The sequence below is a fragment of the Erpetoichthys calabaricus genome, chromosome 1, assembly GCF_900747795.2.
Source record: "Erpetoichthys calabaricus chromosome 1, fErpCal1.3, whole genome shotgun sequence".
Classification (NCBI taxonomy): domain Eukaryota; kingdom Metazoa; phylum Chordata; class Cladistia; order Polypteriformes; family Polypteridae; genus Erpetoichthys; species Erpetoichthys calabaricus.
This window is the reverse complement of record NC_041394.2, coordinates 262,079,878-262,224,056: the sequence shown is the minus strand read 5'-3', so window position 1 is coordinate 262,224,056 and position 144,179 is coordinate 262,079,878. Positions and strand designations below refer to the sequence as shown.

Below are 144,179 nucleotides of genomic sequence, written 5' to 3'. Positions count from 1 at the left end.
TTGAGTCTTTGCAGCTGTCTGCTAACTCAATTCTGTCTATATAATATAAGTTATGAAACATTTTTTCTTTTTAAAGAAAGTTAAGTGCATGACCAAATTTTCTGCACAGTGATGGACACTAATGTACTTCATATGTAGTTAGCCAAAACATTTCTGATTCCACCTAATATTGTTTGTATGTATTTGTCATATGCAAGTCCAGAGAAGAATAGGTGTTTTCAATCAAACAAAACTGCGTCTGCAATGGCTACGTTGATTTGATATAAAAAAGCAAAAGTTATTGTAGTGACAGGACAGATTAACCTGGCATGCTTTTATGGACTTATCAAGGGCCTCGTGTATAAACAGTGCGTATGAACAAAAATGTTGCGTATGCCTGTTTAAAAACTAAATTTGGTGTAAAACTATGCACATTTTCACGGCAGTCTCAGATCTAGCGTACATAACATTTCTGCTCGGTTTTGTAAACAGTCAACACCCAGCCTCCAAACAGTGCTATAGTTCTGTGTGGTTTTCCTTTCATTTTTTGATTCACATCCATGACATGAGCTTTATCAAACACACTGCAATGAATTGTATATCGTTTACTAATTTAAAGCACGAGAATCAATTTGTACCAATTTGTATCAATTTGCAACAATATATTGGTGCACGGAATGGTCAAACTATTCCAATTACCATAGCTGCTTTAGCGTTATTAGAAGGCATCACAAATGAATTAGAAGAGAGTACATATTTAGAAATCATACTAAATTCTTGTCCCATGATGATGACTGGCTTCGATCTTCTTGGAGTTGTCTGCTGTTAGAATATTAGATAGATAGATAGATAGATAGATAGATAGATAGATAGATAGATAGATAGATAGATAGATAGATAGATAGATAGATAGATAGATAGATGGATCGCTCTGCCATGGATGTCAAACTGTCCAGCTCCATGCCTACAATAGAGCTTGCCTTTCCTCACCAGTTTGTCCAGGTGTGAGGTGTCTTTCTTCTTTATGCTGCCTCCCCAGCACACCACCACGTAGAAGAGGGCACTCGCCACAATCATCTGATAGAACATCTGCAGCATCTTATTGCAGATGTTGAAGGACGCCAGCCTTCTAAGGAAGTATAGTCGGCTCTGTCCTCTCTTGCAAAGAGCATCAGTATTGGCAGTCCAGTCCAATTTATCATCCAGCTGCACTCCCAGGTATTTATAGGTCTGCACCATCTGCACACAGTCACCTCTGATGATCACAGGGTCCAGGAGGGGCCTGGGTCTCCTAAAATCCACCACCAGCTCCTTGGTTTTGCTGGTGTTCAGGTGTAAGTGGTTTGAGTCGCACCATTTAACAAAGTCCTTGATGAGGTTCCTATACTCCTCCTCCTGCTCACTCCTGATGCAGTCCACTATAGCAGTGTTGTCAGCGAATTTTTGCACGTGGCAGGACTCCGAGTTGTATTGGAAGTCCGATGTATATAGGCTGAACAGGACTGGAGAAAGTACAGTCCCCTGCAGCGCTCCTGTGTTGCTGACCACAATGTCAGACCTGCAGTTCCTGAGACGCACATACTGAGGTGTGTAAGATAGTTCACAACCCATTCCACCAGGTATGAATCTACTCCCATCTCTGTCAGCTTGTCCCTAAGGAACAGAGGTTGGATGGTGTTGAAGGTGCTAAAGAAGTCCAGAAACATAATTCTTACAGCACCATTGCCTCTGTCCAAGTGGGAGAGGGATCAGTGTAGCATATAAATGATGGCATCCACCGCTCCAACCTTCTCCTGGTATGCGAACTGCAGAGTGTCGAGGGCATGGCAGACCTGTGACCTCAGGTGGTGAAGCAGCAGCCGCTCCATGGTTTTCATCACATGCAACGTCAGAGTGATAGGCTGGAAGTCATTCAGCTCACTAGGATGTAATACCTTTGGGACTGGGGTGTGGCAAGAAGTTTTCCAAAGCTTGGGGACTCTCCCCTGTTCTAGGCTCAGGTTGAAGATGCGCTGTAGAGGACTCCTCAGCTCCAGCGCACAGGCCTTCAGCAGTCAGGGCGATACTCCATCTGAACCCACTGCTTTGCTGGCACGAAGTCTCCTCAGCTCTCTGCTTACCTGGGCTGCTGTAATTGTGGGTGGGGATGTCTCTCCTATGCTGGTATCAGCAGAAGGATGGGTGGAGGGTGCAGTACTCCGAGGTGAGAGTGGTTTAGGGTGGTCAAACCTGTTAAAGAAGTTGTTCATCTGGTTTGCTCTCTCTACGTCTCTCTCGATGGTGGCACCCTGCTTCGAGCTGCAGCCAGTGATGATCTTCATCCCATCCCACACTTCCTTCATGCTGTTGTTCTGCAACTTCTGCTCCAGCTTTCTCCTGTACTGCTCTTTCGCTGCCCTGAGCTGGACTCAGAGTTCCTTCTGCATGCACTTGAGCTCATTAGATATTAGGAGGTATTCTTGACATAATTTTTAGGATGAAATGTTTTAAAGCGTGTATATTACATTTTACAGATGAATTGTTAACTTCATTTAAATAATGTATACTACTAATAATTAAATGTGTGGGGGCACGGTGGCGTGGTGGAAGCGCTGCTGCCTCTCAGTAAGGGCAGTCACATCTTGAGTGTTTCTTGCCTGGAGTTTGTATACTTTCCTGGTGGGTATCCTCGCCGTGGTTCAGTTTCCTTGCAAAGGCTTTCAGGTTAGGAGATTTAGTGATGCTAGTGTATCTGTGTGCTCATATTTATCCTGCAATGAGCTGGCACCACGTCCTGAGATTGGTGCGACCTCTTAGAACACTAGGAATACAAACCATTTAAAGTGCTACTTTAGTTATGATGGGGTTTGACAAAATTAACTATGAGATTAAAATGGAAATTTCATGATTAACGTTGACAATTCAACCTTTTTTTTCACTGTGTCCCAGATGCAGATAATTCAATCTATACCAAGAAACAAAGTTCTCCACCTGCATATACTCTGCCTCATCTCCCTTATCGACATGACAACCCATAAGTGCAGAACAGAGCATGTTGGACCTTGCAGTCAAGCCCTATCAAAGAACTCTTTTTACTTTTGCAGAATTGTTGACCATGCACACAGAATTATTGACATTAAATAAAAATATTTTATGAACTAAACACTTAAAAATAACAATAAGCAATTTTTGCAGATGTGGCCAGTGTTACGGTTGCATTCTTTAAACACTGGTGTTCAGCTATTTTTTTTCCATTGTTCTTTTCATTAACCTTTTTAATGCAACTCAGAATAACTGCTGGGTAAAGGATGGTAAATTACGAAGGCCTTTGTTCAAATCCACTTTGCTCACTTGTCCCTTCAGAGAAGTGCACCTTGCACCTATGTGTATCCAGAAGCACAGAATGGTGTTACCTATGAAGATAGCACAATGCACACACAATTGTGCCTGTTGTAGGAAAACAAATTCACTAAATGGTGATACAATGATGCCACCATAATAATGATGAAAAACACAATAAATAAATATATTGCTGTTTTAATGACAAAAATTAAAAGAAGCAGACTATCACCTAATGAGTTCCCGACAGGAAACCAAGTCTAAGTCTTTAAAATGATCAAAGATAATGATACAATTCAGCCGGCAGAGTTACATAATGAATTATGTACTTGAAGATTCTTTTGAAAATTAAGGAGAAGTTCATTCTGAACAGAAAGCAGAAAACGCTGCTTCACATAAGGAGTCATTTCAATAAGGAACAAACTACTGAATAATATGGATGAACAGGAGACACCAACAGTTTTAAATGAACAGGGTTTTTTCCCTAATTAATCAAACTACATATTTTTCTTTTGTTTGTAAAATTTCTGATGTTTAAACCACATTTTTTTCAGCAAAGGAATAAGCTGCCCAAACTGGTACATCTGAAACATGAATAGACATTTTCTATGTTAAAGATTGTTCTAGGGCCTTGGTTCCTGGGGCTGATAATGCATGTAAACATGCTTTAAACAAAGGTGCTGCAAGCAATAATGCAGTTGGGCAGTTGGGGTCCAAATGAAAAGAGTAATCACAAATTGTATTTTACTGAAAGCATTTTTATTTATTTGAATCTGCTGGGAGTAATTCTGGCTTTGTGCTGTGAATGTTTAAGTCAGTACTTCCTTAAAGAAACGATTTCTTCTAAAGCCAAATTAATAGTTGGATTGCGTTGTTAATGAAGTATATTCTAAAACAACAGGATGACACCTTTTATTGGCCAAATAAACAGATTACAATATGCAAGCTTTCATCTTGCCTGAAGGGGGCCTGAGTTGCCTCGAAAGCTTGCATATTGTAATGTTTTTAGTTAGCCAATAAAAAGTGTCATTTTGCTTGATTTCTCACTACATCCACAATGGCTAACACAGTACAACACCCTAGTACTAAAACTTCTTCTTCTTCTTTCGGCTGCTCCCGTTAGGGGTTGCCACAGCGGATCATCTTCTTTCATAACCCTAGTACTAAAACAACAGGGAAAATTAGACGCGTTAATAATATTACAAGGTCTTTAGTCTATGTAAGGTATTTTAAACTGATCAGTTAAATTTCTATTTTCTTTACTATGTTGAGCTGTATAATAGTGCAGCAAACTGAATGAGAGCAGTTTCTACAAATGCATTTCTCTCACAGGATAGAACTGTCTAGACTGTGAAGCAGTGGCATGCTTTTAACATCATAACTGTATTACTTACTAAGATTACCCCATTTATTTCCTCTCTTATCTCACAATATCTCTCCACTTTGTAACTCGGGATATAAATGTCCAAGATGCACTTTTTTTTTGTGCATAACTACCAAGTTGAACATAAGGTGTTAAAATTGTAAAACAGAACTTGCATTGAGTTTACCTTTGTTCATCCTGGCTTAAGAGCTGGTGAAGAACTAAAAAAGCACTGGCAGTACCGTAGAAAGATTTCTTGCTCAAAGTTCACCTCACTGGTCTTGGTGTCTAAATTTATGGCATACAGGTTCATCCTTTTTTCTTCAAGCAGAATATTTAAATGAGCTGAAACCAGGCTACCTAGCAACCCTAGTGGCTGTCATTTCAAACCTAGAGCAACAAAAAATAAGCCCAATGGGTGGCACTTTTATTAACAAAACACACAAAGGAATGACACAAAAAGTTGGATCTCTGAGCTTCACTACATAGGTCTTTGTCAAGCGTGTACTCTTGCCTACCTAACATATATAATGAAGCACTCCTTGTTGCCCATTAATGTCCAGGAAGTGTAGTAACCTCTTGCCTACATTCTTGACCTTACTTGAAGATCATTCCTGCCATATGTGTGGTCAATTGTGACTTGCTGCAGCTCCCCTTTTGTACACTTATTATGTGTACAGGGTTTTTCATTCATGGCCGTCCCTACCTTCCCAAACCAGCATACCTTTAAGCATGTTTGTACTCGAGCTAGAAAGTTCACATTTTAGAAACAATGAGCAAAATCACAGCATATGGAGTTTTAGCTGTATTGTCAGATTTCCAAATTTCTGCAGTTTCTAGAAAGGTTCAAACATTTTTGAGTTCACATAAAAATAAAGAAAAATTGGTAATATACATAAAAACAACTTCTTGCTTGTAATGTTTTACTCTCAGGCTTACATCTTACTTATTTTTTTAAGTTTCTTTATTGGCATGGCACACATCAATACATACATTAGTGCATTTAATAGTACATGAAATATGATATGCAGTAGCATATACGCTATGAAATATGGTCAGAAACATTCAGACAATCTCGCTATGAAATATGGTCAGAAACATTCAGACAATTTAATGTATCGTTCTAAAAGTTACATCCAAAATATAGCAGATTATTAAGAATATTCCATTAACATGTTAGTTTATAAGGGATAAACAGAACCTTCAATTAGCTATAGTATATTAAACTAACATTCTATTACAGTTATGCAAATATGTATGTGAATTTAACATTAACAATAACTTACTAGGACTGGCTCTTACAGATTGATTAAAAGTAGTCACGTTAAAATTCTTATGCAATCAGAATGGCTTAAAACTGAAATCATCTAAAAAGATGGGCAGTTTGAAAAAGCAGTCTGTTCTTGTCTATATTACCAATACATACCATGTCTCTAGTTATCTTTATCAACTTCCAAAGATTAATGTAAATAAAGCACATCAGGGCAATGTGGGTGGATTTAAGTGCATAAAATATATAAATGGTCCTGTGCTGTCAATACAAGTGAATAATGACCACTGAAATCAGAGCCATTTCTTGGCATCAGCAGTCTAGGCAAGCACACTCTAGTAGTCAAGGTGCATTACTGCAGACCCTTGTAGAGATTCCTATCTTTCTTTTGTTTAGAAAAATTTGTCCAGACTAGACCGGTACACAAAGAAATGTTTATGTTGTGTGCCTCACCAGTGCCTGCACTATGCACAGCACAATCAAAACGGCAACAGGACTGTGACTCTTGAGTGAATTGCTAAACGTTGATTTAACCCAATGTCAATTTATTTATAGAACACATTTAAAACAACATCAGTAAAGCTGTAGATAATGTGCTTTACAATAAAATAAACATAAACAAAATAAACAGAATGAAATGTATTAAAAACATAATACAAATCAGCAGTAAATTGAAAACAAATGACTATGAGGAAGGAACCATTAGTATCATTGAAGGTCACGGAAAGCTAGAGAATAGAAATGCGTCTTCAATCTTGTATTAAACAGTTAATGAAGGTGACCACTTAATGTAATGAGGTAAAGAATTCCACAGACAAGGTGCAGCAGCTGCAAAAGCCCTGTCCCCTTTAGTTTTACACTTATTGTGAGAGACCATAAGAGACAACTGATTGGTATATCTAAGCTCTCTGGATGGCTCTTATATAACCTACTATTCAGATAAATAAGTGGGAGCATACCCATGTATTGATTTAAGAAACCAGCAGCAAAATTTTAAAATCAATTCTAAAACCAACAGACAGACATTGTAAAGCGGCTAAAATTGGAGATACAGAGGCAAACTTCCTTGCCCCGACCAAAAACCAGGCAGCAGCATTCTGAACAAACTGCAACCTGCATATAAGGGATTTGCTGATTCCAGAATACAATGAATTGCAGTAATCAAGCCGAGAAAAGATAAAACCATGAGTAACTTTCTCAAGATCCCTAGGAGATAAAAAAAGGCTTAATCATGGGAAAAAACAGCTCTTGACAACAGAATATATCTGTTTCTCAAAAGAGAGGTTACTATCAAAAATAACCCAAGATTCCGAGCATTAGGTTTGCAAAGGTTCGTGAAAAGAGCCAAGGAGTTCAAAGCCAATTTGAGCTTTGGCAGGAAGACCAGCTAATAGCACTTTTATTTTATTTTGATTAACATCGAGAAAGTTGTCAGCCATCCAGGATCTTATCTCTATATGACAATTGAGTTCTATAAGTTCTTAGTTCTATAAGACAATAAGATGATTCATTGAAGAGTTACACACAGGAATACAGACCTGCTTAAGAACAGCATAATAATGAAAAGAAACATTAAACATCTTAAAAAACAGCACCTATATGAGGAAGATATATAGAAAATAAAATAGCACCCAGAATGGATCCTTTAAGAACACCACATTTAACAGGTTGCAGTAGATGAAAAAGAGGAATTGAAAGTTACTAAAAAGTATCTATCAGTAAGATATGACCTGTAGCAGTTAAGAGCAGTGCCTTTAAGTCCTAACAGATGCTCAAGATGCAACAGTAAGGTCTCATGATCAGTAGTGTCAAAAGCTGCAGAAAGGTCAAGGAGGACAAGGACTGCTGCCCCACCTAAGTCAATAAGAGAAATGTCATTAAATTCTTTCAGGAGGGCTGTCTCAACACGATGATAACATCTAAAGTCAAATTGGTAGGTCTCAGATACATTTCTGGAGTTAACATGCTCATCCAATTGATTATAAAATATTCTTTGTAATATTTTTGTCAAAAATGGCAATCAGGAAATCAGATGAAAATTAGCTAACACACCAGGATATAATTTTGCCTTTTGAAGACAAGGTCGCACCACTGCATGTTTAAAAAATGAGGGCACAACCTCTTCACTGATAGATCCATCTATAATAGCCAATAATGCTGGACCCAAGATATCAAAAGCTTCCAGTAAGAACAGCATCAAGAAGACGAAAGTAGGTCAAAGTGTGTAAATAGTACTTTTTAGCTGTGTGAAACAATATCAAAGGATTCCAAAACAATGCCATGGTTAACAAAAGCAAGTACATAACAAGTTCAAACAATACCAGAGCAGATATGATTGTCTCCCAAATGGACAAACATTAAAACTTGTATTGAAACTTACCAAATATCACCTTCTGTTGCTCACCACCATTTGTGAGATTTGCTCTGGGCATGCTAAAGCAGTTGTACATTTTTTTGGATAGGTAGATTGCTTTATTTGCATACACAAGCATACGGTAAATAGGAATTGTGGTAAAGATTCCTTTTTAAAAATAATCATTATATTCTCAGTTTTATTGAATGTTGACATTATATTAAGTTTTCAATTTATTTTACAAATTTAAATGGCATGTATATGTTACAGTAATGTCTTAGTTACAAAAAAAAATTATATGTAGATTGTCACTATCATCAAAAAGCACATGTTTAGGTGGTTGTTTAAATAGATAAATAGAGAAATTAAGTTATAGTTTTGGGCGGCACGGTGGCACAGTGGGTAGCGCTGCTGCCTCGCAGTTGGGAGACCTGGGGACCTGGGTTCGCTTCCCGGGCCCTCCCTGCGTGGAGTTTGCATGTTCTCCCTGTGTCTGCGTGGGTTTCCTCCAACAGTCCAAAGACATGCAGGCTAGGTGGATTGGCGATTCTAAATTGGCCCTAGTGTGTGCTTGGTGTGTTTGTGTGTGTGTTCTGCGGTGGGTTGGCACCCTGCCCAGGATTGGTTCCTGCCTTGTGCCCTGTGTTGGCTGGGATTGGCTTCAGCAGACCCCCCGTGACCTTGTGTTCGGATTCAGCGGGTTGGAAAATGGATGGAAGTTATAGTTTTAGCAATAACCTAATTGTTACTTTCTTAATTTTCTTTGGAGAAACGTTAATAGCAATAAATAAATACTACTAATACAGCCCAATTCCTACTTATTTTTTGAAATGGCACTCCTCAAGAAAGTATTTTTCTGAGACAGTCTTGTAACAGATGTTGCTATATCTTTGTGAATACCAAATTGTGAATTTGAGGTCCTAAATACATTGCTTTCCCCAGTCTTGACACCATGTTTCATTGTACAGGTCTAGCAGTGATGATTCCTCTAAAAGCAAAGGGGGTGGCAGGATGCCATTTACAACTTCTCTTAGGGCAGCAAAAATCCTTAGAACAGGCTCTGACTGAAGCCTTTAAAATCATCACTTTAATGACACGGAGAAATAAAAATTTAGCTAAAATCAAATGCTGTGTGTAGTTCAGAAAATATTTAGAGCAAGATAAGCTGAAAAAAAGAAATACATGATGGGGTGGAGGGCATTAGTTAGTAGCAATAATGATATTTCTCATCATTAATTAGTAGAAAGAATGTAAGTAAACATATATTGCTTAAGATGGCAAACTTTACATTTAACAACACATTCATAAGGAACTTCAAAGTTTGGGTGATAGCCACCTTAAATGAAAACAGGTGGGGAGAGAGCATTATACATTTGCATAGGTAGTTTTTCTTGTTTGCAGAACATGCACAAAGGAAGCATTTGTTTTGGCTCATTTAACCACAATCATTCTATCATTATAGTAATTGTGTATTAAAGACTAAGGAGTGAGCCTTCAAAAGCATGTTTGCAGGTTTAATCCTTTCCATTATATTATTGTGACATAGAGCAAGTCACTTAGCTTGTATGTTTTCTCTAAAGGTAATTGAACAATTTTGTTAACTACCTAAAGCATCCATGTTGTTCTTTGCTGTTGATTATCATGATCGACAGGCACATACAACTTCTCTTGATTCAAAATGTATAGCTGCTTCACTTGGTTTTGAAGCATATTCTGTCTGAGCAACACAAAAGAAACAGCATGTGGCTGTAAAAACAGGCCATGAGACTGCTCAGTAAAAGGGTCTTATGATGAAATCCACCAGGATTTGGTCCACTGACCATCCACTTTTGTGAAGAGATGCTGTTAAGAGTTAATTTTTGTATTTTCAGTCTTTTTCGTTTTTTGCAGTTTTTCATCCCTCTCTTGTTTGTTCTTTGTTTATGCTTCACCAGTGCCTTTCCCCATAATTATGTGTTTTGGGCTTTTAGGTGGTCTATTTAGGACACTTATCTGTAAAATTTTGACTTTTCATTTTGATGTTAGTTCTGACATACACTATATAATACAACTTATTTTTTGAATAGCCATCTTTACTGAATGTAGGCACAGAGAACTGTTAACAATTATCAGTTAAAATACAAGTACAGATTGTGCTAATTAGTTTAGCATTACTTACAACTACAAATGCAGATGTGTTAAAACACAAAAAGAACAATGTAGAAACTGATTAAAGATAAAATGTAAAGCAACAATATCTGTCCAATAACTAATAAATTAACTATGGACAGTTGGCAATGGAGGAAACTAAAATTGGAAAAGAGAAAGTCACAGACCTGGAGACCTTGACCAGCTGGTCGCCCATCCGCTCCTGGGTTTTCAATGCTGGATTGTCCAATCTGATGAGTGAATGATTCCAATGCCCCTTTATTGGAGATGACTTTTCCATACGCAGGAGAACAGCCTGGCAAGTAGATCAGTGGTACCAACTACCACAGCAAGATATAGAGAAGAGAACCAGAATAGAGGAGGGTTAGTAATGGTTAATAATATTGTGATATTTATATTTCTGTACAAATGACTAACAAACAGAAATGCAGTGTGTACAGCTAATCAGCAGCTCTAGTCAGGGAGTACTAGACTAAAGTAGTGAGTCTTCAGCCTGGATTTAAAAGCTGAAACTGAAGGGGCATCTCTTATATTAGCAGACAAACCATTCCACAGCTTTGGATCCAGTAACTAAAAGCTCGATCTCCCACCATTATTTATTAATCCTTGTAATCTTAACGCTAGAATTACCAGAGCCAAAGAAAAAACTCATAAATCCGGCCCACCTTAAATTCCTTCGCACCTCTCCGTCAGCGTCTTTTCTCTTCTAAATGTGTCAATAAGCCCAAGCAGCCTGCTGTACCATCCCCCCACCCCCACCCCCACCGCCTCAGAACAGTTTCTGCCTTGATTGATTATCTGGGAGTGAGCTACCCAGAATTGTAAGAGGACATAATTTGATGTGTGCTTTGTGTCTACAACAATCTATGTAAACACATTGTTAAAACAGAAACGTTTTTCATGTTTTAGTAATAAATGACAGATGCGATGTTTGCTCTGAGGGTGTTGATGGAGAAGTATAGAGAAGGCCAGAAGGAGTTGCATTGCATCTTTGTGGACCTGGAGAAAGCATATGACAGGGTGCCTCGAGAGGAGCTGTGGTATTGTATGAGGAAGTCAGGAGTGAAAGAGAAGTATGTAAGAGTTGTACAGGATATGTACGAGGGAAGTGTGATTGTGGTGAGGTTCTCAGTAGGAGTGACGGATGCATTCAAGGTGGAGGTGGGGTTACATCAGGGATCGGCTCTGAGTCCTTTTTTTTTTGCAATGGTGATGGACAGGTTTACAGACGAAATTAGACAGGAGTCCCTGTGGACTATAATGTTTGCTGATGACATTGTGATCTGTAGAGAGTGTAGGGAGCAGGTTGAGGAGACCCTAGAGAGGTGGAGATATGCTCTAGAGAGGAGAGGAATGAAGGTCAGTAGGAACAAGACAATACATGTGTGTAAATGAGAGGGAGGTCAGTGGAATGGTGAGGATACAAGGAGTAGAGTTGGCGAAGGTGGATGAGTTTAAATACTTGGGATCAACAGTACAGAGTAATGGGGATTGTGGAAGAAAGGTGAAAAAGAGAGTGCAGGCACGGTGGAATGCGTGGAGAAGAGTGTCAGGAGTGATTTGTGACAGACGGATTTCAGCAAGAGTGACAGGGAATGTCTTCAGGCTGGTAGTGAGACCAGCAATGTTATATGGGTTGGAGATGGTGGCACTGACCAGAAATCAGGAGACAGAGCTGGAGGTGGCAGAGTTAAAGATGCTAAGATTTGCACTGGGTGTGACGAGGATGGACAGGATTAGAAATGAGTACATTAGAGAGTCAGCTCAAGTTGAATGGTTGGGAGACAAAGTCAGAGAGGCGAGATTACGTTGGTCTGGACATGTACAGAGGAGAAATGCTGAGTATATTGGGAGAAGGATGCTAAGGATAGAGCTGCCAGGCAAGAGAAAAGAGGAAGGCCTAAGCGAAGGTTTATGGATGTGGTGAGAGAGGACATGCAGGTGATGGGTGTAACAGAACAAGATGCAGAGGACAGAAAGATATGAAAGAAGATGATCCGCTGTGGCATCCCCTAATGAGAGCAGCTGAAAGAAGAAGAAGAAGTAATAAATGACAAAATGTAGACATGAACTGTATAATGTGTGAAGGCTGATGGCCAAATATCAAATAAACACTTTCACGAAAGGTACAAGTACTATATGACAGCTTCTGTGGTGCAGCGGTTAGATCTGCCGGTTTATAATCCAGAGGTCGTGAGTTCGAAACCATCTCCCTGGCAAATTTACCGTTTTGAGTAGTGAGCTACTCTTATTGTTAATATTATACAATAAAAACATACATTTGATTTGAGTCTGTAACAGCCGCTGTAAATTTATAGCACTTGTAAAAGTTAGCGTTTTTTTTTTACTTTTATTCTCTCAGTCACTATCATGATACAACATAACAAGCACAGTGTTATAGCACACAGCAACCGGCCACCCACGTTCTCCTGCTCGCACTGAATAAGCTCACGCCTTCTGGAGCACGATGTCAACGCAGCACCGGGCAAAAAAAAACACAGAGACAAATATATGTGACATTTTGAAGAAATCATTTTGTGACCTGAATAGTATCAATCAGAAAACATTAACACACTAATGCAATATTATTTGAAAATGAACAGCGTCAGATCAGCTATAAATGTATGCTATTTGTAAAAGTCAGCTTTTTTTCAGTTTTATTCTCTCAATCACGTTCACGCTCTCCCTCCCCCCCCCCCCCTTCTGATCTGATGCTAACAGCGCCAGTATAAATTCACATCCGATCTGACGCTGTTTGTTTTCAAATAATATTGCATTAGTGCAACAATGTGTTGTTGTTTCATGATTGTGACTTAGAGGATAAAAGTGAAAAAAAACACAAACTTTTACAAGTGCTATTAATTTGCACTGGCTGTTACAGAAACAAATCAAATGTATTTTTTTATTGTATAATATTAACAATAAGAGTAGCTCACTACTCAAAATGGTAAATTTGCCAGGGAGATGGTTTCGAACTCACAACCTCTGGATTATAAATCGGCAGATCTAACCGCTGCACCACTGAAGCTGTCGTATTGTACTTGTAACTTTCGTAAAAGTGTTTATTTGATATTTAGCCATTAGCCTTCACACATTATACAGTTCATGTCTACATTTTGTCATTTATTACTAAAACATGATAAACGTTTCTGTTTTAACAATGTGTTTACATAGATTGTTGTAGACGCAAAACACACATTAACTTATTTCCCCTTATAATTCTGGGTAGCTCACTCCCAGATAATCAATCAAGGCAGGGACTGGGAGAACTTCTTGCCCGTTCTGAGGTGTTGGTGGGATGGTATAGTAGGCTGCTTGCTGCTTGGGCTTATCAACACATTTAGAAGAGAAAAGACGCTGACGGAGAGGTGCGAAGGGATTTAAGGTGGACCGGATTTACGAGTTTTTTCTTTGGCTCTGGTAATTCTAGTGTTAAGTAGGCCAGAATCTTGAGATCTCAATGTGCACTCTGGTTTGTAAGTAATGATCAGCTCAGATAAGTAAGCAAGACCTTGGCCATTTAAGACTTTATAATTTAAAAGGAGAATTTTGAAATCAGCCCCCAACATAACTGTGATGTCCAGCTTTTGTTTTATGGATGTAATATTTTGATTGTATTAACTATGGTGGGTGGCACCAATTCTGAATAGGAATGGAATTGGAAGATAAAATGTTAATAAACCAAGGTCATAAATAGGAGATCACTATCTGATAAACAAGCTCACAACATATTGAAGTCAAGAAAACACAAGAGGGGTAGAAAGGCAGCAGAGCAAATCCAAAAGATACTAATTGTAGTGAAAAGTCACAAAGGATTTCATAACCAGTTTATAATATTAACTAACATTTAGAACTTAGGGGGGCAAGGGGTGCCTGAGAATCGTTTAAATTTGCAGAAAGTGAAGGGCTCTAAATAGTTTCAGAACTCACCGTATATACAAGATTAGATAAATACTTTGCTTTATAAATTTAGTCTTAATTGTAAACCCAAACACTGTGTTCATGTGTTTTTTACCATGCTGTAACAGAGTTGTCATTATTATACAATAGATTATGTAAGAGCCTCTCAGAAGGCTGTGACAACTGGATAACCACGCAAGCCCAAGAATCTTCTGTATATTATCCACCACAGTCCTCTCAAAGTTCTTTGCATTAGTGCTGTTAGAGCTGCAGAAAATACCACTAGTTTAATATAGAAAAATCACATTTTGGATCCTCCGCTAAATATCTATCTTACCCTTTTTATTAGCAGTTTGTGTGTGTTGCTCTAAATCAGCATAGCTGCTGCCAGCAATGAGCACAAGTCACCACACTCAGTCAGTAGTAACCACATACTTTTTCCAAAATAACACCTCCAGTACTTCGGTTCATGTTCTCTGCCCTGAGTAATTTTTACGAAATTAGCTAAATCCTCTGCAGTCTGTGACTTTAGAATCAACACGCTTTAGGGGTTAGTCTAGAAATGGCATATAAGTCACTGAAAGGAAAACCCATGGCAGACTTAAAACAAACTAGCTGTCTTACATCTGTCTTGTGAATATCTGTGAACATCCAACGAAGATCTGGAATCTGTTGGGGATGAAACAGAAATTCATTCAGCGCTGCACAGCCTGTTGCCCCTGTGGCCCTCTCCAGAAAAATAAATGAATGAGCGAGTTGAATACCAATGAAAAAATGCCTTTCAATGTTTGGATTAGGAAAATGCAAGAATATCTCTATTTATATTTTACATACAGGCAATTTTGTCTTGCTGAATATGGTGAACAGCCACACATTGTTGTTGACAGAATGTTTATATTAAAATGCTCATGTTTATAGACCTTATGTTTAGTCCTTTAGCAGCCAAGAGCACAAGGAAAACAAACATGTTTTGTATTCACCACATGCCTGAGAATCAATGTGAAAATATGCAATTTGTCTCATTATTATACTAGAAAATTGCTTCTCCTAGGATTTGAATTATACATGAAAGGCTAAATTGCAGCACCATTGAAAGGTTTAGGCTGTGATTAAAAAGCAGCTTAGGGAAAGTTAAATGAATGAACAAGCAGGGGTTGTTCTCCACAGTTTTACCTAGGGAGAGCTAACGTTTAGTTTCTTTCCTGTTAAGATTATATCTAATATGGTGCTTCACTAACTATGTCCATGTGGGATATCTTTGGATATTCTGGCTTCTTCCTATATTCCATACACATGGATAATAGATTATTTGGCAGTTCTAGGTGGGCATGATATTATCCATCCATCCATTATCCAACCCACTATATCCTAACTACAGGGTCAAGGGGGGTCTGCTGGAGCCAATCCCAGCCAACACAGGGTGGAAGGCAGGAAACAAACCCCAGGCAGGGCACCAGCCCACCGCAGGGCATGATATTAGAGAATGTGAATTTGTGCCACATGAAAGAATGGCATCCCTTCTTGTTCAACTTTGCCGTGATGTGCCCCAGCTTTAGTGGATAAAGTATGCTGAGAAAATGAATGAATAAAAGATGATGTTCCTTTCCTTTCATGAAATGAGCAAAACAGTTAAAAAATCACAAAGGAACTAACAACTTTACCAACACAGCAGTGCCACTTCCTGCCAAAGGTATGTCAGAGGGGGATTTTTTTTGTGCACTGTGTGGTTCCATTAGGCACCCATTGTTGGGACTGGGGGTGAGAAGTTAAAAGGCTGTCTGCAGGATGTAGGTATTTGCCGTATTGAAAAGGAGTCACTTTGGCTGGTTGAGATTGCAAACAGTACCAAGTTGTGATAACAGAACTGCTCCTTCATTGGAGGATGTCTGTTTTTACCTGACTTGGAAATTAACATGTTTGATTGGTTTCTAATCAGCAGATCTGTACTCATTAATGGTTGGTAACAATACATTTTGTTAACTTGTGTTTTCATTAATTGTTAAACCCAGGAAATGTAGATGTGCCATTGTTTAATCCGATTGTCCAGAACTAATTATGGCAGGGACTGAAGGAGATTTAAACTCCTGAGCAGGAGAAGGCAAAGAGGGATGGTCCACTGAGAACGCTGCCAAGACACTCGGACAGAGCACAGGGGCTCGTAGGCAGACGAGGGTACCTGGCTGGCATGACGTGAGGCACAAAAACGGCAACACTTACTTCCAGGGAGGAAGAGACAGCTCCACAAGGAGATGCCAGTTGTGGGTCCAGCGAGAGAGGGAATCCGCATGAAAGGACCAAGCAAAGCTGGCAGGTGAGAAATGTGGCGTGCCTAGGTCACAGCAACACAAGGAGCCCAGAGTGGAAAAAAAAGGAACGACGAAGAGATGCTGACAGGAATTCTACGATTTGACACAACTTCTGTTGGGAAATGAGTGTCTGGTGAACAGAGTACATCCATGGACAGTTGAACAATTAATTGTTGGGGTAACACAGTGAGCAACTTGGACTCTGCACCACTAAAGGTTGTATCCTCCAATTGTTGTTTTTAACGGATTTTTAGAGTGTGGACTGTGTGTTTTCCTTTTTAAAAAAGGAAATTTGTTCCTGATATGTTTAGATTTTGTTATGTTCATTTATCTTTTTAATGTACAGTGATCCCTCGCTATATCGCGCTTCGCCTTTCGCGGCTTCACTCTATCGCGGATTTTATATGTAAGCATATTTAAATATATATTGCGGATTTTTTGCTGGTTCGTGGATTTCTGCGGACAATGGGTCTTTTAATTTCTGGTACATGCTTCCTCAGTTGGTTTGCCCAGTTGATTTCATACAAGGGACGCTATTGGCAGATGGCTGAGAAGCTACCCAACTTACTTTCTCTCTCTCTCTCTTGCGCTGACTTTTTCTGATCCTGACGTAGGGGTATTGAGCAGGGGGGCTGTTCGCACACCTAGACGATACGGACGTTTGTCAAAAAATGCTGAAAGATTATCTTCACGTTGGCTACCTTCTGTGCAGCTGCTTCGTGAAGCGACGTGCTGCACGGTGCTTCGCATACTTAAAAGCACGAAGGGCACGTATTGATTTTTTTATCTGTCTCTCTCTATCTCTCTCTCTCTCTCTGCTCCTGACGGAGGGGGTGTGAGCTGCCGCCTTCAACAGCTTTGTGCCGCGGTGCTTCGCATACTTAAAAGCCAAACAGCCCTATTGATTTGTTTGCTCCTTTGAAGAGGAAGATATGTTTGCATTCTTTTAATTGTGAGACAGAACTGTCATCTCTGTCTTGTCATGGAGCACAGTTTAAACTTTTGAAAAAGAGACAAATGTTTGTTTGCAGTGTTTGAATAACGTTCCTGTCTCTCTACAACCTCCTGTGTTTCTGCGCAAATCTGTGACCCAAGCATGACAATATAAAAATAACCATATAAACATATGGTTTCTACTTCGCGGATTTTCTTATTTCGCGGCTGGCTCTGGAACGCAACCCCCGCGATGGAGGAGGGATTACTGTACTTTATATTGTCTTGTGTAATAGAACTTACTGTTGCTTTTTTTCTGAAATTACTGTTGTGTATTTCATTGTGTGTTTACTCACCGCCCAATTTAAAGAAACCTGTGTGCTATTATCAGTAAATTTCAAGAGTTCCCAGTCTCTTAATAAAACTGGGTGGCGTAGTCGGATATTTTAATTGTGACTAAGTTAGATTACCTGTAAGTGTGACCAGGCACCTGTCACAGGTAAGCTTAGCAAGTACATGGAACCCCATGGCCAGTGGAATATGTAAGAAAAATTGTAAAATTGTGGGCCTGTGCTTTGATTTCAAATTGTGTAAGTAATTTGCAACTCTTATTGAATAGCTTTCATCCTAAGACCAGAGATAACATCATCTTTGAAATGTTTGCACAACACCAAGGCACCTTTTCACCTTTGTAAACTATTGCACAGAGAAAGCTCTCAGAATCCCTAGACTGCTGTATGGTTTCTTTGTGCTTAATTTTGTTTACACCCCTGGTGACACTCACTATTGCATACTTCTCCACAGTGTAGCATTAGCTTCTTATACATATGCATTTTCGTCTGTTCTGAAGTTCTGGTGTTGAAATTAAAAAGCTAATTTTCATTTCATTTGCTCATTTTTCTTCGTTTATGCAATGCCTTGGAAGCTGGCCACCTACTGGTAGGGCAGGGTGTTCTGGTTATGATCCTCATCTGAATTTGACATTTTGGTTTTGGTTTCTGTTTCCAACTCTTATTGTACCTCCTATGCCTTTACTCCTCCTTGTGTGTCTCACACTTGCACTTCCTCTTTCTAACACATCACCAAAGCCAAACTGACCAATCAGATTGCTAGGAGGAACAAACACACACCCACAAAGCTATATAGCAGATGTAAGTAATGGGAACTAAAATCATGCTCAGGAATAAAGAGACATTAACTGAGCTAAGGACTAGACAAAATGTATTTGTTTTCTGAAACTTGCTTTATTAATGTTTTTTTGTATTTGTTTCACTTTGTTCTTGTTTATTTGTAGCATCTGATATTTTGTGATAATTGTGGCTAATGTGTGTTTAACTGATAAGAACTGATCTGTTTTATAGTTTTATAAGCCACTTTACTACAATCATAATCCCATGATGCGAGGGAATGCAGGCATAATTCTGAAGGGCAACATCTGTATGCAATGTAACCTTGCTTATGACTGGTTATTCTGAGCATGCCACTTGTGACATGGTTTTAGAAGCAAGCACACTTGAATGTTCTATGACTTCAGAAGCATTGGTTAAGTTATATGAGCTCCTTATTTGGAGACAAGAATTTATGAGCTCCAGGATAGCTTTTCCAAATACTTTAGATACATGAGCCTTTTCTAAATGGGAAAAGGGACCGATTAAATTTCTTAGCCTTAGATCAAAAGCAACAGATTGTCTTTGAGGAGAGAAGTAGATTTAACTAAACTTTAAAATGTTAGAAGATGAGCTGACTAGAAAGAGAGGTGATCAAAGAGTCGAGAAGTGTCTGAGGCAGAACACAAGTCTCCAGAAATCTTTAAGTTATCGCAGAGACTTCAAGTAACAATAGCATAACTACCACCTGGAACTGACACATATACAGTATTAAGTGTGTTGCTGATCTTCGTTCAGAGCTTCACAGCTTCTCTGTCCCTTATGAGACATTATGGTATTTTCTGTGACATTTGTGATATTCTGAACTTTTAAAGACATCTAGACATTTTTGACACCTGCTCTGGCTGAAGGCTGCTGGTATTAGTTGGGACCTGATTTGTGGTGAGTCTCTTCTTAGCAGGTCAGTGAAGGTCCTGGCCTGCGTTACAGTTGTCTTGGAGGCCTCAAAACCCCTTTCTCCATTTTTGTGAGTCCAATTCACAACACTAGGTCAATCAAGGGTAAGAGAGAGAGAAGGTTCCTAACAAATAACTTAGAGTGACAGTCATAACTGGGTGATGTCTGAGAGAAAGATACTGATAGAAGCTAGTAAACTTTAGTCCTGGGTACAAGCGCATTGCAACTGTGAATTGTTTATCTCTTAAAGTTTATACGTATAATAATCGACAATGTTGTAATATATAACTCTTGATTTGCAGGAATACAATTTGTAGGTTTGATAAAAGGGGATTTATGCTTTAAAGAGAGGTGTCCCCAAAAGACCTTCTCATTATAAAACATTTGATTTTATGGTGCAATAAAACAGTTCCACAACCACACCAACTCAGTATTCACTGCAATTCACTTCACTATGGAAAGAGAAATGAACAGACACATTAACTTCCTGGACAGCTCCATTGATAGAGGTAACAACACCACTTTGGTTACAAGTGTTTATTGTAAAGAATGTTATGCAGACAAAATATTAAACTTTGGTAGCAATCACCACTTATCACATAAATGGAGTTGTGTTAAAACATTGTTTTAAAAGGTGTAGATGTCATATGGGCTGGACGGGCATTCTGGCCAGGAAGTAAACAGGAAGCATACCCAGAAGGAAGAGATGGACAGACAGCCCCTGTGAAAGAAGAGATATCGCTGGGGAGGTTTTATTCCCCCAGCATGCTAGATGGCAGCAGTCCCGGATATCCATGCCCAGAGGGAAGCCAGCAGAGCATGCCAGGAAATGTAGTCCAGCAGGGCAGCACTGCTGGGGTCATTGGGTGCCACGAGAGGGTGCTGCAGGGAGACACGCTCTCTGTTATAATGGACTTCCATGTCACCTAGAAGTGCTTCTATCGGGCAATCGCCCTGGCACCGGAAATACTCCTGGGTCTGTAATAAAAGGGATCGCACTCCCTTATCCAAGCGAGTCAGAGGTGGGAGGTAGTGGAGCAATGCTTGAGTGGAGGATGGTAGTGCGGTAGGGAGAAAGAAAGTATTGTAGCTAGAAAAGACCTGTGTTTGTGTATATGTTTGTGTTACATTACTTTTTTGGAGGTAAATATAATAAAACTTTCCAGTATTTGAACCTGGAACTGTGCCTCTGTGTTCGTGTGAGGGTTTGGGCTTGCTGACGCCTGGATTTCCTTCACAACTGGCGTAGTCAGCAGGATTTTCTGTTTATCAGACTGGCAGAAAACCTGTTTTTATAAATTTCTTAGAAGTGGAATCCCCAACCCAGTACACACACACGGTTTTTTGCATGTTTTCTTTTACTTTTACCTTTTTGTTTTTGTTCCATGGCCGTTTGGCTGAGAATGGAGTAAAAATACAGTAAGAAGAATGAGCATGCCTGTCCAGCCCATGTGACATCTACAAAGGATGTGCTCCCACTGTCATACAAAACAACCAAAAAGAATGTGTGGTGGATTGCCGGCATTTTACTCCGGCCCTCACCCCCAGGCCGCCAGGAGGAGCTCTCCCAGCAGCGTGAACGTGCCCCGAGTTCCAGCAGGGCCTCATGGACTATGTAGTTTTTATACACAGCCCTGCTGGATACCTTGGGGGCCACCGGGAGTCGCTGTAGGGGGGCTCGTGGACTCTTATGTGCCCTATAACCCGGGAGTACGTCACAGTCACGTGACAGGAAGAAACGACGTGCTCCCGGGTTGAAGAAAAGGACTGTTTACCCTGACCCAGAAGGGAAAAGGAACTGTGGACTGATTGGGCAGGAACACCTCCGGGTCAGGGTGTATAAAAGGATTGTGGGAAAGCCCAGACACTGAGCTGAGCTGGGAGATAGGGTGGCGAAGTGTCTGGGCGAGGAGGATTGGTATTTGTATTGAGAGTTTATTGTTTATATGAGTGTGGACTGGAGGGTGCTTTGTGCACAGTACAAGAAAATAAAAGAGTCTTGGACTTTTATCCAGTGTTTGGAGTGGTACCTGAGGGTGTTAGAGGTGGCTCCACGCCTCTACTGCTACAAATGAAAGACATTTGTTCAATCTTTTTTTTTATCAAACAGCTACCCCAAGACATTTATCAAGCTATGCTTACATAGAAGATGCCCCAGACCTCAGCAAACAATTGGCACCAACCTGATCTCACATTGTACCTGGTACAGTCTTCCTTATCGCTGTAGTGTATCTGAAACCACAGCATGCATCCTCTCCAGATCAGGCATTACAGTAGCACAGAAATCTGCAGCAGAGACACGGAACACAGTACACATTATACCATGCTGTGCATGCCCAGCTGTATATGTGGGACTAACATCTAAAACACTCATAACATGTACACAAGAACATCACAATGCTGTCAGAAGGAAGTACCCACAGCCTTTCATATATGTACATACAAATTCAACCAGATACATATTTACAGTAAGTGGGACATGGTGCAAGTAAAATTCAAGGCTAATACTAAAAGTGGAAGACAGCTGGCTGAATTGTGGCTATCAAATGAAAATGCCATTAACAGACACTTGTACATAAACCCAGCATATGCAGGCTTAAAAAGAAGAACTTCCAAAAATTTTTAAGACCAACACCCTGTGAAACCCACCTTACTAATCCACCCCTCTTACAGCCACCTACCCCCCTTCCTCATTTCCTAAATATTGCCTTTGTATATATGTATGTATGTATGTCTGCTCAGGATAATTTGTGTGTCTGTTATATCACAAATTAGGTTATTCTTTTAATATTGAATTTAGTATTTTACTCTGGTTTATTGATCTTTATTCTATTTAATGCTTTATTATCTGTTTCATTGTTCTATTCAGGAAAATATCCATCCATTATCCAACCTACTGTATCCTAACTACAGGGTCACAGGGGTCTGCTGGAGCCAATCCCAGCCAACACAGGGCGCAAGGCAGGAAACAAACCCCAGGCAGGGCGCGCACACACACCTACACACACACTAGGGACAATTTAGGATCACCAATGCACCTAACCTGCATGTCTTTGGACTGTGGGAGGAAACCAGAGCACCTGGAGGAAACCCACACAGACACGGGGAGAACATGCAAACTCCACACATGGAAGACCCGGGAAGCGAACCCAGGTCTCCTTACTGCGAGGCAGCAGCGCTACCACTGCGCCACCCTCAGGAAAACATTTGTATCTAATGTTACATATACCCTGCTGTTTTTTCTAAGACTCTGTGAAGCGCCTTGGGAATGGGAAAGGCGCTATATAAATAAAATGTATTATTATTATTATTATTACTAAACATTAAGCCTGTTACAATAACGGGCGCTAGAACAGTAGTGCATAAACATTAGTAGGAACAGTCTATATTAAATGGCAAGGGACCTTGACCTCATTCTCTTTCTCTGCGTCACTGTATTGTGTGCCTTTAATTTTCTCTCGCAGTAATACTGGTTTGTATTTCCATAGAATGCCTGTAATTTTCTCTGACAGTAATACTGGCTTTGATGTCCGTAATATGCATTTAATTTTCTGACACAACAGTGGGCAATCAGCAGAGTCTTCCCAGCAACTGATGTAATGTGTGACGTGCAGCTGATAATTGTGCCTGTGGCGTCTCTCCAGCAAGTACTGTGCAGTTCCCCAGCAAGTATTTTAATCTGTGCTGGCGTGCAGCTGATTATTGTATGTGTGGCGTCTCCCCAGCAACAGATTTTATGTGCACGAAAATAAATCTACTTTTAAAAGTCATCCTATTGTAATATCATGAAAATTGGTATATTTAGGAAAACCCCTTCAACGACTGACACTTTACACTTTACCGGGCCAAGCTTCTTAATCGCAAATCTGACATCCTCAGAGTGAACACTTGCACAACAACAAACACTAATCCCACCTCTTTGGGGAAGCTGGTCTCTGCATCTCAGTACCCGATTGAATTTTTCGTGCGTTATGTTTTAGGTCTTACCTCATTTGCCAAAATCCAATTGGATCAGCCACGCGATATTTTATAGGTCCCGCCCTCTCTGTCTTGTGTGACACATCAGGCGGCCTTTGAAGCATCTGCTAGAGGCTGGTGACTCTGCTATTCATTCTGCCCTTCCCTGTACTTCCACCTTGTCTGTAATATGTGTTTAATTTTCTGTCACAACAGTGGGCAATTAGCAGAGTCTCCCCAGCAACTAATGTAATGTGTGGTGTGCAGCTGATAATCGTGCCTGTGGCGTCTCTCCAGCAAGTACTGTGCAGTTCCCCAGCAAGTATTTTAATCTGTGCTGGCGTGCAGCTGATTATTGTATGTGTGGCGTCTCCCCAGCAACGGATGTTATGTGCGCGGCCGCAACTACCCAATCAGCACTCTCCCCAGCAATGATGTCCTTTATTAAAGAGTGCCCCGCGCATGTGCACTTCACCAGAAGACACACACACACGGACACATGGACGCACACAGGGGTTTTATTAAAGAGGATTATTATTTTCCTCTGATGATGACACCTGGCAAGTGTTGAACACTTAGGAATAAAAGACTATTTTAAGATATGTGATTCATTTTCTCCCTTTGTGGTCTTCTTGCTATAAATATGATATCTGTATCACAGGCCTTTGCTTCTATACAGTGTACTATATATTTTGTATCTGCCTTTCTTGATGGTAAGGGAGCTTTTTAATACTGTAAACAGATTGAGGAATGAGGCTGAAGAACAAACAAGAGTTTTATTTTTGAAGCTTGAAACAGACGCTTCAACAACTAACAAAGAATTCTCCTAAAAAGAATCCAGTGGTTCTCTTACACGTTCTCTATTTACATAAACAGTCTAGCAGTCTGCCCAGCTGCCTAAAACCCACAATTCCTAGCAATCATTTTGACTGTTTTTTTTATCAAGTCTATGTTTTGACCTTCTTGGTATTGCTGTTTCTAAGACCAACCAATGTATTATTCCTGGTCTTGGAATGACACCTCACAGTGAAAGGAAGATGACAACAGCATCACCGGCTATGGTCCCAATATTCCATTACCCCAAATTGTGAACAAAAGGCAGCATCATAGCACATTGTAGAATGCCCTGAGGATCGCTGAGAATATCTTGCCTTTTTCCAAAACCTGAAGTCCACAGGGTATGATTTTTCTCTTTCACTGGTGCAGACTGAAATTTCAGGTAGATCTTCTTATTTCTGAGATGGGTTACTGTAAGCACTCCTGTATCTTCCCAAATTCCTAATATGTTTAGGCATTCGGTTAGTTGTGGAATCGAAAACGTCACAATGTAAGTGATTGTGAGTGCTAGCTGTTGCTACTTACCTTGTGCCCAAAATTGCTAGGAATGGGAAAAGCAGGCAAATGGCTGAAAGATTTTTTTATATGTGCTGAAGCTCTCTGCAAGTATGCAGGATCTATTTGTCATAACCAATCTTCCTAACAGTACATAGTCAGATTGTAGAAGGAAGAAAAAACATTGCACACTTTGTAAATATTCTGTAAATCTAGGTAAGGTAAATTATTTCTTAGCTATTGGATGTTAATACTGGAGAATATTTTTGAATACTATATACTGATGATATAGTGCATTACATATTAAATAAATACACTTCTGGCAGTATTTATCATTTTTAAAATTAGCAAACATTTTGTAGAATACTGGCAACATTTCTGATTTTTTTTTAAATTACAGGAATATTTTAATGCCCAATAGTTTATTATACTATTCAGATTTTCATAGTAAAACCAGCAAAATGTGATCTTCAAGATAAATATTGTGCCATTGCATCTTTTTTGACGTCAAGGTCTTATCAGAATTTTTTCCTTGATCTTTTAGCAAGTAACACCTGTGTGAGCACATTAGACATGTGGTGGGCTTTCAGTTGCTAAGCATTTGTGAAGATGACAGTAATAATTTCCTATTAGTGAAGCGTGATTGGAAACATAATACAGGTGCCCTTTCCTAGTTTTTTATACTCTGTGTTGTTCAAGTATCAGATTAATTCTATCCTATAATATTAATGATGTTTATTATATAGAATTACATTTGGCATAAAATATATATAGAGGTATAATTTTATTGTTTTCAAAAATAAGGGTGAAAAAGGAAGATCTATCAGCTTCATTTAATACAGTGGGTCTACATAAATAAAGTAAGCCAATAGCAAACATTCAATTGAGACCTGGATACTACACACTACAAAAAATCCAGGCTGTTCAATTATGCTACAGTATTCCTCATGAAATTAATAATGTACTGTATCTATGCAAATTACAAATGAATAATGTACTGAATCTATGCAAATTATTTAAGCAATGCATCCAATTACTTATTGGCTGCTTTTGACTGCATCTCTTCAAAGGTTAGTGAATCTGAAAAGCAGAGCAGTGGAGCAACATTAAAGCAAACTAAAAAGAGATCAGCAAAGAGTGAAGGTTTATTGGTAGAATATTACTGTACTTGATGTTTTTTAGAATAATAAACGATATTCTGTTAAATGAGTGGCAGAGTGGCACTCTGGTTAGTGCTGTTGCTTTATGAGATCCAGCATCCTTATTATGAATCCTTCTACCGGTCATTGTTCATTTAGAGTATGCACGTACTACCTGTACTTGTGTCAATTGTCTTCCTACAGTACATCCACAAAGATGTATACTGTAAATTAAGTTTATAGGCATTTCTAGGACTGTCCCAGTGCGAGTGTGGGTGTGTGCACAAGTACACCCTGCAATGGCCTGTTTAAGGCTGTTTCCTTACCTTCCTTCTGTTACGTTACTCTGTTGCACAGTGATTACAATTTCTGCTGAACAATTGGTAGTGACTAGATTCAGATCCCCAACACAGTTAATGTTTGCATTGACTTTGCACATTCGCCACATATTTGTGTAGTGTTTTTCCCTGGGTTCTTCATTTTCTTTCCATATATGCACAGGTTAAGGTTGATTTTTGACTGTAAGTCAACCCTTGGTGAATATACCCTGTGATGGACTATCTGATTGTTCAAGAATTAGCTGTAACTTTTCCTTACCTCAAATGTGGTTCAACAAATCAATGGATTTATTAAATGTAATTTTTTAAAATAAATTTCAGCTAAGAAACTGTTAATATTGACAATGAGGTAACTTGGTTCTGATAATATTAATGCCAAAAATAAATTGGCAAAGAATTAAATTAAATACTAATAACACTTTTGTGTTTGTGTTATACTTTTTTTGCCATGTATGCTGGCAAATAAAAAAATAATTTAATTAATTGTATCTGTGAGTTAAAGAGGGGGATGGATGAGAACTCTACTTCTACTTTTCTGAATACAGAGAAACAGAAATGTTAATTATTGGAGGGAATAACGCTGACTGCAACAACATTCTGTCTTTAACTCTGTTGAAATCACCGTTAGTTTTACTGAATCAGCACCAATTTAGGTGTTATCCTTGACACTAGCATGTCATTTAAAACACACATCACAAAACTATCCAAAACATGTTTTTTCCATCTTAAAAATATTGGAAGATTAAGACATTTTCAAAATATGCAGAACATTGAGAAATTCATTCATGCATTTATTTCTAGTAGGATTGACTACTGCCATACAGTATTCACTGGCTGTTCAATTTGTTCTTAATACAGCTTTCAGTTAATTAGAAAAAACTTTGAACCAGAATATAAGAACACATAGCTCAAGTCCTTAAATGGCCAAGGCCCTGCTTATTTATCTGACCTTATCATTACTTACAAACCAGGGTCCACAGTAAGATTTCAAGATGCCAAGGATTAATAAAACAACAGTGAGTGGTCGAGCTTTTACTTATAGGGACCCAAAGCTGTAGAATGATATGCCCCTTCAATTTCAGGTTTTATATACAGGCTGAAGACTTACTACTTGAGTCTAGCATACCCTGACTAAAGCTGCTGACCATCTCTGCATACTGCATCTGTTAGTAATTTGTTCAAAAATGTAAGTAATAGACTATATATAAACAATTACTAACCCTCCTGTATTCTGTCTCTTTTCTCAGTATCTGGATATGGCACTTGGTGTCACTACTCTACTGCCAAGCTGCATTCCTGCATATGGAAAAGTCATCTCAGATAAAGGAGCATTGGAATCATCAGGTGGGAAGATTCTCTCATTACATTTGACAACCTAGCTTAGGAGAGGGTGTAGGCAGCTAGTTGGTCTTGGTAGAGGTCTCCAGGACTATGACTGTTTCTGACTTTGTCTGTGACATTCTCTTTTACAATTTTAATCTCCTCTGTTGTCAAGTGGCCATAATTCATCAATTAACTAATGGACAGATATTGTTGGCTTCAATTCATGTTGAATTAGTTTCTAACTTGTTTTCCATGTGTTTTAACAAATCTGTATTTTTATGTGAACTACTTCTGTATTAAGCAATTAGTATAATCATTACTTGTTTTTAAATGAGAATTGTTCAAAGAGCTCTGTGCAAAAACTTAGTGAAAACCACTATACAAAAAATATGTTGTATTGTCTTGTATTGTTATAGGCATAATAAAGTGCCAAGTCACTTTCAGAATGGCAGAATCATGTTGTTCAATATAGCAATACAGAGTTGGGGCAGAGTCCAACAAAGCACCAAAAATCTTCTTTGTCCTAGCGGCTATCCCGTGTTGATGCAAGGTCCGCTGACCGGTATACACATCAAGAGTATCCTCAGGGTTTACATCGGCATGCTTCATATTGTCCTTAACTCGATCCATCCACCGACGCTTTTGTTGGCCTTGTGGTCGCAGACCATGTGGGGGTGAGACAGAGAGTATTTTGCACTACTGTGTTGTTGGCTCTACAAAAGACATGGCCATACCATTCGAGCCGACAACACCATCACCTCCTCAACGTGACGTTGGCTGGGCAACGAGGATCAAGTCAATCAATGGCTGACCTTGACTAACGGAGATGGCTTCCATCTCACCAACGTCAGACAGATACTAAGCATCAGTTGGCTCCTACAATAGAACACCCCATCATTTCTATCAAACACAAACAAAGCACCAAAAACATGAAAGTTAAAATGTAATGAGTGTTGTCAGGGTTCGGTAGCTCACCTTTTAAATAGAAACTGCACAAGTAACAGACAGATAACAGTGCCAATAGGTGACAATGCAGCAGCAAGACCCTTTTCTTACTACTTGATATGGTGGACAGGCTGCCTACACCTTTAAAAATGAACTTGGTGTCAGAGATGCAGGAATGCCTGGAGCTGTTAGAGGAACCTCTGGGACAATGATGCCAGAGGTTCCTGATTTCATAAATAGTTCAGGTCATTACCATCTGAAGTGATGCTCAGATAGGGGCTTAAAACTACATTGTGCAAGAGTATCTAGAAGATCTGAGAATGTGGTAAGGAAGGTGCAAGAGAAGAGTCCTTACTGGTACTGACATGGGTATTGGACCAACCATCCCATGTAATAGAAACTGTAACTCTCATAGCCCAGGAAAATTGCAGACAGGTAGTATAATTTATTGGTATCATTTTTTTATCCTGGTTTACTAGTATCATGGTGCTGATCTAGAAGTGCAAGGGACATGTCATTTAATGGACAAATTATTCCCCATCCTTTTACTGTGCCATACGATGAGGATATTCAGATGCATCCTCAACGGCCATCTCTGCAGTATTATCAGCATTACCACTAAACAATGTGGCTTCATCAAGTGATATGGAACAACAGACACCATTCATGATGCTTGCCTGATCATGGAGAGGTAGAATGAGAAGAACAAGCCACCCCACATATCATTCTTAGATTTACTGAAGGGATTCGACGGGATCTTGCACAAGCTCATTTAGTTCACTGATCCCACAATATCCCCAAAGCCTATATGCATTGGGCCCAACTCAAATACAGCAATGTCACAAGAATTTTAGGATGCCCAGCCAAACTATCTCCACCATATGCCATCCGAATCAGTGTCCACCAAGGATCAATCATTTTGCCCTTACTATTCATCCCAATGCTGCGTCTCTGAATATTACTCTACATTGATGTCCTGCTTGCAAAAGAGATGCACCAAGGTCTTGAGTATCACATGCAGCAATAAAAGAAAGAAGATACAGTGCATGAACTGCAGATCACAGGTGGATGATACCATTTCCATTGATGGACCTCAAGAAAGTCATCCATGTTAAGCACTTTGGCTCACTTGTTTACTCTGATGGCAACACCATCCTTGACAGCTGGGCACAGGTTAATGCAACAAGGTTTAAAAGATGCCAAGTCACTGGTGTCCTCTGTGACTACAAGATGCCTATCCATCTCAAAGTAAAATTTACAAGATCATCATTCATCCAGTCTCTCTGTGTGAAGCAGAGTGTTGGACAGTGACCACCAAACAAAAACAGGTGGTCCTTGTTATGGAAATGCATATGCTGTGCTTGACACTTGGCCTAACCTAACTTGATTGCATTATGAACAAAGACGTATGGAGGGCCTTGGGAGTGGCACTGATCACTGTGAAAATGAGCAAATGCACCTAGGATGATACGGCCACATGCACCACAGCAATTGACTGAACAGTGGCAAAACTGGCTCTGAATCTGAGCCCAGTCAGCCAGGAGGATGACTGAAAAAATGGTGGCTCATCTGACTTAACAAAAATATGTAACTGGTCAACACTGTCCCCCTCACCACCTCAAGACACCCTGGACCGTAACCATGTGGAGAGTGGTGATTTTACAGATACACAGAGGAAGGGATTAGGTGTGACTCAGCATCTTGCAGATGTTCCTCTTTCATGCTCAGTCCAGAAGGTTACAACCTGAAAGAAGAACACTGACTATTCTGGCCAAATACTGCCTCCCTGGCCTCACCTCTTCTGGCCTAATCACTCAGAAGTGCACTGCCACCAGAAGATGGCGTTAGATGAAGAATGAATTGGTATGGCTTGACTCAACGATTTTGCTTGTCTTTGTTTCTAGACCATCCCAATGACTATTAAACAGAGCTACCCCTACAAATTTTTATATGGATCTTGTCTGTTATTTTTTCAGAAATATGTATAGAAACTAAAATAAAGAAATAATTTAATTAACAGTCAGTACAATGGCAAGCGTAAAATTAAATCAATGCAGAAATACTGTGTTTTGCAAGGAAAGGGTATATATTCATTTGGCTGCTGATTGAAAAGAGAATTATAATCATTCACTGTTCCTCATTTAGAAAAAGATGAACAAAGCAAGTCCCCTGTGACAAAAATGTGTAGTGAAGGTCATGCTGTAAGAACTTGTTAAAAACATTTGAAATTTAGTTTCACATTCATGGGGTGTAAGATAACATTTGAATCTCTGGCATTTCTACATTGAAATATTGCTTCTTTCAAGTCATTTTTTTTTGCCATAAGCAAGATACTGATGCAGTCTCGCATTAAAGACTTGGGAGGACTTTCCATTTGATGCTGCATTGCCCCCTAGTGGTAATGACATGTAGCTGGTTTTATTAAAATAAGTTAGCAAGAATTTCTCATTCATGTGTAAATAGCTAAATAATCTAAAATCTAAATAAGTAAATAAGTTTGTGAGGTTGAATTTACACAAACATGCACCTAAACCTGATTTTTAGTGAATTTTAAATTAACCTTAGCTTGGAAACATTAACATTAATGTTGCAAACAACCTAACTTGCAAGTGTTTAAGAAATGACAAATTTACTGCATTAACACTTTTAAATAGTTGGCATAAAACAGCAAATGTCATAAATTAACATGAAAGTGGCAAATATATATAATCAATCAGAATATTCTATATCCACATTTCACCCACTAGTTTAAGTCCAACCTGCAAAATATTTAACAATGAACATCAAGCATATACAGTACAGTATGTTTTAAAAATGGAAATGTGCTGCATCATTTACTTTATGATAAATTATGGTGCATTCAGATTTGTATAAGTACTGTAGAATAATAGCTTTGTTTCAGGTTTCAGAGCATAAAATACATTTTAAAACATGCTTATAAACTGGTAGTTAAAAAGAAAAGTAAAGACAATGGCAAAGTTGTTAAAGTCATTAAAAAAAAGGTTTAGATTGTATTGTATGATGTGACATTTGCAGACATTGTGGTTGGGCATTACAGAATTCATCAACCTCCTGCTGCAGCTCATTGTTACTAAAGTGTATAAAAGAAGTGTGTTTTAAATGCCAGATATGAACAACTGTGGTGTGAGTTAATAAAATATAAAGCGAGTAAGACATGGGATTAGAGGGCCTTAGATGGTTAGAGACAAGCAGCATTTTAAGAATTGTTATTGAATCTATTTGATAACACCTGTGCCTGTTTACAATGTTAATAATACATACTAAGATCATATAGATTTTTGAACATCCTGTTAGAAAATGTAAAGAAAAAATCATTTTGAAATTGCCCACGTTTAAGGTTCTTGATCTTTCAGCATGTAACTGTACCTATCGGTTGTCAAGGATACTCTCATGCAGCTTTCAGTGCCATTTATAATTTAAGGCGTGCAGACAAGGTGAGTCTGGCTTTACTTTCTCTGCTTATAATTACATTTAATATCATTTGTGATTATCTGTAAAACTGAAATTCTAACACTGTAGAATGTGCACTATGAAGACCTAATTAAAAGAAAAAATTTTAATTTGAGCATGTTGCCTGTTTATTCCTGTGTATTTTGTTCAATGTTAACTTTACAAAACCTTAAATTATACTGAAACTGGAGGTAAAAGCCTTTGATTAAAATATCATCTAGTGCAAGGTCTATGTGAGGTGTGCACATTCTCCCCATATTTATGTGTGTGTTTCTCTAAGGCGTGCATATACAGCAGGGCTAATTTGTAACTTTAAGTTGGCCTTGTTTAAATGCGGATGTTCATTTGCAAGTTCTGTCCAATGGCCTGCTCTTACATCCCAGATTTATTACTGCTCTTTAATGCATAAAGTGAGATCAGAAAATGGATAGATAAATGGATACATGTAAAATATATTAATATTCTCAACATTCTAAATAAATGCTCATAAACAAAACCTTTTCTCTTGTCTTGAACGTGCTGTAAAAATGATCCATGTTGTATTTTTTAAAAATCTAATTTATAAGCATGCTTTGTTAATATTGTAACCAGTATAAACTAACAAATATAGTAGAATCCTGTTAAGCCTGCCACAAGTTGGTCCCAATACAGACATGAGCCCATGGCCTTCTTTTGATCAGCTCCGTCACAGCAGGTAAAATTGACTTAGCTTGCCAACCCTCAATAACTTTCTTAAAGCCCCATAAGCCACAATGACTCATCATCCTTGATTGTAACATTAATGTGCTGCTCGAGGGAAAAGGTTCACAGTGCTCTATACTCATAATCACTTTAAGCCACAGTTGGGGATGAAGCACAGTGCTCTTCTGTCAGTCTGCTATAACTCATAACTGATGAGCCCAGTCATAGAGCAGTAAGCCAATGGTGTAACCTGTTAAGCCATGGTAAAGTACTGGCATCACTGCACTAATTTGTCATTGCCTAACCCTAGGGGTCACTGTGTTTGGATACAGCTGGGCTCCTTCATCTTCTCAATCTCATTTCAGTTTGTTCACATTGTGGATTTGCTGAAATCATTGACAGTCAATCCTTAAAACACATTCAAATGCTGATTTGATGCTGTGCTTTATGGGTCTTTTTTGACCCAATTTCGACACCCCTTTTTAAGTGCACTAGACATCAGATTTTCATTCCAAACCTCTTGACAATTCTAACATTAGTACCAATTATCCTAAGTATATGGAACAGATGACATTTAGGATGATTTTATGAGTTGGAAACAAGTAAAAACAAGTAAAATTCACTTAAGTATATGACCCAATTGACCCAAAGGCTTTGTTCAAATTGTGTAGCAGCTATACAAACATTTGACATTTAGAAACGTTTTTGCTTTTTGTAAAGTTAGGGCACTTTACTGAAAATCTCAACATTTTCGAAAAGATGACATTTAGGATGTTTTCATAGGTTGTAAATGAACAAACTACACTAAATGTGGCAGATCAAAACTGACCCAGAAAATGTGGTAAAAATGGACAAGTTACATATTTTTTATAATGTAAACAAATCATGGGATATTTACATTTTTAGTACTGTTCAAAAATTTGGGATTTAGGATAGGAAAGGTCACAAAGTTTCACCCTAAACAGATAAAATTTAGGGTGCTTTTACTGATTTCAATCCTAAAACAGGGTCACATTTGACCTGAAGTTTATGTAAAGGTCAAAAGATTAGGGATACCACTTGTCCAGTAAAGGCTCGTCTACTTCAGTGTTGAACTGTAGGATTAATCGAGACCGCTTTTGAATTCCTGTTATACCTGTGCAGAATTGCTTGCGCTAGGGCATCCTCAACTTGAAACTCTTCTTTCAAAAAGTATATTCAGCAGATTAATACAATTAGGAATATTTTGAAAATTCCAATGTTATTCCCAGGATTCACTTTTCTTGTTTTCTACTGAACGTCAGGTAGTATCAATGTGCTGCAAACAACTTACAAAGGACAGAGGGTATGCAAATTTTTTTTTTTTTTTAGGAATGTGCAGTATGTAGGATACCAACGATCCATGTGTGTTCAATATGTAAAACCTTTTTTAAAAATACTGTAAAAAAATACCACTGGCACTCTTAAATGCACTAAGACAGCTCTTTTGATTTACCGTAATATTTTGGAGATAAGCATTGGTAGTTTTGAATATGTCGATACATGGCTTTCTTGTAATGGCATGACAGCTGTGGCTGAGGCTTCTCCTCCAGGTTTTATTTATTTTCATAAACCCTATCTCAAATCCTGGACAGACAGGGATGTAAGATTTATTTTTAGGTCATCTATAAATTTTCAATGATGGTCATCTGACATGATGATTAGTTCTACTGAATATTTAATGACAGTTTGATTTGGTGATGTTTTTTGAAGACTGTAGTTATTTATCATCCACCTGTGATGAACAGCAATGTTGCTTTTTAAAAAGATTTCTTTTGTTTAGCTCTGCTTATTGTCTGTCTACGATACAGTACTCTAATCATATTGATTCTCCTACTCATACAAAAGAAAATATTAATGTCTTCAAAACTTCAGTGTATATATTTTAATCAATGTCTTTATCTTTACAATGGATCTTTTAAATGCTAGGTGCCTTGAGCTTGGGAAAGGAGCTATATATAAATAAAATCGTTAAATCTGTAATTATTTAAAAAAGCATTCTCCTTGGTTTACAGATGATTTAAAACAGTTAAATCAGAAACACGGAAGAGTAGAATGATTTTGAAGTTGTGCAAACTGGAATGTCATAAGAAGATCTAAATAGGAACTGAAAGAACAATAGGAAGAATTTAAATTTAAGGCTTGGCAAAATTTGTTTGCGTATAATAAACAAAACGCAAGCACAATGTGTAGGATCTTGCAAAAAATGTTACTTTTTGCAATAAATATTCTAATTTTAGGAAATAAAATTAATTTTAACTTTTCTTGGCATAATGCTGATGGTAATGGTGGCATGATGGTAATTAGAAATTTTGGAAAAAGGTGAGACATTTTCAAAAATATTTATTTCAAGATAAAAATGGAATAATCAGAAGGACACACTTCTAAATTGAATGTTATGTTAAACACCAGAAGCTGCCTGAAGAGTAGTGAATAGCTTTGAGTGAGAGATTATGCAAGAAAATGTCTGGTAAAAGGAGAAAGAAGGGGGGCATGGGGACTAGAGAACCTAGACCACACTGACTGAAACATAGGCCCTCAAAAATAACTCCCAAGTGTGTAGATGCCTTGATAAGTTAGAGGAAGAAGTAGATACAACAATCACTAATTGGAAGAGACTTGTAAAGATTACAGTAATAAAATGGAAATATAGACAGAAGAGGTGATATTTCTCAACCCAATGTCACAGATTTCAAAAGCTTAAGAAATAAGAGGGCCAAAGTTTGGGAGGTTTGAGTTCAATGTCAGAGAGTGTTGAAGACCAAATTCTATTCAGTGTGGAGTTAGAAAGAAATGAAGTGTGTACTGCCAATGGACTGATTCAGAATCATGTAAAGAGAAGTCTCCACCCATCTAGTCAGAGATTAATATAGGCTGGTTGGTTACAACAAGAACAGCATTTATTTATAGCATAGCACAGACAAACGAACAGTCATGGTAGCGTATTATATAAGAAGAGTATATATATATATGGGCGGCACGGTGGCGCAGTGGGTAGCGCTGCTGCCTCGCAGTTGGGAGATCTGGGGACCTGGGTTCGCTTCCCGGGTCCTCCCTGCGTGGAGTTTGCATGTTCTCCCCGTGTCTGCGTGGGTTTCCTCCGGGCGCGCTGGTTTCCTCCCACAGTCCAAAGACATGCAGGTTAGGTGGATTGGCGATTCTAAATTGGCCCTAGTGTGTGCTTGGTGTGTGGGTGTGTTTGTGTGTGTCCTGCGGTGGGTTGGCACCCTGCCCAGGATTGTTTCCTGCCTTGTGCCCTGTGTTGGCTGGGATTGGCTCCAGCAGACCCCCGTGACCCTGTGTTCGGATTCAGTGGCTTGGAAAATGGATGGATGGATTATATATATATATATATATATATATAAAATATTATTTACAAGGACAATACAAATTAATAATCGAATAATGTAAAATGTTACAGTACAGGTAAATAAATGTTTAAGAAATGGTAGTGTCCTTAAGCATGAATTACATTACTATTAACTATATTCATTTTTAAGTATGTAATTGTAATAACATAAGTTCAGTGCTATAGTAAGATGGCCAAGGAGGAGAGAAAAATAAAAACTGTTGGCAAAATACTGAAGATTAAAATAGCCTGCAGTGATTCCAAAGCCAAAATCCCACCCGGCCCACACCACACAAGAAAGTAAGAAGAACATTTAACCTCATACTAGTATTTCATGGGGAAAGGAGGGAATGGAGAAGGAGGAGCAGGTTGGGAGCATGCACTTTGGCAACAGCAAAATTAATATGGAGATTCCATATTAATTTACAACTTTCAGAATGTGGTGGTAGCTGAAGTAACATCAATGCATAAATCTCTGACTGAACCTGCTAGAAAAATGGGTGAAAGAGACATGGACAGCTGAAAAAGGTGATTTAAGGGGAGATGAGCAGATATGGACCAGTTGTTTTACTCACAAGAAATTACCTTTTAGGAAATAAGAAACCTAAGGATGTGGAGGAAATCTAAAGTGGCATTGGCAAGAAAGATCAGGAGTTTGTTGGCATGCAGAGAAATATTTTTGTAAAGTAATAGGAGTAGGCGGGTATATTTTATAGAGGGCAATAGCAAGAGGTTTGAGGGAGATTAAGAAGTAAACAAGACTGGGAAACAATATTGTTTGCCAATTCAATGCAAACAGGCCTAAACGTTTGCCAAATTAGTAAGTATAATGGGTGAAGGGAAGACTAAAATGTCTTGATCATACACATATTAATAAACTCTGCTCAAAACTTCATTGAACCGAAAATTGATGAACCCCTTCACTGTGTTGAGTGTGTCACACATGTGCGCCTGGGAGTCAACCAGAGGGACCAGGAAATGACAATTCCATGCCAGGAAAGGGGGTGGTGGGGTGCATTGAACCTCTCTCTTTTCTCTCCGCAGACCAAACACGAGAAATCCTTCCGGTCCCGGCCCCGAGGACGTCACTTCCTGTCCCGGCCCCGAGGACATCACTTCCTGTCCAGGCCCCGAGGATGTCACTTCCTATGATCAAACTATAAAAACCCCTCATCCTCCATTCTTAAACATTTCTGTTTTGGACTCTAACCAGTACACATTATACATTACTTTAAAGCCTTTTGCAGCTAGGGAAACTATACGGATGGCTGCCCCAAACCTTCGTTGTGTGTCCGGCTGTTTCTTTCACAAGTGATAGAAGGCGATCTGGATGAGTTAAGTGTAGAGCTGCATCAATTATCTGAAAGATGATGATGCTGAACAAAAATTATCTTGTGTGCAACAAAGCAGGAACAAATGAAATCAGTCTCATTGGAGCAAATTTAAGTTCTCACAGACGTGAGATGCATGATGCAAAAACAAACTTTACACTTATGTGTCCAATAATAATACAATAATATTAATATTTATTTTTTTATATTGAAGGAAATGTGATTTGGTTAAGCTTGATATAACAACAAACCTGCACCTTTACCCGATTTTTAAGAAATTTTGAACTGAGTCTGTCCTTTCTGTTAAATAAAATGATTCACAGTGTTAGCCTTGCATATCTATACTGGTAAAATATTCAGGATTTTTGATGCGTTGTCTTCTTTTCTGGGCTCTTACAATAATATCCATTCCGCTATTAGAAGTGTAGAGGGGCAGGAATTCAAAAAATGCAAGAATATTTAAGGCTTTATACACCATTAGTAGTATTATAAAGTCAGTTCTAAAGGACACAGGTAACCAATGTAATGACGCTAAAACTAATGAGAGTTCTAGTAAAGATTCTGGCTGCTGCATTCTAAATTATGTCTTTGTTAAGTAGTTCTGTTAGGAGCACATTACAGTATCTAGTCAACTAAAATAATAAGCACAAATTAATTTTTCAGCATCTTACGGTGTTATAAGAGGTCTAACGTTTGCAATGTTTCTTAAATAGAAAAATGCAGTCTTAGCAATCTGGTTAATACATGATTTAAATTTAGGTTAGAGTCCATGATTACACCTAAATTCTTTACTTCTGTCTTGACTTGTAATGCTAAGGGATCAAGATTTTTTTTAATACCTTCATTATTTCCATTTTTACCAATGACTAAGATTTCAGTTTTTTTCCTTAGCTATCTTCAATAAATTACTATTCATCCATTCAGAAATACAAGATAGACATTTGGGTCAGAGTGCCCAGAGATTCAGGGTTATCAGGTGCTATAGATAAATAAAGACGTGGAAAAAGACCCTCATGAATAGAGAAAGAAGGTACAGACTCCACTCAGACAATTGCCATATATATTTGTACATAGGAAGACTTCATAAAAACTTACAACACAGTGTTGAATACAGTATGTGGTTTGGCCACCCATAGACGTGCTCATTATTGTTTCTCAAAAAGAGTTCAGTTTCTTCTTCTTCTAAAGGTTTCCATCATAAACACTACATGCCATTTTTCCTTATTTTTTATTTTTACCACAGCTGAGAAATATGGAAGAAGCATTGGGAACAATATGTGAAATTTTAGGAATATCTTTACAAGATGAATTATCCAGCCGGGAAATCAGCTTGTTATACAAGAATGTGTATAATATGCGGGTAGACCTCCAGGAAGTAATTGATGCAATGAGAAAGGTAATAAAACAGAAAGTGACATTCACAAGAGATTCCACACTTTTGTGATCTTCATTAAACTAAACCTTGGTGTTTTGGTGTGCATTGTAATGGTTTGTAAATGTCTGCTCTGGATTCCTGTCCTCTTTCTCTTGCAGTATTATTTTTTGATTTGATATACTTTGTTAATCCCCATGGGGAAATTGTCTTTTACTCATCTCCTTCTTCCTATTTTGACAGGTTAGGGAGTCTTACAATGGGGCATACAGCCCAACTGAAGTGATTGCTGAAACTCTATTAGAAATTGAGAACCAGCATTTTCTTAAAGAACAGGTAGGCATCCATCCAATTAAATGAGTATATGCCATTTGCTTATATTTCAATTAAATGCTCTTTCAGACAATGTTTTTCCCATGTTTTGTTTTCATCCTAAAGAAAACACATCCTTAATTAAGTTTTTGTATAAAGCTGGGTTGCACAGCACTGTATTTAATAATGTTGCTGCCTCACAGATCCAGGGACCTGGTCCACTTGCTGACTGTGTAGGAATTGAATGATCTCCCTGGTATTTCAATATTCTTTCTCTGGATTCTCTAGTTTCTTACACATATCTTGACATATGTTTCTGTGAGTCTTCCCTAAGATGGAATGCCACCGTATAGTATATGGGGTGTAAATCTAAACATGGGGAGGACAATTAGATAAACAATTTAGCCTCTTCCCAGAAAGGATGTCAATGTCAACAACGGTAATGCTTAGCAGGGACACCACTGTAATAAGTAATAGATGGAGTCCAGGAAATAATTATTCCGTGGGTGTTATTCTGTGGCTTGGGAGGCTTGTTGTCTTATGCATGACCAACTACAGTCTATCAGGCATTTACAGGTTCTCCTGCTTCTTATAAATATACATTAGTTTTCAGATAGGCAAAGAAACCTGGGCTGTATGGGTCAAGCTCTAGAGAAAAGACCACAGGAATGATCTAAAGGTGTTAGAGTAGAGTTTGGAGTTGGCTGTGGAATGGCTGGCAAAGACCCAATCAGCAGGAGGAGAGGCCAGAGTAATTGTTGGAAAGCAGTGGGAGGTAAAGGAAAGAATATGGAGGTTTTTCCATGGCATACGCAGTAACACACTTTTGATGTAGGCAGGCTCAGGGTGAGTTTAGATTACATTAGTTTATTTTATGTGTACTGTATCTATTTTGCTTCTTATGTAATATCAACCACTTCTCTGGCTCTTTGAGTCAATAACTTGTCCAATTTATATTTATCTGTACAGTACCTCTTTGTTTTTATCCTGGGTCAGAGAGACATCTTGAGAGTGCCTCAATGATCTTGAAGGCATGTTCATTCCATGTGCCCTGTGCTTATAGAATAGGAGGCGAGAATTCTGACTTTTATTGTAAATAGTATATATTTTGAAAGAAAGATCCATTGGTCTATGACATTTTCTTGGTTGAACTTATCAGATGAGCTCACTAGACCGCATTATTCTAATTATGTGTTTATCATTGCAGATTTACTGGGATTTTCGACTTTTGAATACAGATGAACAAGGACAGGCATCTCTGCTGAAAAGCGAACACCTGCTACAGTCTATAAAAGAGAATGCTTTTATGTCTGGCCAGGATATCTTCCTACACAATGTAATGCAAAACCAAACTCAGGTCATGCTGGATCTTACAGTTCAGTACACTCACAAAAGTGTCACACTTACTGGAAGTAAGAACAAGTTGACAGCAGCAGCAGTAAACAATACACAAAGTGACAGACAGGGTGTTGGTGATGGGAATGAGCCTATAGCTTGGCGCTGGATTCTCTGCCCATTTCCTTAGTAGAAGTGCTAGGCCACACTACTTAAATTACACCAGGGAGGCAGAAAAAGGCATAAGCAAAATGTTTTGTATTAATGCTTATGGTATGCCAATCAAGTTTAGAGGTGAACAAACAGCCTATATGGCAGGTCAGTGTTCTGGTAGGGGAAATACACTTTATATAGATTGAGATGTTTGTTTTAGTTTAACACCAGATTTTCTAATTATTCTTACAATATTATTATTATTATTATTATTATTATTATTATTAGATGCCTAACACCTAGACTGTGGTAGCTTTAGAGATGATTTTATAGATAATCATTTTCCAAATGAATATGGACCACTTTTGCATGATTCAAGTTCTTTTTCTTTTATGCTACATAAATAAAGAGTGCAGTGCAGTAAAACTCATTCAATAGAAAATACATTTGTAGAATTGAAATCCAGATAAAGTACATGTTTGGAGCCACATGAGCTTATGCATATTTTGTGATGCTTCATAGTCTCTCAGCATTGTGTTTTGAAATGTTCTCGTATATTATTTCATGTTTTTGTTTATTTAAAAGTATAAATATTGTTTACCATCTTAAATTTATTAGTGGAGGTGCATTTTACAAAAATAAATTAAATTGATTTCAGTATTTTACTTTAACGCAACAACAGCATCATTCTTTTCTACCTGGTATTATTCTTTGAAACTACTTAAGTACATGGTATTGGTATCAGTCGGTGTGATTTGAATGCTCGTGTTAAATTTATTCCACTAATCTTATGTTATTTTATCAGGATACACAATCTGAATCAGATGGGAAAATAAACATTTTGCTGTATTTGCAAAGATTAAAGAACAAAGCAAGAAATCTCTGTGACAGGTTTGCATACTACTCTGTTGACCAACATTTCTGATGCTGTTCTTCTAGAGTTTCCTGTGTTCTTATTAGGTTACTTTAGATTAAATTAAAAATTAATTTAAAACATAATAGAATTGAAAACGTGCTTAAGTCCATAATTCTTATAAAATACTGGGGGGAGGAGGGAAGAAAGAACATTCTTTCTCAAAAAAGAGAAATTACATAGAATGCAAAGATAACAAAATCAAAAGTAATTCTGAAATATAGATACGGTTATTATGAAAATATTGGAAATCTTTAAAAGACAAGTGAAGCAGAAAGTGCACCATAAACACTACCTGCCACATTTCAGCAAATCCCCAAACCTAAATAGTAACCAAAAACAAAAAATATATTAAACAGTAAGGAGCTTTATTACAAAAAACAGGTAATACCACAGGGCTAACATAAAAGTACAAAGGAAAAACTACTCATAAATGTGGTATTCCAGGTGTTTCTTACTTGTGGTATTTCCCACACAGTGGGAAAAAAGCACGAAATGTCATCTTTAATCTCGAAATTTCCACTTTAATCACATAGTTTATTTTGTAATTAAAGTAGAACATCATAAACTTCATCTTAAAATTGTTTAATTTACTAGTTTCTCAAATCCAATCGTAACTAAAGTAGCACGTTAAATGCTTTGCTTTGTATTTGATCTTCTATGTGCTCTATGTGTGTGAATCACTACGTGCTTCCGGGCAGGACACAGAATCCATTACATTCGTGATATTACAGCTCTCTGAATAATTAAAATACTGAGATGTATACGTGATATCATTTTCATGATGATAGGAGTTAAAACATGTTGTTAAACATGGGAACACGGTGGCGCAGTGATTGTTCATATCTCACGCAAGATGCTTGCTGCGCCATGCGCGACCTTCGATGAAATACTTTATTGTAGCAGTACTGTCTCTTTCAAACGTACTAACCCCCAATTCCTATCCTTACTTTTCTTTCTCCAAATACCCAATCCCCACACAATCAGCTCTGTAATAGACGTTAAGCCATCTGTAAGCTTAGAACGCTGATTATTCAAAACTTTTAAGGAACATTGAAATATCTTCGTAGTACGTGTTTAATTATTCTATCCATATATCCTTCCAGTGTCGCGTCAGCACCAGCAAGAATACAGCGCGAGGCAGGAACAGTCCCTGAACTAGCTAGCACTGTGGCACCGTGTCCTCACATGTTTAATTATTAACAATGTAGATTGTTTAAATTATGTTAACATTTTATCTGTATAATAAAACAAACATATTTTGCTGCATTTCATCTTAAAAATGATATCGTCATCATATGTAAATATGCGCATTATAAAGTGGCTCAGGTTGTGCAATATTATAACTGCATCGCAAGTTTACAGTGAGGTAATTGTACTAATAAGTACAAATAGTTCTACAAGGAGCACTTGATGGACTGATTGAGTGCATTTATAGTTATTGGGATGAAACTGTTTCTGAACGCGAGGTCCGTACAGGAAAGGCTTTGAAGTGTTTGCCGAGTGAGTGCAGTTCAAATAGGCAGCATGGCTGAGGCAGCGTGTGCTTGATGCTGTATACCGATAATTCTCTGCTCTAGATCTGTGATTCCCCACTCAGATATAGTGATATAAATACTCCGAGTGGTGCAGTGAGAGTAATATGGAAAAAGATGACCTGCTGTGGCAACCCCTAATGGGAGCGGTTGAAAGAAGAATAAGAAGGTGCAGTGAGAGTAACAACACTAAAGCAGCTATGGTATTTGGAATACTTTGGCTATTCCCTGGAACATTATATTGTTACAGGTTAATTACAATCAGATGCATTAAACTAATAAATAATATGCAGTTAGTTTCAGTGTATATGATAAAACCACGTCAGGGATGTGGATCTAAAGAAAGGGTAACCACACAGGAACAGTAGCACTGCTTTGATGCTGGGTGCCGCCAGTCTGCAAAACAGAGCGGAGAACTTGTGTACGCCAGGGTATGAGGTACCGTGGAAATGTGCGTGGCTTTACGCCAAGTTTAGGTTTTATACATCGCGATTTGAGTGTGGAAACGTTTGTACGTAACATTTTTGTGCATACGCACCATTTATACATGAGGCCCCAGATCTCTTGTCTTACTGGTTTCATGTCTGCCTTTTGAATTCTCTTCCCAGTTAGCCCCTTTAACCTGTCTGCTTGTTTTTTTTCCAACTGCAGAACAATAACCCAAATAAATTTTGTTCTTAAGTCTTTATGCTGGCTTCCCCTTACGCTTAAGGCTGTTTTAAAAATACTACTTTTAACATATTAAAATGTTTAAATGGTCAGGGACCTTTAGAACGTATTAATGCATAAATACTTACTGGACCATTAAATGCTGATCTAACAGTTTCATGGATAAATGAAATTACTACGGGGATCAGACTTTTACCTACAGTATTCAAAACTGTGAAACAGTCTGTCTGCTTGGATGAGGGGTGGACAATTGTTTTCAGCATTTACAGTATATCTACACTAAAAACTCATTATGTTTGTCAGGAATATGCAGATTAGATCTTATAATTAGATGTTTCTACTGTGGTTCTTATTAGTCTTCAGCTCAAAAATAAAAGCTTGCCAACGACTATGAACTGTTAATGATCCTCCTTTTTCTATTTTTCTTATTTATATCTTTCTCTGACACTTGATGCTACTGCCTTTGCCAAACTATTATAAGACACCCATAGTTAGGGATTTAACAATAAAATTAATTAATCTGCTTCTTACTTGTATTCAGCCAATACATTAAACACGCAGAATGTCCTGAAGGTTGTAGGTTGTCATTGGGTTTAGATCATCAGAACCCTGGCTTTGTCTGACTTTAACTGTAATTTTGTCCGTTGTAACTGACCTTGGAACCCTATACCAGTTTATTTCTTCCAGGAATTAGTCATATCTCAAATTTCATGTGATGATTTTCTTAAATTAATGGTCTGTTTTACCATGTGCTTGATGTAACTTGTGTGTGTTTATGTATTTAAGTCTTTTAGGGTATGTAATTTACTATAAATACACATGGCTGCAAATATGTGGAAGGGTGCTATAGAAAAATAAATTAAATTGAAGTGAGCTATTTTACAAGATGACGTCTGCAAATTTTGGCTGATGGTTCCACACACCTCACAGTATTCCTGATCATAGAGCTTCTAACATAAATTTCATATCATATTGTCTACTAAATGTGTAATTTTCTAAAATGTTGCTTTCTACAATAGATGGTCATCTGAAGGATTGATGGCTCTACTTCTTGAAAAGGAAGAGGAACATAATTTCAGCATAACATATCATTTGACATTTTGGGACATCTTTAGAGTACTGGAGGAAAAATATAAAACTCTTCTACAAAAACTTTGCATGGAGATGCTGAAAGAACATTATGGTAGGAGAAAATATTATTATGATTTACCATACTTAAGATAGCTAAAGTAAGATTTGATTGCAGTATGATTAATAATTAATTATTTTTATAGGATATACACTTGTTTGTAAAGTACATGTTCGTATATGAAAAAAAAATTGTTCAGGTTTTGTATTTATTATTATTACAATGGAGTCAATGGGGAAAATCCTAGTCTGACATAAACCCGGTCAGTACTTTGATTTGAATTGCCAAACACAGTACACGCTACTTAGAGCTACAGTTTGCACTCCACTTCAGGGAGGTAGCCATATTCACTTTGATTCAGTAGCTTTACTTTTTGGTTGTGATTACTAGCATATTAGCAAATGTATACTTACCAACATTATTAACACTGGTTAGAGATTAAATTAATCACTAATGAATCTGATACAAATCCAACATAATGTGGTACATCGTAGGTACTTCCATGTGGGATTCCATGTCTGTTGTTCAACAAGAGGAGAAACTGGAGGAACTGCATGTTTTAGCAGAAGATGCACTTGAAAATAATGACTTTCTGTCCATGTCCAATCTGCCAGGAGCCTTCAGAAATTACAGGTGATTGGATCTTAAAGTAAATCTCTTTCCTGGTAGTTCATGTGTCTTGTCTAAATACGCCACTTGCTCTTAATCTATACGAGATTAGGGGGAAAAAGTCTCAAAGAATCACACAGCATTGTGCTCATGACACTGTACAGTAACATGGACAGAGATTACATTGTTGTTATTATTTTTGCATGTCTTAGTTTCCCATATGCAGCATTTAAATTATTTTCTCTTTTTGTGCTAATACTACATACATTTTAAATGTTTTATAATTATATCACAATATTATTTTGTTTAGCATGGGCACTGCCATTTTGTGTTGGTTTGGCCTATACTCCTATTTACTATTGCCATGCATGGCTGCTTATTATACTTCCTTAGAAGGCTGGCTTCCTTCAACATCTGCAATAAGATGCTGCAGATGTTCTATCAAACAGTTGTGGCGAGCGCCCTCTTCTACGCAGTGGTGTGCTGGGGAGGCAGCATTAAGAGGAAAGACGCCTCATGCCTGGACAAACTGGTGAGGAAGGCAGGCTCTATTGTTGGCATGGAGCTGGACAGTTTAACATCTGTGGCAGAGCGAAGGGCGCTCAGCAGGCTCCTATCAATTATGGAGAATCCACTGCATCCACTAAATAATGTCATCTCCAGACAGAAGAGCAGCTTCAGCGACAGACTGCTGTCACTGTCCTGCTCCACTGACAGACTGAGGAGATCGTTCCTCCCCCAAACTATGCGACTCTTTAATTCCACCAGGGGGGGTAAACGTTAACATTTAACATTATACAAAGTTATTGTCTGTTTTTTTTTTTTTTTTTTTTTTCACCTGTATTATTATCATTCTTTAATTTAATATTATTTATTGTATCAGTATGCTGCTGCTGAAGAATGTGAATTTCCCATTGGGTCTATCTATCTATTTATCAATTGAGTCAAGTCATGGAACCTCTGACATCACCATGCCATCACTATAAACCAGTTCTTCCCAAACTCGGTCCTGGGGACCCCCTGTGGCTGCAGGATTTTGTTCCAACCAGCTTCTGTTTTTAATTGAACGCCTCGGCTAATTAAGTGAGCTGTTATTTGTTATTTAAGTTTTGTGTTTTGGGAGCAATATAGGAATTAGAAAACTAAGTTTGGTAAATATATATATATATCATGAGATGCAGCCTGAACACCATCAGACAGACACCAGCAGTTCTATAAAACACACGGTTTATTTACAATTTAAACCCCGCACACACACAGTGCCCTGCACCAGTCACCATCACACAGGTCTTTAAACATCCGTGGGGCCACCTTTCTTCTCTTTCTCTGGAGCTTCGTCCTCCTCCTGCGCCTGACTCTGGCTCCCCGACTGTAGGAAGGCGGCCCCTTTTATAATCACCCAGATGTGCTCCAGGTGCTCATTGACGTCCTTCTGGCGGCACTTCCTGGTGTGGCTGAAGTGCCGCATGAGCACCCAGAAACACTCTGGGCATCCCTGGAAGATCCTTCATCAACCCTCCCAGGTGTGGCGGAAGTACAGATATCCCGGGCTCTATGAGGCTCGGGGCGCCCCTGGCATTTGAGCCTCCACGCTCCATCCCCGTGGTCCCCACACTATCCAGGGTGGTTGCCCCCTTGTGGCCCAGGGATGTATAGCCTGCCTCCTGGTCCTTCCAGGTGTCCCGACTGGGCAGCCTCCTGCCACAATATATATATATAGATATATATATATCCATCCATCCATTTTCCAACCCGCTGAATCCGAACACAGGGTCACGGGGGTCTGCTGGAGCAAATCCCAGCCGACACAGGGAACAAGGCAGGAACTAATCCCGGGCAGGGTGCCAACCCACCGCAGTATACAGTATATATATATATATATATATATGTATATATATATATATATATATATATATATATATATATATATATATATATATATTGTAACAGATCGAGTATTCGTCCACCTCTTGAACCCTCAGGTACCACTCTGATGACCAGGTGAAAGTATAAATATTCTTTATTTTATAAATACACCGTGCACAAAGCACTCTCCACACCACTCTCATATATAAACCACTATTCTCTCTAAACAAACCAATACCTCCTCGCCCAGACACTTTGCCCTCCTACCTCCCAGCTCAGCTCAGTGTCTGGGCTTTCCCATAGTCCTTTTATATCCCCTGACCCGGAAATGGTTCCTGGCAAAACCCACAAGTCCGTTTCCTTCCGGGTCAGGGTAAACAGTCCTCTTCATCACCCCGGGAGCACGTCGTTTCTTCCGGACACATGATACTGACGCACTCCCGGGTTATAGGGCACACAAGAGCCCACTAGCCCCCCTACAGCGACTCCCGGTGGTCCCCAAGGTATCCAGCAGGGCTGTGTATAGAAACTACAAAGTCCATGAGGCCCTGCTGGAACTCGGGGCACCATCATGTGGTCCGGAGGGCTCCTCCTAGCGGCCTGGGGGTGGCGACCGGAGTCTGTAGCCGGTTGTCCATCACAATATATATATATATATTAAAAGGTACCAATTAGTCATATGGGAATAATGTATTTTTTTCTTTTTAACAATATTTTCATCTTGATTTTCATTCTACTTTTCCAGGAGTTCTAATTGTTTAATTAATCCAATATTTATTAATTAGTGGGTCTGACGCTAAAGTACTTGAAGCCTTTGATTATTCAGTGCTGTTTGCCTGGGTGTCTGCTCTGCTTGTTTTTAATTGTCATTAATAAGATTCAATGAGGAGGGAAAACTGCACAGAGAAAGGGCACAATATAATGAAAAAACAAAAGAAAGTTATGCATTTAAATCTATAGCAAAAGTAGAAATATTTCTAAATGTCTTATAAATGTAAAAATCATGCTGCTGTGATTTTCTGAATGTAGAATAAGAGAACAAAAATACCAGCTAATTAAATGAGATCAGTATTATTAGGTGTTGTGACTAATTAGGAATCTGATTGGAACAAAAATGTGAGGCCACAGTGGGTCCCCAGGACCGAGTTTGGGAACCCCTGCTATAAACCATTTCAGGGCACTGTTCTCAGCATCCAGGTTTTAATTACAATATGTGAAGAAGCAAACATTTACCTTGTGATTACTTAAGGACATACCATTAGATAAGACGTGGATCTCTAGCTTTGTTTATTTCGACTTTGACTTTGGATTTTGGGTTGATTGATTTCTCTTTTGATTTCCTGGATAATAATTATAGCCTACTTCTTATTATGATTCATCTCTTGGACATTATTATTAAAATAAATCCTTCTATAATAATATTGTTACCCTTGTGAGTGTTTTTGTAGGAAAATTTATCTGCTAAATGGAAAAAATACTTAGTTTTACACACTATGAAAAATAAAAGCTTTGGTAATCTAAATTGTCATTTAGAGATACAGTATCTCAAAATAAATTTTAACATGTTAAAAATGTATCTTAAAAAGAATTACAGAATTATAGATATATGATTTTAAATGTATTTTCCAGATATTTTTGATTCAAATAAAGAAATATGAAAATAACATCCTAGTCACTTTGAGACACCTTAATGAATTTTCAGAAACATGGAAAACTCCCTATTTAGACATTGTGGAATAGTGTTTCATGCATTTTGGAAATTACATTTATTATTTATTTTAATAATAATAATTTGCTAACATATGCTGGTAAATGTAACACAAACACAGAGAGGTAAGAAGCATAGCAAAGATCAGGAGGTATAATGGAATAGTGACTCTGTCAACTTATGTGTGATCCTGTCTGAGTCTGGACACAGGGAATAAACTGACATCCAGTTTCCCTGGTGCAGTGTTTCATGATTAGAGTTGGCTCCTGCCAGCCACATCCTATGGAGTCTCCACTACTTACTCAAATCATATTCACAACCTTGCTCATTCTAATCAAATTATATCCCCTGAAATGGATAGTAGCACTAATTATCAGATGAAATCTGTCTGTGTATCTCTTACAGAACACAAATAGTCACAGCACAAAACACAAATCATTCGTCAGGGCATTTTCTCTCTTATCTTACACTGATATTTGACAACCTTTAGACTTTAAGTATTGGATTATGGAAACTGCAAAGGTGAACGCTGAGTTCTCACCAATGACTAACAGAGACACTAAATGAGTCACACTAGTCTCTCTGCTCTATTTTTGAAACATGGCCCTAGATAAGCCAGTTAGGAAGATAGATGGATGGAAACAATTGAACTCAAGGGTGGTGGCTGACAACTTTTCAGGATAATAATTTTGTAATTCAACTGTGTTAACTGTCATCTGTCAGTTTAGTGTCTCTAGCGCTATTTGGTAAAAGAAGAATCCTAAGTGGTTTCAAGCTAAGATACTTACAAGTAAAAATTTCACTGTATTCTGTAAATGTAACAATATATTTAAACCTGAAAGTGTTTTTCCAAGTGACTGGCATCCTCCAGTCCACTGATTTCATAACAAAGCTGTCTTTTATTAGACTACATAAAATGCATCCAAGCATGCATAGCAGCAATGCTAAAGCCACGTACCATACAATACAATACAATTTATTTTTGTATAGCCAAAAATCACACAAGAAGTGCCACAATGGGCTTTAACAGGGCCTGCCTCTTGACAGCCTCCCAGCCTTGACTCTCTAAGAAGACAAGGAAAAACTCCCAAAAAAAACCCTTGTAGGGAAAAAATGGAAGAAAACTTGGGAAAGGCAGTTCAAAGAGAGACCCCTTTCCAGGTAGGTTGGGTGTGCAGTGGGTGTCAAAAAGAAGGGGGTCAATACAAATCCTCAGTACAGTATAAAAATAAAAATGATACAAGTATGGAGCAGAATTTAACAGTAGATGATATCACATAATATGATTTGGATTTGTTTAGAGTCCTGGAGACCTCAGCCATCAAGGTGCCTCCCCCATTTGGCCATTCAACAGCTGAAACAGCGCTGGGCCAGCCAATCCGATGAAAGGACCTCACTACCCCACAATACCTGTGATCCTCTATCAGGGATGACTTTACCTTAGGCAGGCAAAACAACTTGGCAGGTGGGCCGTGGCACCAAGTGCCACTTTTGAATACCGAGAAGAGACACAGAATAGGTGAGGGTTAGTAACAAATTAGAACTATCATGTTACTTATGTTTTAGTGCTAATGACTAACAACAGAAATGCAGTCTGTACAGTTAATCAGCAGCTCTAGTCAGGATATGCTAAACTGAAGTAGTGAGTCTTCAGCCCGGATTAAAAAGCTGAGACCGAAGGGGCATCTCTTATAGTAGCAGGCAGACCATTCCACAGTTTAGGGGCCCTGTAACTAAAAGCTCGACCTCCCACTGTTATTTTATTAATCCTTGGAACCATAAGCAGACCAGCATCTTGAGATTTTGACGTGCTCTCTGGTTTGTAAGTCATGATAAGTTCAGACAAGTAAGCCGGACCTTGGCCATTTAATGCTTTATATGTTAAAAGGAGGATTTTGAAATCTGCCCTAAGCTTAACCGGGAGCCAGTGTAAGGATTTAATAACTGGAGTTATGTGTTCGTATTTTCTTGTTCTTGTAATAATTCTTGCAGCAGCATTTTGGATTAACTTGAGGCTGTATAAAGAACAGTTTGAACATCCAGTGAACACCGCATTGCAGTAGTCAATCCTACTAGAAATAAATGCATGAATTAATTTCTCAGAATCCTGTTTATTTAGAAAGCGCCTCAATTTCCCAACATTTTTAAGATGGAAGAAACATGATTTGGACAGCTTTGTAATATGCGCTTTAAATGAAATGCTTGAGTCAAAGATAACTCCTATATTGTGGGCTGAAAGTAAAATTAATGGTGATTCCAACTGAGTTAAATGATGACAAAATATTGTGATCAGCGTCATTACCTCCAACAATTAACATCTCTGTTTTATCTGTATTTAAAGACAAGTAGTTCTTATTCATCCACTCCTTTAATTCACTAACATAACTAATTAAAGACAACATCGGAGAAACTTCATTTGATCTAAATGAAAGGTATAACTGGGTGTCATCTGCATATGAGTGAAAATTAACATTATGTTTCCTAATGATAGATACCAGTGGAAGCATGTAAAGTGAAAACAGTAAAGGTCCCAGTACTGAGCCCTGCGGTACACCATATTGAACTTCTGTGTATAATGATGGAGTACTGTCAGCACATTTCTGTACATATTGGAATCTATTTGATAAATAAAAACTAAGCCAAGAGAGCACGGTGCCTGTAAGCCCAACATCATTTTCTAGCCTGTGCAGTAAAATAGAATGGTCGATGGTGTCAAATGCTGTGCTTAAGTCTAACAACATAATCCCATCAATTAGGGTATAAAAATTAACCTCCTGTAAGAGTGGAAACAGTTTTTGTTCTCTAACTCCTACTTCCAGTGTTCCCCATCAATCATTTTAGCTATATTTCATTGTCACACTGCTTTTTCTGCCTCACTCCGCTGCAAACAGCTTAAACAACTCAACACATCCACATAAAATAACAAGGGTGAGCTTTCTCGAAGGCTCTCACTGGATGTACCTCGTTGTAAACTGAAATATATACAAAAGAAACATACAGGTATTTACAGGTGTACAACCAAAACAATAAATAAGTAATGATTTACAAAGCAGTACATAGCAGGCAGTATACAAAGCTTCAAGATATAAGACACTTACAAGACAAGTGATTTCCAGGGTCAAATCATGACAAGAGAAGTACATAGACAGAGGTTCAAATGACTGCGTACCACAGCTAACCAGACCGAGAGGTTTATATACCTTAAAGATATGTTTCAGATGTGACCGAAACAAAAGATAAAGGGTGCATTGTATTTAAATGTTTATAATGGGACCTATGTGCTTTACGTGAGTTTCATAGACATTTATAACACTACTGTGAGTATGGGATGTGACTGACAGGTGTGTTAATAAATAACAAGAGAAAGGGGGGAGCACAGGTTGACAAATAACAGTAACAGCTAACAGCATGTGAGGCAGAATACCACTCTTAGAAATATACTCTTATTTTTAATGCTGCAGTAAAAACGAATAGATGTTTTTTATTATACAGTCAATGAAAATAAGGACATTATGACATAAAAACTATTTGGTGAACCTATTCATATTGTGACATCAACTGATATTGTTCATTTCACTCCACAGAAGTGCAAATGGTTTGATGCTGAGGAATTGCCTTGAAGAGAACATTTCTGACAATGGACTGGAATGGACAGCAGTGTACAACCTATGGGAGCTTTACAAAAACTACAAAATGGAGAAGACTTACACACTGAAAAAGATAACACACAGCAACAAAAGGTGTTCATATTATGCACTCTCTTTATAAAAAAATAGTCAGAGACACAGCCTTTAGAGATTAAATTAGGAAATACCATGCATAGTAAATGTAGGGTGAATCAGCTTAATAACTAGAGCAGAACATATGTGTAAGCCCTTTACAGTTTTAGGTACTTATTTAAGAAAATAAGACCAAAAATTGCTAAATTTATTTTTTATTTTTACAATGTACACGGGAGGTAGTTCTAAATATGCTTCTGGATATTTCTTCCAGAATCAGAAATGACTTTATAAACTGTATGGGCCTAAATCCACTATGTTCTCCAACATGGATCCCTGTAACCCTTATAGGTCTAAATCTCTTGTCCAGCAATTTACACTGCCTTATCCAAAAGAACCCCATAATCCTACTCCTTCCAATGAGGAACCATGTGCTGCCACCTAACAAACCGGAGGATAATGAACAGTCCTCCATGATTGTGTCTTCAAAACGGTAAAACATGGTTCCATTCCTGATCTGAGACTGTCTCTGAGGAGGTGTTTTACCACCTGCCAGTTCTCTTAGCAGGGTCATCTGCCCTCTAGCATTTTAGGAGAGCATTGCATTATCCTAATATTGTATCTCTCTCTCTCTCTCTCTCTCCCTTTCTTTCTTTCTTTCTTTCTTTCTTTCTTTCTTTCTTTCTTTCTTTCTTTCTTTCTTTCTTTCTTTCTTTCTTTCTTTCTTATCCCAGCTATCGGTTTTCTTGGGTTTCCATTACACTTACTGGACATACCACCCATTAGCTTTGTCCTTTCTATGGCAATGACATTGCAACATAAATCAGCACTGCCAGCAAGTATTTTTCTCTTGTTTTCATTCTTTGCATGTGCCAATCTTCCCATCCTGATCACTGGAAACCCCATTGGCACCCAATCTAGAAACACAAAAAATGTTTCATATACCTCAAATCACCACTCAAAGGCAACATTTCCAGATACACCTTGTAATTGTGATGAAGCTTGTACCTCTGAGTTGTCACACGCAGATAGGGTTAAGAGGAAAATCCACAACACATGGGATGAACCAAGTAGAAACTGCCTGCAAAATTAGAAAAAAAACAAATTCCACCTTTAGGGTCTAAAATATCGCTGTGGTTCTTCTGTATTATCTAAAAATATGTATTGCCTGGGTGTTACTTTTAAATGATATTCAAATGCAGCATGTGGAGAAAAATGGTGCAGATGTTGCTGATATATTTCAAGATAACAGACAGATAAATAATTTGCATCTCCATAGTTTAATTTAAGTAATTTAAATAGTTTTTCAGTTTTACAGAAGAATTTATTAGATGTGGTGATTTAAATTTAAAATACCTGTTGCGTCCTGTGTGAATCAACTTTTCACTTAAGAAATATCAGGAACACTTTATATTAGGTACTATCTGTATATTAGTCACATACTATTATTTGACCAAAGCTAATTTGGATTTGTAATTTTGCATTGAACTGAGCATTGAATGATGTGAATGCGAACAGATTATTGTAGATTCGGATATTTTGCCTGTAGTGTTCTTTCACCAAATAAAATAAATCTTTTATTTCTCGCGGATATGCCTCTTCGTTGGGAAGAAACACTACTTTTCCCTGATGGCAACACGAATTAGACGATCTACAAGTCTCCGAATTACACTTTAAAACCGAACAATATCCACATACAGTACTTCTGTCATATCACCTATGTCTATATATTCAATCTCTTTTCACTGTTCCGTTATTTCACAGAGTAATAATTTACATTTGTTAGCGCTAATGCGATCTTTATCAGTTTTTTGAGACTTTCGAATTTTAGTACTTTCATAATCTCTAACCTGCTCTGTATGTGTATTGCGTCAACATTTTTGAACCTCTTTCTACTTTGTCTTCTACTGCTTTTGTCCTTTATTTCCGCCCCTGCTTGGACCTGTTAGATTTTCAATTCCACTTGGTCCGGGCTGATTATATCTTTCCTTATTTTCTGAATTTGCACTTAGATTATTATTGTCCTTTTTTGAATTCTTTTCTCTACAACACTTTTGGGCCTGTTTTCGATGTGCTGCCCTTTCTTCTTCACTTAGTCGTTGACGTTTCATCTAGAAAGTATAAAATTATTGTCCAGAAAAGGACTACATTGAAGGAAATGAATAGATTGTATGTCTTGTATTAAAATGAGTAAAACATAAAAATTTATAAGAGCTGAGAGCACAGGAACTGTGTCTGACAATAGCATTGACACAAATGAGAGGTGAGTGGACCGTGGACTTGGTTAAATCTCTTAGCACAAAGTCTTGTCTTGCGGGACTTGAAATTATCTCTCTGAAAAAGTCTTGTCTCATTCCAGGATTTTTTTATATAATAGAGAGATATGCATAATAAAGAGTGTAAAGGGCAGAATAAGGTCACACCAGGGCCCTAATATGACAAAAAAGGCTTTTAATAACACTTGCAAAGCCTCAATAAAGTGGTTATTTATCTCTGTGCAATATGGAATACGAAAATAACTTCACATTGGTGGCTTAAGTGGGTGATAATATGTCTCTCAACACTGTAAACCTCTGTTTAAGGCTTGTAAATCCTTAATTAATACTTAAGAAGACTAAATGAAGCTCTCATATTCACAAGTTATATTACCATTTTACAAATAACAAAAAAAAAACCTTATATTGATATTTTACCATTTTTGTTAAGACCAAAAGAAGTAGCTGCTAAGGTTTTATTACATACAGTAACTGTGTGTGACTAATAGATTCCTTATAGGAATTAACTACTGTAAAGTGTTGCAGATATATCCTTGGGGTAGCAGACAGCTGAAAGAAAAGAAGTATGAAATGTGGCAACTCTGATAAGAGAACTTCTGTAATAATCAGCGTGACTGTAAAGTACTAATAAGAACTGAAGAAATAGATCTATTATGGTAACAGTTATGGGAGTGTGCTGAGTGCTCATAACTTTAAATGGTTTCACTGATCAGAAGTACAATTAAAGCTACAGGATCATCAGCTATTTTAGACGTGTTCTGAGGACTGAGACAAGGCCAAAAGCTTCCAGACTTCAGATCTTTGTGCATATGAGATGTGCAGTGACTCATTTTCATGAAAGAAGAGCTTAACCTATGGTTATGTTTGACAGTTTAGTGCATCAGTCACCCTAAAAATAACAAAATGATCAAATGTTTGGAAACCTAAGATAAGCATTTGGATTTTCTGTCTTTCTTAATTGTGTTGTAACTCATTTGGCATGTACTCCTAAACCTCACACATTGTTTCATTTCAGGAGATAGGTGTCTAAAGGCTGCCCAAGAAGCATCATTACATATCATTAATGATGTCTTACATACTGCTCATCAACACTGTCATCAGCCTGCTTATGCAAAAGCTTAATGTATCTCCTCCTCATGCAGTGTTCTTATTTAAAGGGTTCCTAATTATTAACAGCAGACTAGCTCTTCTTTCTCTCTTTTTTCAGATAAATAGTTCCTGTAACTTTTCCACTTCCTTAATGCACCTTCATGTTCTTTTCTGTTCCTCTGTGTGTTGTTTTATTTTAGGTTACATTCACCTGAATGTTCAGTAAAATTAGAGTGAATAAAAAAAACCTTCTTTCTTCATTTATTAATTAACCATTTTGCTGAATATGATGAATAGGAGTAATGTCTTATGGTTATTGTAAATGATTTATTTTTGAATCAGCAAAAAAGTTAATGGCATCAAATCTGGTTAGATCCATTTATTATAATCGCACATCCATGCATTTTCTGAAGTTGTTCTTTTTATCCCAGAGCTGCCTTTACAGGAAACAAAGTGACATAGGAATCAATCCAGAATGGGATGCTACTTCACTGTGTGTCCTACTCAACCATACACCTGGCATAACTTATATGAGACAATTTAAATTCATCATTTATGATAATAAGCACATACCTAGGATGTCAAAGGAAACCAGAGAAAATCCAACTCTACATTAGGAGAAACTCCCAGCAGATTGCACTTGGGTCCCCGGACGTTTGAGGCAGAAGTGTTATTGACGACTTCTCCATGATGCCCACACTATACATTTTCCTTAAGTCTATAATTTCTAAATATACTGTATAATTATATTCATTTTGATTGGTGTCATATATTGTACATATTGAGCATAGAAGCTAATAAATTGTTAGTCTTAAATGAATACTCAAAGACAAAGGGTCACTGTCATTGTGGTAGTTTTTACATTTTGACTGTGTTTTTCTACAGTTCTTCGGCTGGTTAGATGTTTGTGCTTTAGTTAAGTATAAACTAGCCTGTTATAAGTGATTGTATGAGCATTTGTAAGTATGTCGTGGGATGGACTAACATTTTTGGGTCATTTCCTGCCATAAACACTATGTTGCAGGAGAGCCTCCAGCGCTTCAAATCACTGAATTCAAATAAGCAAGTGCAGTAAGTGGATTGTTGAATTTATCCCTATGTCTGTTTGATAGTATTTTAATTATGACATAATGTCATGAATTCTTCAGCAAGCAAACAAACATATCTCTTCTGAAGTGTCTTTAATTATACCAGACTTCTCATTTTATGATGGTTTACAAATGATGCATTCCACTACAGTCTTAGATAAAAAGGTTATTATTCTTGAAAAAAAGGTGAAGTGTGATAATCATGTTGACTTTCTAAAAATATTTAGAAATAACTTAACAACTTTTAGTAATTTTTCATTAGACAATGAGACAAACATACCATAAAACACTAATACTAATTGAAATATTATTAATATTACTAATGACTTCTATGACTATACTACTACTAGTACATATTCTTAATTACAAATTCTCATTTTCTTAAAAAGTGACCTTCAGGAGCCTGAGAGTATGGTGTTTTCCCTTTACATGAAAGCAATTTATATGAAGGTGAAAAGAGAGAGACATTTCCTGCCTGCGTTCTTAGTTGCATATCCATGTTTGGAAAAATGGTGAGTGTATGATTACAGCAATTGTCTGTACTGGTGTGAATTTGAAAATCTGCCTTCAAATGAAACACTTCCATCCAGCTCTAAATTTGCTAATCTACTTGTCCCAGTAAGGGACATAATATGACTTCATCTGTTAAATAAAACACATCAATATAATTTGAGCATTTTAACTATTTTCTGTTTACTCTAGAAATCTAAGGAAGTCTTTTTCATTTATCACTTTACTGAAATTTACTCCAATATGAAACGTACATGTATGATCAGTAATGATCCATTTTGGCAAGTATATATTTGTATTTCTTTTGCATGTCTTATACAGTGTTTCTCAAACATTGGGTCACGAGTTTCTGTCATTGGGTGCTTTAGTCAGTCATGGTGGGTTACCTAAGCGATCAACATTACCGACGATGTTTTAATAGGTGCAGTTGATTCACTTGATTTACCAGTGGAGACCACCCATCCTCCCACTTTGAAGTTTGAAGTTGATCAATCAAAGTGTGTATATACTTGGAGAGGAAAAAATTGAGAAAGACTGTTCTTAAGTGTTGCTTTATATTATGTAATACACAGACTCACCTCTATAGCTAACATACTTCACACTTGAGCCTCTTATCTACACCTCCTGAGGCAGATTTCAATTGCTGTTGTTAGGCAATTACAATTATATTGCAGTGACTTCAAGCTGTTTTGTAATTTTCAGTTTATTTATTCTGGCTTCTCTAATTACTTCTCATTACTAATTTCCTCTTTGTAGACTTCTCCAACTTTTAATATTATTTATTTGTTTTTTTGTCTCAGATTATTTGTGGGGTGAAGTAGTGGCTCTGAGGCTGGGGATCACACCAGCAATTGGAAGGTTGCCGGTTCGAATCCTGTAAACGCCAGAAGTGACTCTACTCCATTGGGCCCTTAACCTGCAATTGCTTTGTCCTGGGTATGACATTAACCTGCATCCAGGTTTGCAAGCAGGTCCTCCAACTTAATGGGAGAATTTGGGGTTCGTGGCAGGATTGGCACTCCGGCCACTGTAAAAAACCTCATACCGTTTCAGTGTTGTGCTGAGGTGTCACCACCTGCACTCGAATCCCAGTCCAGGTGGTTTGTTGTCTGGTAGGTGCAACAACACGCTATCAGCGCATGCTCCCAAATTCTCTGTCTCTCAGATAATTTGTGTGTATTTTTCTACTGTTGCACATCTTTCATAAAATTGAATTGGTCTTATGTGGGTTTTCTTTAATTTATGAGTGGTTGATATTTTTTCTGATTGGGAAGGACCAAGAGGAGAAGTCAGAGGGGATGTGGTTCTGTATACTAAATAAACAGTAAACTATTGAAGTGAGGAGAAAAATTGTACAGTGTCTGATCACTCATGTTTTATTTTGAGGCCACCTCTCCGAAACATGAATCTCTCATTGCAATATGAAAACTTTCCTGTAGACCCATAGTTATAGAGGGTCTTCTCACCCTCTATACTTTATTCATGCATTTACCCATTTGAATGGAGACCCAGGCCAGACCCTTGGCTATTTATGAGTAGTTCAGGTCCATTCTGTACTTCTGATGTATAAAATCAGATAGTAGCCACTGTTTGATTACTATGTTTGGTGCTTGTGTAACTAGGTAGGGGTATATTCTGAGCAGGTCAAGCAATTCTGCATAGTTAGCTGGTTCAAACCAGTTCTTATCTTATCAAAATGCTCAACTATTCAATCCATAACTTACAAAATCTAAAAATATGTTAACTGAGTAAGCTTATCCATATGACCTACTTAGTACGAACTTACTGTCTTCAATACTTTTAACATCTTATACCTGAAAAGAAAAATAACTAAAATACATTCTTGTAAATGTTACTACTTAAGAACAGCAAATTCCCCAACATCTCAAAATGTACAGTTCAACTTTATTACCTAAAAAAGTGTATTGTTGAAGTATGCCTTAATTATTGGCTACATTTACATATATTAAATGTATTCATCTGTCACCAAACTTATTTACTGCAGTTCAGTGTTTTGGTGGTCTTAACCCATCCTGGCTGCCTTGGACACAAAGTGTCAACCAGCAAGGCACAGGGAGCCAGTCCACTACAGGGCAGGCATGACCACATGGACACCTTGAGCTCCTGACATTTATATCTTTGAAATGCAAATGAAACAGTAGGGAGAAAATATATAAATTCGACACATACAGTGACAGGACTGGTGTTCAACTGAGGAGCTGTGAGGCTGTAGCACTAACCAATAATTAAAACGTCTCTCGAGAATATTCCATGCATGTTGAAATTAAACCCCTGATTGCCAGAACTCAAATTCTCTTACCCCTCAGGATCTTGTTCAGTACTTTGTTACATCACTTATTTCAACATTGTTATACTAGTCTTTGATCTCCTTTAGGTCTGATGTCATGTCACCAGATCAGGAACAACTAGCAAGGTGGTGGATTGAGAAAGGCATAAAATCAGATGGTGTAAAACAGTTTACAAAACTGGAAGGACATACAAAACAGGTGAGAAACTTATGTTTGCAAATATGTATCTTTATAACAGAACAGTAATGCAGTTCACCTGTTTTGCAACTGTCATCTCTTAATTATATATTGAACCACAAGGGGCCACCCGAGCCACAAACCACAGGTCCAGCAATACACAACGCGTTAATAGAATAAAATAAAGGATTTTTATTCTTCTCCCAGTCACCCTCCTCTTTGTTCACCTCTGAGTTTTGCCTGCTGCCTCCCGACTCTGACTCATCCATGCATGGCAGCGAGCTTTCTTTTATGCTGGACCTGGGAATGTTTCCAGGCCTTGCCATGTCTTCTGGGATGCACTTCCAGGCCATAAAGGCCCCTGACATTGCCCTCTACCGAGACCCAGGGACCGCCCAGGGCTACACTACTAGACTGCAATTCCCAAGCACCCCTGTGGGTGCCCCAACTGGGTTACTTTATGAGGATAACTGCCACCTGGCGTATGGGGAATGGAGCCTCTCTCGGATCTCAGTTTCTGGTGGTCCGTCCAACATTTTAGTTCATATATATACTTCCAGTGAAACAGGAAGGTTCAGAAGTTAAAGCAAGTTAATATATGAATACACATGCAGAGAACTGTGTCACTTTATCTAAATATTTTCAAAATGTTTTATTGAGTGCTGCTATTTTCACAGTATGTATTGCCATTCACTTTCAAACCTGCTTAATCAAAGTTTCACATGGCCCAGTGCTTTCTGGGTATAGATGGAACTAACCTTTATATATGAGGGACTTTCAACAAACACTATTAAATACCTACAGTCTTTAGATTTCTGGCATATATATGGTTATATATTGTAAAAGGAAATAAGAACACATATATTGGGTTAAGGCATCTTCAGGCAAACCCTATATACTGCATTGTGCAACAAAATAACAGACACAATTAACATATAACATGAGGAATGTCTTTGCAGATGCAAATCTAACATTAGACTGGTGAAAGATAGCAGTGGTACCAGTTATGAAAGTGGAATAGGCAGTTCCAGGATCCCCAGAGCCAGAAGAGATGTAATTTCCCCTCAATTTGTTTCCAGATCTGGAGGGGGAAGGAGAGGAGAAGCATTATAAAGCAGCGTAAACCTGTGGTTCAGGGTGGAATTACAGGTCAACACGCCCTGAAATTGTCTCTCAGGCATGCATTTGTGGTAATATATAGCCACAAATAAGTATCCTAACTTCTATTGAAACCACTTCGCTGAACACTTTACTTTTGTTTAAACTAATCTTTATTACTTAATTTACTTTTAATTTTTAATAAATACACAATCATAGACTTCTACTTAGCATAATAGTCACATATCACAGTAATATTTTTATGGTTAATGCAATGTGGCTACTGGCACACACTGCAGTGGTCAATTGTTTTTGAGTCCAGTTATACTGCACATGTGTGGCACCTTCTGTGATTTTGTCCACATGTTTTGTCCAGTTTTGCTTTTATGAGAAGGTGATATGACTTCTGCTGTTTCGCTTTGTGCAGTTGCTACAGCTGTCTACCCCCTTGTCCTTAAATCTGCTCTATCTTGTCTGAGCTCTGCCCCTCTACAGTTTTCTGTCCAGAACATTCAGGATTTCATGTCATCAGAAGTATCACTCTGTACTGCCTCATTCTGTTTTTCATTGTCCAGTTTCCTGCTGCCTGCTTCTGAGTCTCACTGACTCAGTCATCTGCCATCAATAGCAGGAACTCTTTTCAGGGGCTTGCTGTTCTGATAAGTGTTGCAGCATTTCTGATCATATCTTTTAACTCTGTAAACTTATGAATACCTATATATTAAGCAACAAGATAGAAATGCAGCTGTACTGAATACACATAGATACAAATAATTCCTGAAAAAAAAACATTTCTAACAAATGCACCACTTAAAATTCACATGTAAAAATTCCGAGACTGCACCGCATTTTGGGTTACTAGCAACCATGTATTTTTAATGTAAATGGATAATCATAAAATAATTTGAAGTAATTTTGGCATATATTTGGTAGTAAATTGTTAGGGATGAAATGAATGTGACATACCTGGGGAATGGCACTGTATCATATGAATATATATATGTGTGTGTGTGTGTGTGTATATAGGTAAGACTCTCTTCTAAACTGACGTTGATGTTAGTTCTTCATGATGAGGAAAGAACGAAATGAAAATATGTAAGGATAAGGTAATAATCTCAGTGATCATGGTGTCCAAGAATGGTGATGTGCTACATGTTGATAAAAAATGCAAATAAGAATTTCATCTTTAATGTATACTGGCAATATTTGCCCTATGAACCTATCAACCTATGAAAAAGGGAGCTAAGAGCATTGTTTATATAGTGTGATTGTAAAGTCAATACTGACCTAATGTATAGTCATGATTTCCTTTGGCTCTGTCTATAGTGAGCGCCCCTTTTTTAGGTCCACCCCTAAAAGATTTACACCATTTCAGGGATGCCATGAGTGATTGCTGAGATTATATGTTTAGCAATAATGAATGAAGGATGAGAATTAGGCAGGCTAGCAAAGGTGTGGTGGTGTTTGTAGTTGTAAAGGAAAATGAGCTAAAGGAATATTGCATGGAGTGCTTGTGGACAAACGGAACAGCCTCTTCATGTGATAGCATCACCTACTGGTTTTTGTATTTTCCTATATAGGGATACCTCATGTTTTCACTCAAGAGCACAGCAAGTTGTTTTGCAGTGGGTCTGACGCACTTCATGGGTTGACAACAGAGCACTTAGTCCTCCGTGACTGGACACAGCAAGGCACCCTCTGTATTCCCTGTATTTGTGCTGCTCTATTCACTGTTCACTTGTGATTCTTTTATAGTAAACCCTTATTTTTTACACCTTTAACTTTCCTAGGTATACTTTGGGTATGAGGGCACCCTTAGAGCACCCCATGGTCCAGAAAAGAAATACTTTTGTAAAAGTAATTAAATGATTAGCAGTCATTTAAGAGTATTGCTGCTATTGTTATATCTTGGCAAGGAGTAATACTGATACATGTAGTATAACCCCCTGAGTAAAAAGGTTTCAGCTCTGTCTAATAATTTAGATATTACAGTTTTCAGGGTCTGTTGTAGAGGAACATAAATATGGCTTACTTTCTTGTAGGAGACAGCAGTGGAATGCCTACTGCTTAGACAGGAATGGGAGAGGTGTTATTTCATTAGACTGCTGCACAACCTCTCCTTGGAAGACTTCAATGAAAATCAGGAGATCTCACCCAATCTGAATGCTGACCTCTCATCTTTCTCAGGTATGAGTGATTAAATCTGAAAACAAACCTTTTTCTTCTTGCATATAAATTCTGCTATCCTCTTACTTAATTATGTTACAGATAAACCATAAATAAGTACTGAAGCCAATTCTGTTGTGTTTTTACAAAATTAGGTAATTTCAATCAGCTTTTATTCATATTTAGTTTAACATTTTTATTATGGCTTGATACCAGAACATTTGTAGACTTTTCCCAGTGTCTCACTGATTCCCTGTGTTTAATTTTGTCTCTTATTTATCTTTTAAACTCCCTGGCTTTTATGTGTTGCTTTGTTTTGTAGTCTTCATAAAGAACCATGTAATATAAAAAACCACCATATACACTAAACACATGATGTCTTCATGATGTGTTGGCTCTTTATCAGTACAAAGTTAATCACATTGTATAATCTCTCTATTATAAAATGAGATATGATTTTCTCAGAGAGACATTTTCATGTCCCACGAGACAAGTCTTTGTGCCAAGAGACTTAACCACGCCAGGGACCGGAAATAAAAGACAAAGAGTAGATGACAAAGTAGAACGTCATAAAGAATTCAAAAACGTTGGCGCAGTACACATGCAGAGCAGGTTAGAGATAATGGAAGTACGATAACTTGAAAGTCTCAAAAAACATGATAGTAAAGATCGTCTAATTCATGTTGCCATCAGGGAAAAGTAGTGTTTCTTCCCAATGAAGAGGCGTATTCGCGAGAATTAAAAGATTTGTTGTTTGGTGAAAGTGAAATCCCACGAGAGAAAATTTCAAGCCCTGTGAGACAAGAGCTTATGCAAAGAGATTTGGAAAAGTCCTGCCCACATAACCACGCACACGGTTCAATCATTTGTCATTTGTGTGAATTCTATTGTCAGACACATTTCTTGTAGAGAGAAACAAATGATATTCGCTCATGGCCAGTTATACGTTGTGTTGTCACAATGTAATTCCAAACACAGAATCAAAATTCAATGCGATATTGATGTAAAGGTAGACGTGAAAAGAGATCGAAAATATGGACATAGGTGATATGACAGAAGTATGTTGATATTATTCGGCTTTAAACTTTAAGTCTGAGACTTGTAGATCGTCTAATTTGTGTTGCCATCATTCTCAATGAAGAGGCCTATCCGCGAGAATTAATAGTTTTGTTGTTTGGTAAAAGTGAAATCCACATACGCGAGCAACAGAGACATGAAGGTGGGGTGGGGGGAAGGGTGGGTTGGCAAGCAAAGCCCCCTAGTATAACAAAACATTCTCAAACAACTCCATGGGGCAGCTATGTTAACCACAGTATTGTCATATTACCCTGACCATGTTTTCAACTTCCATTTAGTTTGCTAATGGTTGACCACCAATTTTCCTTACAACATAATCTCTGATTTTGTTGCAGATGACCTTTTGGAATCAACAAGTATATTGAGAGTAGCAACTGCCCGAAAACTGTGGCAAGTCAAATCCTCTTTTCAGCTAAAAGTTACATGGGGAGACTGTGCTGTGTGCCTTTTGACTGAACTTATACAGCATCAGGAGAGAGAGCTAAGGAGTGCTGTGATGATTTTGGTTAGTAAGGTGAGCAAAGGTGAAAAAACAAAAAATTAATAAGAAATTATTTTAGCATATATTTTTGGTTATGCAATACGGTTTACTGTAATCAATGGGCCTTCTGTGTATGATACTGCACATTATTCAAAGAAGGCTAAGACCATTTTTATTTTCTAGCTTATGAGCATGTGGCCTTTGAAGAGACAAAAAGGAAATACATCAAGTGTAATGCAAGTTGAAAAAAATCATTAATCTGTTGTCAGGTTTAGATTAGCACATATCTTTTTATACAGTAGTATGTAATTAAGATAAAGCAATTTCTTACAAAGGAAATAATCTTATATGTTTTTGCCTTTCCACTCAATAAAAATATTTTCTCATCACCGCTGTATGGATAATGAGAGATCTCCTCCTTCATTAGTTTGTTTGTAATAGGTATGATTTTAAAGAGCTATACAGCATCTATCTTTACACGCCATCTTTATCTTTACTCCTGCATTCTATTGGGGGTGGTGGTTTCCTAATCACAGGGACTCAATCTGTCACCGTCACCATATCTGTCAGTCAGTCAGTCATTATCCAATCCACTATATCCTAACACAGGGTCACAGGGGTCTGCTGGATATGCTAATATGACATGTCTACATCCCACTTGATGTCTTGCACCATTTCCTTGGGAGAGGTGGTCACCCTACAACCTCCTGTTTTTTATTGGCAATAACCTGAGTGAAGTATGATGTATGAAGTATTAAGTATGAGTGTAACTGTACACTCTTAAAAATAATGGTTCTTTAATTGCACTTTTTGGATATTTACTCGGTTGTGTGATCCCCCATAGCTCAATTGCTTGACAAAGCACCATTTCATTTTTGGAAGGGTTTGCGTATGAGGTGCTTTGAAAGACTTGTTACTGTGCACAAATTGGTATTTCACAAATCTGTTACCATCTGGTCATGCTTATTTATGGTACTTGTTACAGATTAAAATAAAAAAGAGGTTCTTTCTGGAATCTTCATTTGGATAGGTCTTCTGGGAACCAAAAATGGTTCCCTTATGGCATCACTATGAAGAGCACTCTGGCATCTTTATTTTTTAGAATGTAGTCATTGATTGTCACTGTGGTTGTTCAGTCTTTCTTTTTGTAAGTTTTGCTTGTGCCCTGCAAAGCCCCCTCTTGAAATTATTTTTTCCTTTAATATCCTCCCAACTTTTAGATGTAATGTTGTCTTTTACCAGATTGGTTTAGATGTTAAACCTATTTTTATCTTCCAGAGTCATATGCTGGCTTTACCTCAAGTTGAAATAAATGATCTGTTTGATGAAATGACAGGTTTATCAGACCTACTGTGAGGAGAGTACTGTTCATGTTTGCTTCCTCTGATGCAATGGTGTTAGTGCATTAATCCTTCCAGTTGATACTTAGAATTTTACACAAGGATGTTTGATGGGCTTTTAGATGGCTGGATAGCCTATGAATTGTCCCCATGTGCTTGAAGAGTAACTGCCCTATAGGCTCAAAGTTCTCTTTGATTGTAAATGTCATGGTCCTCTAAGATATTTTCCTTAATCTTGCATAAGATCCACTGGCACAATTCAGGCAGCATGATCTTATGATGGCAGAAATACACATTCTGTTGTTCCAAAGACAGCTGCAGGGAATGATATAGCCATACATACTCCAAGCCAGCATCCTATAAATGACAAGCTGCTAATGCAGCACACTTTCTTAGGGCCAGGTCTCTTTGCAAGGAATTCTCTGGGAATCCTGACAATAACTAAAGAGACTGCAACCATACCAAACAAAAAGGCTTGTAAATGGACATTGGTAACTCACATGCATTGATGATTAAGTGCTGTGACTGTTAACAGCATTGTACAGTAAATTACACTCCCATATTTCTACACTTGATTTCCACTTTAAAAAATGCATGTTATGAAATACCTAAGTGCTGTGTATTTTTAATTTGCAAGCTGAAAACAATAGGGCAAAAGTGAATTTTTAGAACATGAAATGTATGTAGATCTGTGAATTACTATGCTTATATTGCTCTGAGGAAATACAGTAGAACAATTTTATTCACTGTACATTTTTTGTCATTATGAACAGATTAATATATATTTTCAACTAGTCCCCTTCTTATTTTTCCCTAGAATGAAGAGAACTGCCTTGCCCTTCAAGACCAATATGAAAGTGAACTAAAGGAAAAACGATCAGACCACTTAATTTGGTTACTTTTTTCTCATCAAATGAAAAATGCTTTAGTCATCCAACCAACTGATAATGCACAGGTATATGCATTTATTGATGGGGGCACCACTAACCACCATCCCAAAATGAAACAAATGACAGGAGAACTGAAATATACTGAACTAAACAAATATTCACACAAGCATATAAATATACAGTATATGTGTGTGAGTGTGTGTAGTTTCATTTAATCAAAAGCTAAGACAGTGATGACTAATTGTAGTGAATATATAATAATGATAATTCTTTATATTTATAGAGTGCTTTTCTCACTACCGTCCTGGGTATGATGTTAATCTGCATCCAGCCCTGCATGTAGGCCCTCCAACCTGCAGAGAAAAACTTGGGGGTTGGTGGCAGAATTGGCACTCCAGCCACCATGAAAAAACCTCATACAGTTCCACTCCATCTGAACTAGTGTGGTGCTGAGGTGTCACCTGTTGCATGGCTACACTTGGGTCCTAATCTGAGATTCTGAGTTGGTTCGTCATGTGGTGGGTGCGGCAATGCACTAACAGCGTGTGCTCCTAACCTCTTTCTCGCTACTCAAAGCTCTCTCCTTACATGGAGGACCTGAGATGCAAACCCATGTTCTACTTCCTATATATATTATCAGCAGACCCCGTGACCCTGTGTTCGGATTCAGCGGGTTGGAAAATGGATTGATGGATATATATATATATATATATATATATATATATATATATATATATATACACACATACAATATAAAATTAAATAAATGCAAACAAACTTGTACTGTTGTACTAGAACGGTTTAATACAGGTTCCTTTGTCCCATCTTACCATCCTAGAGGAACTTCCATGGACTAACCATTAACATCCCCATCTTCCTCTCTCTTCAGAAACTCAGTACTGCCAACTGAAAGTTCAAAGTAACTCCGCAGGATGCAAACACACTGAACTATACTGAATTGCTTCAGGGCTTTATGAACTTACTTGGATTAATGGTTTCCATATTCCCACCTTTTCAAAAAACATTTTTTCTAGGCTTTCTGACCTCATTTTTAATTAGTAGAACCCCAGAAGTGCCTATATTAATCAAGTATCTTAGAGTATAAAAACATTCTTTACGGGCTTAAAATTTTCTGAGTGGCACAAATTTGGGACTAGGAGGAGGAGGAGGAAGTTGGCAGCGTGCGCTGATAGCTCATTGCTGCACCAACGTCATGACAAACCACCTGGATTGGGACACTAGTGCAGAGGATGGCACTTTAGCACCCTGCTGGAACAGTGTGAGGTTTTTTGCAGTGGCTGGAGTAGAATGCTTTGTAAATACTCAGAAGTAGGAGTAATTCTTATCTTAGTGTTACTGTTAGTGCAATTTCTAGGAATAATTCTGAGATGCTTGATAAATATGAACTCAGATGCCTCGTGGAATGTCTCTTGTATTTTTCTAGCATCCTAGGAGAATGACGCAGACCCTATCCAAGTCTTTTTTTAACCTCTCTGTTACTGTGGTGTTCCTGAAATATCCTTTTCTAGGCATCCCTTACAATCTTGACAAACACTTTTGTATATATTATACATGGACTGTCCATTAATTAATGTGGGTTTTTTTACTCATTAGATGGCCTATGACTTGTGCCTTTCCAGTGTTTGCTGTTCCCCTTGCAATCTGTTGTCAGCAATATATGCAGCAATCTTGCGTTCATCTTCCATAAATTCCACTGTTCCTTGGTTGAATTCTCTGAGAATTTGCAGTGTGCCCAGCATTGAACTCTCAAGTTGACATATGACAGAGTAGTCAGCCATTGAGCACTTGCAATCCAGTGGCCTAATACAGTGAGTGGGAAGGCCAATATTTAGTGCATGGAGTTAGAAAATAAGCAAAGACAATGGAAAATAAAACCAAACTGCATCTGTAGTGTTCTGGAACTGAGTAAGAAACCTCAATGCAACAGTTAGGGGCTTGTACTGTACTTTGTATCAGTGTTTACGTTTGATGTTTGTAGTCTGTGCATATTAATATAATTGGTGGCTCTACATGTGTGAATGCGATGTACATGATGGTTCCCTTCAATTAACTGTTCCCTGGTTCTGACTGGTACTTTCCGTGCACATAATTATTCCAGGATAGGCTCCAGTTCCCCAGAAATATTTAGTGAAAATGGCATATAATCTGTATATACTGTATTTAATGCAAAGTGAACTCACTCGCTCACTCACCAACAAAAACTCTGTTTCCTGTTTAGTTAAAAAGCTGAAATTTGTCAATATGGCACATATACATCAGAAGATGTCAACTAAGAAAGGATACTTTAATATATCAATATTTAGGGGCCAGGGCATAACATAGAGGTGGTGGACATCATATATAGTTTATGACATTATTTCTTTTCACCTGCTCTTATCTGTATAATGTTTAAAACTCTGTGTTCTCTAAATGGGACATGTAAATGTACAGCCTGTAAACGTCAATGCTGTATGTAATAAGTTAAAGTAAACCATAATTCAATGTATATTACTTTGATCTAATCCCTCTTAAACTTTATAATGTTACAAGATTATAGATCAGACTGTAACATTCAAATCTGATTGAAGCTACCATTTTTACCATTTGATATATACTGTATATATACTTGGTTCCTCAAATAGTACTTCTGATACATCCAATTAACCGTCAACACTATAACTGAGGCCGAGTGTCTTAGGAGATTTCCTCAGTGAAGCCAAATAACACAACAAGGGAATGAATAAAAGAACTCCAAACCAACCCTCTTTTTCATTTTTATTCTATGAACTTATTTTCATTTTTGTAAATCACTGCAATAGAAAACAAATTAGAAATTAATGGGCAATTTCAGGAAAGAAAATTAGTCAGTTTAAAAAAGTTAAACTAATGGATGTTGAATCATTCATTTTCCAAACAAGGTTAATTTAATACTAAAACAATGGAAGCTAGAGACCACCCCAGCAACGTCAAGTCAAGGCAGGAACCAAACCCAGAAAGCATTTTAATTATTTCATTTAACTAAAATCATTTCTGGAATTTAATTATCTGAAAATGTAAATTCCTCAATGTTTACCAGGTCAGTGACTAATAATGCACACATAAATTTCTGTGTTTTCATTATGTGCAATTAATTATGTTTCAGAGGTGTCAGCCTTACTATGATTGCTACACTTTATAGAATAAGAAATAATTGAAAAATAATAATGACTTGATTAGTTTGTAACTTAAATTTTAGGCCCATGAAGAAGGCTTTACTGAAGAAGATGCAAATGTGAAAACTGGTAACAAGCCTGAAGCTCACTCAGAGATTTCAGCAGTGGAAGAAGAAACCCATCAAATAATTCTGACCCAACAAGAAGAAAACGAGATCTGCTCTGGTAAATTAATATCATTTTTTTTATTTAATCTAGGTTGTTGCTTGTGTGACCTTTTAAGTGAAATAAAAACAAAAACTGTGGATTTGGTTTTAAAAGTAAATGGCATGTTCTCTAGGTAAAAATCAAACAATCATTTTTTTCAACTATAGATAGAATTGCATGGATACGATGTTTTGTTAATACAGTACAGCATTTAAAATGATTGTCTCCTAATTTCCAAACTACATGGAACGCTGTCCTGGGGAGTTGACGTGGTCAGGTCCAAGGCTCCACCCTAAAACAATAAGATAAGAAAGGGACAGGGAGGTGCTGTCCTGACGCCATCTCTGCGTACGCCAGGGTGTGAGGTATCGTGGAAATGTGCGTGGCTTTACGCCAAGTTTAGGTTTTATACATCGCGATTTGAGTGTGGAAACATTCATACGCAACATTTCTGTGTGTACGCATTGTTTATACATGAGGCCCCAGGGGCCTCATGCATAACGCCATGCGTAGAATTCGCTCTTTAACATGACGTAAGCACAAAAGCGGAAATGTGCTTACGCACAAAAAAATCCAGATGCATAAATCTGTGCGAACGCCAACTTCCACGTTCTTCCGCTCCATAAATCCCGGTCAGCATGAAAAGTAACGCACGTGCACGTGCCTTCTGTCTCGCCCCAACTCCTCCCAGAATTTAAATATGCAAATCAATATAAATAGCCCTTAAGCTCAGCGTTCTGTGAAAAGGCAATGGTAAAAGCAAGGGGGAAAATAGAATTTCAGCGAATACCAGGTGGAGGCAAGGAAAAACATACTATTTGTTGGTTTAAACAGTGGTATAAACAACAAAAGGAAGTTGATCGAGTGACATAGCATGTTGGAGAAACTCGAAAGCTGAAGTTCACAAAGTTGCACACTGTTGAAAAGGTGAGTCGTAGCTTACCGTCTGAGTGTCATATGAAAGCTTATTAGGGTACAGAGAAAAAAAAGGCACACAGGGGGAAAAAAGCACAAAATGTTAACTTTAATCTCGAAATTTCCACTTTAATCACGTAGTTTATTTTGTCATTAAAGTAGAACATCATAATCTTCATCTTAAAATCGTTTAATGTTTAGTTTCTCAAATCCCATTGTAACTAAAGTAGCACGTTAAATGCTTTGTTCTGTATTTGATCTTCTATGTGCTCTATGTGTGTGAATCATTACATGCTTCTGGGCTTTCTCTTCCTCCGACAGGACACAGAATCCATTACATTCGTGATATTATAGCTCTCTGAGTAATTAAAATACTGAAATGTATATGTGATATAATTTTCATGATGATAAGAATTAAATCATGTTATTAAACATGGGAACACGGTGGCGCAGTGATTGTTCATGTCTAACGCAAGATGCTTGCTGTGCCGTGCGCGACCTTCGATGAAATTCTTTATTGCAGCAGTACTGTCTCTTTCAAACGTACTAACCTCCAATTCCTGTCTACTTTTCTTTCTCTAAATACCCAATCGCCACACAATCAGCTCTGTAATAGACGTTAAGCCATCTGTAAGCTTAGAATGCCGATTCTTCAAAACTTTTAAGGAACATTGAAAAATCTTCGTAGTAAGTGTTTAATTATTCTATCCGTCTATCCTTCCAGTGTCACGTCAGCACCTGCAAGAATACAGCGCGAGGCAGGAACAATCAGTGAACGGATTGCCAGTGGCTCGCTAGCACTGGCACCGTGTCCTCACATGTTTAATTATTAACAATATAGATTATTTAAATGAAGTTAAAGTTTTATCTGTATAATATAATACACATATTTTGCTGCATTTCATCTTAAAAATGATGTTGTCATCATATGTAAATACGCGCTTTATAAAGTGGCTCAGGTTGTGCAATATTATAACTGTGTCGCAAGTTTACAGTGAGATAATTGTACTTATAAGTCCAAACAGTTCTACAAGGAGCACTTGATGGACTAATTGAATGCATTTACAGTTCTTGGGATGAAACTGTTTCTGAACTGCGAGGTCCGTACAGGAAAGGCTCTGAACTCAGGGCAATTCAATAGACAGCATGGCTGAAGCAGCGTGTGCTTGATGCTGTATACCGATAATTTTCTTTCCTAATCAACTGCTGTACACACTCAGATACAGTGATATAAATACTCCGAGTGGTGCAGTGAGAGTAATATGGAAAAAGATGATCTGCTGTGGCAACCCCTAACGGCAGCAGCTGAAAGAAGATGAAGAAGGTGAAGTGAGTGTACCAACGCTAAAGTGTATTTGGAATAGTTTGACCATTCTGTGGACCATTATATTGTTACAGGTTAAATATAATCAGATGCATTACACTAATAAACAATATGCAGTTAGTTTCAGTGTATTTATAAAGCTGCGTCAGGGATGTGGATCTAAAAAAGAAAGGATAACCACACAGGAATGGTAGCACTGCTTTGACATTGGGTGCCGCCAGTCTGCAAAACCGAGCAGAGAACTTGCGTATGACAGGGTATGAGCTACCCTAGAAATGAACGTGGAAATGTTCTCACGCAACATTTTTGTGCGTACGCACCATTTATACATGAGACCCCAGGGCAGGGAGCATCTAGAGCACTTCCAGGTGCCTTATAAAAGGAGCCAGCAGCCACTACTCAGGAAGCCAGATTCGGGAAGTGGAGGACAAAGCTTGCCAGGAGGAGTAGAGGTGGACAGGAAGAGAAAAGAAAGAAAGAAAGAAAGAAAGAAAGAAAGAAAGAAAGAAAGAAAGAAAGAAAGAAAGAAAGAAAGAAGAAAGAAAGAAAGAAAGAAAGAAAGAAGAAAGAAAGAAAGAAAGGACTAAGCATTTTGTGCCATTTGGTACTCTGCTGTGCTGTGGGTAGTGAAGGAAGCGCTCCCACGTGTAAATAAACTGTGTGGCAAACATGTGTCTGCATCGGGGTTAGGGGGGCTGTATACGCCCCAGGCTTCACAATATATGTGTATTTATACTGTATATATATAGTACTATCATGTCACACAAGCAGCAACTGTCATAGCAAATGTAAAAAAAGGTATTTGTCTCTTGAATTCATATTCAGTGTGGAGGGGAAGTACCTTTTCAGGGTACACAGAAGGTCCATCATGCAATGGAGGAGGCTAATACGTTTAGCATCTCTGTGCTGTGACCAGATAGCAGTAAGAAGGATGATGTTTGGTAGGTGGTTAGCCCATGGGCAATGTATTAGTAATGTGTTATATGCCGAAACAATTCCTGAATTAGCTGGTTATGGTAAGAGAATGATTGTCCACCCTAGTGGCCAAATGTTTATGCTTGAGAAGTGAAATATAGAAAAAAAATCAGTCTATGAAAAGTTTGGTTCTATATAAAAGGGCACAAGCGATGGTGAGGAAAATTATTAAAAGCAAGAAAAGAGAGTTCTGGAGGAAATTGTGGAGGAAACTGTCCAAGTTATCCAGATTATTTGGTAACCATTGATAGATAGCTGTCTTTTTGGTTTTAACAACAAGTGAAAAGTATTTATATCATGAAATTAAATCCTGTTTTCCTTATTGTAAGAATAATTTATTTATCAAAGAATTTGTATTTATGATTTTTAGCTTATTTTAAGAAATCTTGTCATGTAAATTTTGCTTACCCCATTGGTAGATTTTGTTTTTTGCTAAATAAAGGCAAAACAACTCCCATTTAAAGTTTTTTATCTAGCTTTTGCATATGCATTTTTTGCATTGTGCTCATTATCTGTTGTTTGCATTATTCTAGTTTCTGCTGTCCATGGGTGCCATGCAAGTCAGAATTTCATTGCACTGTATAGACACTGCAGTGCCCGTTGCATTGTATACTACACACATTATTGTGAGCTTTACTAGGATGACGCTTCTGTGATTGTCAGTACTGGCATTAATAATAGATATTCATCTACTTGTCAGATCAATCCTGGCACAGGGGGCTAGAGCCTTTCCTAGCAGTAGCAGAGACAAAGCAGGAACCAAACGTCCAATCAACTGATTTAAATGATAAAGAAAGAAAATATTAGACAAATATGAGGGATGTTCAAAAGGTTTCTACATAGTTACCTTCATTTGCAATGCAATCTTCCCAGCGTCGTACCAACTTTTTAATGCCCAATGACTACTCCCACCTTCACCGTTTCCAATGAAAATGCAAAAGTGCAGAAACTTTTTGAGCATCCCTTGTAATTACAGGTATGAGTGGCATGGTAGCATGGTGATTAGCTCTACTGTCTTAATGACTGAATGTTCTGATTTCAAATTATGTACCACAGTGTTGTCGGTATAGAGTTTGTATGTTCTCCCCATCTCTCTGTTTGTATGGATTTTCTTCCAACATCCCTAAAGGTTTGTAGGTTAGTGAACTGGCCCTGTGCTGAACTGATGCCCTGCCTAAGAATGATTCAACTCTGCTAGCACATACTACCATGATAGGCTCTTGCACTTCATGACCGTGAATTGAATTAGTGGGTTTAAGATTAGTATCTAATTTTTTTCTGCATTCTCTAGCATGTGGAAATGCCCTTACTGCTAATGAAATACCCTACTTGGAAGTCATGGGAACTGAAGATATGACTGAGGAATACAGTAAATTAGATGAAATTTGTGTGGAAGGAGATGTAAGTGGACACATCCCAAACTATGAAAAGCAAGGTTCCCTCATTGCATCTGCATGGAGCAAAGATACAGAAGATATCAGAGACACTGAGGTAGTTTACAAATGTAAATGTAATATGCCTAATGATTAAATATAATTGCCAGTGATATCATTTATAGATGTAGAAAATTCAAATTGTCTGAAATGGAATTATACCTAAACATGGTGATTACATTTTGATTCTATGACAGAAAACTTAGTGATCATTTTCAGACTTAAGTTTGTGTAATTAATAAGATTTTGAAAATTTGCCAGTGGGTGGATTTAGTACATGAAAATACAGGATGCTTTTATTTAGATCAATGATATAAGGCTTAGACCTAAAATCATGTATATTATATACAAGAAAAGAGTATGTTAGCTTCCTCCATATAGAAAAGAGGCCCCTTCATCTTGTCAGTAGCAGTTTACTCCTATACTTGGGTTTGCATTCATATTTGCATTTCACAGTGGTTGTATAAAGCATCTGACATAATGGATATGGCAAAAGTAATTGCTAGGTGAGATCAATACTTTTTTCCCTTTCATGTGCAACAGCAGCATCATCACACGACACTGCGGTGTCCTGTTTTGAAAGTGTCTGCCTGCTTTTCTCTCAAATGGATGTGCTATAATGATAGAATTTTGAAGACTAGATACAAAAAACAAATGTGAACAAATGGCACACAGTCACTATACACTGAAGAAATCATAGAAGGTTTCAAAAAATTGTAGGATGAATCGTGCCAAATCAATACCCTGCTACTACTTGAAGTGTCCTCTCTTCTGGTCAGGATTCTGTATGTTAAAATAAACTTTTTTCTCCATGAGTCTGCAGCTGTCTATGGTCTTCCTCAAAATGACAACTGCATTTTCTAAGGCAATTTTAATTCAACTGAACATTTGCTAATGCGGTTTATTTATGCTATCATAAATGTGAAAATTCAAAACAAAGTATTATATACTCTTTCAGATTTAAAATGTTGTAGAATCATGCATTGAATCTGCAAGTAAACTGGAGTCTCGAGCAACGTCAAATTAAGACCCAGATAGGCCTAAGGGGGTCAAAACTCAAAAGGCCCCCCTCACCTCACCTTATTACCCCAATAGGCAAATGCATATACTCACACTCTACGAAACTTCACATACTGTGTGTCGATAGTAAATCAGAAACAGGGATTAAACTAAAAAATATTTCAAAACTTTACATCAGGGCAATGTAAATATGTATTATCTAAATGCCTTACCTTAACCTTTCTTGTTTCTATTTGTCTGTTTTATTTCATTCTGTCTGTTATTAGATGCAACTGAGAAGGCAAATTTCATGTTTTCTTGTGTAAACATGACTCAATAAAGAAACCTTAAACCTTAAACTTGTTCATTAGTGTGCTACAGTCAGTGCTTGAAGAGGAAACAAGTAATTACCAGTACTCTCTGTTTTTGTCAGTTTTATCTTCATTCTCCTCGCAATGTGTTAACCATTTTTCACAATTTCATACTCAAGCGGGGGGAGATTTGAGCAAACTGAATTTCATATGTTAATAGACAGGGAGCATCCCCATTGGAGTTTTGAGTGCAATGTTATTTTCAAATTTTATCGATGAGGGAATTTCAGAGTTTCTTGTGCTATTTTAAGTGTACTGTATTGTTTTGAAGAGAAGGTAGTTCCTTGGGGCTCAGAGTGCAAGGTGCTGGCATATTTTTTCCTTGCTTATGCTAAGGCTCCTTGGTGATCTGGGCCCTAAAGCACTAGGACAGATTACCCTGATGGTAGATCCGGAGTTGCCTGGAGCTGCCACTGCCTTTAAGTATGTGCTGCAGTGCAGGGACAACTGGTTCTGGTAGCAGGAATTCTTGTAGGAAGAGCATAGGAGTTACGAGGAGCATTAGAGGCCTGTGCAGTTAAAGTACTTTCAAACAGAGACTAAAAAGTGCTGTCCAATACACAGTATGATATAGAGGGAGAAAGTGAGCAGGTTAAGAGTATATCCTACGTATAGAAGCGAGGAAGAAAGAGTAAAATGAGAACAATGTAAGGTAAGAGAACAAGGAGTGTATATTTTGTAATTCTGTAAAAATAAGTAAACAGAACATCATACAGAGTTGGGGACCTAGTACCCCAGTTAATAAATTAGGTCTACACGAAATGCAATTTAAGAAATGGCAACAATAAGGATGTCTAGGGTCCTTGTGAGTCATGGTAACAAAAGGTTTCTTCTGTCTCTGAGTTATTAACAGTAAGAGTAATTCAAATGGACACAGACTTCTTTGTAGTTTAAGTAGCTCCTGCAGGTAGAAGTAATGGGACTTCCAGGGTTGTAACGTACATTACATTTTGTTCCAGGCCTTTTACATTTGCTTGTGAAATAGAGAACAGAGGTGGTCAGCAATCGCTTTCACCCTTGCCATGTGGTTGACCGTCTTACCTTGATCAAGCTGCTTAGATGCTCCCCAAGCTCTTGTGTGCAACAAGTGTTAGCATTTATAAGTGTGTCAAAGATTACACAAGACAAGACGGGGTGTCAGGACCTATTAAGGCATTCCCAAACAGGTGTCTAGGATTTGTTTACTGTTTGTTCATTCTCCTGGATTCTCCTTTTATTAGCTTCCATCCTTGCAATAAAGTGGCATCTGTTGTCCACAGTGTGAAATTCATATGATAGATAATTTAACAAGTGTTGGTGTATTAAATAAACTAGCTAGGCTACCCATCTAAGACGGGTTGAAATCTAAGTAATCAAGGTAGACCTCAGCATTACCATGTGCAGTGAACCATGCAATGCATGTGTCTCTGTTATATGCCAATTGGTATAGGATTCATAAAAGGAGTGTTAATGTTCGAGATGCCCCATCTATTGAAGTGACAATGGCAATGCATTTTATTACTACAGATATTTGAGATGGGCCCTCTTTTGGAATGACAAAGACTTAACAGCCGGATAGACGCACCTTTTATTAATGAATTTTCAAATACATCGTAATATCTAATATCTTATTGTAGGTTAGTGGTTATGCAAACAAATAAAATGCAAACATAGTGGCATATTAAATGAAGCTGTGGTGTGAGTACAGTGAGAAATATTATTGCACTGTAAGTACTTGTTCATATCATCTAACGCAACAAGTGTGCTTAAGACTAGATTTACCAAAACCTACGAAAACACTTGTAAATCTGGCCCACCTTAAATCCCTTTGCACTTCTCAGTCAGCGTCTTTTGTCTTGTAAATGCGCTGATAAAGACCAGCAGCAAGCAGCCTACTATTCCATCCCCCCACCGCCGCAGAACATGCACAAAGTTCACCCTGTTCCAGCCTTCATTATCTGGGAGTGAAGTGCTGAAGTTTTAGAATGGAAATAATAGATTGTTATTTTGGAACACATGCATGTTTCTACAATAATCTGTGTAAACACATTGTTAAAACAGAAACGTTTTTCATATTTTAGTAATAAATTACAAAATGTAGACATAAACTATATAATGTGTAAAGCCTGAAGTGCAAAGATCAAATAAACACTTTCACAAAAGGTTCAAAGATGATGCAATAGCTTCTGTGCCGCAGTGGTAAGAATTGCTGACTTATAATCAAGATCCTGACTGCCTCCTATATTTACCATTTTCAGTAGTGAGGTGCTCTTATTATACAATAAACACATACATTTGATTTGCGCCTGTAACAGCTGCTGTAAATGTATAGTACTAGTAAAAGTTACCATTTTGTTTTTCACTTTTATTCTCTCAGTCATGATCACGATACATACTACTGCCCTCCCCCAGGGATCTGACGCTGTTAATTTTTATCTGAAACTGGGAATAACTGTAGATGTGAGTGGTGTTTTGAGACAATCAAACTGGAAATTCTCTGATCTGGATGGATAAAAGCTGACACACAAACGCTGGTGAATCTGCCTTATTCGTATCTCATTGTCACTTGATTTTTATTATTCATTTTATTGAGTGTTCCTGCTTACACTGTAATATTAGTATGCGCCTTATGATCCATGATGTCAAAGCCACACTGACAAAAAAAACAGAGACATAGGTATATATGATAGTTGGAATTATTCATTTTATGACCTGTATAGTACATTTTGGAAAACATTGTGGCACGGATGCAACAGTATTCAAATTATTCATATTCATTCGCATACCTTCTTATGCTTGTAATCAGTGACCGCATTTTTTTCCCCCGATCTTGCCCAGTCTGCACAGGACTCCAGGACATGCAGAGGAAAGAATGTTCCTCTGCAAGATGAGCCATGAACGCTCTTCTTTTCTCAGTGGACCCTGTACATGCCTTGCACAGTACATGTGCGTTGATTGCTGCCAGGTCAAGCTTGTTATAGCACAAACAACCAGACACCTGTGTGCTCCTGCTAGCACTGAATAAGCTCACACCTTCTGGTGCATGCTGTCAGTGCAGCACCAGGGGAAAAAAAGAAAGACACAAATATATGTGACATTTTGAAGAAATTATTGTATGACCTGAATAGTACCAATCAGAAAATATCATCGCACTAATGCAATATTATTTGAAAACAAACACCGTCAGATCGTTATGTGTTACCAAATAACGATCTATTATTTCCATTGTAAAACTCCAGCACTTCACTCCCAGATCATGAAGGCATGAGCTGGGAGAACTTTGTGGCCGTTCTGTGGCGGTGGGGGGCTGGAATAGTAGGTTGCTTGCTGCTTGTCTTGATGGGCACATTTACAAGACAAAAGACACTGACTGAGAAGTGCGAAGGGACTTAAGGTGGGCCGGATTTACAAGTTTTTTCGTAGGCTTTGGTAATTCTAGTGTTAAAACTGGCTACTTTCCTATAGCATGAGGCAGAAGAAACTGGACAAACAGATAAGCAAAGACATGAGATTTTGCTGAGAGAAACGAATGAAGAACTGCCTCCTGGATCAGCCAAATCCACCAATTCACTTTTCAGAGAAGAACCTATACAAGCTGAAGATACAAAGAAAGAAGAGTTCTCATGCAAAGAAGTAAGATTTAATTGTACAAAAATATTTTCATCATGTACCAAAATAAACAGTTTTATTGTTTTAAAGTACAACAAAATTAGTTGATTATTGAAATGCATTGAATGAGTTAGGCTGGAGATTTTTCTGTTCCTTATATTCTATAAATGATAACATTATATCTAAAATGATGCTGCTGAATTTTCCTTTAGATGCATGACAAGCATCTAATAGCAGGTACACAAACAGAAACTTTCATAACTCACTTGTGCTACCCATCAGTCAAACATTTTTGTGTACACATTAGATGCTTGTGACATCCTTAAAGTATCATTTTATGAACATCTGTGGTGTTAAAATCATTCATTTTCTGTGCCTCTGGGCTGTAAAATTATGATCACAGCCAGTTATCAATTTTCCAAAGCATATCAAAACCTATTAATGTTCTTTTATTTTAAATGTTGTGCGCAGATATGATTTTTTTTGTATTCTTTATTACTTAATAATAGCAAAATCCATTTTATTTTGTGATTGTTACTCATTACTTCATACAGTAATTAAAATATTATATAATACCAATAGAAACGCTTTCCTTAAAAAGGATTTTTCATAAGAAATCAAGATGGACCCAAGACCCAAAATGACCAGTTTTTATTTTCATTACCATTAAATTTAGAAAAAAAAAGTTTAAATTATTGTAATTATTTCTTAAATGTCAGATAGGCATTGTGTATATTAAATTCTCCTTGTTTTCCTCTTCATGATCTGGTGGTCTGTGTAGGCTGTACTCCATATTTCTGAAATGGACAAGGAGGAGACAATGAGAAGTTTAGTGGATTTACAGAGAAAAGCTGAAAATAAACTTCAAAGGGACAAGGAAAGGCAGATGCTAAGGGTGGGTGATTCTTTTTTTCTTTTTAACCTCATGTGGCCTGTATTATTGACTAAATTCAGGTAAATCTATTTCTGGCAACTAAAGCTATAACATTTTTTATTTGAAGATAGAAAATAGGTTAATAGTAAAGTAGAACTCATTAATTGTAAATGATGGAATATAGTGCAAAGAAAAAGATACACAATAATTTCTCTAGCATATTTATCCAAATCAATTTAAACTTATAATCTAATTTTACAGTTATTTCCACATTTCAATCCTTAGTAAAGTAATTATTTTGCTTAAGGTCATGCAGTGAGCAAGTGGTGGTGATTGAACTGACAGCCTTGTGGCTTGCAGTCTCTAACACCTTAACCACAAGGCCACATAGCCTGATATTTTGTGAATGGTGTATAATATGTCCTGTTTAATACAGTATATAACTCAACTATTTACAGTACAGAAACTGAAACATGACTATTAACCTTTAAAAAATTCCTTAGGTCCAAGAGCGATTGTCTATAATGCGCAATAGGAAATCAGATGAAGATTTGCTGGGAAACAAAGAAGGTGATGGCTTCAGACATTTTACTGAAGACCTGAAAATGGTAAACACTTAAAAGCATAGCCTCATGCAATAACACTACTCGACAGAGAGTCTTTAAATAATCAACAGAAGTTGGGACACTGGTGCAAATTGTTTGCTTCACTTGGCAAGGCTTATTTTACTTTAGCTGCTGCAGAACATCTGTAGTTTGTAACCTATTAGTTGTTCCCTGAAAAAGGCCCATTTGTAATATTCTGAAATTTTCCTTTTTTCACATTTTGCTAACTTATACTTTAAATTTAAACTTCTGGCAGTCTACTGCTTACCTATTCACCATTTTAGAAAAACTGAGGTGTTCTAAAACCTTTGTATATCATTTTCTTTTTGCAGCAACCATATATAAAGTTACTAACAAATACTGTACATATACAACTACAGTGAAACCATAGGAGGTTATTTTGATATCTTATTTTGATAGATAGATAGATAGATAGATAGATAGATAGATAGATAGATAGATAGATAGATAGATAGATCAAATGAATGAACTAATAAACAAATGAACTTGATTTGTCCCGGGGGAAATTTGGCTTTTTAGAGAATCTCTTTTAATAAATAAACACACTTTGGTCTGAACACGCACACCACAATGACTATAAAGCATGAAAATTAAACAAAAAAGAAAACTTCTGACTTGGTAGTCACAGTCTCAATGAGGCATTATGCAGATGTATTGCTTCTGGCATAAAGGAGCCACACAAAAATACACATCTGCTAGATGATTCGGTGGCTGAAAGTCCTCACTGTTGGTGTGTCAGAGAGGAAGATGTGTAGCATTGTTCAAAATGGCACTAAGTTTTGTTTTAATTCTTTCCTTTTCTACTACCTCCAGGTAAAAGTGACTTCCTGTCCATTTTACTTTCTGATTTTTGTCTGTTGCTGCATCTCTGACCACCAGCAATTCAGTTCAGAAAATACAAAAATGTGAAATAGATAATTTTACTCAATTTATTAAAAAATTCCACTGAGGGTTTTTAACACAATCTAATACATTAACAAATATGGAATATACGATATGATTTTGCTGCATATGTAGTAGGACAAGGAATATATACAGTATGTGGTGGATTAGAAATAGTTTTGTGCAAGTATTAATAAAAAAGCTGCAATTTGTATAACACGTTATACTGAAAGCTCAAATTATGATCTTGTACTCTGTAAAAATTCTGTGGGAATTTCCATGTATGATCATTGATTTTTATATTGTCTGAAACAGTGCTGCAACCTTTTAAGAAATGATTTGCTGTTGTCAATAAAGATAAACAATAGGCATGTATTATTCATGAGTGCTTAGTTTAAAGAACCGATGACTTTAAAATTACAATGTCATCTTGTTAATGCCAAACATGCAGGTCAAAGTTTAGTACTACCACTTTACATCTCCTGGAGACTGTATTCAAATTATTGGTGTGACATGTACACGTTTTTCCATGTCTCTGTGGGTTTCGCTCCTAACTCCTCTGATGTTAGCTTAACTGACAGTTTTAAATAGTGATTGCTTCTCATTCAATGTAGTTTCCTGCATTGTGCCCACTGTAGCAACAATCACTTCCTATGATATGTAATTGAAAAGGAAGGTTGAGAAAACAAGTGGCCAGAAATATGCCATGGTGGCCCATGCTACAAGGCAAACAAACAATGCTTCGTGTGGTATTCTCTTGAGAAGCTTACTTAGAACAATCATAGTGACAGATTGACAATTCCCCATTTTTCCATATGACAAGTCTCTCTCTTATCTTTAATTACAGGTGAACAAAACACACCAAAAGACTTTAGTCAAAAGAAAACTGGAACAACTGAGACGGGAGCGCACATGCATCATGCAGTCCAAGAGAGAAAGGTGAATAAAACTTTACATGATTGCAAACCTTATATTTTTAGCACTTCCCGCTCATTGTCACAAATGGATGTTATCACTAGTTTCTGCTATTTTTCATCCCAAAAGAATATGAAGTTAAAATGAAAAAACATCAAAGGTGTATTTAACAATCTAACTGCAGTCATGCACAGTATTTATTCAAAACGTTCTACAGTACATTATTGCAGTTTTTTTTAGTTATCGGTCAGAACCACTTTGGGTAATGCCACTGCTTCACAGTGGCTAAATGTAATTTTCATTCTTGGCTGGATTCCTTTCTGTGTATTTTTACATTGATCTCCTAGTTTGTGTAGTTTTCACTAGGGGACGTCCTATGACAGCCTAAAAACATGCTGGTTAAACAACTGATTACTCTAAATCTCTTGACTTAAGTTAATGTGATCTTGTGTTTAATACAATGAAGTAGTCTCCTGTCCATTTCACTTCCTGATTTTTGTCTGTTTCTGCATCTCTGACCACAGAAAAATCAGTGCAGAAAATACAAAAACCCAAAATAGAAAATTTTACTCAATTTATTTAAAAAAATCCACTGAGAGTTTTTAACAAAATCTAATATATTAGCAAATATAGAACACATTAAATGACACCAAATTGGTTTATAATCCGGATGTGTCATTATATTCCAAGGGTCTATTCTTAATATTTTCAACCAACATTTTTAAGACAGAACCTATCCTAATAGCTTTCAAGCACAAAATAGGGTCAAATCATGAACAGGACACCAGTCGATTGCTATCAACATTTTAACGATTTACTGGGTTGTTGCAGCAAAAATTGTCACACCAAGGTCTAAAGTAGCATTGACAGTTTCTTTGAGATGAAGTGAAAGAAGCCAAAGCAGTAAAACCTGGGTTTGTTATCTAAACTGTACAGTAATGGTGACCTTGTTTAAGCCATTCACAGGGCAAAATCAGCAACAATATGTGTCTGTCACTGAGAAAAGTTAGTTAATAGAACTGTGCTGAAGCTCAAAGGAAGCAGTGCTTACAAGAAGATCCTAAGTGTGATCCAAGATGTAAAATATGGCTGTTGTAAGCAAGTAAAGGTGTCTCCTAATTTTGTAATACTCAGATTTTGTTTTTCATCCTCATAGGAATATGGCTGGTTTCCAGGAGCTACTGGATCCTCTTGTACATGGCAGTCTAACAGCTGAGGAAAAAAATAAAAGCTCTGAAGAAAAATAGCTAACTGCTGCCCACAATCTGGTGATGTCAACTGTTCTGGCATTTATGTGGTTTCTGTAGGCAAATGAGCCCATTTAAATATTCTGCATGTTTTGCAAATTTTTACAAACATTTTTAGGTTTAGTCCTACACTCTAAGAGAAGAACTTAATTCTCCCATTCCATTTTAGGCTTCTGAATGTGAACTGTATTAATAAATTTCTTTATGATTAATTATGTGTTCACATTTATGTTTAATTAACAAAACTACAGACATTATTAAATACCAGTAACGGTGCACTGCATGATAACGTGAATACATTTGACTTGAGCATTCCTAGTTTTCATACTCTTTCTCTGTACATTTATCGTTCGTTTGCTCAGAGGTTGATGTGCTTGCTGCTTCCTGAGCAGCTCTTCTTTACTCCACCCTAGCGGCCTGCTGCTTCTCTTCTTTAATCTTTTCACGTTAAAACTGATTAAGTTAGTTTTTGTGTTGCAATTACTTAGTATGTTTCTTTAATTTTTCACTTAATCTGGCACTTAAGTCTTCAAACTGCCTCAAGAATGATTAGCGAAGGCGGTATGGAATGAGAACGCTGTGTGCTGCTGAGAGTTGATTCTACAATTAAAAAAAGTAAAAAGAGTAATAAAATCATCACCCCAAAAGCGGATAGTAGACGTCACGTAGTATATGTGTACCAAATTTCAAGTCAATGGGTGAAACGGTTTGCGAGCTGCAGGTGATGTAAAATCCTGGACAGACAAACAAACAGCCACGGTAGCGTATTATAGAAGAAGAAGATTTTTGAACACTTTACAGAGTGATATTATTTCACACATATATGAACTCTAGTGTTTAGATTACACAACATACAGGACTTCTATAGGACTTGTTATCTCTGTCAGCCTCTCTGTCATTTTTTGCCGTACAGCTTAAATAGCCTGGAGAGTTGTCTTAGTTTGTGGATTACCAAGCACATACTTAACTCACATTTGGAAGTTAGGATTAATAAAGTTGAATTAAAAACTAATGTGTCTGTTTTGTTTTTTAATTAATCAGGGAGATGGAGCTTGAAGTAGCAAAAAAAAAGTGAATAACTCCTGGAATAATGATAATCAAACACAATGAGCTACCAGAGAAGCCATGGATCTGTCTTGATATGGGGGCTGTAAACGCAGAATCCAAAATGACTCCATGTTACTGCAGTTTGTAATCCTAATTACAAAAAAATGCATTCCTCCATGAAATTGTAGAAAGCTGAATAATTAAATTTAAAAGTATGCTTTCTTTTTTCATATGGGCTATATCCTGATTAAGATTGCTGTGGAAGGTGACAGAATAAATTAGCTTGTGATATGAACTGAAATCTCTTCACTTTTAGAAAAATGCAGATTCCCTCTTAGCTGAAGAACAACAGACCGAGTTTTAGCAAATTTTCTTTAGCATTATTTATTCATGGGCTTCATGCATGACTGGCCTGCCAAATTGCAAAATTCACCTAAATGATTTTGATAGCTCATTTTCCATTTCCTTTTTGTTCAATACATGGTACATGTAATTATTTATATCATCTCTAAATGTTTTTGGTCAGTGAATTTAATCATAAAATTCCACACCCCACAATATTTCTTTTAAGTCATTTGCTTTATATACTAATTAGAACTTCAATAGAACTTCACTACATATTCAACAATATACCAACCAACCCCTGTGAGACAGGGAACTGCTTATTAGCACAGATGGTTAGGAAACAGTAATGGAAAAGAGAAAAAGGACAGCCATCCACTTATGAATCAACAGGTGCTAAGAACTTAAAGCAGATGGACACCTAGTCAACTGTGGCAAAAAGTCTGAAACAAAGCAAGGAAAATAACAGGGGAATTATTAGGCATATAAACTAGCAGAACATTTTTATATGGGAGGTAAAACTCAAAGTTTCAAAATGAAGAAAAGTAGTTAGTGTAGAACCAAAGCTAAGAAAGCCTAAACTATTGTGCAATGAATAATAATTTTATAAACAATAAAGGCAGAAAAGCCTCGGGTGAGTGGAAGCCAAAGCTGGCGGCACATTACATGACTTCTGTTGGAGGCAATGCCAAACATGACTACTGCATTTCCTTATCTTGTTGCCTGAGGATGTCAGGTTACATGACTAGAAATTGCAGAACATGACAAATTACATGACTCCATAATGACTTTCCCATGCATTTTCACATTTCCAAAGTATCACAAGCTTATTCCTTTTTTTGACAGCCTACAATATCCTTCCTGATCGAGCAGGTGCTGTATGAATTCTAACCAGGAATGCTGACTTCAGCCTCAATCTCTGCCCTTTCTTTCTTTTTTCTTTCTTGTTGTGGTACATTAAACAGGAGACATCACATAGACAAGTCTGTCTTCTGTTTGCAAGGTCCAAAACACCAGTGCTTCTTATAACTTGTAGCTGTGTCATATGCATTGAATTTCTAGCTGAGCACTCATTGACTTTCAACTCTCACACACACACAGCCCATCCCTATGACTTAAAAAACAAAAAACCTATTTCATGTTGTCGGGTTGAATCACAGACTGGTCAGATTGAGCTGTTGAGTAAGACAGACTACATGACTCGGTATCATAGAAAGCTCTGTGACTTCCTGTGACTCATTAAGATTTTCCAAATGAAGACTGCGATTGCATGAAGCTAAAAAACAGGTAGCTTCTAGGTCCAACACAGAAAAAAAACATTAATATGTGGCTCATCTCTATTTCTAGCATTTAAAATCTTTGTTTACATGACTACCACCTCCACGTTTTTGTTATCTTCTTCTTTCGGCTGCTCCTGTTAGGGGTTGCCACAGTGGATCATCTTCTTCCATATAAAAAACTTGTTTGAATGTAATCACGCTCTGTCTATCTTGTTCACAGCTTGTTCCTGCTATACACCAAAGTTTACATGGTGTGATGGATGGCCGGCCAAATATTCCGGCCCACACTTCCAAGCCACCAGATGGAGCCCTCCCAGCAGCATGGAGGTTCCCCGAATTCCAGCAGGGCCTTATGGACCTTGTAGTTTTTATAAACAGCCCTGCTGGATACCATGGGGACCACCAGGAGCTGAGCTGGGAGGAAGGGTGGCTAAGTGTCTGGGAGAGGAGGATTGGGCGTAAGAGTTGTATTATTATTGAATATTGTATGAGTAGTGTGGAGTGGAGGGTGCTTGGTGCACAATATTATTATAAAATAAATAAGTATTGCACTTTTACCTGGTGTTTGGCGTGGTACCTGAGGGTTCAAGAGGTCGATAGTGGCCTCTACTGCTACATTGGATAGGCTAACCTAGCTATTGACACTAATGATCAAAGCAGATTTAGAATATGGATTAAAGGATGGACCATCCACATCTCTTGACTACAGGCAAGCTTCTGCTGCATAGACAGGCAGTGTGGTCTGGTGATCACCTCGGCACACTCTATATATGACCCTCATCAAATCACTTAACCAATTATCAAAAATTTCCTTAGCTAAATTGCATGATGAAAGCCATGATGATCAGAGGTTTGAAAGACAACCTTTTGAATATTTTCATAGTGCTTAGATAAATGGAACATTTCCAAACTAAATGAATGCACGTGCCTGCTGCCACACTATCATCATCTTTGATCATTGTATCTACAAAACATGTAATTTTATGCACCACTTTTGACAACATTGCAAAGGCCTTTGCATGGTTCCAAATATATTTTGGAGGAACAAGATATAAATGTGTGTCCATCAATGTACTCATTTCCCAGTCCACATAATCCAAATTTAAGGTCATGCAAGGAATTTGGCAGGAAGAAACTGGACAGGGCACGAGCTCATCTCAGACATCAATAATGATACTTTAAATACTCAGTGCATCACAGGAGTGTGCCAATGGTACACTGATTACCTCCACTGCCATACCATCCCCAGGCATGCTGCTGTCTGGCAGGAGAGTGCACAATATCCTTGTATTTTTATTGATATTCTCCATGCGTGGTAACTTGTAAATGAGAAATCATTGCACCCTAGAATGGACAGATCTAAGGGGAGCTCCCAGTGTCCACCAGATCATGCCTCCCTGTAATGGAATAAAAAATTAGAAAAAATCTGAAGGATCTGCAAAAGAAAATAAGTATACTTTATAGGTAAATGTATTTCAACAACTTCTGACAATTTTAAGTATTTTTTTAAAAATTCTTTACTTTGTTATAATTTTATACACTTCACATAATATCAGATTAAATGCATGGCAGTAAGCAGAAGCAGCATATTCAGTACATGCCCATTGCAAATAACATTGCATTTCAACATTCATTTTATTACTGATTAACTTCTCCGCAAACAGGTACTACACATCAAATGCTGTGCTCTTGGCTGCTCCATGTGAACTTTGAAATCTTACTGGATGTGTGGAAAATTAAGAAAAAGAGACATAGGTTAGGTGGATTGGCGATTCTAAATTGGCCCGAGTGTGTTTGGTGTGTGGGTGTGTGTGTGTGTCCTGCGGTGGGTTGGCGCCCTTCCCGGGATTGGTTCCTGCCTTGTGCCCTGTGTTGGCTGGGATTGGCAACAGCAGACCCCTGTGACCCTGTGTTCAGATTCAACGGGTTGGAAAATGGATGGATGGACATCTGAATTGTTCCTATTATTTTGCATTTTGAGTTGTTTGCACTGATGAAAGAAGTGACCTTGACCTTATATTCTGCCTCCATCAGACTTGCTGCAAGTAGCAATCAGACCCCACAAGCATATGACAATGTGTGTAATGAAAATATGAGCTTCAAATACAGGCTGTGTATCAATGGGTTCTGTATCGGCGTCCCATTGAGGGTAGGTTTCTGCCTTGAACTACTGAGTTTGCAATATGTATTACCCTGAGATGGAAAAAAATGGTTAAGTGTATGGATGACCTAGTTCTCCTTCCGGTCTCTGAGCCCTCTTAAGGCACTACAAAGGGTCTATCTTGGGTTTAATGCTGGAAATTAACTGTAAATCAGGCACACTTTAACACTGGGCTAGTTTAGTACACATAACTTAACTTTAACATCTTTTAGAATATGGGTGATAAGGGGTGTTCATTAATCATCTGTAAACCAAAATGATGACCAGAATGACCAAAATAATAAAAGAAAATGGGTTTTATTAAGAAGTCAAGTGAACCATCAAAGCAAGAACCAAAGACAACAGATATCAGATGAAAATAACAAAGCATAAGCCTTCTGACCTCCATAAATACCAATACCACTTGCTTTATTCATTGTATAGCTTTGGCTAACACCCTTCACAGCACTAGGCAACTGTTTTTCCTGTTGACTATAGAACCCTCATTAGTGGCTACCTCCCAACTCCAAGACCCCATATACTGAATGAAAGTGGCTTTTACACCTGCGTCAAGGACCCCTTCTGGTTAACCTTTTGAAAGCACTTTGAGGTTACCCAGCCACCAATCAAAAGCCTAATGGTAAAGTAAACAAATAATAGGGTGGTGCAGGGGTAGCACTTGCTGCATCACAGTAAGGAGCCTTTCTGCATGGAGTTTTCATGTTTTCCCCGTGACTGTGTAGGTTTTCTTTGGGTGCTTCTCCCACAGTTCAAAGACATACAGAGCAGGTGGGTTGGCAACCTAAACTGGCCCTTATATGTTTGTGTGTGTGTGTTTGGTGTGTGATTGTGAGTGTGTGTTTACCCTACAATAGACTGGCACTTTGTCCAGGAATTGTTCCTGCCTTATGCCCTATGGTTGCTGGGATAAGCTCCAGCCAATGATTAAGCAGGCTTTGAAAAAAAGTATGGGATAGGTAAATTAAATAATTATCAGTTTAACACAGAAACAGATTCCCCTCCCTTTGTTCATGTGGTTTATATCCAGGGATGCTTGTTTCCTCCTCCATAATGTCTTACTAGATGTCCTCTGTTCAACCTCAACAGATGTGTTAATGGACTGATTTATACACATCCTATCCAAGGGTTCCAGGCTTCTGTCCTTCAGTGTCCAACGGGGACCATGCCTATTAAAATCTACACATACATGGACTGAATTAGGAATTAATCTTAGGTTCTGTAAGCCAGTAGTAATAACCATAAATTACTGTGCCTCCAATCTAGTGTTACTGACTCTAAGGGTAAAATAGATGGGAAAGACGTGTTTGTTTTGTGAAGAGAACTTTGTAAACAGTTCAAATCAAACATTAACTCTTAACCCACCCCTGCAAAATCACCTCCATTCCCAGAGTCAGTATAGCTCACTTCACCATCTGCTGAAGGGCTCCTGATTGCTGAGGTTTAGTAATGCTGAGCTCCTCCAGGACTGATCTTTCAGGGGACCATCTAGATAAGTTTTTAATCTCTCTTTTCTTTCTCAATTTCCTTTCCAGAATGATCCTTACATTTTGCCTGTGTTTGCTTGCTCTGAATTGTTCTTTGGTTTGTCCAGGAGTTATTGATATAGCATCCCTAAAACATTCAACCACCAAGGATGCAAAGTAAGTAAACTGGGGGTATTCAGTTTCAAATATGATGGAAATTAATGCAATATAGAAAGCTGAACTTGTATGCTGAGGCATGTTTTACTGAAAGAAAATGAGCTGACATTTATGGAGCGTTTCCATCTGGAGGTGATCCATTTTTTAACCTGTTATCTAGCTTAGGGTTGTACTACAGTATAACTCGTACATCTGTCTAAGCCTCCACGGCATGGTTTGACTTCCATTCTGCTTGTTCTCTTCAGTATTGATAAACATGTTCAATTTTTATGTTACTTGAGATCACCCAAAGTATTTTATTTCAACCATTACCTGGAGGTGAACCTAGTTTTGCCCTCATTATTTGAAGTCTGAGATACTGTTAATTTCTTTTAGGAAATTTAGAAAAATTTTCTATAAGTGAGGCAGGTGGGTAGTTATAGTGGTTATCTCTGCTCCTGCACATCTCCAACGTCCTGGGTTCAAACCATGGACCTAGCACTGCCTATATGGAGTTTGCAAACTGGTTTTTACTCCTGGGTTTCCTCTCACATTACAAAGAAGAATGTGTTTGGTTAATTGGTGACTCTACATTATTCCTTCATAATGGAGTTGGAATGTACTCCTGCATTGGTGTAACATCCCATTCTGGGCTGATTTTTGCCTTTCACCTAACACTATCAGAAAAAAAACTACATTCCCAGGGATACTGAACTACTGAACAGGGATACTGACTACGTGAGGTTGAAAATAAATGGAGTCCTTGTGTTAAAAGAAGAGAGGCACCTCGTTTCTTATTTCATTTTAATTTTGCCAAAAATGCTTTGGAATCAATTAAAATATAAGTGTCAATTAACAAAGAATTGGCAAAAGTGCAAATAACAATGAAACCTGAAAAGAAGTTATTAAGTTATTAATTATGGTGACATTACCTTAACTCTGTGGGTGGAACAGCCATGCAAGCAGAATTCACTGTCTTGATGCTTGCTTGAAAATCTTAGAATTCTGAACTACATCAGACTGTTTTCTTTCATTTTAGTTTATTAAAATGTGAACTTTAGCATATGCACATGAAGTTTTAAACTGCCTGAAAGTGGAAGGGCAGCCAGTTAGTCAGGTCAGTAAAACTGTGAATTGGTTTACATTTCTCCATCTAGACGTGTTCTTTTTTTTTCTCTTTTATTGTTAGTTGTCCATATATGTATTCTGCATTAACTGGAAATTAACATAAATATATGTACATTATAATTAATTTTTGATGTAATGATTGCTTATCTTGTTTTTTGTGTTTATGTATGTAAGTAAATGCTACAAGGTGGGCAGCACAGTGGTGCAGTGGTTAGCACTGTTCTCTTATTAATTCATCATTCTCCACTGAAAAAAATGCACATGCAAAAACTAGAATAAAATTGAAGTGGCTGTTATTTTGCTTCTATTTCGCAAAATAATCTGTCGATTGGGTAAAGAAAAATTACTTGACAAGATTTCTTAAAATAAGCTAAATAAACGTAAATACATTAACTTGATTAATCAATTAATCAATTAATTAATTAATTAATTAGTCAGGAAATCAAGATTTAATGGCTTTGTGTAAAAACTTTTTACTTGCTTAGATTTCACTTTTTGCTGTGTGGGTTTATCATCTGTGGGGAGTTTGCATGTTCTCCTTGTGTCTATAAGGGTTTTCCTCTGGGTACCTTGGTTTTCTTTCCAAATCCCCAAATGTACTAGAGTGTTGTACCATGTTAGCCATTTTGAATGTAGTGAGAAGTCAAGTAAAATGACACTTTTTATTGGCTAACTAAAAAAGATGACTTCTCACTACAAATCCCCAAAGATATGGTAATGGTTAAAAGTTTTCTCTGTGTAAGTGTGAGTGTGTACGTAAATAGGCTTTGCAGTGGACTGGTGCCCTGCCTTGGGCTGTTTCTTGCCTTGCACCTAGTGCTGCTGTGATAGGCCCCCTTGTCCTGAACTGCATTAAGCATCTTTGAAAATGTTATCCCTATAAACATTAGAGTTAATTGGCTAAATCACATGAACCCCATGGATGTGTGTGGTGTGTAAATGGGCCCTAATAGACTGGCACCTCTTCCAGGGCTGTTTCCAGCCTTGTACCTGGTGCTCCCATAACACTGCACAACAATATTTTTGAAAAGTCTTGCTTCTGTGACAGGTACCTACTGGGTATGCACAAATATAGTTTTGGTTTTACGGCATCATACAGAAACTCTGAGAAATAGACATTTATATGTTTACTGACAATAACGTATTTAGTCACGTTTATGCTTCGCATAAGCTATTAAATTCAACAGAATTAAAAATCTTTTGCTCCTGATTTTCTTTTGTATTCAATGTCTGGTGCATCACGTTGCAGGGTCCAACAGTAGTCAGCAAGCATTGACGGATTCCAATTGCCCTGGTATCATTTCTCCATTGTAGCAATGTCCTGGTGAAACCTTTCACCGTGTTCGTCACTGACAACACCGAGATTTGGGGGGAAGAAGTCCAAGTGTGAGTGGAGGAAATTAATCTTGAGTGCCTTGTTGCACTTCATTGTCTTGTATGTTTTGAGAAGTTTGTCTACCAGCTGAATGTAGTTTGGGGCTCTGTAATTGCCCAGAAAATTGTCAACAATGACTTTGAAGGCTTTACAGGCAATTTTTTCTGGCCCAACTAACAGATCTTCAAACCGCTTGTCACTCATAACATGTCTGATTTGGGGGCCAAAAAAATGCCCTCTTTGATCTTGGCGTCAGTTATTCTTTGGAACACCTGTCTTAAATAACGAAAACCTTCAACTTCCTTGTTCAGTGCTTTCACGAAATTCTTCATGAGTCCCAGTTTTATGTGAAGAGGAGGCAAAAATATCTTTGCTGGGTCGACAAGCGATTCATGTGCCACATTTTTCTGTCGAGTGGCCAGTTCTGTCGAGAATAGTGCAACTCTTTCCCATTCACAGATGAAACAGTACTTTGTATAGCCGAGCTACAGTCCCAGTAACAGAGCAACGACTTTAAGATCTCCACAGATATTCCAGTTGTACCTGCTATACTGGATGTGCTTCAGCAACAGTTCCGTATTCTCATACGTTTCTTTCATGTGTGCTGCATAGCCAACAGGTACTGAAGGATAAACGTTGCCATTGTATAGCGGAACAGCTTTCTGGCTTAACATTGACAAATCAATGAAGAGGCGCCACTCTTCCGGGTTGTGATCACAACCCAAGGCCGAGAACAATCCTTCAATGTCACAACAGAAACAGAGACTGTCGACTTGTGCAAAAAATTTGGTTATATCATGATATTGGCCTCAAAACACAGAAATGTTCGTACCTGATGACCACAAACACCTTTCCTGCAGTCTCGAACCCAGCAGCTCGGCTTTTGCTTTTGACAAACCCAAATCTCTGACCAAATCGTTCAGTTCAGACGGTGTTATCAGATGTGGATCATCTGATGAGCACAGTTCAAAATCCAGGTCAATGTTACTGTTAGTACCCTGCATTGCACTTTCTTCATCTGGTTCATCTAAAGTCCAATCCTCTGGTGGTTTAGGAATTGGAAGACTGTCATCATGTGGCACGGGTCTCATTGCTGAAGGCAGATTAGGATATTCAATTGACTTCTTGTTTTTGGCGGAGAAACCAGACACAATAGTCAAATAGAAGTAACAGTCCGTCACATGGTCTTTCTGTTCTCGTCATATCATCGGACTAGCAAACGCCATCGTCTTTCGAGTGCCTCAGAGCGAGGTTCTCAGACTGACAGCACATGTTGCACAGCAAATGTGAGGCGCCCATTCCTTGTTTTGATCACCAATTCTGCAGCCGAAATACAGATGATAAGCTTTCTTCACAAGAGCAGTCATCCAACGTCTTTGAGGTGCAAGTGTATATTCGCCACAGATATAGCAGAATGTATCGCGGCTGTTACGACATTGATGAGACATATCGCCTGACACCAAAACGTCTATAGCATCAACCTTACTTACTGTTATATTGCTACAGATACTATACTTTACTATACTGATACTATAATATTGATGTTCTGTGTAAGAAAGAACAGAGCCGACTATGCTTCCTTAGAAGGCTTGCGTCCTTCAACATCTGTAATAAGATGCTGCAGATGTTTCTATCAGACGGTTGTGGCGAATGCCCTCTTCTACGCAGTGGTGTGCTGGGGAGGCAGCATAAAGAAGGACGCCTCACGCCTGGACAAACTGGTGAGGAAAGGCAGGCTCTATTGTAGACATGGAGCTGGACAGTTTGACATCCGTGGCAGAACGACGGGTGCTGAGCAGGCTCCTGTCAATCATTGAGAATCCACTGCATCCACTAAACAGGATCATCTCCAGACAGAGGAGCAGCTTCAGCGACAGACTGCTGTTACTGTCCTGCTCCACTATGTGACTCTTCAATACCACCCGGGTGGGTAAATGTTAACATTATACAAAGTTATTGTCTGTTATACCTGCATTTTTATCACTCTTTAATATTTTCTTTATCAGTATGCTGCTGCTGGAGTATGTGAATTTCCCGTTGGGATTAATGAAGTATCTATCTATCTATCTATCTATCTATCTATCTATCTATCTATCTATCTATCTATCTATCTATCTATCTATCTATCTATCTATCTATCTATCTATCTATCTATCTATCTATCTATCTATCTATCTATCTATCTACTATACATACACTCTGACTATCTATATTAACCAAATGAACCGTTGTTGATAAGTCACTTACAGGAGCGAAAATGTTTGGATACAAATATAAGAAAAAATCATGACAAAACCGAAGATTTCTCTGAAACGGTACTTGAGCATGTTTTGAGAATATTTCTACTGTATAAAATATTCTGTCTACTTTCAGTTTTCCTTCACTACATTTTCAAATCCAAACCGCTACTTTTACACTTACATATTTTCCTAAATTCATTCATTATTAAACAAGAAAACAAACAGGCTATGCAAATACCAGGCTTAACTTTGTAATTTAACAAACTCAAGTTTTCCTCCGCTTTAAGAACAACTGTGTCATTAAAACATGTATACATGTAGAATCAAAACTTTAAAAAGGTCATATGAATTGTGAATTATCAAATGTAAAAGAAATTAGATCTGCTTTTTGAAATTTTACATCCAAAAAAGGCTGACTAAATGTTAAAACCGCTTGCCATAGGAGTTCACTCATCTTGACACTTGGTTGGTCTTACAAAGAACATCACAGATCATGAAATAGTTGGGGGAGCCCCCTTAACCCCCCCCCCCCACAAAAAAAAAACGAAAAAAACACCATTCCAAGGACTGTGAAACTAGAAGTGATAAATTCTAGATAAAGAGGTTTGTTAAACATTTATGATGAATTTTTTTGGAAATTGATTTTTTTTCTTCTTAAAGCAGGCAAGGCCTGCACACTTTTCCTATTCATGCCTGCCCCACTGAATTACGATAAAATCATTAAGATATCTGCTCACACTGAATCTCATTGCTTCAAGGTGCTTACTTAGCTCATACTTCAGTTCTTGTAATACTGTATGACTCACATGCAAAAGAAGATAGCTTGAATTATTTTAGGTTTGTATGAACATTTATGACTATATATAAAACTAAGGAAAATTCTACATTTACTTGTACTTTTGATACTTAAATACACTTAATGTAAGATAAGATAAAACTTTTGTAGTTTCCTCCTTGGCAAATTTTACTTTTACTTAAGTCACTTTCCAGAAAGGTTACTGAACATTTATTCAGTTATGGCTGTTGGGTACTTCATACAACACTGACTTTTACAAAATTCCCCAGTAATTCAGTCTTCCAGATTAAATACTAAATATAGCAAATGTCTGTACCCATTGCTACTGGGATGACCTGAATTGTCAAACCGATAGATATTTGAATCTAATTGAATAGGAACAAGTCTTTCTGAGTGTCACACTCGAAGCTCTAAACTTCAATTCAGTTTTCTGCCTGCTTGTTTGCACTGTTCCTATTTTTTTTCTTCGTGGCACTATTATGTTTTTCCAAGGTGTGTATATCCTACAACAGAATGTCAAGGTTGACTTGTGTGTTGTACCTAATGCTCTATGGTAAGATTCCTATGATGCCATCAAAGAATAATTTGAATCAGAAAATGAGTGAAAAGAGGACTATTAAAGACTAAGGTTTTGACTGATTGTTTTATACCCACAGTATAGATGAACGCCTGCAAGGAAAGAATGAAACCATTTTGAATGCCACACAGTAAGTGTGTTCAGTTTTCTTCCTTTATAATATGGATCACAGACATTTTAGCTGTTCTATTTTAGAAAGAATTATTCAAATTTTTACCACAGCACCCCCCACAACAAAGTTTAGTAAGTGTGTGGACTCCCAGTTTGATTCCCGATGAGATGTTGGTTTATTCTTCACCTGTTGATATGCATTTCTTTTCATTGATATACTGTACTATCAGGTTGGTTGACATATTTAAATGTTTATGGGTGAGTGTGGGTTGGTGTATGAATGCATCCGGTGATGGTCTTGCATCCCATCCAGAGCTAAGTGTGATCAGTGTTGCTGCAATAGGCTCTACTTTCTGGGGTCTCTTGCTGGGAACAAGATGCAAGTGGGATGCAAGAGTAACAGAGGAATGAGCCCACCATCAACCTAATACTGCTGGAGATCAATCCTGTCAAATATAAAATAAATAAATATATCTGTTTATACATCTAGAGACAATTTTACAGCACCCTGACTCAAAAGCCAACATACAGTTTCATCTAAGGAGACTTGCTAATTGAGGTATAAGCTTAACCACTTATTCCACTTTTTTTTTTTTAATTTTTAGCTTTTCCTTAAGGTTATATAGTTTGTAACAAGAACCACAAATGACCTTTGAGGTGGACACCTGCAGCATCAGTTTTGAGTACAATTTTTTTCAATTCTACCAGCTAATGGCCTGAAAAGCTTTAATGGTAATGGGGTGCACCATCAGTGATCAGTCCTTCATTGAATATCATAATTATTAAGTTTTTGCTTCTTCGTGTGGTGCTAGATATTCACTCTTCAAAGCATATCTTTTATTTGTTGTGCATTATTTAACTATTCATATTGTTTACAAATGATACATAATATTTTGAGAAATGCTCACAGCTGCTTACTAATTATGATTTATTATTACATTTACTTCCATATAGTATTCTATATTGACCACTGGCTCAGCAACCAAAAACTAGTTTTGGTGCCTTGCTGGCATTTATTCTTTATTGAATCTGGGTTCTCTCCCTTTGCTCATGTTGGTTCTTTCAAGGGTGTCTGGTCTGATTCTTTTGCAGCCTTAGGAAATGCAGCCAATTCAACTGGCCACACATTTACTGTATATGAGTGGAACTGTGTGCAGCCTATCCAGCACGGGTTCCAGCTCTACTTTTGTTGCTGTAACGAAAAGCTTTGGCTCATTAGGAAAATGCATTTACTAAAGTCAATGGATTATACTGCATGGTGTAAAGATTAGAATTACTGCTTTTTCTCACATTGATTCAAATTTGATTCCAAATATAGGAATGACTGTTGGGTAGGAGATGGAAAATTGTGGCTAAGGTTATCAGCTTTAAATTGCCTGTGCAACAATTATAACACATATCTGTGAAGATTTGTAACATACCCTGAAATTAATAAAGACATCAGCTAAAAATATAATAAACAAAATATGTAAGATCCAGCAGCTGTTAGAATGGACAGTAGTGAAATCATTCATTTATTAGATGGGAAAAATTTAAACTATCTGAATACAAAAAGAAAATGTGGAAATGAAAAATACCTCTTACCCCACCATAGATGTACAGTAATTCAAATTAAAAGTGCGTGCCTTTCTCCTTGGGGTAGGGTCACAACACAAAGCTGATATCCCTTTAACTTGCATTGGAGATCCTGTCCCTTGCTCTAGTCAAACAGCTTGTTGAACAAGCATTACTGTCTCCCACAAGCATTTCCCACTCTTCAGTACATCTTCTAACACAGGCATGTTGGGCCTTTTCACAGACCATTTTACCCTCAATACTTCACTGCCTGCAATCAACCTACCACACTGCTATGAAGTTTTATAGAAACTTGAAACAATTGTGCCTTTGGCAGAAACCATATACTGTTGCAAAATTTAAAGCAACTACTTTTATTGCTAAGTAATAAAAATGTTATTTCTGTTTTCCTGAGTATAACAATTTTCATATATACATTATTGTGTTTAAATAAAATGTTGCAAACAATGAAATGTTGTTTTAATATGTTCTTTTTAAGTGAAGTTGCTCTATTAATATTGTTACCCATATGAACACAATGGTTCAAATGGAAAGAGTGGTAATGTCCAATAAGCAAATTATTCCTTCCTGCCAAATACTAATCTCCAAAACCCCCCATTCCAAAAATGCAGGCAGGGGTCTGCTTTCCACAACTGATCTGAGCAGAGGTAATTTCTAAACTGAAATGCTCAGCCGTTCTTCATCTTATTTAACAGTTATACAGTCATATGAGATTCCCGGGTCCTCCCTGCGTGGAGTTTGCATGTTCCCCCCCCCCCCCCCTCTCCCCGTCCTCCCCCCCCCCCCCCCCCGTGCGTGGGTTTCCTCCGGGGGGCTCCGGTTTCCTCCCACAGTCCAAAGACATGCAGGTTAGGTGGATTGGCGATTCTAAATTGGCCCTAGTGTGTGCTTGGTGTGTGGATGTGTTTGTGTGTGTCCTGCGGTGGGTTGGCACCCTGCCCAGGATTGTTTCCTGCCTTGTGCCCTGTGTTGGCTGGGATTGGCTCCAGCAGACCCCCGTGACCCTGTGTTCGGATTCAGCGGGTTGGAAAATGGATGGATGGACAGTCATATGAAAAAGTTTGGGAATCCCTCTTAATTCTTTGGATTTTTGTTTATCATTGGCTGAGCTTTCAAAATAGTAACTTCCTTTTAATATATGACATGCCTTATGGAAACAGTAGTATTTCAGCAGTGACATTAAGTTTATTGGATTAACAGAAAATATGCAATATACATCATAACAAAATTAGACAGGTGCATAAATTTGGGCACCCCAACAGAGATATTACATCAATACTTAGTTGAGCCTCCTTTTACAAATATAACAGCCTCTAGACGCCTCCTATAGCCTTTGATGAGTGTCTGGATTCTGGATGGAGGAATTTTTGACCATTCTTCCATACAAAATCTCTCTAGTTCAGTCAAATTTGATGGCTGCCGAGCATGGACAGCCTGCTTCAAATCATCCCATAGATTTTCAATGATATTCAAGTCAGGGGACTGTGACAGCCATTCCAGAACAGTGTACTTCTCCCTCTGCATGAATGCCTTTGTAGATTTCGACTGTTTTGGGTCATTGTCTTGTTGGAATATCCAACCCCTGCGTAACTCCAGCTTTGTGACTGATGCTTGAATATTATCCTGAAGAATTTGTTGATATTGGGTTGAATTCATCAGACCCTCGACTTTAACAAGGGCCCCTGTCCCTGAACTAGCCACACAACCCCACAGCTTGATGGAACCTCCACCAAATTTGACAGTAGGTAGAAGGTGTTTTTCTTGGAATGTGGTGTTCTTCTTCCGCCATGCAAAGTGCTTTTTGTTATGACCAAATAACTCAATTTTTGTCTCATCAGTCCAAAGCACTTTGTTTCAAAATGGCTTGTCTAAATGAGCATTAGCATACAACAAGCGACTCTGTTTGTGGTGTGAGTGCAGAAAGGGCTTCTTTCTCATCACCCTGCCATACAGATATTCTTTGTGCAAATTGCGCTAAATTGTAGAACGATGTACAGATACACCATCTACAGCAAGATGTTCTTGCAGGTCTTTGGAGGTGATCGGTGGGTTGTCTATAACCATTCTCACCATCCTGCGCATATGCCGCTCCTGTATTTTTCTTGGCCTGCCAGACCTGGGCTTAACAGCAATTGTGCCTGTGGCCTTCCATTTCCTGATTGCATTCCTTACAGTTGAAACTGACAGTTTAAACCTCTGAGATAGCTTCTTGTAGCCTTCCCCTAAACCATGATACTGAACAATCTTTGTTTTCAGATCTTTTAAGAGTTGCTTTGAGGATCCCATGCTGTCACTCTTCAGAGGAGAGTCCAAGGGAAGCACAACTTGCAATTGACCACCTTAAATACCTTTTTTCATGATTGGACACACCTGTCTATGAAGTTCAAGGCTTAACAAGCTAATCCAACCAATTTGGTGTTGCAAGTAATCAGTATTGAGCAGTTACATGCATTCAAATCAGCAAAATGACAAGGGGACCGAAATTTTTGCACAGCCAGTTTTTCACATTTGATTTAATTTCATGCAACTAAATACTGCTTCACTAAAAATCTTTGTTCGGAAAACACCCCAGTACTCAGATGTTCCTAGGAAATGAAAGACATACCACTGTTATATTTTTTGTTGAAAGTAGAGTAAATTATTATGCAGGCTGACTTCATATACCTGTAGCTAAATCCATACATGTAATTTAAGCCCATATACTATATCATGATATGCACAAATGATGTATGTTAAAGGACAAGTTTGGTATTTTTAAAGTTATTCATTCACAATTGTGGCATACATTCATCTGCCCCTGAAACTAGTTGTAAGTAAAATATTATTTGCAAACATATGTATAAACATTATTAAAGTCTCTCTCAGCAATTTACACTGCCCGTGTATGGGTCACTGAATTAAACATGAAACAAAAGTCTTAGATTTTACTAAATGGATTTATCTGAAGCCAAAATGATCAAGTATTGATTCTCTTCTTGAGATTGCATGCACACTGGAAAAGTGCATTTCATCATCGTTTACACATAAAGAGTTTACCATTTTTAAAAAAGTCTGGCTATCTTATCCACTTTATTCCCTTTCTCCATTAGCACATCCTTGATTTCCATCAACTCATTTCTTGAATGCAGTTGTAGTTACACTTTATGAGAGATTAGACCTCTCAGGCTGTACTTTTTGTTAGTTTTTTTGATGTTAGACAAATAAGTTGTCATTTTATACGTTTGATATGTCAGACTAAGAAGATGATGAAATGTTTATCCTCATTGCTGGATCTTAATTGCATGAGCCATACCGATGAAGAGCTACAAAAGTTGAAGACCAGGTGTGGATGGAGATGGAAGTGGAGAGACAGATGGAATCAAATTTATATGAGTCTTCACTTTTTCATATTAGACATAAAAGACATGCACACAGAGAAGAATGCGGGCACTTGCACAATCACCTCAAATGATGTCCATTCCACATGTGATACTCTGACTGAAACAGTAGCTTGCAATGAAAGTATTTCTTTTGCAATACTTTTCGGTCAAACAAAGTAAGTCACAACAAAATATGTTTGCTGCTGATTTTCAGTGTAAAACTTTATTATATAACCAGAACTGGAATTCAATTAACTGTTTTTTTTTTTGTTTTTTTTTTCCAAGAGTAGATTTACCAGAAAGAAATATGACCCTGGTTAATTCTACTTGGTATGTTTTGTTCTTAGCCTCTTCTAATCGATTCTCAGTTTGTCTGTTTGTTTTAAATTTAACATGAATTGTTTATATTACAGTGTGTTTAATAATACAGATTCTGGACAAGACAATGGAAATTATACTGAGTAAGTATATTATATTTACATTACATTTAATTTATTTGCTTGGCAGATGCTTAATGTTTAGGAATTTTTGTTTTTTTCTGATTTAAGTATTTTTTATTATGTATAAGTGAGGCACAGCGGGCAGGTTCAAATTCTAGTCCAGTTACTGACTGTATGGAGTCTCCACAATCTCATGTTTCACTGGTACTCCAGTTTTCCAACTAAATCCCTAAAGCTATGCATTATAGAATAATTGGTGATTCTACATTGGCACTGTACCAGTGATTGTGCCCTGCAATCAAGGTGATCTGCCAGTTCCTGTGATTTTCTTGTCTGGAGTTCCCCTTTCCCTTCCAGACTGACAGTAAAACCATAGTGTCATATTGTCACTTCCGTACAGCAATTATTTAAGCTTGTGACCTGATCTCACACAGACCAACGGCTTGGCAATATCAAAGTCATTTAATTGCTTATAAAACTGAAGGTACTTCTGCTGGGCATTCTGGGTGAGCTGTTCTATCCTTTCATCTCTCATGATGCTTTTCATACAAATTAGCCAAATGATTCTGGATGCACCACAATTGTATTTATCAGACAATGGAAGTAAACAGATAAACATGAAGGAGAAGGACCTAGGTATTATATTCTATCAAACTAAACACCACTTTTTTATCTTATCATAATCTTTTCTTTTGCCTCATAATTAACTGTCAGTTTATTGGGATTTTCACCAGTGTATACTGTGTAACATTTAATATTACCTTTGATTATAAACTCATTTTTTAATACTTTTAGTTAATTAAGTTGTTTTACTGTTTTAGACCATGTAAGGAGATGCAGAATTCAAGGTAAGCATTAAAAGTAAAAATGTAGACTTCCTGAATGGCATTGGATTGCATTGAATTTAAAATTACAATGCTAGAGGTTCACAGGCTGCCTGCAAATGTGTTAGTGTGCCACCTAACCATTATTGTGGAAAATTTAAGATGCATCACTGTGTCGACAAAGCTGAGTGAAAGGAAACTTTGTGATTTAAAAACATAACCATGAACAATTATTTTAAAGATAGTGTCAGATAAAAAGTAGATCAACTGAGCCTGTAAAAGGGCCTTTTATTTGATTACATACTGTGCTGTTTCTGCATTCAAATTAGTTTTCATAGGACAAATGTAAACATTCAAAACATTTTTATTGTCTTTGAGGTCATAACACCGCATTTCCTCAATTTTATCTATTCATTCCTTATCAAGACCACCTGAACCATTTGCAGAATTGTTATGTGTGCTCGATTTCAGACAGATTAATTATGTGCTGAAAGGTAAATCATAACTGATAAATGGATTTGGGTGTGTCTGACATGTCCTAATTAAAACTTTGTTATTCATGCTGGAGTCTGCTTGTCAGTAATTAGTTTCTTATTAGAAATCTTTAAGGAAAAAGTAGATTTATTTAAACTAATTAGATTTAAAATAGACCAGTGTTAAAAAATCAGGCAAATGTGTAAGAATGGTTAATTTACCAAGTCAAAGCAAATAAAAATACCGTATAGAAAAAATGTAATGTGTTTTCCAAGTAAGCATGGTAAAAGTAAATTTAATTAACATGTTTATTTCAAGTATAATTTCCCAATGATTTATTCGCAGATCGTTTTCTATCTCTAGACTGCAAATGATTCAAATGCTGCAACTTGGATTGTTATTAAGAATTATAACCATGTAACTCTTGTTCTTAAGTGGTAATATTGTCTTCCAGCTAAGTTTAGAACATAATTCATTATCCTCCTTCTAACATTTTAACTTTATTTGATCTTGGCTCCATTTACTTTATAGAACTTATTAATGCATACATCCCAGAGCATATGATATGATCACAAGATGCAAGTCTTCTAAACATTCCAACGACAAACAAAATTACAGTATTACAGGAAATGTGACCTTTAGATGTAGAGCCCCCAAACTTCAGAAAGATCTTTCTGCCTGTGTATTGTTGAGGTGTGAATAGGCTTAATTGCTTTGCAACCCTGTACTGAGGGTTCAAAAATTGGTTTAAGTAACCCATTTAGATATACACATATACAGCTACAAAAATTATTTTAAAGACAGTCATTTGGGCAATAAGTCTTAATTAGAATAAATAGAAATAAACATTGATACAATAAAAAGTGTTAACATTTTTTGTGTTTTCCAAAAAAACATAGTAATGTCATGTGAGATGGTTAGAACTGTGCAAAAGTCTTCTCAAGGCGCTCCAGCAATTTCAGATAGATAGATAGATAGATAGATAGATAGATAGATAGATAGATAGACTGTAGTCTGAACATACACCACAATAGCAAAAATGGAAGAGAACATATGACTTTGTAGTACATAATCCATCCATCCATCCATTTTCCAACCCGCCGAATCCGAACACAGGGTCACGGGGGTCTGCTGGAGCCAATCCCAGCCAACACAGGGCACAAGGCAGGAACCAATCCTGGGCAGGGTGCCAACCCACCGCAGGACACACACACAAACACACCCACACACCAAGCACATACTAGGGCCAATTTAGAATCACCAATCCACCTAACCTGCATGTCTTTGGACTGTGGGAGGAAACCGGAGCGCCTGGAGGAAACCCACGCAGACACGGGGAGAACATGCAAACTCCACGCAGGGAGGACCCGGGAATCGAACCCAGGTCCCCAGGTGTCCCAACTGCGAGGCAGCAGCGCTACCCACTGCGCCACCGTGCCGCCGTAGTACATAATATTTTGGAAAATGCTCACAGCTGCAAACTAATTATGATTTATTATTACATTTATTTCACATAGCATTCTATATTGATAACTGGCATAGCAACCAAAAATTAGATTTGGTGCCTTGCTGGCATTAATTCTTTATTGAATCTGGGTTCTCTCCCTTTGCTCATGTTAGTTCTTTCAAGGGTGCCTGGTTTGTATCTTTTACAGCCTTAGGAAATGCAGCCAATGCAATTGGCCACACATTTACTGGATATGAGTGGAACTGTGTGCAGCCTTTCCAGTATGGGTTCCAACTTTACGTTTGTTGCTGTGAAGATAATCTTTGGCTCCCTAGGAAAATGCATTTACTAAAGTCAGTGGATTAAACTGCATGGTGTAATGATTAGAATTTCTGCTTTTCTTCCTGGTGATCCAAGTATGACTCAAAATATGGGAATGACTATTAGGCAGAAGATAGAACGTTGTGGCTAAGGGAAGCAACTTTAAATTTCCTGTGCTACAATTATAATGCATATTTGTGAAGATGTGTAACATACCCGGAAATTTATTAAGACCTCAGTTTAAAATATAATAAATAAAATATTTGAATCCAAGACCCTTAGCTGTCAGAATAGACGGTGATGAAATTTTCCATTTATCAGATGGGAAGATTTACACCATCTGAATGCAAAAAGAAAATTTGGAAATGAACAATACCTCTTACCTTCCCAATACATCCCCCTATTTCTTCTCTTATGTCACCCACCATAGATGTAACTCAAATTAGAAGTGTGTGCCTTTTTCCTTGGGGTAGGGTCACATGATTAATCATGTATCATCTGGGGGAATCATTGTTAAAGCCCTCAGGCCACAACACAAAGCTGACATCCCTTTAACTTGCATTGGAGATCCTGTCCCTTGCACTAATCAAACAGCTAGTTGAACATGCATTACTGTCTCTCACAAGCATTTCCCACTCTTCAGTACATCTTCTAAAACAGGCATGTTGAGCCTTTTCACAGACCATTTTACCCTCAATACTTCACTGCCTGCAAGTCAACCTACCACACTTCTACGAGGTTTTATACAGACTTAATTGAAAAAATCTTGCCTTTGGCAGAAACCATATACTATTGCAAAATTTAAATCAACTACTTTTTTTACTAAGTAAAAAAAAGTTATTTATGTTTTCCTCAAAATAATACCTTTTCAAATATACATTATTGTTTTTTTAAATAAAACATCCTACACACAATGAAATATTTTCAAGTGAAGTTTCTATATTAATACTATTACCCATATGAGCGCAATGGTTCAAGGAAAGAGTGGTAATGTTCAGTAAGCAAATTATTCCTTCCTGCTGAATACTAATCTCAAACCCTCACCCCCACCCTCCATTCCACACATACAGGTAGGGGGTCTGCTTTCCACAAGTGATCTGAGCAGAGGTCATTTCTAAACTGAAATGCTCAGCCGTTCTTCATCCTATTTAGCATTTATAGCTAAGTCCATAAGTTGCAATTTAAACCCATATATTATGAGCTGCAGAAATGTTAAAGTACAAGTTTTGTATTTTTAAAAGTATTTATTCACATGCATTAAGATACATTCATCTGCCCCTGAAACTAGGTTTAACTAGTTTTAAGTAAAATATTATTTATAAACATTATTAAAGTCTCTCTCCACAATTTACTCTGCCAGTGTATGGGTCACTGGATTAAACCTGAAACAAAAGTCTTACCAAATGGATTTATCTGAAGCTAAAATATTGAAGTATTGATTCTCTTCTTGAGATTGCATGCACACTGGAAAAGTGCATTTCATTATCGTTCGTAAATAGTTCACTATATTTAAAGAAGTCTGTCTGTCTTATTCACTTTATTCCCTTTCTCCATTAGCACATCCTTGATTTCAAGCAGCATATTTCTTGAATTCAGTTGTAGTTATACTTTATGAGAGATTAGACTACTCAGGTTATACTTTTTGTTATATTTTTTTGATGTTAGACAAATAAGTTGTCATTTTATACCTTTGATATGTCAGACTAAGAAGATGATGAAATGTTTAGCCTCATTGCTGGACCTTAATTGCATGACCAATACCAATGAGGAGCCACAAAAGTTGAAGACCAGGTTTGGATGGTGATGGAAGTGGAGAGACAGATGGAGTAAAATTTATATGTCTTCATATTTTTATATGGGGCGGCACGGTGGCGCAGTGGGTAGCGCTGCTGCCTCGCAGTTGGGAGATCTGGGGACCTGGGTTCACTTCCCGGGTCCTCCCTGCGTGGAGTTTGCATGTTCTCCCCGTGTCTGCGTGGGTTTCCTCCGGGCACTCCGGTTTCCTCCCACAGTCCAAAGACATGCAGGTTAGGTGGATTGGCGATACTGAATTGGCCCTAGTGTGTGCTTGGTGTGTGGGTGTGTTTGTGTGTGTCCTGCGGTGGGTTGGCACCCTGCCCTGGATTGGTTCCTGCCTTGTGCCCTGTGTTGGCTGGGATTGGCTCCAGCAGACCCCCGTGACCCTGTGTTCGGATTCAGCGGGTTGGAAAATGGATGGATGGATATTTTTATATTGGACAGAAAAGACATGCACACAGAGAAGAATATGGAGACTCACACAATCACCTCAAATGGTGTCCATTCCACAAGTGATACTCTCACTGAAACAGTAGCTTGGCAATGAGAGTATATCTCAATTGTAATACTTTTTCACATGATCAAACAAAGTAAGTCACAACAAAAATATGTTTGTTGCTGATTTTCAGTGTAAAACTTTATCATATAACTAGAACCTCAATTGAATTAACTTTTTTTGAAGAGCAGATTCACCAGGAAGAAATATGACCTTGGATAATTTTACTTGGGACGTTTTGCTCTTAGCCACTTCAAATTGATTCTTGCCTTGTCTGTCTGTTTTAAATTTAATGAGATTTATTTTTATTACAGTGTGCTTAATAATGCAAATACTGGAGAAGGCAATGGAAATAATTCTGAGTAAGTATGTTAGGCTTAATGTTCAGGAGTTTCTGTTTTTTTTTTTTTAAATATGTTTTATTATATGCAAGTAAGGCACAGTGGGCAGATACAAATTCTAGTCCAATTACTGACTGAATGGAGTTTCCACATTCTCCTCATGTTTTCGTGGGTTTTCACTGGTACTCCAGCTTTCCTATTAATTCCCTAAAGCTGTGCATTATAGAATAATTGATTGTCCTACATTGGCACTGTACCAGTGATTGTGCCCTGTTATCAAGGTGATCCACCACTTTCTGTGACTTTGCTACTCTGGGGTTCCCCTTCCCTTTCAGACAGACAGTTGAACCTTTCTGCAGTCTTCACTTCCAGTGGTGGTTTGTAATGTGCCCCCCCCCCCCCCCAAATATTTTAAAAACTACTTAATTAGGTAATGTGAAATAACCATGAAATAAATGTGTGTAAGGGTGGCACGGTGGCACAGTAGTAGTGCTGCTGCCTTGCAATAAGAAAACCTGGGTTCACTTCCCAGGTCCTCCCTGCGTGGAGTTTGCATGTTCTCCCAGTGTTTGCATGGGTTTCCTCCCACAGTCCAAAGACATGCAGGTTAGGTGCATTGGCGATCCTAAATTGTCCCTAGTGTGTGTGTGTGTGTGTGTGTGCCCTGCGGTGGGCTGCCGCCCTGCCCGGGGATTTATTCCTGCCGTGTGCCCTGTGCTGGCTGGGATTGGCTTCCAGCAGACCCCTGTGACCCTGTGTTTGGATATAGTGGGTTGGAAGATGACTGACTAAATGTGTGTATTTGCACAACGTGTCTGGTGTCAGCGCATGTAAACATCCATTAAAAATTGGTTCCGACTTGCATCTGTTTAATTTCTATGTGAATACCTATATTTCCTGAGTGAAGAGCACCAGCCAAATGAGAGTGTATGTAAGTCCTTTTTCTTTTGGCAAGCAGTTGACCTGAGGCTGCCCTTTAATTGGTTACTTTCTGATTTTTTCAGGGACGCAGCTCTCTGTACCCTGGACAGTCCCACATTTATTGGCAGCGAATTAGTATTGTTTTAGATTTTATTAATCTAATGTGATTGGACAATCATCCATGCACTATGTGTCATTGATGTCAGTGGTTCACAGTTCACACCTCCTTTAATGTTATGTAACTACAGATGAGTAAGTGCAACTTTAAGAAGATGGCAACTTGAAGTAGAACTTCAGAAATCAAAGAAAATTTGGTTATTTCCTTAATGAAACACTCCTTCATAAATCATTAATTTGAAGAAAAAAAGAAGATAAAGGACCTTGGACTGGACTGACCTGAGTTTACACACTGACTTTTTCCTGCTCTTGTTATGACAAACAGTAAGCTATCTATGAATCCAGAAAGGGCAGGTCTTTGTGTGCATATTATTTGCAAGGAGATCAGTTCCTTAGATTTTAAATTCATTGAGATTTTTTCCTGAGTTTTTCTACAGTATTTTCCGGTATTTGTTCTGGCATTTTTATATTTATTTCTGGAAAAAAATGGTACTTCGTTTTTTAAATAAACTAGGGAGTTCTTCCCCCTGCTTGCTTTGCTCGCCAACCCCTGGGTGGGCGCTACGCGCTAGCCACTTAACGGCTCTGCCGCTCACGTATGGGGAAGCAGATGTACAATTTAAATAGATTGTTATTTTCATGGGAATTGTTACATATGCATAATAGACCTAACTATTTTACATTACAGCGAGTAAAAAATTGTAAAATGTAATAAATTGACAGAAAATTATGTTTCATGTTGCGTTAGAGGTATTTGTTGCGTTATGCATTTTTGTTCTATTTGGATTTGAAATTAACATGCAAATACTTTTTAAACTTACATTTTTACTGTAAAACTTAAGTAAAAACAATATTTGGAATTAACTTTTCTTCAATATCGCGCTGAATTTTGATTCCGTGTTTGGAGTTACATCGTGACAACGCAACATATAACTGAATATCGTTTCTTTCTGTCTAATAAATAAACCTTTGGTGTCTAATGATATATGAGAAAGATGTACTACATTACTTTTCTTGTTGCCTGTTAAAATTTTACATTTCAGAATTGTTCAACCAATTTTGAATACAACTAATCTTGTCCTATTGCATAGCTCATCACTGATACATAAATTACACAAGAACATTAAAATACAACCTTCTTTCAACAGTAATTCGGCCGGTGGAAGACCTGATTGTGTTAACGGTTATAGATATTCTACGGGATATTGTAAGTTGATGTTTTCATCAACTGTTTCAGCATAGTCTATTGATACACATTTAACCAATTTGCCATGTAACCGATCGACAATTTTCGTGTTAATTCGTTTGACTTCTTTGTTTCTCAGTGCTAGGATTGCCTGTGTCCTCATTTCTTCTGTTGATAACCCTTCAAGATGAATTTCTTCAATAAGATTTGGACATAATAAGTCTTCTTTTATTGGGAACTTAAAGTGAAGAAAACATAAAAATTTATAAGAGCTCAGAGTGCAGTAACTGTGTCTGACAAGCGCATTCACATGAATGAGAGGTGAGAGGACTGTGGGTGTGGGCCATTAACCGTAAATGGTTGAGAGGAGGACGGGACTCTCTCTTGGCAATAGTATCGTTTCGTCTCAAGATTTTCTTTTATAATAGAGAGATATAGTACAATTTATCATTGGGCTATCTGGATTACCTGTGGATATATCTGGCTGCTGCATTTCTTCGTGGAAACAATACACTTCAGTGTCATGTGTTTCTGAATTATTATTGCCTGGTTGATATTTTCTCAGCTTCTCTATTCTGTTACACCCTAACTCCAGTACATGGCAGGTGAACATTTCCAGCTATTATTTTACTCTGCTGAGCCACCCCTAGAATTGTACTTTCACTTGGACATTACTTGTCAGGTCCATCGGAGATATATTCATCGTAAATCCTGACAGTACTTTAACGTCAATTTCACAAACCCAATACGGTGCTTTTGATCTTCCAACCAGCAGTGCTCAAGGAAGTCTGGCTGGGCCGCTGACTGCAGTGTGCTAGTGAAGCCAGCTAGGTTGGTTAATGTTAGGACTGATGTAAACAGTATCGCTATTGGACTTTTTAACATCTGTTCACTTATGAATAAGGGTTCTTTAGTTTGTGATCTTTTGGACAATTGTTAGTACGATTTTAAGTGTCTTATTGAAACTTGGCAGCAGCCTAATAACTTCTTACATCTGAATCAGGTTGTGACCCATGGGTTTGCCAGCCTCAAGCCTCTGGTGGAGGGGTTGGTCTCGCAATAATTTACAGTGATAGGTGGAAAGTATCTTCTGTGGCTTTGCCTGTATACACCTCATTGGAGTCCATTGTTCTACAAATCAATAAGCCCACTCTGACTTGACGAGCCACTATTTATTGACCTCCTAAACCTAATACGGACTTTTTAGATGAAGTTTCAAGCTTTTTAACTTCTGTCTGTACCATGTCATCTCATGCTATTTTGGTGGGTGATTTTAATATGCATATGGATAATTTAACTCTCTTATTGTGAATTTTACATCTTCTTGTGACAGTTTTGGATTACAGCAGTACATTGTAAAGGTCATAATCTTGATGTTGTTTGTTGCACTGGTGTATCTCCTCTTAGTTGTACTGCATCTGATTTGCCCATATCTGACCATAAGTTAATATCCTTTAATGTTAATTTAAAACGATCCAAACTAAGCAATATCACTTTATTATATTTCGCAATATTAGGAATACTCACTTGCCTATTCTGTGCAGTGGAACTGATCTCCTATGCAAAGATAATCTACTCACAACTGATGAACTGGTTTCCCATTACAATGATGGATTACATAGTCTATTGGATAATCTTTCTCCTTTAAAATCGCAGTCTGTTACTTTTACTTGCTCTGCCCCTTGGTACACCCCTAAGCCGCACCAGCTTAAAGCCAAAGACTGTAGACTGGTACATCTCTTTGTCAGACAGGGTCTGCTGAACATAAACAAATGTACTATGGTCATTTACTTTATTATAACGACTCTCTTTCTCTGCCAGATCGGCTTATTATGTGCAACAGTTTAGGTTAGGTGAATAGAATTATAGAGCTTTATTTTCTACTGTTAATAAGGTTTTACAGCCACCTAATGCAATTTAACCTCACCTTTACTCCACTGCACAATGTGATATTTTCATGAATTACTTTAATTTAAAAATTAACAATATTCATCACCAGCTGATACCATCAGCAAGTGTACTACACAATACTAATTTTGCTTCTGGTAGGTCTTGCTTAAATTCCTTTTTGTACTTTACGCTTCCTACTGTTTCTGAAATCTCTGATTTCTTTAAACAATCAAAACCTTGTACTTCCTAGTTAGATCCAGTTTCCACTTGTTTGGTAAAACTTGCCTGACCTCTATTGCCTCATTAATAACTGACATTATATCTTCGTCTCTTACTTCTGGTAGCATTCCCTAAGCTCTTAAGATGCCTGCTTTAATTCCCATTTTAAAGAAACCTAGTGCTGATCCCAATAATCAGAATAATTTTAGACCAATTTCTAATGCACCACAAATACTTGAGAAGTCAGTAGATTCACAGGTACATGCTTATCTTACTGATAATGATTTATTTGAACTGTTTCAGTCTGGTTTCCGCCCTTTCTACAATACAGAGACAGCTTTGGTTAAAACCTCTAACAAACTGTTAACGGCTGCTGACTCTGGGCTGTTGACCATTCTGGTGTTACTTGACCTGAGTGTGGCCTTTGGTACAGTATCTCATAGCATTTTGTTTGATACATTAGCCTCTATTGCAATCAGTGGTATGTACTACACTTGATTCGCTTCACATGTCTCTGGTCGGACACAGTTTGTTCAAGTTAAGAATTTTAAATCACAACCCACTCTAGTCACTAGTGGTGTTCCCTACGGCTCTGTTTTGGGCCCTTATTTATTTATTATCTACCTCCTACCACTTGGCAATATTTTTAGAAGATTTGGTGTTCAGTTTCATTGCTATGTTGATACCCAACTGTATTTATCTACCAAGGCTAATTTTGTCCTTTCTCCCTTCACTCTCTATGATTGCCTTGCTGAAATAAAAGTGTGGTTCTCCTCCAGTTTTATCCAACTTAATAATGATAAAACTGAGGCTCTCCTCATTGGCACTAAATCCGCACTCGCTAGAATTGACAGTTTTTCTTTGATAGTTGATGTTTCTATAGTTTCTCCTTCTCCTGAGGCTAAGAGCTTGAATGCCATCCTTGACAGCACTCTATCTTTCAAAGCACACATTAATAATATTACCCAGTCTTCAGATTATCAACTTCATAATATAAGCCATCTTCATCCATTTCTTACACCTAATAGTACTGTTATCCTTGAACATGCTTTGGTAACATCTCGCATTGATTACTATAATTCTTTACCAGTTGGCCTTCCTCACAAGCTTTTGTATGGGTGAATTCTGCTTCTCGTATTATTACCAGAACCACCTCCACAGAACATATTACTCCGGTTCTACTTGAACGCCACTGACTTCCTGGTAAATATTGTATTGATTTGAAAATTTTGCTATTAACATTAAAAGGTCTTCATAATGTGGCACCCCAATATCTCTCAGATTTGTTACACATTTGCACACCTGAATGTACTCTTAGATCTTCTTATTCAAAACTCCTTGTTACATCCTCTGCTCATTTATCTACCATGGGCTTTAGATCTTTTAGCTTTGTTGCACCTTGACTTTGGAGCTGCCTCCCTCAAGATATTCACAGCATCAATTCACTTCCCAATTCCAAATCCAGACTTAAAGCTTTTCTTTTTAGACTTACCTACTTCCCTGATTTTGCTCCTTGACTATACAGTTTAAGCACTTTAATATCATATTTACATAATTTTATTTTATTTTAATTGTTTTTATTGTATTGTTTTTTTTTACCTTTGTAGGGTGTCTTTGAGTCCCATGAAAGGCACCTTTAAATAAAATGAAGTATTCTTCTTCTTCTTCTTTCAGCTGCTCCCATTAGGGTTGCCACAGCAGATCATCTTCGTCCATATTATTATTGTTATTAATTATGCTTTTGTGATTATTTTATGTAAGTGATCACTTCTCCAAACGATACATTAAAAAAGGTTGAGAACACTGTGTTGCCTAAACCTGTAATGTAACAACAGTTGCCATGATAACAAAGGACCTTCTTTTACTAGGCATTCTACAGCCCCTGCAACTGTAAGCATTCAAAATATCAAGGACTCACAGAAGCAATTCAATGCTATGCTAAGTAATGTTACTTATTTCATAAAATAAAAACTAAATATTAATAAATACAAACAAGCAAAATTATTTGCAGACAACCTGACAGACCTTATAATTTTCTTCTTATAATAGCCAAGAAGGATGGATTTTTATTTTTAATGGCTGGGTTTTTGAATTTGTGTGTGTGCATCTTCCACTGTTGTGTGAATTACTGAACAGGGTTTTATTAAAGGATCCTCTTCATTTGGCTGGTGATGGTCAAGTTCCATAAACCATCTTATGTGGGTGAAATTTTTTTCAATCACCTAGTTTCATATATGCCCACCCACCAACACATTTCTAGCTATGCTATGTACTACTACTACGACTAATAAAAATAATAATAATTCTGTAGCGTTTTTCTGACTACTCAAAGTGCTCTGTGTGTAGGCAACATTGCAGTTTGTGTATGTCTTTTTTCTTTTCTTTCCTCATGAGCTATGAAGTGCTGTTTCAGTTTGTCCCTACAAAACTCTGCCCCAAATTTTTTTCATCAGCTGTCATTGGTTATTTCAGTACAGCAATTATTTAAGCTTGTGACCTGATCTCACACATATAAATGGCTTGGCAATATCAGAGTCATTTAATTGTTTGTAGAGCTGACCCTTCTTCTGCTGGGCATTTTTGTTGAGTTGTCTTATCCTTTCGTCTCTCATGATGGTTTTCGTATAAATTAGTCCACTGCTTTTGGATACACCACAATTGTGTGATCAGACAATGGCAATAAACAGATAAAAATGAAGGAGAAGGACCTATGTTCTATATTCTATCAAACTAAAGGCAATTTGTTTTTCTTTTCCAATCTTAATTTTTGTTTTGCCTCATAATTAAGTGCCAGTTTATTGAGATTTTTGTCAGAGTATACTGTGCAACATTTAATATTACTTTTGATTATAAAAATCATTATTAATACTAATGGTTAATTATGTTGTTTTTCTGTTTTAGACCATATAGAATGATTCTGGTGACAAGGTAAGCATTTAACGTAAAAACCTAGACTTCCAGAATGGCACTAGATTGCACTAAATTTAAAATTACAGTGTTAGAGGTCCACAGGCTGTCTGCAGATGTGTTAGTGTGACACCTAACCTTTGTTGTGGAAAAGTTAAGATGCATCACTGTGTTGACAAGGCTGAGTGAAAGGTATCTTTGTGTTTAAGAAACATAACCATGAATGTTTGTTTTAGAGATAGGGTCAGATAATAAGTAGGTCAATTAAGCCTGTAAAAGGGCCTTTTATTTGATTATACACTGTGCTATCTGTTTCTGCATTCAAGCTACTGCTCGTAGGACAAATGTAAGCATTCTTCAAAACATTTTTATTGGCTTTGAGGTCATAAGACTGCATTTGCTCAATTTTATCTATTCATTCTTTATCAAAACCACCTGAACCATTTGCAGAATTGCTAGGTGTGCTCAGTTTTAAATAGATCAATTTTTGCTGAAAGGTAAATCTTAACTGATAATTGGATTTGGGTGTGATTGACATGTCCTAATGAAAACCTTATTATTCATGCTGGAGTCTGCTTGTCAGTAATTAGTTTCTTACTGCAAATCTTTAAGGAATATGTAAATTTATTTAAACTAGTCAGATTTAAAATAGACCAGTGTTAAAAAATCAGACAAAGGCATAAGAATAATCAAATTACCAAATCAAAGCAAATAAAAATTCTGTATAGAAAAAATGTAATGTGTTTTCCAAGTAAGCATGGTAAAGCAAATTTAATTAATATATTTATTTCAAGTAGAATTTCTCAATGATTTATTCACACATTGTTTAGATTAAGCTCTATTTGTAGAGTGGAAATTATTCAAATGCTGCCACATGGATTGTTACTAAGAATTATGACCATATAAGTCTTCTTCTTCTTCTTCTTCTTACGGCTGCTCCTGTTAGGGGTCGCCACAGCGGAACATCTTCTTCCATACTTTTCTGTCCTCTGCATCTTGCTCTGTCACACCCATCACCTGCATGTCCTCTCTCACCACATCCATAAACCTTCTCTTAGGCCTTCCTCTTTTCCTCCTGCCTGGCAGCTCTATCCTTCTCCCAATATACTCAGCATCTCTCCTCTGCACAGGTCCAAACCAACGCAATCTCGCCTCTCTGACTTTGTCTCCCAATCGTCCAACTTGAGCTGACCTTCTAATGTACTCATTTCTAATCCTGTCCATCCTCGTCACACCCGGTGCAAATCTTAGCATCTTTAACTCTGCTACCTCCAGCCCTGTATCCTGCTTTCTGGTCAGTGTCACTGTCTCCAACCCATATAACATAGCTGGTCTCACTACCGTCCTGTAGACCTTCTCCTTCACTCTTGTTGATACCTGTCTGTCACAAATTAATTCTGACACTCTTCTCCACCCATTCCACCCTTCCTGCGCTCTACTTCACCTCTCTTCCACAATCCCCATTACTCTGTACTGTTGATCCCAAGTATTTAAACTCATCCACCTTCGCCAGCTCTACTCCTTGCATCCTCATCATCCACTGACCTCATTCTCATTTACACACATGTATTCTGTCTTGTTCCTACTGAATTTTATTCCTCTCCTCTTTAGAGCATATCTACACCTCTCCAGGGTCTCCTCAACCTGCTCCCTACTATCACTACAGATCACAATGTCATCAGTAAACATCATAGTCCACGGGGACTCCTGTCTAATCTCGTCTGTCAACCTGTCCATCACCATTGCAAATAAGAAAGGGCTCAGAGCCGATCCCTGATATACTCCCACCTCCACCTTGAATGCATCTGTCACTCCTACCGCAGACCTCACCACTGTCACACTTCCCTCGTACATATCCTGTAAAACTCTTAAGTACTTCTCTGCCACTCCTGACTTCTTCATACAATACCACAACTCCTCTCGAAGCACCCTGTCATATGCTTTCTCCAGGTCAACAAAGACGCAATACAACTCCTTCTGACCTTCTCTATACTTCTCCTTCAACATCCTTAGAGCAAACAACGCATCTGTGGTGCTCTTTCTTGGCATGAAACCATAGTGCTGCTCACTAATCATCACCTCACTTCTTAACCTAGCTTCCACTACTCTTTCCCATAACTTAATGTTGTGGCTCATCAATTCTATCCACCTGTAGTTATTACAATCCTGCACATCTCCCTTATTCTTAAATATCGGCACCAGTACACTTCTTCTCCACTCCTCAGGCATCCACTCACTTTCCAAGATTCCATTAAACAATCTAGTTAAAAACTCCACTGAAAACCTCTCCTAAACACCTCCATGCTTCCATAGGTATGTCATCTGGACCAATGGCCCTTCCATTTTTCATCCTCTTCATAGCTGTCCTTACTTCCTTCTTGCTAATTCGTTGCACTTCCTGATTCACTATCTCCACATCATACAACCAAGTGGTAATATTGTTTTCCAGCTAAGTTTAGAATAGAATTCACACTCCTCCTTCTAACATTTTAATTTTATTTGATCTTGGCCCAATTTACTGTATAGACCTGATTCACGCATACAGTACATACCAGAGCATATGATATGATCACAAGTTGCAGGTCTTCTAAACATTCCAATGACAAACAAAATTATTATAGGACATATGACCTTTAGATGCAGGGCTCCCCTAAGTTCAGAAAAATCTTTCTGCTTGTGTATTGTTGGGGCGTGGATAGGTTTAATTCCTTTGCAACTCTAAATTGGATCGAGCAGGTCTGAGAAATGTTCTGTTCTGTTATTATATCAATACAGGAGTAAAACTATTACCTCACAGTGCTAACTCATTCTGTTTAAATCTTCGTCCAATCACTAAGTGAGTTTCAGAATTGGATTCTAAAATTTATTGGTGAAATTAAAAAAACAATTACTTGCCATAACTTTATATTCAGACTTACACTTACAGAACATATTCAAGACACATTTGTAAAGCAACAAATTAAAAAAAAAAAAATATATATATATATATATATATATATATATATATATATATATAGTACTTTGCAAAAGTCAGCTACAAAAAATATTTTAAGGCTAGTCATTTGGGAAATAAGTGTTAATTAGAATAAATACAAATAAACATTAATACAATAAAAAGTGTTAACATTTTTTATGTTTTCCAAAAAGATGGCTAGAACTACACAAAAGTCTTCTCAAAGCACTCCAGCAATTTCAGTTTCACACACCACAATGAGAAAAAAGAAAGAAAACTGACTTAGTAGTTACGTACAGTGAGGCATTATACGAACATATTGCTGGTTGGTTTAAAGAAGCCCTAGTAGTATTTCCTGACACACTTTGGCTGAATAATTTGTTGGCTGACAGTATTCAGTATGCTTTTCAGAGGGAGAATATGCTGTTTCATTTATAATGGCACTCGGTTTTGTGTTCATTCTCTCCTTCACTACTGGCTTTATATCTTGAGAGACCAGGAAGGGGCACATCTTGTTGACTGCCAGGCAGTGATGTCATCAAGCGTCACCTGTCTGATTTTCTTACAGACTACAAGGTAAATGTAGAAGAGGGTATAGATGACAATTCCTTTCCCTCTTTTCCCTCCTTTCTCCAGTATCCTGATAGTGACCCCGCAAATCACTCACTATGCTCATGTGCATTACAATATATATTATACATTACTTTCTTTGCTCGCCTACACCTGGGTTTGGTTATCCGGATATACAATTTAAAGAGATCGTTATTTTCATGGCAATTGCTACATACTCTTTTGATTCTATGTTGCATCGCTTCTCCGTGATCATAAATATACACCCGACCTAATTGTGGTTTCTTTGAAATTAAACTTGTCATATCTTTCATTGTTGCGGGACCTCAGATTCTCATAGCGTTTTGGTCCATTATTGTGTAAATCTATGTTTTGAGCATTGAATGATGCGAATGTGAAAAGATTATTGGATTGGATTTCACTTTCACCCAACAACAAATCTTCTAATTCTCGCGGATACGCCTCTTTATTGGGAGGCAACACTTCTTTTCCTTGATGGCAACATGAATTAGACAATCTACAAGTCTCCAACTTAAACTTTAAAGCCTTACAATATCTACATACTTCTGACATATCACTTATGTCCATATATTTGATCTCTTTTTGCTGTTATTTCACCGAGTAATAATTTCCGTTTGTTTGTGCTAATGCGATCTTTACTTACTTTTTTTTGAGCCTTTCGAATTCCACTGGTTTCATAATCTCTAACCTGCTCTACATGTGTATTGCGCCAACGTTTTTGAACGTCTTTATGAAGTCTTTTATTTCTGACCCTGATTGGACCTATGAGGTTTTCCATTCCACTTGGTCCGGGCTGATTATTACTTTCCTTATTATCAGAATTTGCACATAACTGCTCTTTTTTCTTCACTTAGTCGTTGACATGCCATCTAGAACGTATAAAATTTTTAAGAGCTGGGAGCAGGTGAAGTGTGTCTGCCAAAAGCATTCCAACAACTGAGAGGTTAGATGTCCATGATCTTGTTTTAAATAGTTACTGTAAGTTTCATGGGCCTTGCTTCCAAAAGTTGTAAAGTCTAGTCTCGCAGGACGTCAAAGTGTCTTTCCAAGAAGAACACATCTTGACCCAAGATTTTTTTATTATAATAGAGAAATATGTGCGTGTGTGAACATATATTATATATTTGAGTGTTTCTTACATGTCCTATAAATTTATAAATAGTCAAGTTTAAGTCTCACAGTTGCATGAGAGACTGGAAGATAACACCAGGTTTCCAAGGAAAGGATAACTTTATTGCTGAGAATGCAGGAACAGTCTGAAGGGTTTATTCAAAATAGGGTTTTTTCTTCAGCTCACAAGCACACAGGTTAAAACTCCCTTCTTCAGATGAAAGGAACACAAAGCTTTCTTCTTTGAGCAGGTTCAGAGGCTCAGAAGCATTGGCTAGGGCAGAAAGTGTCTGAAGGAAAGAGGACAGGAGAGTGAGCCAACAGACAGGTCAATGCTCAGCTTTAAATGTTCTAAATATCATGTGACAAGCATGTTATGCGGTAAGCCTGCAAACCTGCAGCTGATCTCGCAAAAGGCAAGTTCAGAGTGTGCTTGTATTCCAATGAAAATACTGTCTAAGAAGGAGTTTTTTGAAGGGTAGTTGTGTTACTGAGAATATGCAGCAGAGTGTCTTTGTGCAAATATCATTGCAGTCAGAGTTGGTGAACCAGCAGCTACACCAGTCACACCCCATCCCTCAGCTTTGTTCACAGCCTTGTGAACTAAGTGACATTCAAACCATGCTTGGCCAGATAAGAGAGAACATCTGCACTGTAAGTTACTGAGCCACCTAATGAGCCAGGAGTTGGTATCTTTCTGTCTGTGGAGCTGCTGGAGAGGTGTGTGAACATTCACCAGGGTTAATTTCTGACCCCATAAGTAATAACAGCGCAATTCCACAGCCCATTTAGTTACCAGACACTCTTAGTCAATGGTTGAATAATTATGTTCCCTGGAAAGCAATTTCCTATTTAAATACAGGATGGGATGTTCCTCACCATCGAAAAGTTGAGATAGGACAGCCCCCAAACCACTTGTGTCCATCTGCAGAATAAATTCCTTAGAAAAATCTGGATTTCTCTCACAACAAAGTGGTCTTTAAGTCAGAGAAGGACCTTTAATAATCATCAGACCAGACAATACTATGGTTCTTTCGGCTCTTCTTCAGGTCAGTTAGAGAGGCAGATATATTCGCAAAATTCAGGATGAACTTTCTATAATAACCAGAGAGTCCTAGAGAAGCGCAAATCTGCCTTTGCGTTTCTGGACGTGAATACACAATCACCTCACCTACCTTTTTCAGCTGCAGTCTAATCAAACCTTTCCTCATAGACTATCTCAAATAATGACATACCCAATTTACACTTGTTACGGTTAGCTGTCAACACAGCTTGCCTCAAGCTGTCAAGTAGTCCTTGTAGGCATTCCAGATGTGTCTGCCAATCATTACTGAAAATGACCAAATCATCGAGATACGCTCCAGAATATTCAGAATGGGGCTGCTAAATCTGATCCATCATACACTGGAAAGTTAAAGGAGCGCCATGAAGTTCAAACAGGAGCCTTGTAAATTCCAACAATCTGTGGCGAACATAGTCTTCTCACAACTGGAATCCTCAAGAGGTACATACCAGTACCCCTTTTTTAGATCCAGCATAGAGGTATAGAAGGCTTGATTGAATTTCTCCAATAATTCGTCAATATGCGGCATCTGATATGTATCAAATTTGGAAATTTTGTTCAAGCATCTAAAATTTATACAAAACTGAATGGAGTCATCTGGCTTGGAGACTAAGATTGTCAAGCTCCACGATTCACTTTTACTCTAGTGAATTATGCCCAATTTGAGCATCTGCTTCACCTCACTGCACACCACATTCTTCCTTACCTCTGTTATATGATAAGGACACATTTGCACTTTAATGCCAGGCTCAGTTACACTTTTATGTTCAGCAAGTTTAGTCAGACCAGGCAAGGAGAAAAAAGACATCAGCGTTCCTCCTGCTCAGAGTCAGCAACTCAGCAGTCTGAGTGTCCATTAAGTCATCACTAATAGCAATGTCAGTCTGAGAGGTAGTGGTTAACACCTCATTAAGGTCATTCCAATCCTTCCAAAGATTAACATGTAAGATCTTAATGGTCTTTCTCCGGCCCAGTATCCTAACCTTATAATTCACAGGGCTCATCCGTTCTTCTACTACAGCTAGATCCTGCCATTTCGCCAGAAACTTATGTGGGTCAGACAGGATTAAAACAAGTACTCGATTGACTTTTTTGAATTTGCGGAGTTTACTTTTCCTATCATAATTAAGTTTCTGCACCTCCTGTTCGTGCTGTTGATACTCCACAGCGATAGAGGACAATTTCAAAATTTCTACCTGCAGTAAAATGACTCAATCCGTAAAATTCAGACCCTGGGTTTCAGTCTGAACATCTGTCCATGCTTCTCGAATAATATCCAAGACACCTCGTAGACACCTGCAAAATAGTAATTCAAATGGACTTACACCGGTAGAAGCTTGAGGAGACTCATGAAAAGCAAACATGAAAAAGGGCAACACAGTGTCCCAGTATGTTGGGTCATCATGAGCCACACACTCAATCATCTGGTTTAAAGTCTTGTTAAATCATTCAGTCAGGCCATTCATCTGAGGATGGTAAACATTGGTGCTTAATTTTTTAATTGCAAAGCTCTCACATAGCTGTTTCATTACTCTGGAAATAAAGGGCATACCCTGGTCAGTTGAAATTTCACGTGGAATGCCAACATGAGTAAAAATCTCAAACAGAGCCTCTGCAACATCCACAGTATATACTGATAACCATTCTTACTCTTGTGGACCAACAATGTCCAAGCCAACTCTCTCGAAAGGGATGTCCAAAATAGGCATTGGTGAAAGGGGAGGCCTAGTGGGGCCTGGTAGTCGGGGCAGGACTTACAGAACTGCTCCACATCTCTGCCCATGTTTAGCCATTAAAACTATTTTGAGACGAAATCACTTCATCTTTAACTGCAGCAGCACAAACACAGCCCCATAGCTTCTCTGCTGTGTCTGGTAAACAGTAAATCAAGGCCAAAGTAATTGGTTGTCATCTGCAGGATTAGGCTTACTGAATAACATACTTGTCACACGATGTTGAAAACATTTAAAACTAGGCTTTGACCTGCTCTTCCTCGCACTCTCCTGGGGCCTCATGTATAACGCCGTGCGTAGAACTCACACTATAACATGGTGTAAGCACAAAAGCGGGAATGTGCATACGCACAGAAAAATCCAGATGCAGGAATCTGTATGCACGCAAACTTTCATGTTCTTCCACTACATAAATCCCGATCAGCGTTAAAAGTAACGTACGTGCACGCGCCTTCTGTCCCGCCCCAACTCCTCCCAGAATTACGCCTCTTTGAATATGCAAGTCAATATAAATAGCCTTCTCTGAAAAGACAATGGGAAAAGCACGGGGGGAAATATAAGAATTTCAGTGAATACCAAGTGGAGGCAAAGAAAAAACGTACTATTTGTTGGTTTAAACAGTGGTATAATAAACAAAAGGAAGTTGATTGAGTGACAGAGTGTCGGAGAAACGCGAAGGCTCAAATTCACAAAGTCGCACAGTGCCCGAAATAAAAAAGAAATCACATATCAAAGTCGCCGTTAAAAGGCGAGTCGTAGCCCACCGTCTGAGTGTCATATGAAAGCTTATTAGGGTACAGACAAAAAAAATAGGCACACAGTGGGAAAAAAGCACGAAATGTCAACTTTAATCTCGAATTTCCACTTTAATCACGTAGTTTATTTTGCCATTACAGTAGAACATCATAAACTTCATCTAAAATCGTTTAATTTACTAGTTTCTCAAATCCCATTGTAACTAAAGTGGCACATTAAATGCTTTGTTCTGTATTTGATCTTCTATGTGTGTGAATCACTACCTGCTTCTTAAACGGGCTTTCTCTTTCTCCGACAGGACACATAATCCATTACATTCGTGATATTACAGCTCTCTGAATAATTAAAATACTGAGATGTATACGTGATATCTTTTTCATGATGATAGGAATGAAAGCATGTTATTAAACATGGGAACACGGTGGCGCAGTGCTTGTTCATATCTCATGCAAGAGGCTTTCTGCGCCATGCGGACCTTCAATGAAATAATTTATCACAGCAGTACTGTCTCTTTCAAACGTACTAACCTCCAATTCATGTCCTTACTTTTCTTTCTCCAAAAACCCAATCGCCACACAATCAGCTATATAGACGTGAAGCCATCTGTAAGCTTAAAACGCCAATTCTTCAAAACTTTTAAGGAACATTGAAATACCTTCATAGTACATGTTTAATTATTCTATCCGTCTAGCATTCCAATGTCGCGTCAGCATCAGCAAGAATACAACGCAATGCAGGAACAATCCCTGAACTAGCTAGCGCTGCGGCACCGTGTCCTCACATGTTTAATTATTAACAACACAGATTATTTAAATGAAGTTAAAGTTTTATCTGTATAATATAATCAACATATTTTGCTGCATTTCATTTTAAAAATGAATACCGTCATCATATGTAAATACGCGCTTTATAAAGTGGCGCAGGTTGTGCAATATTATAACTGTAGTGCAAGTTTACAGTGAGGTAATTGTACTTATAAGTACAAACAGTCCTACAAGGAGCACTTGATGGACTGATTGAGTGCGTTTATAGTTCTTGGGATGAAACCTTTTCTAAACCGCGAAGTCCGTACTGGGAAGTCTCTAAAGTGTTTTTTGCCATGGCTCAGGCAGCGTCTGCTTCATGCTGTATACCGATATTTCTCTTTCCGATCAGCTGCTGCTGTGACTCCTCACTCAGATACAGTGATATAAATACTCCGAGTGGTACAGTGAGAGTAATATGGAAAAAGATGATCTGCTGTGGCAACCCTTAACGGGAGCAGCTGAAAGAAGAAGAAGATGCAGTGAGAGTTACAACGCTAAAGCAGTTATGGTATTTGGAATACTATGGCTATTCCCTGGACCATTATATTGCTGCAGGTTAATTACAATCAGATGCGTTACACTAATAAACAATATGCAGTTAGTTTCAGTGTATTTATAAAGCCGCGTCAGGAATGTGGAGCTAAGAAAGAAAGGTTGTCCACGCAGGAACAGTAGCACTGCTTTGACGCTGGGTGCCGCCAGTCTGCAAAACCGAGCGGAGAAATTGCGTACGCCAAGGTATGAGTTACCGTGGAAATGTGCGTGGCTTTACGCCAAGTTTAGGTTTTATACATCGCGATTTGAGTGTGGAAACGGGAGTATGCAACATTTCTGTGCGTATGCACCGTTTATACATGAGGCCCCTGGTCTGCGATAGCGGTGATTCTGAGCCGCTGCTGTTCTTCTAATCTAAAGATGGGAGCTAAAGCATGACAATTGCTTGTGTCGGGACTTCTATATCATGAGCTTGAGTGCCGAAATAGCTCCTATTTTGAATGAAGTCTTGAGACTGTACCAGTCTTCTCTGTACAATAATAAGGTACCTGCATTTTCCTTGGAAACCTAGGCTCACCTTCATGTCTCTTGTGCCACTCTCTGACTCAAGCTTGACAATACCTGTATAAAAAAACAGCGATTCTTAAACTGCAAACAATATTTTATTTGAAATTAAGATGTTAGATGTAACTTATTTTTTCATAGAAATACAGGTATGAATATAGAATGAAAATGAGACGTTCCATGAAACTTTCTTTTTCAGCATGAACTGATGTGGTTTCTAATTTTTTTTTCGTTTATCGTTAATAAAACTTTGACAAGCGCTATGAAATTCGAACAGTACAGTATCTGCACATGACAGAAATACCCACACAGATGCTCAGTGGAGCACTGACTCAGAATTTTGTTATATGTATGATGTCACGCCTACCCTCTTGCTGAGCCTCGTCAAGACTGTCCGAGACTGGGAATTTTACAACAATATATTTTGGTTTAACAAGAAAGAGATAGCCTGTTGCAGGGTTCCCAAGATTTGGCGAAAGTGTTGTCACGGCATTTAGTATTTTTTGCAGCACATAATTATCTACAGTGGCAATTTCTGGTTGAAAAAACATTTGTTACACTGAAATTTACATTTCAACGTGGGTCCCCCTTTCCGATGGGCTCACCACCTGTAGGAGGGGCTGAGGAGGTTGGGTGCTGTGTGAGCTCAATGGTGGCCAAAGCACTTTTTTTCGTTCATTATTTGAAACACTTGCACAGATACCTGCCCCCTTGCCCCACTCCATCCCACGCTGGCTCGTTGCACTCACCTCACTCGCTCCCCCTTGTCCCCCCCCATTACAGATTCTTCTCAAAAGGCGAGTTATCAAAAAGCATTGATAGCAGCCTCAGTACGTCCTATTTTTTCACTTCACGAAACATGTGTTGATTGTTTACCGAAAGCTGCACGGTGATTCTGGTATTCCTTTCATTAAAGGGCGTTCTATGTCAGGAAGGATATGAATCCCGTTTGCTGAAAGGACAAATCTCTTTATAGAGGAAAACAGTGGAGCTGTATTGTTTTTTCTCAATGTTGATCAGTGGTCAGGAATCAGAATGATGAAAATGTCCCTGCTTCTCAAATAGCTGATGTTTAACTCTTTTTATAGTTAAACTGCCCCCAAAATGCACACACACACACACACACACACACGCACACACGCACGCACACCCACACACACACACATATAGCAAAGCTAGTTATTTTATCATCTTGGATGCAAAAATGTGTATGTACTGTAAATTAAACGTGAGGTACAAAACTGTTTTTGACTTTTTGTGTTAAAAGGCTGATTTTAAAATGATCTTTAAACTAGTCAGTGTAGTTATTTAAGAACTGTAGTTGAGTCTTGTAATGATTGTGCTTGATAAAGAACTTTGAAATAATGGAATGACAGAAAGAAAACTATAACATAGTTTGAGAGTAATGTGTAATAAGTAATGCATTACAATTGCCCACTTTTGATTTAAATGAGTGAATTGGGCCTTTTTGTGTCCTGCACAGTAAAGAGTTCTCTTCATTTTGCTATATTTGTAAGCCGGTGGAAAATACAGTATCTTAGACACTGAATTAATTTGAGTTCTCCAGGTTGGATCAACCTCAAAGAGGCTGTAACACATGTAAACTAAAGCTCAATATGTTTACTTTCAGAGTTCATGGTATTGTATTGCTTTCTGTAGAATGTGTATCCATTTAAAATTTTGTGTTTGATTAAATTTCTAATGCAAAGCAGACTGTCTTTCAGAGATGTCTGTCTTGGTGATTACATTTCTATCATGCTCTTGCTCAAGAAAATGTTAACCTGCTGATCATATTCCAGAGTATTATTTGTATTATTATTTATTTATTTATTTGTTGGATGGCTTTAGTTTTTTTTTTGTTTGCGCTTTCAATTTTTTTTGCACTTCTTGTATTTTGTTGGTTTTGTTTGTGTTTTGCCCTTCGGGGCCATGATAGATTAGAAGAGTTTACAATTATTTTTTGGGGGTTACGTTACTTATACTTTTTTTTGTCTTTTAAAATGTAGATGTAATTTACCAACTTGCGCCATACATAATCTTATACATAATATTGCTGGAGGTGCAGATGAAAATGCTGGCCAGGCTACATTTGATCCCTTTGGACCCGGGAAACGTAAATGATACAATTTCAACAGCAAGTTAAAGACAGAACTACCAGTGATGAAAAATCATCATTCATTGTGGATATTATCCTTGGCTTTGCATCTGTTACTACATGAAGATCAGTTGTGTTCAATGGATAGTACATGTGCAGCAACAAAAGTGAAGCAAATGGTGTTTATCTCAATGGAAGTGAAAAATAAAATATCTGCCTAATCAGTTGCAGTATATGTCTCAGTTTTTTCATCTAAATATTTGACATTGCTTAAGAAAATCATAATATAAAGTAACAGATCAATCACTAGGAACACTACATAGAAGAAGAAAACTTTATAAAAACAAGTAGTTGTATGGCTTGTGTTGTACATGTTTCTCTGAAAAAGGACCATTTTATACAATTCAGACATTCTTACCCATTCCCCATCTTTCTGTGTGTCAGGGAAATGACACTTTTGTTTCCTGCTTACTGGTTCCAGCACCCAGACCTTGTCAGTCTTCAAAAACTCCTAATGTTACTTCAAGGTGAAAATGTACATCAATCCACAAATATCTGACATGGCAGAATGGACAATTTCTTCTGGCATTGCAGTCTTGTTCCCCAGCTATATCTGTTAAAGAGTCAAACAGCTAGTCATAGCTACAGACAAGGTGTTGCATGAAATACTTATGTTTTTGGATCTTCTGGAATCACACTGAAGTTTATTCCACATATACATACTGACAACAGACTCCTTTTATTCCATTAGATCTTATTTCTTCTTACTGCTATTTTGCATTACACGACTTTTCTTTATCACTCAACAGTAATTATTAAATTGTTGGCTCTTTTACCTTCTCATAAATAATTACTCAACTTATCCATGCATCTAGTGAGTCTTTTTTGTTAAGTACCAACACAACAAGTTTTATTTCATCCTGTCTGTTACCTGTTATTAGATGCAACTGAGAAGGCAAATTTCATGTTTTCTTGTGTAAACATGACTAAATAAAGAAACCTAAACCTAAACCTAAACACCATTTCAGGATTCAGGGCCTACCTCAAAACCAGTGCTGGAAAGAGTACCAGTCCACTACAGGTACAGTTACTCAGGTACACAATTATATGCAGAGAAAAATGGGTTAGTTTAGGTTTGCTGGATTAGAATAACACACATGTTTTTGGGATGCTTAAAGAAATGGAAGTACAATACAATACAACTTATTTTTTGCATGGCTCTCTTCACTGAGTGTAGGCACAGATGACTGTGAACATTTCTTAGTTAAAACTACTAAATACAGAAACGGTACACATATAGATGCAGATTTTTTTAAAACACACAAAGATCAAGATTTGCATAAATGTAAACCAACAAAATCTGTCCAATAATTAATTGATGAACTATGGCCAGTTGACAATGGAAGAGATTAAAATAGTAAAAGAACCAGAAGACAACCTATGCAGACATAGAACTCCTTAAAGTCCACACAGCTGCCCCAATTTAAACCCAGTTGTCTGACCACAACTCCACTTAAAATGAGTGCATGTGTTCCAGAATTCTGTTTGTAGAGTCCATCTGCTCTGAAGTTTAAGGTACAATTATGTACAGTCAGTGTGCTATTGAACTTTATAGCATACTAGACAAAGAGCCCGTTTCGATAACGTAAGATGAAATGGGCACGAGTGGAATAGTATAATATATATAATAAGTATAAGCACCACAAACCTGATATAGGTGTATTGAATGAATGCGTAATTAGGCCTCGAGCTGTAGTCAAAATCGCCTTTCAGGCCTCTAGAGCTTTAATCGAAGTCGCCTTTCTCTTTGAATTTTCGCGGCCGTAAATCCACCGCCTGCCGCGATGTCGGTCTCGTAAGGTTTTTCGGGCAGCTGCGCAGAAGGCGACTGCGCATTCAGCTTCGGACATGCGGAGAAGGCGACTGCACATTCGGCTTCGGACAGACGTGAGTGAGTGAGTGAGTGAGTGAGTGAGGAGACTGGCGAATTATGTATTAAGATAGTGTACTCACTTGATCCCATCTGCTGTGCAAGTTTACAGAGTCATTATTGTCATGTGTACAGAATGCAGTAAAATTCTTATTAGCTAATCAATGATCTAATCAATACGCAACCTATGATTAGTGAGTAAACTACCTTACCTGAAAACTTGGATATATGACACATAGAGTGTCAAGATAAGTAATTGTTAAACACTTCCTTATATGAAAGTTGATGTTAACTTCTTGTAATTGAGGTATGATCCTTAACTCACCCTAGAGGCATGATGGTTGTAAGAAAGATGGCTGACCTGTAAATGAAACACTAGAGTATTTCATTAGTAAAGACTTTATTTAAATAAATCTTTCTATGTTACTTTCAACTGTATTAAAGTAAATATTACAGAACCCAAAGAACATGACATGGTGTCAGAAGCGTTGCAGTTGAAGTAGATACGTGTCCTGCGAAGCATTTGTTTTTTCTCGAAAAAAAAGAGAAGAAAAGAAAAATAAGACGTCGTTAAAATGGAGAAGCTACAGCGACCTCCTAGCCTTCAGCTTTCAGGTAACCTTGCTGAGAACTGGAAACGGTTTAAACAACGCTTCGAAGTATATTTAGCGGCAATTGGTGCAGATGAAAAAAGCGACAAAATGAAAGCGTGCATTTTGTTACATATAATTGGGGAGGAAGCGCTGGAGATTTATAACAATTTTCAGTTTGATCAGGGAGAACATATGAAGTTAGACGTTATACTGGATAAATTTGAAAGATATTGCATTCCAAAACGGAACATCACTTTCGAAAGGCACAAGTTCTTTACTTGTATACAGAACCCAGATAGCAAATTTCATGTGGCCCAAATCTGGTCCACTTCTGTTAGGACTTTCTGGCCCACTTACCACATGGATTGATGGCAAGAGAGTGGATCACATCTGGATGCCACATCCCAGCCAAAACAAAATTAAAACTCAGCCAAACCTGCCGAAGTCTGCCCAGCACTGAACCAGATGAAAATTAACTGGGCCTCATGTGGGCCACAGGTCAGATTTTCACTTTGCTCATTTAAATATAATTAAAATAATTTAAATAATATAATTGTATATAATTTATAAATTATAAATATATAATTTATAATTTAAATATAATTATACACCCTAGTAATATAATTATAAGTAGTAGTAAATATGGAGTAAATAATAGTATACAGTATTATAACTATATACTATACTATATAGTTCTATACTATTCTATATACTATGACTATATTACATAGTATAATAGTATTTTAAGTTACACTATTACTTATTTAAATATCAATTATTTACTCTTACTTTCCATATATGCTATCCGACTATTATCTACTGCATATCTTTAATATGAACAAACAAACCCAAATACGCATATTTAAACTTATTACATTTTATTGTCATATACAGTGTAATGCATTTCAACAAACAGAACAATCCTGAATCTGCATTACATAATCAGTAACAAAATTACTAATACTAAAGTTTGTAGATGTGACAATAATAAAAGTAAATGTTACATTTATATAGAAAACAAACAAAACAAAGTTCCTTGCGTTTCTGACATATCCAAATAAATAAACCACCATGACAAAATAGTCTATAATACATTTACAATTTATACAGTTTTACATTACCATTTTCTTATGAATCATGTGAGCATACACATGGAAAAATAACAAATAAGCCTGTATGTGTCTAAAAAACATCACAGGTGAGATACACATATTATAAAATAGATTTTTACTTTACATATTGAACTTAATTTTAACTGTTGTCTTGCACAATGAATTTTTTAAATAAACAAACAGGGAAAGGTTTCCTAAATGTAAGTCTTTAAAACAAGCACAAAACAAGAATGTATCAAACAGTGATAGTAAAAATTTCAGTCAACAAAATGTACAAACATTAATTTTATCAAGTCCATGCTTGGATACCCACTATTACACACAGTTCCAGATGGTGCCTGATGTTAGAACTCAGAAAGCATTGAATGAGCACTAATCTCTTTGGTAAGGTTGTGGCAGATCAAGTTATCACATTTGTCCAGCTTGTCCTCAGCAAAGGTTTAGAAGGCTGGTCTTAATGATGACTTGAAAGAACATGCATTTCACCTGCAGCCAAGAAATCAACAGTTGATCAGTTACTTGAAATACTACAGTTTCCTAATTAACTTCTTACTAGACGTGTTTGAGGGTTGATAGTGCTCACCTGATTCTTGATAGCTGTTCTTCCTCTGACGCTCCATTCTTGCTCGTCTCCCTCCATCCCTATCTGCAGCCAGATGAAGCCATCTCTTAATCCACATTTCTATTTCCTGAGTTGTGGCTCTTGATGTTAGAGTTTCTTCGTACTGCATCTAAAGAACATTCATTATACAGTCTGAGTCAATCAGCAGTTGATACTTGGTTATTTGTCAGACATGAGCATTGACTGCATCCAACCATAATGGTAAAGAAACAGGCTGCAAGTGTAGGCTATGTCTTTGTTGTTTATTTTCAGTAAACAAAGCGACTATATAAAATGTAGTTGTATTCTGACAAGAAACAATATTTACAACTAGAGATATTTGTACAATACAGTATTTGCATTCGTTACTGCCTAAATGACTGGCTTTAAATACTTCCCTGTAGTTAGTTCACAAACATGACCAATTGCTTATCACTAATGTTTAACCCGATTACAGGTTAGCATCACTGCTGGCTGAAGACTTTAAGACCCAAAGTAGAATTTTATTCTGTACAAATAGATTGCACTCTGATGCAAAAGCTTCTTTCCCTCTCTCCGTGTCTCTGGAGAACAAGCTGGGGTATGCAAAAATGACAAATTCCTAATGTAAGAACTTGTATATGGAAAATAAAGTAAAGTAGTTATCATACATGGCTATAATTTCCCTTTATTTTTTAACACCATTTAGTATTTTGCCTGATATATTTCATTTAATGTTGAATGTTAAACATTAGATCTCCCCCCCCCCCCCCCCCCCCATTCAACTGGGGTTTCCTTGGTGGCCGGAGGGCCCTGAGCAGCCACTTAGTTTGTTTACATCTTGACCTGGCTATTAAAAAAGTGTTTGTGTATTAAGGTTTTTTCAAACAGTAATTTCTGACAAGGAAAGTAACATTTAATAAGGAACTATTGTCCATGTCATTGTGAAACCTAAGATGGTTAATGCAGAGAACATGTACACTTTTTATCTGGTCATAATGCATATAGTTTACCTTTAATAGCTTGATTTATTGTAAACAAACAACAAAAAGATACTCATCTCACAGAAATTTTCAGTCACAGGTTACTTCATTTTAAAAGGCAGTGTATGCATATTGAAATCATTATAAACAGTCACCAATCACAATATCCTTAATGTGAAGGCTATGAAAACATGTTTTTCCATTTATTCCCCTCCAGTTAAGTTGTTTGGCCAATGAATTGGTCAAAGTTTGCCTCATGATTCTCCACACCGTGTCTCTCACATCAATGCCTCCTTGAATCCCAAGCAATGTAATCTGCCAAAGGTTTACAGAAAGAAAAAAAATAATTCACTGGAGTTCATAACTTCTTAAGATGCTCGATGCAATAGAAACATTAGGAGGAATTGGAACAAGCAACAAAGTAAAATATACTAGAAGTTCAAGCACCTATGTTTTTAGGTAGCTTTCCAATGAAGCTAATATAGGTGGAGCTATATAATAAAATGTACATGCTGAATCTTTGGGGTAAGCTTGGACATGGGACTCTAAGCACCATTTGATATGATATGCCAGCAATGTCAAATAAAAAAAGCTTTTGACAGTCCTTTAGCATATTGTCATGCCCAATACTGACGGCCTTTACAGATGTTATCTGTAGTCAGACATGTTAAGTTATGAGCACTTCATATAATTTTCAACAAAGATTTGACTACAGTAGCAGTCTTCAATACTCCCAAAAACTGACAACCATGCTCGGATAGGAATTTTTTCAGCCCTTTTAAAAATGTAATCTTGTAGACTGTTAAAAGCTTTTCTGACTTAAATAATTAACAATATATTTATTTTTTAACTATGCCTACGATTTTGACTACAAATCACAGCTTGTGCATATCTGATGAGCGCCATTTGGGCATTTAAGACAATACAACTTGAAGCCTGTCGTTGTTTGAAGGTATATGTTTCAGTTGTTATTAAAAAAGTTCTTCCTTACTAGTTTTTTTTTTAAATCTCCACCAACTGCTAGGTCACTTTCAAGCTGTTGCATGGATGTGAGATCTTGAAGTGGAAGAATGTCTTTTTCCAGCACTGGATCTGAACCACTGTCACTACAGCATTTCTCATGTAGGTCTTGTACGGTTTTTAAAATCACTTTGACTTGCTCCATCATCATCTCCTGCTTAACCAGAATCTTTCGAAGAATGGCTAAAACAATGTACAAACACCACAAAATTAATATCAAACAAAATAAGATCATAATTGTCACAGACATTTACCAAAGGGGATGAAATGTAAACTATAAATTGGCAAGCATGATGAAAAGTGGAAAAAAACAGATGAAAAGAGAATCCATCCATCCATCCATTCTCTTCCACTTATCTGAGGTCGGGTCACGGGGGCAGCAGCTTGAGCAGAGATGCCCAGACTTCCCTCTCCCCGGCCACTTCTTCTAGCTCTTCCGGGGGAATCCCAAGGCGTTCCCAGGCCAGCCGAGAGACATAGTCCCTACAGCGTGTCCTGGGTCTTACCCTGGGCTTCCTCCCGGTTAGACGTGCCCGGAACACCTCACCAGGGAGGCGTCCAGGAGGCAGCCTGATCAGATGCCCGAGCCACCTCATCTGACTGCTCTCGATTCGGAGGAGCAGCGGCTCTACTCTGAAAACCTTCTATGATGAATGAAAACTTTGGACGGCGTTTTCTCTTGCCCGGACGTGGGTCACCGGGGCCCCCCTCTGAAGCCAGGCCTGGAGGTGGGGCTCGAAGGCGAGCACCTGGTGGCCAGGCCTGCACCCATGGGGCTCGGCCGGGCACAGCCCGAAGAGGCAACGTGGGTCCCCCTTACCATGGGCTCACCACCTATGGGAGGGGCCAAGGAGGTCGGGTGCAGTGTGAGTTGGGTGGTGGCTGAAGGTGAGGACCTTGGCAGTCCGATCCTCGGCTACAGAAGCTGGCTCTTGGGACGTGGAATGAAAAGAGAAGGTAAAATCAATTTAGCTGTATTAATGAATAAAGGTAATGAAAAGTGGGTCCTGTGAGAAACATTAAATACACACACAAAGTTGCACAGATTCATAATTCTTTTACTCAAAATGTAAAACATTTAGGGTAATTATTTTCGTGCTTCACAGTTGACTCTGGTTATCAGGGCTTTATTTAAAGTGACAAACACAGAGGCAGCTATATTAAAGAGAAACTGAGATAAAACACTTACGGCCATAAATGTCTTGATTTGGTCCATCATTTTGTTGTGAGGTAGACCAGTGTCTAAATGCAGTATTTGCAATTTCCACACACTCTGGGGTTAGGTGACCTTCCACTGTAGATGCACTTTGATTTTTGTAATCATTTCTCAGGCTTTTCATTTCTTGAGTTCATCTTCCACATTCAGTGGACCTACATTCAGAATGTAGCTGAACACTGTCAGGTTGATGCATCCTGCACATTGATTTTGCATTTTGTCCAAGTTCTCCAAGGTCAGCAGACATCTTGGTGGTTGATTTTGAAAATTTTTGAGGAGGGGTTATCTTGGGTGGTGGAGGTAGATGGCTTTTGGGTTTGCTACAGACATCACCGTCACTATCACTATCAAATCTTGTGTTTGCTCTTTGGGAAAAGATTAAGAAATTATTGACAAAATACACAGTTATACAACATACAACTGTACAATTATGAGAAAAAATGCTTTACCGATTTAGACAAATTTTCATGAATTAGCCTTGTGGTAGTTATACTAAATTAAATTACAGTATATAAATAAAATGAGATAACTGGATCATTAAACTTAGTGTTTTCTCTTTAAAAGATCAAGTATTACAGCTTGAAAATTCACTGTATTAACACAAGCAACAGTCGGCAGGTGATGCTACAGTTCAAGCATATTAACTATTTCAGGCTTACATTTTCCTTCTTTTTGTCCTTTTTGGAATTTCATCATCTTCTTCATCTTCTGCTGTCTGCAAATCTGAGTGTCTTTCGGCAACTGGAAGCTTCAGTCTTGCAGTTCTGTAATTATCTGTTAAATTCCAGATGTAAGAGCATTTACTCTATCATATGGATATACAGTACTCAGGAATACAATTATACCAGGGTGGTACAGTGGTAGCACTGCTGCCTCGCAGTAAGGAGACCTGGGTTCCTGTCCCGGGTCCTCCCTGTGTGGAGTTTGCATGTTCTCCCCGTGTCTGCATGGGTTTCCTCCGCGTGCTCCGGTTTCCTCCCAAAGACATGCAGGTTAGGTGATTTGGAGATCCTAAATTGGCCTTAGTGTGTGTATGCGTGTGCACCCTGCGATGGACTGGAGCCCTGTCTAGGGTTTGTTCCTGCCTTGCACCCTGCTGGGATGGGCTCCAGCAGACCCCCGTGACCCTTTTCTGGATATAGTGGACTGGAAGATGACATGATATGATATGACAATTATACCAAATATTATAAATACAAACCTGTCGTTTACATAACTTCAACCTTAAATGATTTCCAGTTTTCTTTCGGCTGCTCTTTATTTATTATAGCCTTATGGATATCTCCAGTTTTATATGGTGGCCAAGCACACACTCCATTGGATACCCAACTGGATGGCACCAACTCAACTTCCATGCATTCCGAAAAATTCACAATGTGATACATATCCTACAAAAATTACTAAAAACAAAGATTTTTTTAAAACATTTAGAAAAGTCCTTGATAAATGCACTTACAACATGCATGCATGCTTACAATTACTAATCAAATATAAGTAACAATAATAATACATATGATTAATATATACAGCAAATTATATTAGTTAAACATGATTTCATTTGTACAGTTGAAATAATCAAATTTGCTTACCTAGCAACTTCACACACCACCATAAATCAGTCCAGAATATAAAGAATGCAAGTGGTGGGGTGATGAGAGTTTAAAAAACTAATTAGAAAAAGCACTTATGAACTCTGTAACACAACAGGAAGGAAGAAACAAACAAACAAAAAAAAATACTGTACCAATTAATCTGTATTTACTGTATATGAAGTAGGGGGATTACAAGATATTTGTCATCTAGTGGCAAACCGACATATTTCAGCATGCCAGAACCAATAGGTAAACACTGAAGATTTGGGGAAAGCTTGGACACAACAAAAATCCCCAGGCATGAAGAATCAATTGGATATTCAAAAAATATGGCCTTGTGTTGGTATTCCTGACAGACAACATATTCCCTGTCTTCATGCACAATTATATTTTGAACTATGACAATTTTATTGTCAATTTTAATACAGGAATCCCCTGTAGAAACTTTGATGACAAATCCATTAAACTCCACCTCTTTAAACTGGAGTACTACCTCAAAGTGTAATGGAACTGGACCATCTGAATGTTGCATTTTAAACCTCTTTTGAGGGTGTATGCTAAAATCAGAATTTAAATGCAAGAAGTCAAGCTCTGAAATCCTACGTATAACCTGTGTTAAAGGACAGTGAGGTCGTCTAACCATTTTCTTTAGCTTTCTTAGATAATTTTCAAATGGACAACCTGATATAACATCCAAACTACCATGGACTTTAACATCTTGACTTAAATGAGTTAGCCCATGTACATTATAGCTGACAAACTCAGGACCATATAACTCACTAAAATGCTTGACAAATGCCACTAGCAGAGAGTTGGCAAAATCATTCATAGTTGAACAATACTCAGGACTTGCTAAAATGTATATACCCACAGAGAGCAGCATGAAATTTTGATACACCTCAGAGTGCAATATCTCTCTCAAAACAACTGGACCCGTGTACAATAAGAATTGTCTCAACTCAGTTGCTTTCCACCGTAGTCTTTCAAAAAGGGAACGGGGCTTCCTTGCAAACTCGTTAGGAATGAAACCACGTAACGCTACCAACTTATCAGAAATTAACGACACTTGACTGGCTGAAACACGGCACTGTAGTGGGCCATTGCTTCCTATCCACAAATCCAAGAGACGCCTCATTACTCCTAAGCATACAAGGTGCATGTAATCATGCGGGAATCCCTTAATCATATCTATGATTTCTGAGAGAGGTGAAGATTCTACATGGTGTGCATCATCATCTAATGTTTTAAATGATTCACCTGTTCGAAGACTTGCAGTGGTTTCTGGAAATGTCATACGGTGGTTTACATATACTCCTTTTTGTACACACTTATCACAACTGTGATATCCAGTGTGTGATTTTATGCCCTTAATAAAGGCTCTAGCAGATGCATCGCAAACAACTGAAGATAAAGTGATGAAAAATGTTTTTCCTTTCACAGAAAATCCTTTTCCAATTGTTTTTAACTCATTAACTAGAGCACTCAAGTATTCAGAAAGTGAGTTTGGTTTTGAACATCCACAGAACAATGCAATCAAAACTGGAATCTTGATATAATTCTTAACAATTCCAAGAACTGGCCAAAACTGAAGTGAAGAACTCTTAAAAATAGGAAGCCCATCAAAATTAAGTTGTAAATTAAAAGTGTGTCCACTTGGAACAGTTGACCATACCTTTTCAAAGAAAGCTCTCAGAGAATGTTTAATGCCAAAGTAATGAAATGAACCACCACCAAGCATTTCAACTGTGTAAGCAGTCTTAGTTTTCAGTAAGGACCTTGCATCTTTTGGCAAAAAAGCATGATTAATTCTGAGTATAGTTAGTAATGCAGATAAGGCAATTAAAGGGATACTGAACTGAACAGCCCAATTTCTCAAACTTGCCTGGAGGGTGTCCTGATAATCGTTCTGCCCACAATCAAAGTTATCATCACTGTCACTCTCTGACAGACTGGATTCCAAATCATCACAAGAACAACCAAACTGAGAAGTTTGAATCTCATCCACATGTATTTCACTGTGAGTGATTTCAATCCCACCACTAACCTGCCTTTCATTCTCCAATGAATCTATCAACTTATTTACCCTCTTTATAGCCCTTTTTCTCAGATTAATGCGTTCTACATTCCATTTTGCCCTGTGAATATTACCATGAAATACCAAAATATACCTGTCAATGCCCAACTACTGTTCAATGCTGCAAAAGAAAAGGGGCAAGAAAATATTATTTATATAACGTATACATAGTGCTACGATTCAAGGCTTATACAGTGACAAACTACATTATGAGATACACAAATAAACGTTGCCTCCGTTCTGATTGGAACATTGTAAAAAGCTCCAATTGAGCACTCATTATTTGTCAAGACATACCTTAACAAAGTTTAAGTCTGATGCCACCTCCACCATTGTGCGTCTTTCATTCTATAAAAATAAACTCACATTCGTGGGTTTTTACGTTTGTACTTCCGCTCATGCTAACTAAACGCACTAACAGCGAAAAATCTCGGTGTTTCTAAGCGGTTAAAAACTTAATATATCACGTGCTAAAATAAATACCGAATTTTAATGTTACTTGCTTGCCTTCATCACCGCTTATTATATTTAATATCTGGATATCATAAGTATTTAAGTGAAAAAAAAAAGCCCGCCGAATAATTTAAAAATGGCTTATATAACAGTTTAAGCACGTTACAGCACCTTGCATACTATGCAATTAATTGGTTACGCTCTTCATAATATAAACATTTTAACATGAACGATAATAACCAACACATAATATATTAAATAATCGAATATTAACTTACCGCTTCACCATCAGTCAACTACAAACTTTAGTGTCTGACTGAACGGGTAACTGTTCGTCACTCAAGGTGTTCCCTCATTGGCTAACGTGAACGTCAGAAGGCAGTCCGATAGTTATCTCAATGGCTGGCCACAATGTCAATCAAAGAAATTACCTTTTTTTTAAGCACAGATTGAGAAAATTCGAATCCACAAAAAGGCTGAAAGCAGTCATGGCAGATGCTGGTTACTTGTCGAAAATTTTGCCCGCCGTTTATAGTGTTTAAAATTTGGAGAAAGTTTGTAAAGTTCACGATATTTCATCCTTGAGATGTGTTTTTGTTTGTACTTGTCACAAAGAAACGAGATTTCTCAAATAAATAAATAAAAAAACTCCATGGTCAGTCTGATATTTACACGCATTTTGTAGCCGGCTCTTAACCACACCATCTTCGATTTTGAAATGAAAAAAAATATATATTGACATATGCTAACTGTAAATATTGCACTTTATTTTAAAGACACCTCACCATGACCCGTCACTGCCCTATTCTGAGTCATGCATCCAATCGCAGAACTATGCTAATGGCCCATTACTGGCCCACATATGCTGTACCAGAAGCTGATTTGGCGGATTCATCAACTGTGCACCACATGTGGCCCATATCCATCATGCCGCTGCCAGAAGTGAACCAGAGGTGCCAGTTTTAAACCAGATGTGGCCCACTTGCGGCTGCTATCTGGGAAGCAAGGTGAAACGATTGATCAGTACGTTACCGAGTTGCGCACACGGAGTAAAACGTGCAAATGTGGAGAGTTAACAGAATCTTTAATAAAAGACAGGATCGTCTGCGGAATACCAGATAACGCACTCAGAGAAAGGTTACTAAGAGAGCTGGATTTGGATTTGGAAAAAGCAGTAAGAATATGTAGGGCAGCCGAAACAATCAAAGTACAAGTAAAAGAAATGTGTAATGAGGAAAACACAGTACATGTGCTGAACAAAAAAAAGGAAAGAACAAAATGCATTTAAATACAGAGGAAAATAAAAGTGGAAATAAAACAATATACAGCACAAAACAGGCATGTGGACGTTGTGGATCACATCATGCTTCCAGACAGTGTCCAGCATACAATAAAGTTTGTAAAAAATGTGGGAAGAATAACCATTTTGCACGCTGCTGTAAATCACAAGTGAAACCAAGTCAAGTGCACACTGTAGAAGAAACTGAAGTTGAGGAATTTTATATAGATGCATTGACTGAAGTAAATGGGAGAAGGAAAGAATGGATTCTGCCAGTTCAAGTGAACAATGCCATTATTTCATTTAAATTAGATACTGGGGCGCAAGTGAACATTATGCCCGAAAATGAATATAGAAAACTGCAGCCCAGACCAAGTCTGCAATAAACAGAAATAAAAATTACTGGATATTCAGGAGTGCAAATACCTGTTACAGGGCAATGTGTAGCTTGTGTTAAGTACAAAAACAAAAAATACTCACTGGTATTTGTGGTTGTGCCAAAGAGAGTTCAGGCAATTTTAGGATTGTCTGCTTGTGAGAAAATGAACTTGATTGAAAGAGTGCTTACTATTAACATAGAGGACAATACTGAATATGAAGCACTGCTCCAAAAATATAGTGATCTATTTTTGGGACTAGGTTGTCTTCCGGGGGAACACAAGATAATCACAGACAAAAGTGTATCTCCTGTCATACACCCCTGCAGAAAGGTCCCATTTGCCCTGAAAGAGAAATTAGCAGAGGAACTAGACAGAATGAAGAGCTTGAGAGTAATCAAGAAAATTAATGAACCTACTGAATGGGTAAATTCTCTGGTTATTGTAGAAAAGAAAGATGGAAAATTAAGAATATGTTAGATCCCAGAGACCTGAATCGAGCCATCAAGAGGGAACATTTCAAACTTCCAACAAGAGAAGAAATTATGGCACAGTTTGCAAATGCAAAATATTTCAGTAAACTAGATGCTTCATCAGGATTTTGGCAACTAAAATTGGACGAGTCTAGTTCTAAATTATGCACATTTAATACTCCATTTGGCAGATATCAATTTCTGAGATTGCCTTTTGGCATAGCATCGGCGCCAGAGGTCTATCACAAAACAATTCATATGATTTTTGAACATTTTGATGGAGTTGACACCTCCATGGATGATATAATTGTATGGGGTTCATCAAAGGAAGAGCATGATGAAAGGCTGAAGAAAGTGTTGGATGCTACCAGAACAGCAAATTTAAAGTTAAACAAAGGAAAATGTTTGGTAGGAGTTCAGGAACTAACATTTTTAGGAGATATTCTTAGCAGTGAAGGAGTAAAACCTGATAAATCAAAAGTATCTGCTATTGAAAACATGCCAAGACCTCAGTGCAAGAAAGACATACAGAGGTTTATAGGTATGGTAAATTATCAGTCAACGTTTATTCCAAATCTGTCAAATATATTGGCACCTCTTAGACAACTGACAGAAAAAAATGTGGAATGGACTTGGAACTACAAACAAGAGACGGCCTGGAATGAAGTCAAGAAGTTACTAATAAAAGAGCCGGTTTTAAAGTTCTATGATCCGCATAAACCAATCAAAATTTCATTTGATGCCTCACAATCTGGATTAGGAGCTGTACTACTACAAAAGCATGACGAAACTTGGCAGCCAGTTGCATATGCATCTAGATCTCTTACTGGAGCCGAGACTAGATATGCACAAATAGAGAAGGAACTATTGAGAATCACTTTTGCATGTGAACGCTTTCATCAGTTTGTGTCGGGACAAGCTATAATGATTGAAACAGACCACAAACCTCTGCTTGCTTTATTTAAAAAACCTCTTAATGACTGTCCACTTCGTATACAACGCATGATGATTAAACTACAGAGATATACTCTGCAGGTAACATTCACTCCTGGCAGATGGATGTTTACAGCCAACACCCTGTCAAGAGCAGTAGATGAAAAGTATAGACATGAAGAAAAGAGCTCAGAAGTAATAGAGGCATATGTGGATATGGTGATAAAAGCAATGCCAGTGTCAGACAGCAAAACACAGCTTATTAGAACAGAGACAGCAAAAGATGAAGTAATGCAGACGCTGAAAGAAGTAATTGTTCAAGGATGGCCAGAAAACAAGCATAACTGCAACCCACAAGTAAGTGATTACTGGAACTGTCGAGCAGAACTTACAGTTGTTGATGGAGTTATATATAAAGGTTGTAAAATAGTGATACCATTATCATTAAGAAAGCAGATGCTACAAAAAAATTCATGAAGGACATCTAGGAATTGAAAAATGCAAGAAAAGGGCACGAGAAGTAATGTATTGGCCCAGATTAATCAAGATGTTCAGTATGTTTAAAATATAGACCTAGTAATCCTTCAGAGCCATTATCACCTCATCCTGTACCAGAAAGGCCATATGAAAAAGTTGGTGTAGATTTATTTACCTGTCATGGGAAAGACTTTCTGATGGTCACTGAGCACTTTTCTGCATATCCTGAAGTGTGTGCATTGAATACTACCAACAGTGAAACAGTAATAAAATGTCTGAAAGCTGTTTTTTCCAGATATGGTGTGCCAAATGTAGTTTTTAGTGACAATGGGCCACAATTTACAAGTCTTCAGTTCAAGAACTTTGCAAAAGAATGGGACTTTGTACATCAAACGTCAAGTCCAAATTATCCTCAATCTAATGGACTGGTAGAAAGGTCAATTCAAACAATTAAACATCTTATGAAGAAATCAAAAGAGAGTGGAAGTGATTATTACAAAAGCCTTCTAATATATCGGAGTACACCACTTGAACATGGAGCTTCACCAGCACAGCTGCTCATGGGACGAAGACTACGATCAAACCTTCCAATGAAGCAGACTCTGCTAAAATCTGGAAGGGAAAATGAAGTGCGAAAAGTGAAAGAAAACATAAAGAGAAAACAAAAAATATACTTTGACAGAGGAACCAGAATTCTCCCAGAACTGGAAATAGGAGAGGAGGTTAGAATAAAGGAGAGTTCAACAAAAACATGGAATCTGCAAGGAACAGTTAAGGAACAAATAGATCATATATTGTTGAAACAAGCGATGGTACGGTGCTTAGAAGAAATTGACGAGATATAGTCGTGGATAAAACATCACAAGAACCTTCAAAAGAAAGCACTGAAACAGAAGAAATGACCACATCAACCAGCAGAATGCCAGAATCGGGCAGAGAATCAAGCGAGACTCTTAGAAGATCATCGAGAGTGAAACAACCACCAACAAGACTGAATTGAGACCTGCTAAATGTTAATAAGTTTTTGGGACTCTTAGACCAGCACTCGTAAGAATATAATCTATATAGTTGTCAGTTGTTACTGA

General features: G+C 37.7%; 1 protein-coding gene across 1 annotated transcript; it reads left to right on the top strand.

Moving 5' to 3' along the window:
* The first annotated feature begins 45,413 nt into the window (after nt 1–45,413).
* On the top strand, nt 45,414–81,066 carry LOC127528782 (uncharacterized). Its single transcript, XM_051929683.1, has 10 exons — nt 45,414–45,568; nt 57,680–57,802; nt 60,196–60,307; nt 63,427–63,571; nt 64,963–65,141; nt 67,266–67,403; nt 70,574–70,715; nt 75,203–75,402; nt 80,159–80,326; nt 81,022–81,066. Exons 1-10 carry the CDS (start codon nt 45,414–45,416, stop codon nt 81,064–81,066), a joined length of 1,407 nt encoding a protein of 468 aa, XP_051785643.1.
* Nucleotides 81,067–144,179: the final 63,113 nt, after the last annotated feature.

Coding starts and splice junctions, on each gene's coding strand:
- LOC127528782 (XM_051929683.1), top strand. CDS start 45,414: ATGTGGTACATCGTAGGTACTTCCATGTGGGATTCCATGTCTGTTGTT. Junction 63,572..64,962: donor TGACCTCTCATCTTTCTCAG/GTATGAGTGATT, acceptor ATTTTGTTGCAG/ATGACCTTTTGGAATCAACA. Junction 70,716..75,202: donor AGAAAACGAGATCTGCTCTG/GTAAATTAATAT, acceptor TGCATTCTCTAG/CATGTGGAAATGCCCTTACT.